The following is a 142,153-nucleotide window of genomic DNA, read 5'->3' on the forward strand; positions in this document are numbered from 1 at the left end:
GGTGAGTTTAACAAGTGTAATTTCATTTGCATATTACCTACTCAGGCCTATACTAGATGGCTAGTTGCCAAGGCTACATGAAAAGGCCAAACTACCAAAATCTACATATTTTACTATCACAATTTCTATCAATAGGCCTTCCTTATTTGGTGTACTGACTAAACATTATTGAACAAACATCTGCATTTCAGTATCTAAGTAAGTTGGGTTGGGATGTCTGCTATATGTTGCACACGCAGAGAAGAGACAATATTCTTCAGTGCCACATATTTTATTTTTTTAAAGTTTGATCTGAAATCAAATAAAGCATCAAAACAAAAGTGCATGAGTGGCTTGATACTCGTTCGTCTCGTTGGCTTCGAATAACTAACCGAGACTTATTGTTTTACATCAACATTAACTCGCATTACAAACAGCAAGGCATTAACATTCTCGTTCGCATAATCACCCGCAAATATCCCAACCAGCCTACTCGTTCACATCAGGCTATGATGGCTAGTTACTGGTTCGAGCAGATAGCTAGCATCGATTACAAATAAACATGTATTTAACGAGTGAACACATTTTACAGCGTGTATCATCTGCTCACACATTACACACATTACTAACAAATTAATTATATATCCTTCCTGTGATTTCGGACTCACCTGAAATCAAATAAAGCATCAAAACAAAAGTGCATGAGTGGCTTGATACTCGTTCGTCTCGTTGGCTTCGAATAACTAACCGAGACTTGCTGCTGGCTAGTGGCTACCTAATACCCGCGTTATCTCACAGCGCCACCCCATGACACTTTCCGGTACTGCATATTGTGAGTCTTAATTCTAAAAGACCAAAAATAAGAATGGGGGGTCTGACCAAAACAAGAAACAAAGTACTTAACAACAGCCACAACCTTCTATGGCGCCACACCCTCCCCCACTTTTTAAAATGTCTCCTGACATTTCCAATAATTAAAAGAATTTCAATTATCTCTACAACATTGCTGAACAGGTTAGTAATAAACCTAAGCCCTAGTATGAATTACTTTCCACCGAAATGGAATACAAAGTAATTAGTTTGTACTACCTTGCCATTTAGCTGGTTTTCAAAAGAAAAAATCACATAATGTACATATTCAACACATCATATCATAATAATACATTAACCCATCTCCGAGCAGACAGTGTTTGTGCCTTGTGTTTTTTTTTTTCATTTTTTTTTTTCATTTAAGTCCAATGACTGCTATGTGTGTATATAACTCATTTCAATGTCTCTCAACAGTCCAGGGTCTCCACAGAAACTGACGACAAGAAGGAGTCAAACTTATTCCTTTCACTGCTGTGTTTCTTGATATCACAGTGGGTTCTCCAAACTCATTGTAAGTAAGTATCTTGGGCTGGCGCCGTTCCCTCTGGGGGTACGGAGACCTCTGTGGTGACTGCTGCACATCCTCGTAGTCCGATTCTTCTTCCGTGGCATCTTCCTCCGCTTCCTGATGTCTCTGCTGCACATCCTCGTAGTCTAATTCTTCTTCGATGGCTTCTTCATTCTGCTGTAAGACATCCTCCACTACTGTTCTCTCAGCCTCCAATTCATCTTCCCCAGAGAGACCATGGTCTAAATCCACTGCTTGTGCTGGTTCAAAGGGCTCTGCTTCTGCATTCAGAGTGATGAGCCGATCACCGTCCTCTCTAGGCAATGGAGGATTGTAGGTCAGGACATAACTCTCACCCTCATCGTCTCCATCTGTGTCCCAGGCTGATGGTGTTGTTTGCTGTCTGTTCCCAAGTGGCATCTTTGCTCTCTTTTGTGTGACATGTTTCCTCTTCATCAGCGGTTCTTCCACAGGTAAACAGTCGCATGGCAGAAGAAGATTCCTATGCACTACACGGGTTTTTCCACCAGTCTCCGGTCTGATTTCATACACAGGGCTGTCAGCGCCCTTTCTGCTCAAAATCTTGTACACCGTGTTTTCCCAGTATGACCGGAGTTTACCCGGCCCTCCTCTCTCACTCAGGTTACGAAGAAGGACCCTGCTGCCAACTTGGAGTTCAACACCCTGAGCCTTCCTATCGTAGTATCTTTTTCCTCGCAAAGCCTCTTTCTCTGCTGTTTTTGATGCAATTTCATAGGCCTCATGCATACGCGCTTGCCAGTCTGCGACATAGTCTGCATGGCTTTGCTGTTTCTCTTTGGCTGGCAGGTTGAACATGAAGTCAATAGGAAGACGAGGAGAGCGACCAAACAACAAGAAATAAGGGGAAAACCCAGTTGCTTCACTGCGCGTACAATTGTACGCATGGACTACCTTTGGCAGTGAACGTTTCCAGTCTGTTTTCTCATCATCATTCAGTGTCCTGAGCATGGATAAGAGGGTCCTATTGAATCTCTCCACTTGCCCATTTCCCATCGGATGATAGGGGGTCGTGTGAGAACCACGCATACCAGACGCCTTCTGCAAGTCAGCAAACAACTGGTTTTCAAACTCTCTCCCCATGTCGTGATGGATCTTCTCTGGGAACCCAAACTTCAATGTGAAATCATTAAACAGGCATTGCACTACAGTCTTAGCAGACTTATTCTTTGTGGCATAAGCCTGGGCGAACCGTGTAAAGTGGTCCATTACGACTAGTATGTATTCATACCCCTGTTTGCATGTTTCCAGGTGGAGAAAATCTACTGAGACTAGCTGAAATGGATGTGTTGTCTTTATTGACATCAGAGGTGCGCGGGTCACTTTGTTTGGTTTTTTCCTTTTTAAGCACTCACATTCGCTCGTGACAAAGTGTTCAGTATCCTTTTGCATTCTGGGCCAATAGAACCTATCTCTGATTAAGGCCAGTGTTCTATCAACCCCAAGATGCCCCATCTCTTTATGTAATTCCCTGAAAACCACCATGCGGTGTTCTTGTGGTAGCAGGAGCTGCTCTCTGTTTCCTACTCTCCTATACAGGATTCCTTTATCATTCACATAAAGTTTGTCCCACTGTTTGAGCAAGAGTTTCACATCTGGGTGCTCTATCCTGAGGGTCTGTCTAGGTGGCCTGTGACCGCCGCTTTTGTACTGCAGAAGCCGGCTGATAACGGCATCTCTCTCTTGACTTGCCCTTATCTGCACTGGTGAAAAAGACTGGCTAGGGGACTGTATGTCAGTGTCTCTAAGAAGGTCTATGGCCTGTAGACTCACCATGTTTGCCCAGAGTGGGGGATCACTGGATTTCATTATCACTCCCTGCATAGATGCACTGGTGACACTGTGGCTCACCTCTTCTGTGCACTGCCTCACAAACTCATCGAAGTCCAATGGCATGCGGGAGAGGCCATCTGCGTCTGCATTTTGTTTTCCGGGCCGATATTTGATCGTGAAATTAAAATCGGCCAGCTCGGCAACCCACCTATGGCCTGTGGCATTTAATTTTGCAGTTGTCAGGACATATGTTAAGGGATTATTATCCGTGTAAACTACAAAATGTGGGGCATGAAACAAATAATCCCTAAAGCGTTCACAAATGGCCCACTTAAGTGCCAGGAACTCTAATTTTCCGGAATGCATATGATAGTTTTTCTCCGGGGGTGTGAGAGTTCTGGAACCATATGCAATCACTGACATCTCCCCTGCCTGTCTCTGATATAACACACAGCCTAGACCTTCCTGTGATGCATCACAGTGAAGTACAAATGGTTGTGTAAAATCTGGGTAAGCAAGGATAGGGGGCTCTGTCAAGTGGTCTATTAGTGTGTTTAATGCATTTTGGTGGATTTGAGTCCAGCTGATAGGGGTACCGGGTGGTATGTGACCCCTTGCCTTTGTGCAGAGTCTTTTCTTGTTTTTATTTTGCTTGGGAGGTGAAAACTCACTGGGGGGTACAGCCAACAGCTGATATAAGGGTTGTGCTACTCTAGAGAAATTGGGAATATATGTCCTGTAGTAGGAGAGGAATCCCATCATCCTCCTAAGTTCTCCCACAGTGCGTGGCGTTCGATGCTTCAGGGCCTGAACAGGAGCTATCTCAGCTGGATCCATTGAATACCCGTCTTCTGACACCATCCGTCCCAGGAACCGTACTTTTCTTCTGAATATTTCACATTTGTGTGGACTGAGCTTGACCCCGTGTTGCTGATACCTTTGCAAAACTGTTCTGATATGACTGACATGATCATTGAAAGAGGTACTATGGACTAAGTTATCATCTAAATATGGCTGGCAGATAACATCCCGCAGGCCTTCTAAGCAGTCTTCCATGTTCCTTTGAAATTCGGCAGGGGCTGAACTGAGGCCAAATGGGATTCTGTTCCACTGGTACAGCCCCCACGGTGTTATAAAGGCTGTTAGTGGCCTGCTCTCTGCCTCCAGAAAGCCCTGGTGGTAGGCCTTCCCCTGGTCCAGCACAGAGAACCAGGAGCTGCCACGAAGGGAATCAAGCATATCCTGGATCCTTGGGATAGGGTGTCGGTCAGGCACTGACTTGCGATTGAGTTCCCGGTAATCACAGCATAGCCTCAGACTACCATCCTTCTTCCTAACACAGACAATAGGAGAGGAGTAGGGTGATCTGGACTTGCTTATCCATCCACGATTCAGTAAGTCTTGGAGATATTCCTTAACTTCCTGATGGAGGGGCTTTGGCACTGACATGTATGTCCTCCGTACAGGTGTCTTGTCATGCAATGTGATGTGCATATTGAGGGAGGGGATACAGCCAACATCATGGTCATCAAAAGCAAATGCATTGCATTCCTCTCTCAACAGCTGTCTCACTGTTTGTTGTTGTGTTTCACTAAGATGGTCTAGCTTAACAGGTGGGTCATATTGGGTTGGCCGTGGTGTCTGAGGGTGTGGTGAGCCTGTTGTGGTGAGGGCTACCTCGCATTGCTGTATTGTGGGCTGTGTCCAGTGAGCTGCCAGCTCGCTCTGAGTTTTATCTCTTTGGCTGAGCTCCGTTGTAGCTGGGTAAGTTGTCTTTATCAATTGAAGGTGGCCCAACATCAGGCGTGGGCCAAGGGTCACTCGATGCATGTTGGTATTAGCAATGGACACAGGCACATAGATCATTCTCTCACCTGTTACTCTAACAAGGCCTTCTTGCATGACTAAACCCTCTGGCATTTGTGTGGACATACATGGCACAAATAGCAGATTCTCACCTAAGGACTGTTCACCGACACGTGCCCGAGCATAGATGGTGGTTATCTGCTCAGCAGCCAGGTGTACACTTTTCTTGCTGGTCCATGCTGTCCCCACGTTTCCATCTGTATCTGCAGTCTGCATGAGGTTTATCATTGACCTTGCTGTTTTAGCAGACACTGAGAAGGCCTGGCTTACAACCTGAACTGAATTCAGCTTTGATCGCTGTTTGTCCCATCTGTTAATCAGCTCCTCAATAACATTAAATCCAATGATTGGATTTTCTGCTACATTCGAGTCACTTGTCACCAGCATGGGCACCTGCAGTGTTTCCCTGGTGTGAGGTTCACTGCTCAAACAAAATCTCACCTCCACCCAGCCATCAAACGGGATCTCTGTCTGATTTGCAGCTAATCCAGTTAGTGTTCCCGGCCCCAGGAGCTCTTCAATTGGTCTGACAATGCTGGTGGGTAGATGTTCCTTCCTCCAACCATCATTTATAATGCTAGCCTGGGCCCCGGTGTCCCATAAGGCTTCCACAATGACATCATCCAGCTGGCAATGAACCAGGCATCTCTTTCCGATAAGATCCAGGAGTCTGGCTTGATGCTGAGGGGAAAGGCGGCTGGCATTGCCGGCAATGGTGCTTTCAACAGTGTCATTATGCATATCACACTCGTTACTGTTATGCTTAGCTTGGGGTGGTTGTGAGGCCTGTAGGAACGCTGAACTTCCATGGGACCAGGAGGGGGAGTGGGCTACTGGGGGTCCCGGTTCAGCAGCCCCCTCTCGTTTCCCTGTGCTGGTCTTCTTTGTCTGCATCCCCGAGAGAGATGCCCATCTTGCCCACAACGATAGCAGTGACTACATGTCTCACCTCTCTGCGCATCTTGGCATGGTCTGCATCCCCTCGGCCGCCTCTCAGCTGGCAGTGGTGTCACGTTTGCATATGTGACTGTCTTGGTTGCCTGAATTGTCTCACAGAACATCTTCGTCATTTCCTTCATATCTGCTCTGAGGTCCTCAATCGCTTTGGTGATATCCATGTCAGCCCATTTGCACTGTCCCTGCTTTTTCTTCTCCCGTGATGTAGCTGTCTCCTTCCCCACTGCTTCTTCTTCTGGATCATGTGTCCCTGTCTGTATTTCATTCAGTTTGAGGGGTCTTGGTACAACTGTTTTTTTCAGCTTGTTTTGTCTTTCAAACTCTAAATTTGCAGCTTCACCTAATTTCTCTATCAGCTCCTCATCTGTAATGTTGGGATTGCTGAGATAAGGCTTTATCTGAAATTTAACTGAGTCACTTAGAAGTCCAGTCTCTACAGAGCGAAGGAATTTCTTTTGTATTAATTCTAGACTAAATTGCTCATCAACCTCATCATCATCTGATGTGCGCAGTAATTTCTCCCTCAATTCTATTGCCCTGAACAAGAAGTTCTGGGCCGACTCTTTGGGTTCTTGAGTAATGTTCATTAGCCTATGCAGCAGATCTGACGATGAATCAATCTTGTAATGCCCCTTCAATATGGTCTTCAATGACTGAAGTGTCATGTTTCGCTTAATCTCCAGTAGCTCTCTCAAGTGAAGGCCAGGACTCACTGCCCTTATGACAGCCTCAATGATTTCCGTCTCAGTGTAGCCCTTCTTTAGACCTGACTCGATCTGGTTGGTGAGGCTTGTGTAGGAGAGTTTTTCTTTCTGGCCGGCTTCTCCGATCTGTCCAAAGATTCTGAATTCCTTTCTGAGGGTAACCTCAGGCACCGGACCAGTCACTGGGGCTGTGGGGTCTTTCAGCTTCAGCTTTTCCTCTAAGGCCTCTATCTGTACCTCCAGAGTGCGTTGTGCTGCTGACTGTGCTTGTTGCAGCTGTGCATATTCTTTTTTTAACTGCTCCAGCTCTTGTTGTCTGCTCTTGTCTTTGGGGTCTGAAGGTGTTTTATTTGGCTTTTCTTGCAATGTCTCCATAAATGACAAGAGGTCTCTGAGGAATTGTAAGAACGTCTCAGCATCTTCTTCACTTGCCTCAATCTCATCCAAACTCCTCTCCACCATTCTTGTCAATGCACGCCTAGACTGTCCTTCAAATCCACCCACAGGTTTGCTGCATTTAATGTGATAGCACACTTTGATGAGATCAGGAGTTTGCAGTGTCAGTAGCTTTGTGCTCACAGTGTCTTGTAATTCCTCCATATCTTCCGATTTCTTCTCTAAGCAGGAGTGTCCGTCCGGATACCGTCTCCTCAAGTACTCAGAAGTCTTCTGCTGGCTCTGGCTCGCCAAAAATATGTTGCACACGCAGAGAAGAGACAATATTCTTCAGTGCCACATATTTTATTTTTTTAAAGTTTGATCTGAAATCAAATAAAGCATCAAAACAAAAGTGCATGAGTGGCTTGATACTCGTTCGTCTCGTTGGCTTCGAATAACTAACCGAGACTTATTGTTTTACATCAACATTAACTCGCATTACAAACAGCAAGGCATTAACATTCTCGTTCGCATAATCACCCGCAAATATCCCAACCAGCCTACTCGTTCACATCAGGCTATGATGGCTAGTTACTGGTTCGAGCAGATAGCTAGCATCGATTACAAATAAACATGTATTTAACGAGTGAACACATTTTACAGCGTGTATCATCTGCTCACACATTACACACATTACTAACAAATTAATTATATATCCTTCCTGTGATTTCGGACTCACCTGAAATCAAATAAAGCATCAAAACAAAAGTGCATGAGTGGCTTGATACTCGTTCGTCTCGTTGGCTTCGAATAACTAACCGAGACTTGCTGCTGGCTAGTGGCTACCTAATACCCGCGTTATCTCACAGCGCCACCCCATGACACTTTCCGGTACTGCATATTGTGAGTCTTAATTCTAAAAGACCAAAAATAAGAATGGGGGGTCTGACCAAAACAAGAAACAAAGTACTTAACAACAGCCACAACCTTCTATGGCGCCACATATACATTGTTGGCATTACTGTTAAAATGCACTTCCAGTATAGTGAGTATTGGCAAAACCGGTTATCATTTTTATGTTGAGGCGGTGGGGGTGTTGTCTGCAGCTGCTGAAAGTAACTAGGCTAATAAAGTAACTTGTAATCTAACTTAGTTACTTTTAAAATCAAGTAATCAGTAAAGTTACTAAGTTACTTTTTAAAGGAGTAATCAATCAGATTACTTTTTCAAGGTAACTGGTCCTCACTGGGTAGTTTGTGGATTTCAGCATTAAATGTATTTAACTGATTATGTTTTTTTGGTTTTATCACAGTTCTTCTGATAGCCCTAGTGTTCAAGACTGGAAACATGACGAGAACAGCACACCACAGCCAAGAACTGATGAGGAGATTTCTGCTGCTCAGTAGGTCTGTTTATCTTAGTTTGTGCTGAGGGAGCGGAATACTGTTCTGGTCTGAGCTTGCCTGGTCGACCACAACAACTACAAGAATACTAGAAATTAGACCAATGTATTCACTTGTTGGTGTGTGTGTGTGTGTGTGTGTGTGTGTGTGTTTTAACTTTAGGAAGAAGTATGTGTTATGTGGTTTTAGATGTTTAGTTTGATAATGAAAGTAAGTTTGCTCTTCCAGTTTGCTGGAGTGGCTCAACTCTGCCCCTCTAAATCTAGAGCATTAGTTTGTTCGTATCGATTTCTTTTTATTACTATGGAAGCATCTAGGAAGGTGTGGGGAAACTTTATTCTGATCTTACTATACATGTGCATTACCGGTAAGTATGTGTGGGGGTGGGGTGGTTAGGTGCGTGCACTAGATTTATTTCACAAAGCTTCCTGTCCACTATCTAGCCGGGATAATGTAGATGGAGCCTTGGCACTTCACCAGGAGAGGTCGCTGTTACTGAAGCTTCGAGCAATGAACCCATTTTCGAATTGTGGTTCAATGCTTCACCAATAGCTTCATTTGCCCATCACTAGCCTCTCCATATGCAACCAGAGGAGTTGTTAGTGATAAACCTGGCTAAGTTAAGTCAAATGGTAAACTTCCTAAAGGATGGGCTCTGGCTTTGTTTGGAAAGGAGAATGAAACCTAGGGCTCTTCTATTAAGCGGTTTACCACTTACTCTGAGTTTACTTAGCCAGCTTTATCACTAAAGCATATTCTTGGATACCCCCTGCACTGTGTGGGGCACTGTTCCAATATGTGCCATTTTATCAATTGTGTGTCTCCCACAGTTTTTTTTATTTCTGAACATTTTCTGAAAGTTGTGTAATTTCTATGTTTATTGTTAGTCTGCACATTACAGCATTTTGTAACAATACTTTTACTGGTAGGAATAACTTAGGCCTACCTGATTTACAAAGGTTGGTTTGTCTTATGTTACAGAAATATATTTTTGTATCTGAATATATTTTAACATTTTTATGTATGGTTGTCTGGGCTACCAGAAAGGTCAGATATCAGGAAATGAGACAAAGGTCATTTTGATTTCAGATTTTCCTTTATTTTTATTCAAATGAGATGTTATTGCTGCATAGCTCTGTGTGGAATTAGCCTTTTTATTAGGCTACTTACAATAAATTCATGGCATACTTGATCTGGATTGTTTTTGCTCTAATTTTGAACTCTGATTGATGGTAATCTGCTTTAGCAATTCTAAAAATGTGTCTGTTCAGCGATGTGTTTTGTATCTACAAAACAGTGTCATGATTGGCTAAGTAAATGAGCTTTGCTCATCCGATGCTGAACACCATTGGCTAGCGAACCCTCATACGAATACACACCTCACCATTTTCAGGCCGGGTGCTGACGTTGATTCGCAAGAGACTGATGTTTACTCTCCTCTTCTGGAAAGCATTTGATTTTATCATGCGACCTCCATGTCAATAACTTACTCGGTAAGTCGTCCGTGGCTCTTTTATGTGTTTGTAAACATCAGAATTCTAGTTCATAGACGTACTGTTCGTATAACAAATAATCCCGGTTGGGATAGCAAGCTAGCGAGCGTGTGCTTTGCGATAGCTGTTGTTGACCAGGGCACAGGCACAGGACCAACCAACTTGCCTATGACAACCGAGAAATAACCTATCTAAACAGATTCCGTGAATATTGGCGATACGCCGACTTGTGTGTTCTGGCCAAGACCATTTCCGTTGGCAAACGGTGAATCTTGCTCTAATGCTACCAGCCCTACTACATAACCCCATGGTGGTGAGCTCTTAATTGTTGCTAGTATATCGATAGCTAAGTTACAACTTTTTACCAGTCTACCTCGTAACCCACTCTGCTCTGCTTTCACTATCCGTAACTAAAGGCACCTATATATTTTGATGAAATTTCATGCGCGTCTGTTGCCATTGCTTGTTTATGTAGTGGTAGCTGTGTATGCTACATTTAGTTTAACTGGCCCCTGAAGTTGACCATCTGACATTTTAGAACTGGCGTCATATTGACAGGGTTTGCCCGCTTGGTAACGACTTGTTTGGTCAAATGGATAGATCAATATAGACAGATAGATATATTCTTTATTCATCCCCAAAAGGAAATTAGTCATAAAATAAACCGTTGCGTTACCTCTGCAATATATATTTTTTGTGGTAACCGTATCGCTGCTTCTGTAGGCTACATTCTCTACACACCACTGCACTCTCTACATAGGCTGGTTCTCTACACACCACTGCCCACCCAATTTCCTGCCCTAGTTATTGCTGTGGCGTCAGCATTTTTGTGCGTGCACAGTTTACGCATTTTAAAGGAGTTAAACATTAAAGCATTTTCTATGGATCACCTGTTGTAGAGCTTTACTGTGTTGACAGTGAAGAGTAATGTTAAATGCAAGTGGAGGTGTTAACATTGCTTTTCTACTTGCCATGGTAAGCCTGAGCAACTGGTAAAGGAAAAAACAGTGTTGACAAACGGTTAACAAAACATAACTAATGCAGTGCCTCTCATCTGGAGTGTTGCAAACATCCCCACTGACCAGTTCCCTGTAGTTCCATTTGTAGGCTGTATGGTATGGCCTGCTCAAAAGTTTTCAACAAGGTCTGCCAAGTGAACCACTTTTTCTTCACACGCTAGGGCCAAGTGTCATCTCATATTGGCAAGAAGTAGTTTTTTTTGTAAGAGTTATGTTTTGGAGATAATTATATTTATTGTTTAGGACCACACATCATCTTTTGCCACCTAATTAGGCCTGGCCTAGGCTAATAAAGTCTGTGAGAGAGAGAGAGAGAGAGAGAGAGAGAGAGAGAGAGAGAGAGAGAGAGAGAGGCAGGGGTTTTGACCTCTGTGGATAGTCTGGATAGGCATTCTTGGTCCGCCTTCTCTCTCTTTCCTCCCTGCATTCTATCATTCTCTCTTCTCTCTCCCTCTTTATCATTCTCTCTCTTCTCTCTCTCCCTCTTTATCATTCTCTCTTTTCTCTCTCTCCCTCTTTATCATTCTCTCTCTTCTCTCTCTCCCTCTCTATCATTCTCTCTCTTCTCTCTCTCCCTCTTTATCATTCTCTCTCTCCCTCTTTATCATTCTCTCTCTTCTCTCTCTCCCTCTCTATCATTCTCTCTCTTCTCTCTCTCCCTCTTTATCATTCTCTCTCTTCTCTCTCTCCCTCTTTATCATTCTCTCTCTTCTCTCTCTCCCTCTCTATTTCTCATCACGAGTGAGGACTTTCCCCCAACTGGGTTCAGTCTGCTCTGCTGGACTAGATCACATGGTTGCATTCTTGAGGGTTTCAGGCCGTCATGCATCCCTGACCTTGTGAGAGATGAAGACTGCTGCTGGGGTATGATAGCGTGGATAGGGGAGGGGTGGGGTGTGGTGGGGTGGCGTGCCATCCTGCACCACTGATGCTCCCCTGACTTCTCTCCATGGTCAGTCTCCAACGTGGACATCTCCACTGTATGTCCAACTCCTTCCATCCACCTGTCCTCAGTCACTCTTGCCGAAGAGCCACCTCCATCCCCAGCTATGATGATGAAGCTCTCTTTCCTGATCAACCGGTTCAACTTTGTGAAGATGCAGCTGCTTTGCCTGGCACAGGCCTTCTTTAGCCGCTTTCAAGAAGTGAGTAATGAGAGGAACTATTCTCCAGGAAGGATCTAGAGTCGGCTCTGCTAGACCGTTCATGGAGGCTGCGTTTGTGGGGGAGTGGTGCAAGCTGGGACCTGACTGGATGCAGCAAACAGTGGATTATTTTTGTATTAATATATATCGCTGGTTCTGTGGGTCATGATGTTTTCATGCTGAAAGGGCAAAAGTTAATAATAATAATAATAATGATAATAATAATAATAATAATACACTACCTTTTTATAGTGCTTTTCAAGACACTTAAAGACGCTATGATATGATCTTCTAAGCCTCATTCAGTTCAAGTGATGTATGAAATATTTTTTTTATGCGATGTTAGTTTTTTGTCTGTGTTATACGAATTCTGGTTATTAGGGATGGTTATAGTGAGACACAGTGCTGTCCACTATCAAAGAGCACCTCTGACCTTGTAAGCACGTTTTTTAATTGGTATTTGCTTTAGATAGATAGATAGATAGATAGATAGATAGATAGATACTTTATTGATCCCCAGGGGAAATTCAAGATGTTAAAATGTTTAAATGTTGCCTCAATGAACCCTTACTTCTAGATCACGGTAAAGAGACTTATGTCGGCAGAAATCTTTCAAATGCTTCGGGGAAGTGGACTTAAAAGATTTTAGCAGTGCACCTGTTGCGGTGTCCATTATCGTCTTAGCCGGCAGAAAGTCCGATGTTGACTTGGGATTGAAAGTCCCACTGCACAGAACTTGAGGAGAATTTCATACAGCATAAGAGTAACTATTGTAACTGTAAACATTATAGGGATATTAGCAGATTCCTGAATTTACCAACAATTCTGAATATTACAATCTCAGTTTGACCCCAGTGTCTATGCTGTGAGTGCTTTACACGGTTTATTTTATACAGTCTATGGGTTTAGCCTCTTCATCTCATCTAGCAGTCAGTTATCTTGGCCTTGACCATTTTTATTTGGAAATCAGGACATTGGTTATCCCATGAGTTACACATGTCCAGTTGAGTCTTTGAGTGTCTTTGTGCTTCATTTATTCTGTGTCTTGGCTTAAAAGAGGAAACATGGTGCAATCAATGACACCGATCTGTAAAAAGATGTTGTCTCGTAAAGCATGCAGATTTGATATTTCCCCGAAAGTGCTTTTTTTCACTAGCAGTATTCTGCCACTTCTGCTTACAGTTTGTAGTGAAGTTATTTCAAGAGTGTCAACAATGTTGTGTCATTTAATGCTGTAAAGTGCTGACTGTATGGTCTGTTCTGTACTGTGATCTGTATGGTCTGTTAAGTTCTTTGACTTCATGATGGGTTTATTCTGGATAACAGCATTTGATCTCTTTGACTGACTTTACTTAGAACAGTAGTTACTGTTTTCATGCTGTGTGGAAGATGACCGAAGTTCTCATGTCTCTTCATAGGGTCTTTTGCGCTTCAGATCCTTCAGATGATGCTCTGTGCATAGGCATAATGCTGCTGCTGCTGTTTGTGCTGTTGTTGTTGGCTACTGTACACTGGACCACGCCAGTCTAATTTCATTTCCGAGGGATGCTAACGAGCTCAGCTGAGGAGCAGCTGGCCAGAGAGCAGCACTGGCTGCGGATGGAACAACATCGTTGTTGTTTGGGACGGGAGGGCCAGCATGTTTTGATGTGCGCTGTGGATGGTAGCAGATGAGGAGCCTGTGCTCAACTGGCTTGTTTACTGGTTATGATATGAGGGCTAGTTGAGCCCTGACAACCTCTCATCAACCCTCCCTCCAACACACGTACACTTGCGTAATACTCACGCCTATTTACAGCTGGGACATCAGAGTTTGTTGGGCATTCTAATGTTACAAGCTTTTGGATATCATGGTTTGCTTTGTGTGGTGGTACTTGTGGTTGATGGGGGGTGAAATTGATATGTAAGTTTGTGTTGGAAAACTCACAGGCTTTGCCATGGGAGGTTGAACAAATATGAGCACACATATCTCATACACTTATCGGTTCTGTGAAATTCCAAAATGTCTGGTAATCTTTTTAATCTGATTATCTGCTCTGCAACATTCTCCCTCATTTTCTCTCTCACACTCTTTTTTTCTTTCTTTCTCATGCGCATGTCCTCCTTTTCTCTCCTCCTCCCTGACTGCATACTTGCTGTCTCCCTCCGCCCCAACTCATTCACTCCCTCTCTCTATCTTTCTCTCCTGCCATTCCGTCCCACCCACTCAAATCCCCCCATTCTGTCATTAATCCAAATCTCCCCCTCCATCCACCTCTTTTTCACTTTCTCTTCTCTGGCTCTCTCTCTCTCTCTCTCTCTCTCTCTCTCTCAATCTCTCTCTCTCTCTCTCTCTCTCTCTCTCTCTCTCTCTCTCTCTCTCTCTCTCTCTCTCTCTCACAGGACACTGAGTGTGAGTTCCCTATGGCTGTGTATGATGAGAACCTGCTGAGGAACCCTTTCTACAAGGCGCTAGAGAAACAGAGGCCAGACCTGTGCAGCCGCGTGGCAGAGGTGCATGGAATTGTGAGTGGGCAATCTCTCTCTCTCTTTCTCTCTCTCTGTCCATTTCTCTTTCTCTCTCTCTGTCCCTTTCTCTCTGTGTCTGTATATTGATTCATTCTTTTTCTACTCTTGGTTTGAGGTCTGACTTTGGCCTAGTTGTTAATGTAGTGGGTGGAGGGGAAGAGTGTAAGCAGGTCAGACAGCAGTCCTCCCCGTCCCCATGTGATGGTTGTGGTGACTAATGCTATGAAAGAGAGGCCCTGTCTGAGGCCCATCGCCCAGGCCCAGGGCCCTGAGTCCCAGTGTGACTCTGCTAAACTCTGCCCTTGTGGATACGGGTTTGACACAGCTGACAATCAGACAGATAAATCAGACAGATTCTTGAATTTCCACTGGGGATCAATAAAGTATCTATCTATCTATCTATCTATCTATCTGTCTATCTATCTATATATCTAAAAACATCCAAAGGGCAGTTGGAAGTTGTTTAAAAAAAAAAGGGAAAAAAAACCCCATGACATTTTGTGTGTATCTTTATATTCTAGGTCCTTGATTGTGTGATTGTGTAGTTGTAAACATCTAGTCTGCGTGATGGATTTCATAATTTGTGTTATTGTCATTGTTTATTTGTCATTGATTGTTTGCTGTGGTAGATCCTGGTGCCGTGTCAGGGAAGTCTGCATGTCAGTACATACACAGCAGCCCAGTTTGAGGGGTACGTTCTACAGCCCTCAGAGCAGGGGTACCAGACCCTCGATGGGAAGGTAAGGCAGCCTCTCTTAGTTCCTCTAAGATCTGCCTTTTTGTTATTTTGTTACCTTGCTTTTCTGAGACTGTCTTTTTCATAGACTGTCTAGCTGTCATCAAGTCACCGCCATCATCAACATGTTCTGTTTGTCACATATATTGTATTGCTATTGTGATGTTCACATGGTGATTGTACCAGAAACATCTGATTACCTAATTACTAAAATTTGTATAGAGGGGATTTTGAGGGGATTTCAAAGAGACCTTCAATAGAGAACTTAATCCATGTGTGGGAAATGGTCGTATAGATTATAGGTTTATGGTAAAGTGTTTTTGTTTGTAGTGATTTTGTGGCATGATTCGTATAAGGATTCGAGTATTACCAGTATTCCAGGAGCCCATTATAATTCTGTTGCCCCCCCCCCCCCCTTTCCTGCAACCTCAGGAAGTGTCCATCCAGGACAACCAGGTGACACTGGGAGCAGGGTTTCAGTGCACAGCCTCTGTGTCCATCCTCTTTGAGGAGACCTTCTACAATGAGAAGGAGCAGGCCTACAGCATCCTGTGCATTGCCCGGCCCCTGGAGGCCCACCAGAGGCCAGGTAGGCCCAGCCATGCCCAGCCACGCTCCTCAGCGCCTGGGCCGCAAGGCCTGTTACAGAACCACAGGAAAGAGACATGACAAATGTTGGCACTTGGTATTGTTATATAGTTTGAATTCCCCATTTTATATTTTGCAAGGTAATGTGTGTGTGTGTGTGTGTGTGTGTGTGTGTGTGTGTGTGTGTGTGTGTGTGTGTGTGTTTATGTCAGACACGAGTGCTGTCCAGACACAGGCACAGTACTGTTTGAAGAATGTGGAAGACGTTAAGGAGTTTCTGGGTCGCCATACAGAGAGACTGGACAAGTTCATTGCCAGCTTCGGCCACAGCTTCAAGGAACAGGAGAGGAAGGGACTACGCTACCACATTGTAAGAATACAGCAGTACAAAACCATTTAATAACGATACATGATACAAACGTACAACTGTTATCTTATGCAAGTTAGGAACAGTTAATAGCAAATTAGAAGACATTTTGCAGAATGGAAATAGTTTTTTGGGGGTAGGAGGGAAGACATTTATCCACGCTATCCATTATATTCACATTTTTTTTCTCTAAAGGGTCATTCACACCAAGAACGATAACGATAACTATAAACAAATATCGTTCTCGTTAATATGAATGACGACGTTCACACATAAACTACAACGATAACGACATGAAGAACAATATTGTTGGGGATCACTTTCAGAGTGATTTTGAGAACGATAAAAAGCTAATAGCCGATCAGAACCCATCCAATTTTAGCTGTCATATTCATTAACACAAGGAGAGACTTTGTTTATCGTTGTTCAGTGTGAACGCTTTTATCGTTATGGTTATAGTTATATTTATCGTTATTGGTGTGAATGACCCTTAATGCCACATGATTTTACTAACCTGGTTTCGGTGGCATCTGTCCCCTTACCTGCAGGACTCGGTGAACGCGCTGTACACAAAATGCCTTCAGTGCTTGTTGAGGGACTCACGTCTGGTAGGTGAAGCTGTAGTACATCTTTCATTACTTGGTATAATGAGGTGATTATATTTGAGGGATGTTGCTGGGCAATCACATAACCGGTTCCATGTGTTCTGATGATTAAAGAAAGAAAGAAAATAATTCCCTTGTAGCACCTGTCAGAACAACAATACGCAGCAACATTGCTCAGCAACATTGCTCAAAAAGTGGTGTTGTGCATAATCTTCATCACCACCCTCATCATCTTCATCATCATCATCTTTACTCTCCTGCTCTGAGATGAGTGTAATGGAGTTGACTGTGTGGGTTTCAGAAAGTGCTCGCCAAACAGGAGCTCCAAATGACCCTTCTGAAGCAAGCGGTGGAGGTGAGGGCCTCACAGACTCACAGAAAACATTTCTTCATTTTTAAAAATGTTTTTTTTAGATAGGATGGCGAAGAGTGACAGCAAGTGAGTTGGTGAAGCGGCTCATAGACTGTATAGTTCTATATAGTATAGTTCTATATATACAGTCTATGAGCGGGGTGGGTTCTGGAAATGATTCACGTCTCCAAGGGCAGTTGCACCAAAGCTCTTCAAACTGCATTTCTTCAGTTTTAACAGCGTCTTTATGGACTCTTCACCATGTGTGTGGTACATTGGCCCAAAGACGTATACACTGCTGTAAACATGCCTGGAGGCCTGCAAATTACTGTAAAACCGAGCAAAGGTCCTGGATCTGGATGCTGTGACCCTGATAATGCAGTCACATGTTTTTTTGTGTGGATTTAACATGGTGTCTCCCCTCCTTCTCAGATGTACATACATCATGGTATCCATGAGTTCATCTTTAATTACGTGGGAAGTCTTGAAGCAAGTCAGGTACTGACATTCACAATTCCTCTCTGGCCTTTGTTTTGAGCATTTAAAATTAACTTTATGGACCATTATGGTTGTTAAGAAACAACATAACTGTAGCTTCTCTGATGGCAGTGTTCAGAGAGAATCTTGCTTTAGCAGTTCACTTTGTTGTTGTTCTTAAGTATCCCATATTAATGTATCTTATTGTTTGTTTGTGAACAGGATGCTGCGTTCAACAAAACCACGCGAGGACTGCAGGATCTGCAGCAGAAAGACCTCGGTATCAAATCTGAGTTTAGGTGAGAGAGCGTCTCAGAAAACCAGCTCACTTCCCCTTTCCAGAGAAGTCTGTTAGCCACTGTGTGCCACAAACACTCCTCAGATTGTGTCTGCGGTGGATACCAGAGATGTTAGAGTGTAGCATGTGATGTACAAATTATTAAAGTGCATGAAAATCCAGTCAAGTCTTCTTCTTCTTCTTCTTCTTCTTCTTCTTCTTCTTCTTCTTCTTCTTCTTCTTCTTCTTCTTCTTCTTCTTCTTCTTCTTCTTCTTCTTCTTCTTCTTCTTCTTCTTCTTCTTCTTCTTCTTCTTCTTCTTCTTCTTGAAAATTACTTTTTGAGATATTAATAAAAAAACAAGCTTATTTTTCCCCATAGACTTTGCATTGAATCTGCCTATCAACACCCATTTAACTTTCTGTCTATCAACATCCATTACACTATATACATTTAACTTTTAAACTATATACCCTGTCTCAGGCTTTAAGCATACAATCTGGCTCTCTTAATCTTCTCTTAAGAAGATCCTGTTCAACTATTTTCTCTGCCCACAACTGTTTCAAAATAAATGTCCTCACTACAATAATTCACTATTAAATAATTTAACTATTTAAACTACTCAACTAACTGTTCAGCCATTTCAACTATCAGTTGTTATCAACTATGACTCCTGCCAACTGTTTCCTCTGCCCACAACTGTTTCCAAATAAAAGTTTGTTTTGCATTTTATGTTAATATACAGTATGTTTTGCATTTTCATGCACTGGTAATTTCCTCGATATTACATTTTCTAGTTTATTCATCCTGTCTGTCTCTGTAAGTCATCTGCCAAGTAATTCAATTAACTATAACTCTCTTTTGTAAATCAACACTACATATGTAGTCTCTCACCCACCATTTATTTTTCCCTCATCTGTCTCTCTCACTCTCTGTCTCTTTCTCTTCCTCTATCTCTCTTTCTTTCTCTCTCTCTCTTTCTCTTCCTCTGTCTCTCTCTTTCTCTTCCTCTCTCTCTCTCTCTCTCTCTCTCTCTGTCTCTCTCTCTCTTTCTCTCTCTCTCACTCTCTCCCTCCCTCTCTCCAGTATAAATATCTCACGAGCGAAGCGTGAGCTGAGTCAGCTCAACCACTGCACATCCCCTCTGCACAAACTCCTCTGCCTGAGGAAGGTGGCCCTCACCATCATGCAGTCCCCCAGCCCTACAGGTGTGTGTGTGTGTGTGTGTGTGTCTGTGTCTTGTTTGCCCGTCTGTCTAAATGTGTCTATCTGCCTGTATCTGTGTATGTTTGCAGGTGTTGTGTGGGTGTGTGTGTGTGTGTGTGCGTGTGTGTGCGTGTGTGTGTGTGTGTGTGTGTGTGGTGGTGGGGGGGCTTTTGTTCTTGAACATTCTTTCCTTGATTCAGTGAATTGCCATAGCACCTTTAGTTTTAAATGTGCTTTTCTACTGGGTAAAGAGTGCAGTGGCACGTTGCCCAGTTCTGGGTTTGTGTGTCACAAGTCCATCAAAGGGCTCTGCTACTCACACAGCAGCCTCTTTAAAACATGCTGCAACTGAATTACCTTCAGTCCACTCACACACACACACACACACACACACACACACACACACACACACACACACACACACAAATAGATCCACTTAACAACTTCCTCAGTGTGTACAGCAAGGCTGTTCAGTATACTGTGGCCTTGTGTGGGTGTGATAACAAGACTGTTCTGTGCATGTTGAGCAGAGCAATTCTGCCTTAATGTCTGTTAGTCAAACAGCAATTTACCCATTACGCCCATAACTAAAAGGGACAGAGATGGCCAGTATAAGACCCTCTTGGAGATACAGCTAAGATATACACACATACAGTACATCTACACATACAGTACATACACACACACACACACACATAAGCACACACAGGATCTACTCTGTTTCAGAGGAAGGCATTGCTTGTGTTGTTATGTAACCTTAACAGACTCTTCCACTGAACCAGACTCTTGCTGTGTTTGTGTTTGTGTGCCGAGAGCTGCGTCTTATGCAAATGGAGTAACTGGTGTCCATCTCTTTCTGGGTATTTTCCACTGCAGTAAGCCTAGATGCCATCTGTGCAGATGATCTGCTCTCGGTCATCCTCTACCTGCTGCTGAAAACAGAAATCCCAAACTGGTGAGCTCTTGCCCTAACACATGATTGTCATGTAGAACTGTGTGTGCGCGCATGTGTGTGTGTGTGTGTGTGCATGTGCACACGCTTGATAGCAGTGGGAGAAGAGTGCTGATGAACAATTACTCAATTGTTATAACAGACAGCAGTCAAAGTATCAAAGTAACAAAGGGTCTCTTTGTTTTTAACTAAAGATCTCTGTAAGACCCAACAGTCAGAGTGATGACTGTGGGGTTGCAGTTTAGAACTCTGTTATCAGTCATTGATAAACCGTCATTTCTACATTTGTTCTCATTTGTAGCCTGTCCTGAATCCCATCTGTTTTCTAACAGTGCTATATTATTATCTTCTCTCAGGATGGCCAATCTGAGCTACATCAAGAACTTTCACTTCTGTAACTCCACCAAGGATGACCTGAGCTACTGCCTGACGTCGTTTGAGGCGGCCGTGGAGTACATCAGCCAGGGCAACCTCAGCCAGGGCCTCACGGTGAGCACAGGGATAGAGACCCAGAGAGATGGAGAGAGGGAAGAGAGGACTAGGGTCAAAGGGAAAGAGAAGCACTGTCTGACAGTGCAATGTGATTAGTTGATAAGGTAGTGCAGATATTAACCCAAGTCATACGTGTATATAATGATATCTACCTTTGGTACATAAATGTATATAATGATATCTACCTTTGGTACATAAATGTATATTATAATATCTGTTTTTCAGGGCCCTGGGGATCTGAATAACAAGCTGTTCATCAGGCAGAAGATGAATCTGCTCTCCCAGAATGCTGCTACATCCATAGACTATCTGTTTGAGGTGAGCTTCCTGTTTCTACCCTCATGTCTCAAAACTGACCCCGGACCCGTAGACAGGGATTTCTAGGGTAAGCTACTCAGCACATTTGATGTAGTCATCTATTAACAGTTGGATTTAAGGCTGTAAGTCTAACAAAAGGGTCTGGACTTGTAATCATATCAATCACATCAGTCAAGTGTGTGAAGAGACATGCAGCATGTAAGGGCCCATTCACACCAAGAACGATAACGATAACTATAAACAAATATAGTTCTCGTTAATATGAATGACGACGTTCACACATAAACTATAACGATAACGACATGAAGACTGATATCGTTCGGGATCACTTTCAGAGCGATTTTGAGAACTATAAAAAGCTAATAGCCAATCAGAACACATCAAATTTTAGCCGTCACATTCATTAAGACAAGGAGACACTTTGTTTATCGTTGTTCAGTGTGAACGTTTTTATCGTTATGGTTATAGTTATCGTTATCGTTATCGGTGTGAATAGGCCTTAAGGCCTGCTTGTTTTAGAAATGTCAGCATATCTGTCCTTCAACAGCACCCTCAAACTTACAAGGCTGGCGATGTGTGTGTGTGTGTGTGTGTGTGTGTGTGTGTGTGTGTTGGCCGTGTGTGTGCAGCACGTTGCCAGTGGCAACGAGGTGGAGGTGCAGCGTCTGCTGAGCGAGAGCGAGAGGGAGGAGGATGGGGTCAAGATGTGCCACCCTCTCTGCTCCTGCGACAGCTGCGAGCTCCGCCTGTCAGGGTGAGTACACCGCCGGCGCACCTCACATGGGATTCTGCTCACTGCGTGACCATACGTATTCACTAGGCTGATGTAACTACAGCGTATCACATAACCAGCGGAGTCATGCCTACTGAAGCTTGAGGGGCATGTGGCTACCCAGACTTTGGATTTTTAAATAATCCCCCTTTGAATAGGAGAAAGTTAAGATTCATGCTATTATTACATTGATAAAGTTATTCCCTGTTTGTTTTTCATTCTGTAGGAGACTGAATGACCCCTCCATTATCACCCCTTTCTCCCGAGATGACCGGGGCTACACTCCTCTTCATGTTGCTGCTTTCTGCGGTGTGTGTGTGTGTGTGTGTGTGTGTGTGTGTGTGTGTGTGTGTGTGTGTGTGTGTGTGTGTGTGTGTGTGTGTGTGTGTGTGTGTGTGTGTGTGTGTGTGTGTGTGTGTGTGTGTGTGTGTGTGTGTGTGTGTGTGTGTGTGTGTGTGTGTGTGTGTGTGTGTGTGTGTGTGTGTGTGTGTGTGTGTGTGTGTGTGTGTGTGTGTGTGTGTGTGTGTGTGTGTGTGTGTGTGTGTGTGTGTGTGTGTGTGTGTGTGTGTGTGTGTGTGTGTGTGTGTGTGTGTGTGTGTGTGTGTCTTTGGAATTGATCTAGCAGTATTACAATTCTGGAGTAAATCGTCAGGGGTCTATAAGAGTGATGAAATGTTAACTCAGGCATCTTCTGAATGATTGGGTGATTGATTAGTCATGCCTAATGCATCCTCGCTGTCTGCAGGTCAGTCTTCACTGATTGATCTGCTAGTGTCCAAGGGGGCGGTGGTCAACGCCACGGACTACCATGCCCTCACCCCCCTGCACCTCTCCTGCCAAAAGGGCTACCAGGGAGTTACGGTGAGCAACGTCACTTACCTGCTTCATCTTGTAACATACACACACACACTGCAGTTCAGCAGCAACACAATATGACAAGGCATTTTCTTTTACTGGTTCATGATTTTAATTGATGGGTTAATGATTTATGATAGGTGGACTGTTATTTCTCTTTGTGTTGCTCAATCTTCTCTGATCTTTTTGCTTACCTTTCCTCTTCCTCTTCCTCTTCCTCTTCCTCTTCCTCTTCCTTTTCTTCTTCTTCCTCCTCTTCTTCCTGTATTTCTCTGCTGTCCTCACTCATCTGGTGCCTCCTCTCTCTCTCTTTCTTTCTTTCTTTCTTTCTCTCTCTCTCTCTCTTTCTTTTTCCAGCTGCTGCTTTTGCACTATAAGGCCAACACAGACGCTCAGGACAACAATGGGAATACCCCGCTACACCTGGCCTGCATGCACGGCCACGAGGATGTGAGTCTCACTTTCAATTCTGCACTTCTGTTTTTATTTAGTATGGTTCCTCTCCACAGCTGTGTCATGATCTGTGACAGGTGTGTCATGAGCTGGCATCAAAGGAGTGGTGTGATTTCACTGTTGTTCCCTGTATTTGTCTTTTTATAATATGCATCAAATGAGCTGGCTGAGCTAGCTCTGTCTGCAATCACTTTTAGTTCAGTGGAGTGCAGTTACTTTTGGACTGTGACATAGTTTAGTTTTGAAACTTAACCTTGCATTTGACATTTGTGTGTGTGTGTGTGTGTGTGTGTGTGTGTGTGTGTGTGTGTGTGTGTGTGTGTGTGTGTGTGTGTGTGTGTGTGTGACTGTTGCGTTGATATTCCTCTGCCGTGTCTGTATGGCAGTGTGTGAAGGCGCTGGTGTACTACGACTTGCACAACTGCCGCCTCAACATCCAGAACGACAAAAGGGACACTGCGCTGCACATTGCGGCGCGCTGGGGCTACGAGGGCATCATCGAGGTGCTGCTGGAGAACGGAGCCTCCACCGCCATCCAGAACAAGGCCAAGGACACGCCGCTCCAGTGCGCCCTCAACTCCAAGGTCAGGCCATGGAGCCCCCTCTTCCTCCCAAAAACTTAATGTTGACCCTTCAGTTAGCCGAAGGGAAATGTTTGGAGTGAGGTACATTGTACTAATGTGTTGATCCTTGTTACCCCAGATCCTGGCCCTGTTGGAACACACACATAATGGCAACCAGAAGAAGGATGGCAGCATGGAGGTGTGTGTGTGAGAGAGAGAGAGAGAGAGAGAGAGAGAGAGAGAGAGAGAGAGAGAGAGAGAGAGAGAGAGAGAGAGAGAGAGAGAGAGAGAGAGAGAGAGATGTTTACTGTTCACCTCTGTTTATCAACTGCTTTCCTCTTATGTGGCTTTCTTCTTTCCATCATTTACATACATGTATACAGTAGGCTTTCATTTTGTTTTCCAGAATCACAATTACTTTGCTTGTGCAGAGGGTAGATTTTCATAATAGCACAGCCTTGTTGAAGTTAACAAGTAGGCTAATGCTTATGCCATATACATCACCTCTAATTGCAGTGTAATGTGCACAGCATGCCATACTAATGATTGCGCTCTCTCTCTCTCCCTCCCTCTCTCTCTCTCTCTCTCTCTCTCTCTCTCTTTCTCACTCTCTCTCCCTCCCTCCCTCTCTCTCTTATCCTTCTCTCTCTTGCTCGCTCTCTCTCCCTCTCTCTCTCTCTCTCTCTCTTTCTTATCCTTCTCTCTCTCGCTCTCTCTCCCTCTCTCTCCTTCTCTCTCTCTCTCCCTCCCTCTCTCTCTCTCTTTCTTATCCTTCTCTCTCTCGCTCTCTCTCTCTTTCTCTCTCTCTCTTATCTTTCTCTCTCTCGCTCTCTCTCCCTCTCTCTCTCTCTCTCTCTCTCTCTTTCTTATCCTTCTCTCTCTCGCTCTCTCTCCCTCTCTCTCTCTCTCTCTCTTTCTTATCCTTCTCCCTCCCTCTCTCTCCCTCTCTCTCTCTCTCCCTCCCTCCCTCTCTCTCTCTCTCTCTCTCTCTCTCTTTCTTATCTTTCTCTCTCTCTCTCGCTCTCTCTCCCTCTCTCTCTCTCTCTTTCTTATCCTTCTCCCTCCCTCTCTCTCTCTCTCCCTCCCTCTCTCTCTCTCTCTCTTTTTTATCCTTCTCTCTCTCTCTCTCCCCCAGTCCCCCAGTCGCTCTCCTCAGCCATCTGACTGCAGTAGCCGGCGCTCGTCCATCTCCAGCTCCTCGTCTCTGAGTTTGGAGCCCCGCCCAGAGCCGGACCGCACGCGTGACCGAGAGGTGAGGAAGACCGCCAAGACCTCTCCCTGACCGCGTCCGTCTCTCTTAGCTTAGAACAGTGTGGTCTTTGCACGCGTGACCGAGAGGTGAGGAAGACCGCCAAGACCTCTCCCTGACCTCGTCCGTCTCTCTTAGCTTAGAACAGTGTGGTCTTTGCACGCGTGACCGAGAGTTGAGGAAGACCGCCAAGACCTCTCCCTGACCGCGTCCGTCTCTCTTAGCTTAGAACAGTGGGGTCTTGGCTTTGTATTTATTTCTGAGAGTTTCAGTATGTCTGTATGTCATAAAAGGGCTCGCACATTGTGGTTCTCTCTCACTTTTGTCATTAATTCCTTTTTGTCCTCTTTTCCATGTTTTGGTATGGCTGTAACACTAGTGTTATCATAAATTTTAGTGTTGTCATACACTTGAGGGCAGCTCCAGCTCCTTTTCTCATATGGTAACTCATTTTGATTGGCAGGTGGAGAAACTGCTGAGAGCTGTGGCAGACGGGGATGTGGAGATGGTGAGTATTGTAGTAAGAAATGTTGGCCTTAACGATGATTGCCATATATGTTTATTACACGGCTCTTCAGAGTGCTGCAGAATGCTCCATTCACTTAAATGGGCCTTCCCAACGTTCGGTGGTCTGCTAATTCTCATTAACAGACCGTTGCTAAGTATAACAGACCGCTGTCAAGGAAAATGAGCTTTGTGCTTCTAATTCACGTCTTTCATATTACTGCGCAAGGACTGGAACTTCATTCAAAAGTGAAAGCAGACGGTTGATCAGCTGTGTTCTAAAGAATGTTTGATTCAAGTTCAGCCTGTGCTGTTGCGAACTATTTATTTCTCACCAAAAGCCACGATGCAACGGTAACAAATAGGTTATAGCCTAGGCTATGTGGGCTAAAGAGTCATATCGTGGGGAGTTTATTGTTTCGTTTTGGCAAGTAGCCGTGTAAGTAAGGGATGATATATAGAACGCCGGTCATTATCCACGGTGTCCGCGCGGTAGTAAAAGGTAGTAAAAGGTAGTAAATAGAATCTACCAAAATTAAGGCCCTTGAAAGGTAGTAAAAGGTAATAAATGCAAGTTGAATTGGTAGTAAATTTTTCATCACCACCTCAATATATGATTTTACATTTTTTGCTTAATATTTGTGTCTACATGTTTTAACTGCATCTTGCCTAATTAAAAAATATATACGTGCTAACAGGACCTGAGTGAGTCGGAGAAGTAAACTGTGTAGAGTTCCGTGGTTGACAGCCTATCAGCGACGCCAACAAACAAAATTTTCGCCTTTTTGCTTCAGTTGATATTACAGGGATACAAACAACGCGCTTTTCGGTGACTCCTTCACGTTGCTTTGGGCGACTTATATGAATCGTGCAGATCCGAAGAGTTTTTTAGGGGCCAGGGATGCAGGGATGCTTTTCGGCGACTCTCGCGTTTTTCACGTCATCTATCTAGGCCCTACCGCAGGCTACCAGAGCAGCGTTTATCATATGGGCCTGCTGGTCCGGTGTCCGGTGCTTCTGTCACTCATCTAATAATATTTGTTCATGTAGCAAAGGAGCGGTAGATGTAGGCCTAGGCTAGCCTATCACTCTGATAGCAGCTAAAAAAATATAGGCTACACTCACTCCGTTAGGAGGCAACTCTCTCAGTTTACACTAGGCTACTTCAGCTGGAAGTTTTAACAACTGTGGACTTGGTAAGCTTTCGTTCAGCTGACGGTAGCGCTGCCATCTGACTGTGATCATCCAGAACCGTGCAATAAAATTCCACCTATCCCATCAGTAACAAAGTTCGAACTAGTCACTGACATAGTAACCGACAACATTTTTTTAACGTAACCTAGACCTAGTATCTAATGTTACGTAATTGCAAGAAAACGAGTGAAAACAATTCCTTAGTTTTAAGTTTTAACCACGCAAGTGCGCGTGTCATTTATTAAAACGGTAGAAAACTGAATCAAAGACGGTGCATCAACAAAAACAGCATGCAGTTTAAAAGTCCCGTTATTTAAAGTCCCAGACATTTAAAGGGACAGCGATCACTCAAGACAGACCTACACCACAACTGAGTGATGAACGTGAAATTCTTTGAATAGCCTACAAAACACTGCATTTAGATGACAACTGCGTGAAGAACCACGCTAAAGTTGATGGCGAATTAAGTTTATGGCATTCACATTTAAATCATTCAATAGCCTATGAAAACTTGATCAGTTAAATTGTTCTCATAAAAGGAACAGCAGGCCTACAAAATATTCCAAATAGGCTAGTTTTATTGCAGTGACAGAAAACTGCAACATATGAGTTTAAAACCATGTTAAATTTGAAAGCATCTAGCTAGTGACAAGAGGTTTTAGGGGGGAAAAGAAACTCTGTAACCTACTTGATTCCACAGTCAATGTTCAGTATTTGGCCTATAATTTAGCCTATAATATTGGCATTTGAATCCATGAAAACTAACCAAAATCTATAATTTCCTATCGACAACAGACCAGTAATGCATCGAATCGCATTGCTACACATTTTGAAGTATTGAAAAGAATCAAATCAATGGCTTAAAGAATCTATATTTTATCAAATTGTGATTAAACTTGATTTACACTCCTAAATGGCATCCTTACCTACCTACCTAACTGTTGTTTTGGGAAGTATTTATCATGCAAGCATCGTGCATCCATGCTGAGTAATGCAATGAAATAATAGTTTTCAATTTTGCATCAGTAAAGCAGTCCACTGATGTGCATGTTTTCACGGACTGCTTTGTGTCAAATGTGCAACAACAATACCATACCAATAATAATGGCTTTATCCATATAAATAGATTTCTGGGCCTATCCTTAGACTGGAGTTGTTGTTTTTTTTGGGGGGGGGGGTAGGGGGGGTGGCCGGGGTAGTCGGTGTTTGTTCTTCATTTTTCACCACACATGTTTGGTGTTTTAGCGTCATTTGTGCCAAGGTTATCATTCACCTTATTAGGGCTAAGGGCTGGTTAGGATAACTCAAGAGCTAGGGTTAAGGTAAGGACAACTGAAACTGAACTCCTCGACACTACAAAAAAACATTGTCATTGACAATGACCATACTTAATGATCACAATTAGAAATTATTAGTGTACCTAATATTTATGATTTATACCTTATAGCAAGTAGTAAGTGGTACCACCCCCCCCCCCCCCCCAAAAAAAAAAGGGCTACTGCTTGATGTCGTGTTGGTAGTAAAAAATATTGTGGAGGTAGTAAAAAAGGTAGTAAAAAGTAGTAAATTCAACTCTATGATTCCTGCATATACCCTGTTATCGGGAAATAGGTCCCTTCAGGGTGGAACAAGAAACAAGTCCGGTTCGCCCTATCGGGACCTATTTCCCGATAATGACCAGCGTTCTATACATTATCCCTTACGTATGCTATATTAATCCATTTACTCTTTTGGTGTGGTCTATGAACATGTTAAAGATGGAAATGCTGCAGAAAGTAGAAGGAGAGATTTATGTCCAACATCTGTGGAATGCCATGTTCAAGGTGTTTGTGAAACCATGCTGCTTGTGTGTGCCTTAGAGAAGGACAGCCAGGCCTCTGCTCCGGCGGGCTGCTGCCCCAGGCCTTATTTACTGTCTTGGGGTCAATCTTGGCTGGATTCCACAGATGTCGGTCGTTAGGGGATACAACCTTATAGATATTGTTAACTTCTTGAGTAACCAGGTCGTAAAATGGTTTGTGTACCATTAATGTTATCTTGTCTGTCTTGTCGAGGGTATAAGAAGTGTGTCCTTGCTTGTAACATCAGACTGCGTCTGTTAGCTACACGACGTAAGTCTCCGGATTCTGTGAATAAAGCTCTCTGAGACTTCTGACTCAACTCCTGACTGGCTGAGACTTCATTTCTCTGATCCCTAGACAAATTTCTGCTATTTACCCAGAATCCTCTTTTCCTCAACTCTGGTGTTTTTTTGTTGCCAAACCAACCTTGTATTACCATTACAGTGTGAAACCGTGTGTGTGTGTGTGTGCGGATGTGCATGTGTGTTTGTGTGTGTGTGTGTGTGTGTGTGTGTGTGTGTGTGTGTGTGTGTGTGTGTGTGTGCGGATGTGCATGTGTGTTTGTGTGTATGTGTGTGTGTGTTTCAGGTGCGCTACCTGCTGGAGTGGCTGGATGAGGAGCCAGAGGAAGACGAGCTGGCCGTGGCACCAGTCCAGGCAGAGCTATGCCACCCTTTGTGCCAATGCCCGCAGTGTGAACCCACACAGAAGGTACCTCCCAAAAGCATTACTCACACACACTCACACACACACACAGATGCTCATACATACTCACATGCTTGCAAACACTTATTTAATCATAGCATATGGTGGTGTTTTGTACACAGCCGTTTAAAACACACACAGAGAAACTGACAAATGTTTCAGATCAGTAGGTAAACATACTTATCTAGGTCACTTTGTCATTTTTCATATGTATATAAACATCCTAATCATTGCTAGAAAAAACATATCAAAATTTCAAGGTCGGTCAGTTGGTTATATATTTTTTGTGCATTTGTTTATACCTGTTAATTAATCTATGTGTGTGTGTGTATTGGGCTCAGTGGGCCAGTGGTTTTTGTGCTGTGTGCAGTAAGTGGTTAGCCTGCAGAGCAGTGGCATGGGTGTGTATATGTTTGCTTATCTTTATGAACATGTAGGGGTAGGAGTCTAAGGGCCCTACTCTACACCCTGCGCATGTAGGGGTAGGAGTCTAAGGGCCCTACTGTACACCCTGTGCATGTAGGGGTAGGAGTCTAAGGGCCCTACTCTACACCCTGCGCATGTAGGGGTAGGAGTCTAAGGGCCCTACTCTACACCCTGCGCATGTAGGGGTAGGAGTCTAAGGGCCCTACTCTACACCCTGCACATGTATGGGTAGGAGTCTAAGGGCCCTACTCTACACCCTGCGCATGTAGGGGTAGGAGTCTAAGGGCCCTACTGTACACCCTGCGCATGTAGGGGTAGGAGTCTAAGGGCCCTACTCTACACCCTGCGCATGTAGGTGTCAGGCACGACACCAGTGTTTTTTTCCTAGTTTGAGGTCGGCACATTTTGTCATTATTCCACCAGGCGCCAATTCTATGTGAACTGTGTTTACTCACGGGCGTATCGCTGAAAAAACCGAGGTGTGGTCAGGCACATAAATTGCTATTTGGATACCACTGAAAATGATAACGCCACTGACCAAGAAAACCCTGGTCTAAAGTCAAATGTGGCGTATTTCACTGTTATTTTGAGGGCGCTCTGTCACTGCTTAGTGGCGAAACCTTAGAAACGAGTCTCTGGCAACACAATGCAAAGACTGCTGGTGTGAAAGGGAATAGCTGGTGTCACTGTCATTGGTTTAATTGGCGTAACGCCCAAAACATACCCATGATTAATTAAGAAACATAAGAACCACCCTTTTGAACCATGCACCTGGCGTCTGATTACTTTTTCAACGTCAAACTAGCAAAAGTGGACTGGATACGCCTTAAATGGCTTAAACCATACGTTTCAGACCATGTGTTATGAGATCAAAATAGGGCTTTAAGAGTGTTTTTCTGTGGCTCTGGGTGGGACTCGTACATTTCTGTGTGGACACATACTCATGTGTGTGTGGGTATTGTTTTGTAAATCTGTGTGTGTGCGTGTGTGCGTGTGTGTGCGTGTGTGTGTGTGTGTGTGTGTGCTTGTGCGTGCACACACAGAAGCTAGTGAGTCTGCAGAGCAGTGGCGTGGGTGTGAACAGCAGCAGCGTGGACGGCTTCACTCCGCTGCATGTTGCCGCGCTGCATGGGCACGGTGCCTTGGTCTCCCTGCTCACCCGCCATGGTGCCAACATCAACGCCCGCAACAGCCAGGGAGCCACGCCGCTTCACCTGGCCTGCCAGAACAGCCATGCACAGGTGAGGCATGGCCAGAAGAGTCAAAGAACAATCCCTTATTTTACTTTCTTAGAACTTGAATGAATGTTTGTTACATTGTTTTCATTGCTGATCGTCTGATGAACTCATCTCAGAACTTTTTGAAAAAAAAAGGTGCTAGGTTATCCTCTTAGAAGTCTGGTACAAAGGGTTCTTTGTCTCCAGTGTTTTTGAAAACTCAGTGAGGTCAATATCGTTACTGCACTTTAATAAATAGATTGTAGTTATGTGGAGCTATTGTGTGCAGTCTGTACACTGGTCCAATCGACTCAGTCAGCAGTGCTCTAATAACTTTAGTGTGGTGTGTTGCCAAACTATTCCAACCAGTGAGGTCAGTGTAACTGGTCCAAAAAGTGTGGAGAGCTGTCTGTTTATAGTACGACAATAACTTGACAATGTTTAGTCAGCTCAGCCCTCTCTTCTATTTCATGTGGGTAATGACCTACAATCAACTCCCTGCCAAAAAGAGATGACATATTTTCAGGGCTTTTAAGCAAGAGGATTTACAGCAGAGATTACATCAACACTCTCTCCCTCTCAGACTCATTAAGTCACTAAAACTAACAAACACACACACACACACACACACACACACACACACACACACACACTGTATTTAGCATTCAGCTTGAAATAATTATGGCACCTACCTTGTGTCAGAGGTGTGTGTGTGTGTGTGTGTGTGTGTGTTTTGGACAATCAATTTTCAATCGCATGTTTGTAAACACAGTAAAATCCCATTCGGTCCTGTGATGTGGTTTTAGGTTTTAGCCTCTCTCCTGGAGTGTAACGCCAAGGTGAACAAGAAGGACCAGTATGGGAACACGGCCCTGATCCACGCGTGCCTTAAGGGACACTTGGACACAGCCACAAACCTGCTGAAGGTAAGGGACACTTAGACACAGCCACAAACCTGCTGAAGGTAAGGGACACTTGGACACAGCCACAAACCTGCTGAAGGTAAGGGACACTTGGACACAGCCACAAACCTGCTGAAGGTAAGGGACACTTGGACACAGCCACAAACCTGCTGAAGGTAAGGGACACTTGGACACAGCCACAAACCTGCTGAAGGTAAGGGACACTTGGACACAGCCACAAACCTGCTGAAGGTGAGGGGATGGTGACGGCCACAGTGACTACTATAGCAGAGTGGTGGAGCAGGGGTAGCATTGCCACCTGACAAATGATCGGCCCCGGCTCGATTTCCAAACCCAGCATTGCGAGTCCCTTTCGATAAGAGCATCTACTAAATCCCGCTCACTTCACTTTACCTTTAATGTGATTCAGATCATATACTATTACATGTTTTTACCCATTCACTCCAATGGGACCAGATTATGGGAGCGTGTAAAACAGAATTTCTGAAAATTTCTTCAGTTCTGCCATGAATGAGAGACTAGTTGTAACTGGTGTGTTGCCTGGTAATTAAAAAAAAAACTTGAATTTCCCCTTGGGGATCAATAAAGTATCTATCTATCTATCTAATAAAAGAATCCTCACCTCTTCAGAAGTCAAACCTGATGTCGTAGATGGTGTCAGTGTGATCACAAAGGATGGAATGTTTAACTGAACAAAATATGCCAGAGAAAGAGAAGGGTAGCTTGTCTGCAGGCACATATGAACATATGTTTGTATTAGCCAGTGTGCCCATGTCGCCTTTGCACCCACCAGAGCTGTGCGTCCGTCAACCTGGTGAATAACCATGGCAACACGGCCCTGCACGAGGCGGTGCGCGGGGGTCACCAGAGCCTGGTGGAGCTGCTCCTGCAGGAGGGGGCGTGGGTGCACCTGAGGAACAAGAGGCAGAGGACTCCGCTGGACTGCGCTGAGGAGATCGGGGGCAAGGTGAGCCCAGGACATGACGGTCAACACACAACCATAAGACAGATTCTGCAACACTCGACACACAACCATAAGACAGATTCTGCAACACTCAACACACAACCATAAGACAGATTCTGCAACACTCAACACACAACCATAAGACAGATTCTGCAACACTCAACACACAACCATAAGACAGATTCTGCAACACTCAACACACAACCATAAGACAGATTCTGCAACACTCAACACACAACCATAAGACAGATTCTGCAACACTCAACACACAACCATAAGACAGATTCTGCAACACTCAACACACAACCATAAGACAGATTCTGCAACACTCAACAGAATTAGTCAGGCATGTTTATGACACGGTTCTTTCAGTGCTATAATTCTCAGTTTTGTGGAAGAACCATGTCATAAACATACATGTCTTGTCAGATGTCATAATGATAGTGTATCGTATGTCCAGTAATTTATATATCCATAACTTAGGTAACTTAGTTGGGAATGGTCATGCTGACTCTGATTACATGTCGTGAAAATTCAAATCACACCTCAATAATCAGCAAGTTGCATATTCATTGCAGCAAATGTCGTGAGTTTTCTTGAACACTATGACAAGTAAACATACCACGGATGCATACTGTAATTGGTATAAGTATAAGTATATATACTCTTTTGATCCCGTGAGGGAAATTTGGTCTCTGCATTTATCCCAATCCGTGAATTAGTGAAACACACTCAGCACACAGTGAGGTGAAGCACACACTAATCCCGGCACAGTGAGCTGCCTGCAACAACAGCGGCGCTCGGGGAGCAGTGAGGGGTTAGGTGCCTTGCTCAAGGGCACTTCAGCCGTGCCTACTGGTCGGGATCCGAACCGGCAACCCTCCGGTTACAAATCCGAAGCGCTAACCAGTAGGCCACGGCTGCCCATAGTTTGTGTGAAATGAATATCCATTATACTGTATGCTCATGGCATGGTTACACTAGTGTCACTTTCCTTTGCTCCACTGGCTCTATATCACTTAGGTCTTTACAGCAGACTTCCGTGACTATCTGGCGTTAATCTGAGCCTCTACTAAAACTAACTTAACTTAATAGATACTAATAGCAATACTGTGACTCTTCTCGTTATCACAGAGCACAGAGATCCTGAAGATGCTGCAGAGAGCTTCAGGCCATGCCCCTGAAGCTGCAGACCCAGGAAAACTGCCCAAGGGAACTTTGGGTAAGGATTACACCACACAGTTAAAGGCCATTACCTCATTATGTGTAAGAATCATTGTTGTAGAGAAAGTAGTTATAAGCAGTTTCACAGAAAATTAGTAGAATTTGAGACGCATGTGTTTGGATTATGGATACATTATTCAGTGTTCCTCTCTTTTATATGATGTAGCGCAATCATTGGTGCACAGACTGAAACAGCAAGAAGATGCAAACAACAGGAGGCAAGACCTGCTTCAGTCTTTACGCAGGTACCTGCACTACACACGCAGAGGCAGAAAGCTTAAGGGACTCAGTAGCACCCTCTAGTGTTGACTTTATAGACACTATAAAGTCACTGTATCAGAGCATACAGTACTTCTCAGAAATGTAATTAGATAAGTCGTGTGCATGCATGTTGTGCATGTGGTCTACATCAGTGTGATCTGTGCTCTGTGGTTCTGCTGCAGGACTCCGAAGGCTGTATCCCTAGACCGGACCAGATCCATAATCAACTCCCCTCTTTTAAACAGGGTACTCTCCTCTCACACATCCTGATACATGCAAAGCATTGACTTCAGTGGATGATATATATATATATATATATATATTTGCTTTTTGCTTATGCAAATGTATAATGTATTTTAAGGTTTTTATATTAAAGGAGAATTACGGTGATTTTTCACATAGATCTTCGTTTCTCAGTCACCGAGTACTAACTTGCTTGACTTGCTGCAGCCAACGGTTAGAGCAATCAGACAGCTAGAGTGCTACACTCCTTAAAATCCTTGAAATCATACCCTCAGAGTGTAGCACTGTAGCTGCCCCATGTTCATGCCCCCAGAATGTAGCACTGTAGCTGCCCCATGAACATGCCCCCAGAGTGTAGCACTGTAGCTGCCCCATGAACATGCCCCCAGAGTGTAGCACTGTAGCTGCCTGGCAGCTCTTGCTGTTGGTTGCAGCAACCTGAGCTAGGCAGCACCGATTATTTTCGGGGAGGGGGGGTTAGTAGTCGGTGACTTGAAACAGAGATCTATCTGCCAGTTTCCCCTTAAATAACATAGTCCATGATTTTATTGGCTGTTGAGCTGAAATACCATGTCTTGTACTTTTAAAGAAGCGCATATCCACTTGCTGTACTAAGTCATCCCCAAACATTTTCACAGGCAGACAAGAGGAAACTGCAGAGGGGAGAGACGGTGGAGACCAGCACCCCAACGGCCACGGGTGCTGGGGGCCTCGCTGACTGCAGCCAGTCCTCCACTCCCCCACCGGACAATGGTACCAGCAGGAGCAGCCTGACCCGCTGCCACACCATCCACCAGGACCTCTCCAAGGACCCCTCTCTGCCTGACCACCCAAGCCCCACTCCTACCGACCTCTCTGAAGCATCACCTGACCAGTCACATGAGGCCCCACCGGACCTACCGCCGGTCAACGGGGACACGAGGGAGGCCCTACCCGACCTACCGCCGGTCAACGGGGATACGAGGGAGGCCCTGGATGAGGAGGAGGAGGAGGAGGAGGAGGAGGAGGACCTGCAGCACAGGACCAATGGGTCCCCAGAGACAGAAGCAGCGTTAAAGGAGATGGATGACCTTTGACCTCTAAATGACTGGGAAAACCTTTTGAGCCCTCTGCCCCCACTTGGTCCTTCCTGAGCTCTGGTCTGAGACCTGATGTCAGAGGACCACCCCTGGTTGAGGCATTGCAGGGAGCGGTGTATGAAGGTCACCTGATGCAGTAGGACGCCACAATGGCCCAGCACGAGTACTGGTCTTGGCTTAAGTGATTAACGCTGAGCACCTAAGGGATTTCCATACTAAGTAATGGGCAAAAGGATGGCATATTTACGAGAGAGAGAAAGAGAGAGAGACTGAGAGAGAAAGAGAGAGAGAGAGAGACTGAGAGAGACTGAGAGAGAAAGAGAGAGAGAAAGAGAGAGAGAGAGACTGAGAGAGAAAGAGAGAGAGAGAGAGACTGAGAGAGACTGAGAGAGAAAGAGAGAGAGAAAGAGAGAGAGAGAGACTGAAAGAGAGAGAGAAAGAGAGAGAGAGAGAGACTTGATAGAGGGCTTCACTTTCAGCACTTTTAAGTTCCAACTGTTTTATCATTTATCATATCACCACAAGTTGAAAAGGGAAATGTTCTTGGAATTAGTATTTGTGTCTTTATTTTTGATAACAAAACTTGTAAACTCCAAGGACAGACCTGACTATAGTATCATTCTAGGAGCTGAGATACTTGATTGGTATTATCGTGTAATTTGCACATGCATCTGAATATTTCTTATTAGTTGATTTCAATTTAAAAACCTTTTCTTGCTATTAGTTTTCTTTTTAACACTTTGGTTGAGTTGAGAACCCTCAGAAGTTATTTGGTCATAATGTTTCTAGAAGTAAACTGCTATGCATTTTCTTCCCAGTGATTAGAATGTAGTCCTTGTCTTCGCATTCATTTTAAAATGTAATTTATTTCTGTGTCAGCATTTTGTCTACTGTTATAAATGCAACAGTTTTGTTCCGGTTGTGCATCAAGAGCTTCCAAGACAGCAATGTCCCAGTGCACATCTACTCCTAGTGACACGGCTACGAAGTGCTTTGTTCCTCAAGAAAGGCCATTTTAACACCAAATTGGAAGCAGTAGAGCAGTAGAACCAAGTAAAATAAATAATCCCAGTATTGCAAGCTTGCATTGCATGCAAGTAAATTGTCATTACTTCATTATGGCTGGGTTTTGAGGTTTTTCAGGTCTTGTAAGCAGTTTCTGTTATCTGGATAGATAAGCACATAATGACTCACCTAAAAACATCTACACAATATGTTTTACTGAGTATAATGTAGTACCAGATTTGAGATAAGGGGGTATAAGGACCTGAACAACACACCCTCTTACCATTGCACTCCCTCACATAAAAAAAAGACTTGCTGTACTGTAGTTGCACTCCTACTCTGAGCGATTATTCCACTTGCTAGGAGGAAAAGATAGGTCTACACTTAGATAGATAGATAGATAGATAGATAGATACTTTATTGATCCCTAGGGGAAATTCAAGAAAACAAGATCTCTCAACTTGATGTACCTGCTTTGTTGTGTCCTGGTGCTTATTTGCATCTTCATTAGGATTCTGGCCTAGAAAACCTTGCTGGAATTTCCAACTTTACTGCTCACTGTTGTGTTCTCTTACAGCTTCACAGAAACACAGAAAATGTATCTGTGTAGCAATAAAGATGTGTATTCACCATGACTTTTGTCTCAAGACTGATCTGCCATTTCACCTGAGCATTTCACCTGAGGCTAATCAGAGTTGAGCTAAATTATTTTTTATTAATTATTTATTATAATTAATACAAATAAAAGGATTGTGTTTTCACTTGGAACGACTGGCGTTTGTAGGCCTACGCTTAGGTCTTTATTGGGACAGAGAAAATGAGAAGAACATAATGGCTGTATCCGAAATGACATACTAATGGACGATTTACTGCATACGACTTGCTACTTATCTGTCAATATCACAGTTTATGAGCAGTGTGTAGTATGCACTGCCATACACTATTGTTATTTGGAAGCTGCAACTGATTTTCACAGCGGAAACAAACGAAGTTCTGCCGGAAACGACGTTTCCATGATTTTGATAGTCGGTGATGCACGGGCTGCACTCGCATAGCTCAGCAGGTAGTTATAAAACCATGTCATTCCACTGAAGGGAGAATATAAGACTGGCGGTTTTTTTTTAAATTTGGTAAGAATTAATTTACGCATTTGTCCGAACAACGCACTGAAGTAACATTTGGTGTGTAATGAAAACCACTGTTGTGTGTTCAGCTAGCCTGCTAGCCTTATTTACTGAAGTTATATCAAATATGGCTAGCTGCAAGCATAAGCAATGATCCATAGCTCGTGCCTCTAGTAAATGTGATCAGTGAAAGTGAAATCAGATATTTTTTCTATTTCAATAACGTTACGTACGAATTACGTTACATGGTGTAGTTTGTTACGCGACTGGCAATGGTGTGAATGTGAATCGTTTTCTTAACATGTATTTAGCTAGCTATAACGTAAACGTTATCTGCTGGTCATAAAGCTGTCTCGCTAGCAAACATAGCTAAGACAGGTATTTGAAATGCATAACATTTAGCAGCTAGGTAAGTTGTTGATTTAGTGATCTGCCTTTGCTAACTTTGATTTGCCAGGTAAATGTTGGGAGCAAGCTATGAAGAAAGCACGTCGTTAGCTACTGCAACAGCAGACTGGGCTTTGATTGTCCATCCACAATCTGAGACGCCAGAGCTGTTAACCTTTTAAGAGTGTAAACAGACTTCTAAATCCGTTAATCGGACACTGGGAGATCTTGTGTGTGACTTTAGGCACCCCAGATCTACTCAACAGCCGTTTAACTAGTGCAGCTTACGCTGTCATCTTCGTTATCCTTGACTATATCCTTTGCTTCCTCCATAACCACATAGGAGCAGCAGATAACCCTGTGTCGCTTGACAGATTAGAACAATGGACAGCTATACCATATGTCTTTGCAGAATGTTCGCCGTAGGGTGTCACGTTCCTGTCGTTGTCCAAATCACCTCCTGGGCTTGAAGATGCATCAGCTGCCGCTTAGCCCCGTGAGGGCTTGCAAAAAGCACAGTATGACACTTTAACAGAAGATTCTAGGGAGAGACAAGCAAGGTGTGTGAGTGTGGCCTGGTCCTCTCTCTCTCTCTCTCTCTCTCTCTCTCTTTTTTTTTTTTTAAATGTATTTTTATATTGTTTGTCTTTATACTTGTGGTGATACATAATGTTTACTATTATGTGTTCTTATTGTTTTTCTCTCTCCGTGGTGGATAATGAATCCAGTCTCTGGTGTGTTGCCTCCCCTCCTCCTCCCCCTGGACCGTGTCAGGTCGCGATGCAATCCCATAGGCTGCGTGAGATGGACCAGCAGCAGCAGAGGCCGCTGCTGCAGGGGGAGTCTGCCGTGGTGGGGGGCGGCCCAGCGGGCATCTCCTCTGACTCCGCACAGCTCTGGTTCATCCAGGACGGCTGCGGCATGGTGTGTGCCTTCATCACGTGGTTCCTGGTACTCTACGCCGACTTCGTGGTCACCTTCGTCATGCTGCTGCCGGCCAAGAGCATGTGGTACGCCGTGGTCAACGGGGTGCTGTTCAACGGGCTGGCCGTGTTGGCGCTCGCGTCCCACCTGCGGACCATGCTCACTGACCCGGTCAGTCAGGGCCTGCTGGGTCCTCCGTCGGTGGTGGGAGGGGGAGAGTTGGGTTTTGTAATACATGGCGTGTTAAAGGGAATAAGCTGCATTTTTCACATACTGTACATGAACAATATTTGTGTATGATGAGTGAATGTGGGATGGGATGAGCTGAGTGGCTTTGATTACCTTTGGGAAAAGAGTAAGCTCTCTTGAGTGGGAAATAATTAAGGATGACTACATCATTGACACGGAGTAGGAATAATAGGTTTACTGTAAGAGTGAGAGTGTGTGTAAAGCATCTTGTCTCCTGGTCCTGAAAGCATTTGCATTTCTGACAGTGTTTTTTGTCCACATCCAAATGACCCAAATACTTTACAATAATAATGACGAATGTCTGGATAAAAAGTTATTGATTGGTGTGGTCCTCCTCAGAGTTGAAAATGATCTCAGTCATCTGCCTCTTTCTCTGCCCTTCCTGCAGGGTGCGGTTCCGAAGGGCAATGCCACAAAGGAGTACATGGATAGCTTGCAACTGAAGCCCGGCGAGGTCATCTACAAGTGCCCCAAGTGCTGCAGTATCAAGCCAGAGAGGGCCCATCACTGCAGGTCAGTTGGCCGTGTGGGAGGGAGGGAGTGGTTCTCATGTTTCATTAGAAAATTTGGCTCATTTTTCTACTGGAGTTTGTGGCACTGCTGTTTTGAGTTGGGCCTCCAAAGCCCAAAATGAGTCAAACCCATGCCATTTTCTTTATTTCATTTTTATTTATGGTTCATAGCAGATGCCAAAAGTGACTCACAATGACAACAATAAACATTACACTAACATTAAAAATAACATCTTAAAGTAGTCATATAGCATAGAAAAGGCAAAATTAGTCATAGACCAAACATCATAGACATATAACAGAATTAGTATTAGACTAAAATTTAACGGAATGATAACAGTAACCATAAACATATATAAACCACAACTCTCTGTAAGAAATTATTAATTAGATACTAGTATAATGCATTTAAAAGCATCAAATGCAAGTTGTTTTGCCTTAATGTAACAGCTTCAAAGTCATTTTGGTGGTAAACTAACTTGTAATAGGGAGGATGGCATGCTTTCTCAGCTGTACCCTACCCTCTACGCTACCCCCCTCCCCTTACAGCAATTGTGATAATAGCCTACTATTTGTATGAAATTGTGCAATATAGGCTTAACTGTTTGCGATGGAGACATTGGAGACAGTTGGTAGATTTTGGACATCATTCTGTTTATAGTTTTAATATCTGTGGAATAACTTTCACTGATTATGATTGTGATGTGTTGGATTAAAAAGTTGTTATTTGATGCTCTTCTCAGCATCTGTAAGCGATGCATCCGTAAGATGGACCACCATTGCCCCTGGGTCAACAACTGTGTGGGGGAAAACAATCAGCGCTTCTTTGTGCTTTTCACTGTAAGTTTGCACATGTTGTACTGTATGGTGGTGTTGTATGTTCACCTGTAGGTATAAGGAAAATGTTCTTCCTTTGTCTTTAACAAGGGTAGAATGATTTTTTTCATTTATGGTCAGCAAGTAAGCACCAGAAGTCTTCACACAATAATCTATCAGCCTGGAAAAATGTTTTTGATAAATTTGTGTGCGTGCGTTTGTGTTTCTTTAGATGTATATAGCCATGATCTCGGCCCATGCTCTTGCCCTCAGTGGGTTCCAGTTCATCACCTGTGTGCGAGTTCAGTGGAACGGTGAGAATGACCACATACTAGGCTTTTAATCTGGCACACTGCAATTTGTGATCGCTCATATGCTGTATGTAATATAGATATGTATATGACTGCTGAAGCTTGAGGAGCATCCTTTGTACTCATCCCGACATTACAGTGATGGTGATACTTCAGCCGTACAGATGTGACATAAAGTGGATAAAAATGCCCAGCATCAAGTGTGCATTGATTCAGATTTGACATCATGAGTATACCTACGTATATTATGTACATGAGTGGAATATCAAATAGAGAAGTTAAAATAAATTGTATGAATGAATAAATTATAAACAATAACAGTCTCTTCTCTTCTTTTAGCTGAGATCATGTGTGAATAATGTGTCTTTGTCTCTGCGGCGCCCCCTAGAGTGCAGTGACTTCTCCCCTCCTGTGACGGTCATGCTCATGATCTTCCTCTGCCTGGAGGCGCTCCTCTTCCTCACCTTCACTGCCGTCATGTTCGGCACTCAGATCCACTCCATCTGTAACGACGAGACCGTAAGTGGACACTCATCATCATCATCATGCCCCTGCTGATGAAAACTTGATTTGTACTAGTAATTCTGGTCATTTGTTCTCTATAAGGCTACAAATGAGAACTCTGTGCATATCCGACGTCTGACCGCTGATACATTCATGTTGTGGCCAACGTTGTATGGTACAATGCATAGCTGTCTGTCACAAGTGAAATAAGCCCTCCCCCATGCCTCTGAGTGCTACCTGCGCTGAGTTGCGGGCTCTGGAATTGAGACCTTAACTACCGCATACTTTGTGATCTCGCAAGATCACGCCCTCTTAACAGCTGGAAATAGACCTTTTGTAACAATATAGTACTTTGGTGCCATCCAGTGCATAGCTGAGAAAACAGCATCCAAAGTCTTTATTTTGGCTTTGAAAAGGAAAACGGAGATCAAAGCTTTAATTCTCTATATATATATTTGTTTACATTTTTATTAGATTTTATTTTTGGGCAGGATTCACAAAACATACCAGTTTACAGTGAGTTATTATATCCACTTGGCTTATGGAAAATGTATGGAAAAAAAGGAAGAAAAAGCTTTTATTTTATTTTTTTCAAACACATTTTGAGCATTTCTGATGCTCCGTCAACACCATGACCCTTCTGTGACCCTTGTGTCCATCCCTCTGTCCACGCAGGAGATCGAGCGCCTGAAGAGCGAGCGGCCCACGTGGGAGCGCAGGACGCGCTGGGAGGGCATGAGGGCCGTGTTCGGAGGCCAGCCCTCGCTCGTCTGGGTCAACCCCTTCGCTGGCCTGCGTCTGCGCCACTTGCTCGCCACGCGCACGCGGAAGAGCGGCCCCGAGTTCTCTGTCTAAACACACACACACACACACACACACACACACACACACACACACACTAGTTTCTACATATACTTCTACACTACACCACACTGTGCACACACTACATGCGGACTCAGGTGTGAGTTTCTGTGAGTCGTCCATTCCAGGTGTTGGAGAGTTCTGGTCATCATGAGGACGCGCTCCATAAATAATCCTAAAATAGCACTGACTGGCACATATGTGTAAACAGAGACACACAGATGCGTGATCACCCACACAGTGTGTATGTGGTCACACACAGAGAGCTCTCTTTCTCACAGCTCTACAGCGTCACTGGTCCACTCCCACGTCATGAAGCTGAGCTTGTGAAAGAGACACAATCAATCAAGAGACACTATGATATGGCATACACTACATGACTGCACCAAGAAGTACACACACACACACACACACTCACACACACTAACTCCTGTGTAAGGGAGCTTACTTGGTGCTGTGTATGACTCCAAGACTGACTGGCTCCTTAGCGAGTACAGCCCGCCCTCCTATGGAACTGCTTTGCCACCCATTGGGTCTTAAAAGGGAATATGAAGCTGCAATCAAACAGAAGACCTTTGTTGTCGCCATTGTTTATTTTATTATTTTTTTACTCGTCATTTGTATGTATATGTGTTTTTTAAGCATTGTCAAGTCATCTCTTGTTTGTTTAAAGTGCATCTCTCCTCAATTGTTTAGGTGGTCCAAAGTCAATGATACAGCTGGGAAGGTTTATGCACTGAATGTCATAGTTGAGCCGAGCCAGGCTGTTTGTGGTGCGTCCGTCTGGACACACTCGCTGGGCTTTGGACAGTGATTTTACTGTGAGTACTCAGGAGAATAGAGGAAGTGAGTAAGAGTTGAGGAGGATGAAATGCATAGACAAAGAAAGGAGGCTGTGCTGGAGGGGGTGGGTAGATGGCCGGATGCCAAAATCGGTCGTCAGTGCTCAGCAGCAAGGCCCAGTTTCACTCCCTTTCTGAACGGTCACCGCCCGTGTGTTATTGTGAAAGTGGCCAAAGCCTCGGTTTCACGTGAAGTGACTGAACGAAATTGCTGGATGTTGATGTCTGAAGACTGGGTTTGCTGTAGGGTTCTAATGACCCAGACACAAAACCAGAACCAGGGTTCGGATCTGCTTTGGTGATGGCATACTATCACCACTCTTTTTTTTTTTTTTTTTTTTTTTTGTATTTTGCCCAGCTTGTACATGTGCACATTATAACGGCTTTGGCCCATCCCACCCACTACAGCACGCACCTATATATGTGTTTAAAGGACAGAGAGCGGTCTGTGCAGCCTGTTTAATTACTATACCTCCTGTGGGTGCTGGAAAAGTCGAGGCTTACTGCAGGGATACGAGTGACAATGAGAGATCTTTAAAAGCTCAGTGTAATTGCTTCTCATATAGTCTTCTGAGGTGGATTATTCATTTGATGGCTCATAGTACAGTGGCCTGCATGGTACAAAAGTAGTTTTGATCTATGACCGATTAGTCTGGCTTAAAAAATAGTGACCTCTAAAATCCTGTTATTTGAGTGCATGCGCGTCATATATGTATTGAAAAATCAAAAGTCTTATTATGACAGAAAAATGTTACTCAAATAATATTCCAAGGATGTGATGAACCTCTCATAACTCTGAACCATGCAGTCATTCATGCATCAATCACTCCTTTTTTTGGTGCAAAGGACATTGTTAAGATAATATCAGGTGGAGTGTGTAGTATCTGGAGAAAACTTGTCTGTCTGTTGGAATTAAAGATTATTTCGTACATACTGACCTTTGGCTTGTTGATGTACTTGCCTATGTGTTGTCTAGTAACATTATGAACAGATGCACCAATACTAATTAATCCTGAGAATGCAATGCAACCTTTAAGATATGCAGAAGATTGTTGAGAGAAGTGAAAGTGCATTGAACATAGAAATGTTGTACTGCAGGGTATTCTATATCTACATGTACGCCCACCGGATTTGTGTGTGTGACTACCACCTGTGTGGCCTAGCGGTTCTTCCCACACTCTGCACACCAATGTGTCTCTAAAGAGAGAGTGAATCATACATATGTTCTGGGACGCACACCAACTACACACTCAGTGGAGTAAGCTCCAACTTCCTCTGGATTGTACCGAGGAGTATTTTTTTTTGTAACTATTACCATAACTGCAGTTCACACGTGCCTCATAGCTAGCATTGGGTTGTTTTTTTAAAGCCTAATCAATAATGTTAGGGGGAGCGTTCTTTCTGGTTCTGTTGCTGGTGCCCAGACACGGTTCTGGAGGAGTGATGAAGGACCCCCAACCGGGCTTTTCCGATCAGGACCTTTTCTGGGGAGCTGACCAGTATGACTTTGCCATCGTGCTGCGCGCCTCTGGCCTGGAGTGCTTTTGGCATATGGCTCACCAGGGAGAGCAGTTCTACTTCAACTACATGGTAATAATAATAATATATTTTATTTGTAACGCACTTTACATTCTCAGGCAATCTCACAGTGCACATGGTGAGGAAACACAGGCATGGCTTTGGCTAATGATTGATAGTGGTTCTTTATAAGATTCTATTTTTTTTCAGTGCATTACACTGACACTAAAAAATATTCCACATGTTTCACACTATTATGAAAATATTCCACATATTTCAATTGTATTCTAGGGTGATGGCACTTGGAATACTTAAAAGGGATTGTTTTGGAAAATGTTAAAAGTAAATTCTACTGAACACTACAGCAGTAGAATGGTGCTGCCTTTAAATAGTATTTCATGCACTTTGACTTCTGTAAAAACAACATGAGTCACTCTGTGCTGTATTTCCACCATATGCTAGCATCACACATAGTTAGTCTCACACACACACACACACACACAAGGTTGGTGACTGATAACGACCTCAATCTGAGAAACATTGTTCTCTATCTGAAATGAGAGCCGATTCCGATCTGCTCACGCCTAGTCCTGGTTTACTACTACAGGTCCAGTGGGTGACGGGGGTGGCCAACGACAGACACCTGGCAGTGACCGTCAACTCCCCATCGGGCTACCTAGTCGGGCAGGCTGATGAGGCCACAGGGGAGATCAAATTTGAGACCAAAGAGACCGGTAAATTACTGTTAGACTTGTCCATTCTACAGACTGCTGTCAGTATGTTTGTAACTGATTATCAAAGCCAAGATGTAGGTGTTATCAGCGTCATTGATTTTTTTTCTCTACTGAAATGTTTTTTTTCTCTACTAAATATGTGTAAAGTAGCCTGATGTGTAAAGTGTTATACTGTTTCTATTGGAAGTGCTTTGATTGATCCTATGTATTTGTCTAAGTAGAATGTCTCAGTATAATCTGACATTAATAATGTAAATTCCTGTCACTGTTCAATGACACATTTTAGGATTTTATCAGATGTGCCTCAGCAACTTCCACAACCGCTTTGGCAGCCTGCAGGTATTCTTGAACTTTGGGGTCTACTATGAGGACTCAGAACATGAGAAGAAACAGAAGGAAAAGGAAAACCAGAAGAAGGAAGAGGACATGAAAAACTTAAATAACACCCTGTCCACCATTGAGGTTAGGCTGATGGACAACTTGTAATTGACCATCATTTCAGTATGTCAGTATACAAACACGGTTTTTAATGCGTGTCACTTAATTAACATCACTAGTGTGTTGTACAATATTTTCCCTCTACATGGAATATGGTTGTGGAATTGTACAACTGTCTGTTTAAGACGTACTGACTGGAAAGCCCCAAACATCTTTAATTCCCTGAATGGTCCAGTGACACAAGGTTTACAAATAGAAAAGTCCACGAAGCATGTTGATATACAAAGTTAAGCTGAGCTTCAAGTCTTATAAACCTCTGCTTCTAGAACATTCTCTTATGGAGATTTGTTTACACTGTAACACTCCGCCGTTGCCTCCCTACAGGAAAGTTCTCTCAAGCTGCAAAGCTACGTGTTCCACATGTGGCGTCACTACAACTTTGCCCGCATGCGTCAGGGGGCGGACTACTACATCCTCCTGTCCAACTCCACCTACGTGAGCTATTGGTCTGCAGCGCTGAGTGTGGTCATCATCCTGTCCGGTTACCTGCAGCTGTTCTCCCTCAAGAGGCTCTTCAACAGCAAAACCACAACAGAAACGGAGAAACCTCGCTGCTGAGCCAATGAGAATGAAGGAGAGTGATCTGAGCGTTGTAGCAGTGATGTCTATGTGTGCAGTCAAGGTGCAGGTCACGTAATAGAGGGCAGACTTGCTAACATGTCTGTCATGTTTTGTATTACAGATTTTAATAAATAAAACATTACCCAAATAGGAACCCAAGAGGAGTTTGTACATTGTAATTGTGTCAAAATCAGCTCAGTTGGCCAAATCAGCTGTTAAATTGTTTCAATTCAAGTGTGTGAAAAGTACTTAGTGTGCAGCTGCACCAAATCATTCATGCCACTCTTCATACTTCTAAAGGTATGCATCAGAGATATACAAAATAACATCAAAACATGTAGTTTGTATATATATATATCTTCCTGTCAGTCCTGGAGAAAAAAACATTTCTTTGCGTTATTGTTGTTGTTCTGAATGCACTGTGACAGAATGTCTGCTGTGGGAACTTCAGGGAGGACATAAGGACGTAGAAAGGAAGGTCAGCACCTGCTGTGGCAAGTTAATTATTTCCAGTGCTCACACACACACACACTCAGAGGAGTACACTAACAGCAAGTCACAAGCAGACTAGGGCCACCCAATGTGACAGTGCATGACTCCATCAGTCCATTACTGCACATGAGTGTGTGAATGAAGGAGTGTGTGTGTGTGCGTGTTAGTGAGAACCATGCCAGGGCATTTGTGGTGCTGGATGCTGGTCCTACTCCTGATGAGCCCGGGGCCCAAGGCCCAGAAGACGGAACCTAAAGCCGGTCCCAGTGGCACCCTGTTCCGTGGGGCAGACCAGTACAACTTCGCCATCCTCCTACCCGGATCTGGCCTCCAGTGTTATTGGCACTTTGCACACCAGAGCGGTCGATTCTATCTGACATACATGGTGAGTCCAACATATAGGAGCTCTCAGGCTTTTGTGTGACTAGTTTGTGCTGATTACACCTGGTTTAAAGGGTGTCTGTTTTCTCGTCACATTTACCTGAGAAAGATCCTGGAGATCAAAATGTTGCCCAAGTAAAAAAATAAATAATGTAAAATAAATGTAAATAAATAAATAACATAAACACATTCTTATTCAGGAGCCATATTGTGTGCAAATCTAATTATGGATACATGATGCTGCCTGCATGCTTTCATACACTGAATATATTGTGCTGGCAGTGTATGGAATGGTATAGTGTACATTAGCTAAAATAATCTGACATGCAGTTCATGTGACCTACAGAGAGACTGTTCTCCTTGGACTTATCAGCTTATCTTTTAATTCCTCTATGCGCAGCTACGTCTTGATTGCAACAAAAGTGTTGTACCAGCAAAAATATAGAGTTTTTTCTGAAACTACCTTCCATGCTTCCATGGGCAGTGTGCCAATGCTCTGGCCTGGTCTTGGTGCAGTGAGTGAGCGTGATGTCTGGGGACAGATGCTTACATGGGTTGACAGTGGCTAAGGAGGTAGAGGAGTTGTTTGGCTAGCTGAGCTGGTTTGAGCCTTGCTCCTCCTGTCCCTGTTAAAGTCTACATAAGCACCACACTGAACCCCAAACTGCCTGAGAAATGTGTGCCAGTAAAGCGGTTTGTATAGCAAAGCGCTTTAAAAATTCAGACCATTTACCATCTTTAGTATGTTCGTAGGTGCAGTGGGTGAGTGGGATGTCTGCGGACAGACGCTTGCATGTGGCTGTCCTCTCTCCTGAAGGCATACAGGTGGCAACCCTAGATGAGCCCTCAGGCCAGATCAACTTCCAGACCCAAGTGACAGGTGGGGATTTTCCATTGGCACTTTTGACTGCGTTGATCTGCATTTCCATTAGAAATTGAACTGTGCCAAACAGTGCCGTGCTGCATTTATATGGACCTTCACCTGAACAGGGCCGAACCACACCGGGTGCACCTCCAAATGTCCCCAATGACGAAGATATTGAATGTCTTTAGTGATTGGCCCAGTCATCATTCAGCACTTAACACACTGTCAGGATGTTTGTTTTCCAGACACATCTCTGCAATGTCCTAACAATGTATGTTAATGTGTTAACATTATTGTGGGGATTTTCATATTCACTCACTGTGTTCTATTTCTATAGAGGTCTATCATTCTGTTATTTTTCTTATTCCCTTTCTTTCTCTTTCACTCTCTTTATTTTATTTACTGTTGCATTTGTTTAGAAAACTACACTGAATGCATTGCATTTCTATTTTCTTCCTTCACCTCCTTGTACAGGTTTCTATCAAATGTGCTTTGGGAACTTCATCAACAAATTTGCAAATATGCAAGTGTACCTGGACTTTGGAGTGTACTATGAAGACCTGAGGGATGGAGACAGTGAGGATGAGGAAGCGAGGAAAGATGAAGAACAGCTGAATAGCACCATCACCAGTATTCAGGTGAATTTAGAGAATAAGTGTATGCAAAAAATTTATACAAATGTATGCAAAAAGTAACAAAGATATTTTATTTATAAAAATCTTTCATTCTCTTGTGATATGTCACTTATTGTGTAGACTACAACCGAAGGCCTTCTAGATTTTGTTGACTACCATGCAGTCATAAATGCCATTCTACTGATACGTTCTTATAACCTCCAGGTGAGTACCGACAAACTGAAGACATATGTTGTCCACATGTGGCGATTCTACAACTACGGTCGCATGAAACGAGCCACGGATTACTACCTGCTGGTGTCCAACTCCAGCTATGTCAGCTGGTGGTCGGCAGCCCAGAGCGCGGTCATCCTCACTGCCGGATACCTGCAGCTCTTCATCATCAAACGCCTCTTGCACTCGCAGAGCAGCAAGCCACGCTGCTGAAGAGCCCATTCAAACTCACACATAACATTACCAATTTCAGCCAGCAAGCCACGCTGCTGAAGAGCCCATTCAAACTCACACATTACCCATTTCAGCCAGCAAGCCATGCTGCTGAAGAGCCCATTCAAACTCACACATTACCCATTTCAGCCAGCAAACCACGCTGCTGAAGAGCCCGTTCAAACTCACACATTACCCATGTCAGTTTCTCAGAAATGCCAAAAACTTTATAATCCAAAATATGTAGCCTACTATATGTGTTTAAAAAGGAAAGTGCAGTGATATACAGTATGCTGTTCTATCTATCAGTTTATCAGTTATGAATTGCTTGGATATGGACTGTCTTCATACATCAGTCTGAAGCATTGTCTAATGTCTTTTTTAGATTAAATAAAGCTGAGAATGATGGAACATGTGCAAATAAAATAAAGATTGTACTCCAACTTCAAAATAAGACATGGATACCTTGTTAGAGAATGTACACTGCAGTGCAAGAAGGAAGCTGAACTGTTTGGGAGGAGTCAGAGACCTGGAAACAAAGGCGTGGTTTAGTGTCATAGTTGTGGTAAAGCAGGCACCGTGGCTGAGGCGGCTGGCTGACCCACACTCTCACGGTAAAAAACGATTAATTGAAACTACTATTCATGCGTGGTGACCATTCAGAACTGTGCCTGTTGGTTTCTGTGTCACTCTCATTCTTCAACTTTGGGCTTTTCTCTTTGAATTCTTTTCTCACACACTGAAATTAAATGGTTTGAGGAAGGATATATCCCAACTGTCTGAAACTTTACTTTTATTCTGTTGCTCACGTTAAATCAATAAACACAGTTCAATTAAATCATTGTGAATTCAATGAAATGCTCAATGTCCTTTAGGGACTTTGAGAATCTAGTGATTTCTGAGATGGCTGTTCAACTTGTCGGCACTCGTTTTTCTCAAAGCAAGCTCCTGGAAGGCATGCCATTGCAGATTCTAAAAAAACACAGCCTAGAGGAAAGATCCATGGGTAAAAAAGGTTGTTCATAAATCAAAGCACCCACATTCTGCCTAAAAGGGTGTAGGCCTAGACTAGTGAAATAACAGTCTGTGTTTGAAATACTTTTATGTTAGTTATGGTGCACATTTCTTATGGGAAAAGAGAAGAGAAAGAAAGCATTATCTGTGGAACTTCCCTAAAGTGCAAATAACACTTCTGTCTGACACGCATTGCTTCATGAACCTTTCACTCTGTTAAGTGCAAGGTGTGTCTTTACTTTGAAAATAGGGTGGCTTCTATTCATACTCTGAGACATTTGATAACCTGATTTAAATGTCATGCAGCCTCTATCCATAGATGTGTCAAAACTTGCGTAAAACTAAAAGTTCTAGTCTCTTTCTGTATTCTGCAATGTTACATTTCTCTATTCCTGGGTGGCCATGCTCCCTTCCTCTTTGAAAGGGCGTTTATTTTTCTATGATATCATATTCAATTTCCATAAGCAATCTGTCAACGGGAACACCAATAGCCTTCTGTTAAAACAACAGGTGAAAGGTCAAATTGGTCAAGGCATCATGGAATGATTTAAGAAGATTCACAGACATAAGACAATAGAACAGAAGACAAAGTCTTGTGACCTCTGCCACTCAGCAGGATAGACGGCCGTTTACTTTGTCCTGACACTCCCGGTTATAAGTCAACTTTATTTCTATAGCACATTTAAAAACAACTGAGTTGAACCAAAGTGCTTACAAACAAACATAAAACAATGACAATGGTACAACAACAATAATAACATAACATGGGGGGAAAATAAATAAATAATTGAAATAATAAACAAATTGGTCAAAAATAAAATAAAGAATAAAGAGTGTGTGTGTGTGTGGGGGGGGGGTATTAAGGTAGATTAAAAATGGAAGTCTTTAAGTTAGACTTAAAGCAGTCAATGGTTGGAGAGGACTTAATATGTACAGGTAGACTATTCCAGAGTTGGGGGGCAACAACAGAGAAGGCTCTATCACCCTTAGTTTTAAGGCGTGTTTTTTCAAGAAGTGATGTGTTATTTGCTTGGCTTTTTGTCAGTTTGGCTTGCCTGAATAATTCAGATTGGTATGGGTGTGAGACGGTAAGACAAAGGCCCGAGGGAGGGTAGTGTCAATGCATGTCTACATCAATAGTCTGAAGAGGCTCTCTCAAGTTGTCCTCCGGAGGAATAGCGCCTACATTTGTTCTTCAGATAGGGATAATAAAATGCCTGACACTGACATGACTTTTAAATACGTTTCCCTCAACAGGAACCTTTATATTCCATTTTGTTTTCATTATTGCAGTCATGGACCTGTTGGATCCGATAATGGCCATTGCCGAAAAGGTCCATTCCCTCTGTGGTGAAGTCAAGGCCAACAAGCATCGCTCCAAGCGATTGGCACGTCGCGTCTCGGCGCTGACAGAAATGGTGGAGGCGGTGAAGGTACATGGATTAGGTGGCCAGCCTCGGCTTGTGGAGAGAGGCCTGCGAGAACTAAAACTGACGCTAGAGTCAGCGCTAGACGTGGTGAAGAAGTATGCCTCCACCAGCTGCCTGAAGCGTATTGTTCGAGCATATGACTTTGGCGATGAGTTTGCGATCCTGAACGAGCGGTTGAACGATGCGGCTCATCTCCTCTCGCTCGCCCTGGCCGCTGACCAGAAGGACAAGTTGGATGTGGTGTTCGAGGAGGCCAGGCGGAGAATAGAGGACAAGGATGATAGAGAAAGCGACCGACACGAACTACAGAAATGTAAACCATTACTTTCATGTGTGAGAATTGACTTGGTTTTCTGCTTCAGTCTATCTCATGTCCCTCACTTTTTACCTGCAGTGCTCCAGGTGGCTGAGGAAACGAAAGGAAGCGTACATGCCGTGCATGACATTGTGGACGAGACGAATAGAGGCGTAAAGAACATTGAAGCAATGCTGAAGTCATGTAAGTTGTAAACGCAATATGTATGTAGCCAACCGGTAGCTCTTCTCATGGCTGTCAGTGAGTCCCCAACGATTCTTTAGTCCATGGGCAATATTAGCCTAAGTTCTGCATTTGTAGCCTATTTCGTTTGCTGTGTTAAAGCTGCAGTAGGCAAGTCTGACAGATTGAGGGGACATAGCCACAATTTTGAATGTTTACAACTTTCATGCCCCTCCCCCACTACCACGGAGCATCCATTCATCGAGTTTGTGCTTGTCAGTGTGCACGGTGCACCAGACTGCACCAGACTGTGATTGACAGTCAGATCTCACACAGCCCTGCTCTGATTGGACCAGAAGAACCGGGAGCTGTGGATTTTTGCAAAACAAATAACAGGCTCTAGGTCAGCGTTTCTCAAACTATGGTCCGCGGACCGGCACCGGTCCGCAACGTGGAGACTGCTGGTCCGCGGAGCCGTGGAGTGAAATTAGACCCGGTGCTTCGTGTGATAATTTGCTGCGCAATTGATCAAGAAACCGCGGACTGACAGAAAAAGAAAACAAACGTTTCAGGAGGAAATGCTATTTCGATGTCATTAAACATAGAGCCGTACAATTAAGTGTATGAGCGTTCATTCAATGCATGCGTGTGCCCGTGTGCGCGACAGAAACTGAAACTACCCGATAACGTTGGTAGCAAAGCTCCGCTTCAACCTGTCGGAAGGCTATTTAATTATTTAACGCCATTTAATAGAACTACGTGGATTCTTGCAACTTCCATAGAAACAGATAACACTGCCTAGCATTGATTAGGCCTCAGTCTGAGTAGTCAAATTTGAATATAGCGTGGCCAAAAGCTATTGTAGCCTTAGTCTTCCTATTAAAGATCTCCAGACCAAAGATTTACGCTTATCGCCTCCGCTGTTTACCATACATGAAAGCTGGTATTATGTTTCCTGAATCCTTACACTCAGGCATTCAAATGAAATGTCTTTAAAAAGCATGTACATTTTTTCTCCATTTGCCTACCAGTGTATGATACATTGCTTACATGAGGGAAACATTCTAAAACAATAGCACCCATATATTTGCTGTTGTTTTGAGAAGTATTTCTCATGCAAGCATCATGCAACCATGCAAAAGCAATTAACTATTGTAATTATTATATCTTACATTAGTAAAGCAGTCCACTGATGTGCATGTTTTCACAAACTTTTTGTGAACAATGTTAGCACTTTAAACATTGACTGCTTTGAAGTGCATGTATAACAATATAGCAAAATAATAATTGTGATAATGATAATCATCATGATAATTTGATGGGGGGGGGGGGGGGGGGTACGTGTAGGTGGGCCCTATGACCCCAAAGTCTGCCATGACTGGGCCTCAGGTCAAAGAAATTTGAGAAAGGCTGCTCTAGGTGGAGGTAGAAGTGCAGGTTTTTTTCTAAAACCGGCTGATTTATGTTGTTCTGTCAGAGCAAAGTGTCAATTTCAGTGAATATGATCAAAAAACCATTGCCTACTGCAGCTTTAAATGGCTGAATCCAAACATGCATTTTTAAAAAAAAAAAATGTGTGAAGTGATTTAAAATGTCAGATATCAACCATATTTCAAGACTTGCTATACAGATAAGGTCACATGTTGTGGCTTTAGGAACATAGGCACATTAAAATGCTTTACTGCCACTTTTATTATGGCAATTCAAATGAGTCTTTCTGGTAATTTCAACATTAAGGGTGCTTTGCCATTTTCTTAATGTCACCATGATGTCTACTATGTTTCTGCACTCAGTGAGGGCTCCCAGCATCCACTTGCAGGACATCAGAGAGATCCGCATGGAAGAGCTGACCTTTGACGTGCCCAAGAAGCCCTTCATGACGACCCCCACCTCTGAGGTCTTCAAAGGAGAGTTCAGCAAGTTTACTGTGGCCATCAAGAGATACACATACCCCATAAGCACTAGCGCCAGGTAAGCTAGTTTACAGGATCAGTGTCATGAAGTCTCAGCTGATAAGAAGAAGGGTACCTCACCTGTAAGAGCAACATACTAACACTAATAGGATGAGAATGAGAACATCCTGTATAAATGCATCCTTTACTTGCACTGCAAGCAATTCACCATGGATATTAAAGTTATTATGCCTAAACATGAGTAGCCTAGTCTCATTATGAGTACCAGTAGTCTGTTTTTTAAATATATGTTGACAATGTTTTACTGAATAACACTGTCATTGTTAATGATGTGAGAGACTTTGGGTTGTATTCTTGAAACTAATTGTTGCACAAATGTCACTGTATCACTTGTGGTTTCCAATGTTACTGTAGCACGGTGAGAAGTATCTTCAATAAAGAGGTGGAGACCATGAAGCGCTTTGAATCTCCAAACATCCTCAGAATGTTTGGAATTTGTGTCCAAGATGAAAACGGTGGGTCACTGACAGCTCTTTTCTCTGTTGTCTGTCTTCAGTTGTATTCTCTCTTTGTTGCATTTTGATGTTCCTGTTACTATATTAGTTTCACGGATGTAGCATTCATACATGCTGACACAAGCATTTCCAGAACACACACATCCACCACACCCACCTACACACACAGTGACACAAGCACACACTTTTTACATGCTCTCTTCATTTTTATGTTTGTATCATTCACCAATATGTGTATACTGTAAGTTGATTACATAGTGCAGTGTTTCCCATACATTGACTAATCTGTGGCGGGGCGCCACGAAATAAAAATCGGCCGCCACAGATTAATATTCTATGTTTAATTTAATTTAATTTAAATTAAATATAAGGTCAAATCCTTGCATTGCCATTGAGCTGCGCTTTAGTTTGGTCTTTTCATGTAACCTTGGCAACTATCTAGTAAGCTATAGGCCTGAATAATATGCACATGAATTGACACTTGTTAAACTCACCTCAACATGTTTTTTGCAAACATTTAACCCGAAATGGGCAATGCTAAAGTCACTGTTACAAACAGTGCAGTGTGCAAGACTAGGCCTATCATTATGTTTTACTCTTATGAGACAAGGGTAGCCTACACTTTGAAATGGGTCTTACATTTTCCTTTTTTTGAGGCACTGACTGCCATGACGCTCCTGTTTCTATACACTGAACTGATTCATTAAGTTCGGGGGAAAAGAGATAAAAGCCCGCCTACACTGAAAACTGATTGGTTGATTTAGCGAAACAAGCCAATCAGGATGCTCTCTGTCTTGGATGCGCTCAGACACCCTACATACACAGCACATTGTCTTCAGGATCTTCTCCAACACACATCCTCTACATACTTACAGCATACTGCCCCCACCTACCCACACACACACTACACACACACACACACAGTCACTGCTCCACTCCCCTCCCGCCCACACACACATCTTCACTGTCATCACTCACATACATCATACTTGCAGTACACTGCCCCCCCCCCCCTCTCCCCTACATACACAGCACATTATTTCATCAGGAAGCTTCTCCAACACACATCCTCAACATACTTACAGCACACTGCCCCCGCCCCCCAATACACAGCACATTGTCTCATGAGGAAGCTTCTCCAACACACATATTGCACACTGCCCTCTCCCCACATACACAGCACACTATCCCATCTCCCTTGTCATCCCCCCAACACACACACCAAGACCCTTGGCAGTTGGGTTAGCCCCTTGAGCCGTGGATATGCCCAAGGTTTCTTCCTTGGTAAGGGAGTTTTTCCTTGCCCCTGTTGCTCTTGGGTGCTCCTTGTTGGTGCCCCCCCCCCCCCCAATCGCAATCCTCCCCCACCTTTCTTATGCAGCCCTTGCCACTTAATCTACTAAACCCCTCTTCTACTGCACTTTTAACCCCCCCCCCCCCCATAAATGCACAAATAGGCTGACACCATACTTAATTTCACTGCATTTCTTACTTCCAGTAACTATATGCATGTGACAATAAACTTCCTTGTATCCTTGTATCCTTGACACACACGCACCACCCCTCTCTCTCTCCCGTCGTGTGCGCGCTACACTCAGATGCACACGTGGTCTCGCATGCGCGCTCTTGATCGCTCACTCTAGATTCCGGGAGATTTTATCTAATTTGCGGGCGTCAGGGTGCCGCTATCAATATGCGGGAAACTTCCGGGAGACTTGGGATGTCTGCGTTATGAATTGCATCCACACATCAGCAGCCTTTCAACAGTGTTACAATTGCAAGGGTTCCCTTAAGGCACAGGCACTCAATTAGACCTATACACTACCAAGACGATCTTAATACCCCCCCCCCCCCCCCCCCGTTGTCCAAGTCAGCTACCGCCACAAATTGAATCCAATTCTGTGGGAAACACTGTCTGGTATAACTGTGGCGGTGCCATCCATTTTATTCTCTGTGTCCAACCTTTGGTTTTAAAGGTCCCAATCCCAACTTCTTGATTGTCATGGAGTACTGTGAAAAAGGCTCATTAAAACAAGTGCTGGATGGCAACTACAAACTACCCTGGGACAGAAAATCCCGGATGTGTCTTGATGCCGCACAAGGGCTCTACAGGTGACCACCCATATCCACTTCAAATACACACACACACACACACACACAGTCATTACTTATTAAATGTTCTACCTCTGGTGGTGGTAATTCCATATGAACATACTTCCTCTTTTGAGAACCATGTGTAATTTCTAGTAATATATTTTAGATATGCTATTTTCCTCAATGCAGATTGCACCAGTCGGAGGAAAAGTTCAAAGTTCATGGATGCATCAACTGTAACAAGTTTCTGGTTGCTGCAGGATACAGAGTTAAGGTATGTAGGACTTGATTTTTCCTTTGCTTAAGAACAGTTATTTTGTGCTGAACATATTCACTGTGTTCATGTTGTCCTGTCAACATTTCTGATAGTTACGCTAAGGGTGTAGTTAATTATTCCAAATTGTACCCCCCACACACACTTACACACACAAACATCATGCTTATTTATAATTGTGTTTTCTGGTTTGTCAAGCTTGGAGGCTTTGAGCTTGCTAAAACAGAGACGTCGCTGAGGAAAAATAACAGTGGGAAGTTCAGCACTTTGTGCTACAGCTCCCCTCAGCAACTGCAGAGCATCAATCACCCCTATGATAAAGCCTGTGAGATATACAGGTAAGTATTCAAGCGTCCTCTCCTCTCACATGAACATCCTCTCGTTATTCTTCTACTACTAACTGAGTTATGTATGTATGTCTTTTAATGTACAGTTTTGGCATTGTGCTGTGGGAAATTGCAACTCGATGTGCTCCTTTTAAAGGTATATGTGAATAACTGCTTTAATTGTGTTGACATTTTTAATGTGATGATGTTTGAAACATTATGATTAGCTTTTTTGTTGTTTGATGATGTAATTCCATGATGTAGGCTATCATCATTGTTCATTCTATCTGGTCAGTTCTTGCAGCTTTGGACAGAAGCGTAACCATAACCATAACCATAAGGTTCACCATTCTTAACCCAGTGTGTACTGTCACACCGGTGTGGCGGAAATGTTGGAAATGAACGTTCTAAAGAATATCTGGGTTCATCTGGGTTCACTGAATTCAACATGGAATTTTAGCACCTTTTTGTTAGAATGTTCAAAAACTCTTACCTTTATCGACATAGGCTGTGATCAAAAGTTTGTCTATCAAAAAGTTTGTGAGGAGAAAGCCATGGAGCCCTTACCCGAAGACTGCCCCCGTCAGTTAGGAGAGCTAATCGATGCTTGTCGTTGCTATGATGACTTCCAGAGACCAACAGCTGGAGGTATTTCTCTCTGTTGCCTCAAGTCTGGCATGGCTGTAACCTTGAACATTTTCAGTGAAATAGAAAGATTTTGTTTTTTTTACTTTTCTCTGTTGCTACTTAAGTTAGTGGCATAAAATATATTATCCTAGTATATAACCTTTCTTATGCAGCCCTTGCCACTTAATCTACTAAACCCCTCTTCTACTGCACTTTTTACCCCCCCCCCCCCATAAATGCACAAATAGGCTGACAACAGACATAATTTCACTGCATTTCTTACATCCAGTAACTATATGCATGTGACAATAAACTTCCTTGTATCCTTGTAACCATATATTACAGACCTCTAACACTATTTTAATAGATGCATAATAGCTAGGCCAATTAGGAATTAAGGCATGCATTATGAAACATTAGTTGTATCTTAAGTTGCTGACTTTACGTGGATCACTAATTCATAGTGTTTATGTCATTTATTCACAGTGCTTGTGGATAAGTTACGCAAGGTTGTGGAACAGTTGGAAGAGGATTGACACTGGAAGTTTTCAACTCATTGAATAATTTGATTGAAAAACTGAAATGAAATGTATCTCTCTTAATAGGCTAAGAGCAGCAGGTTGTACCGCAGATTCAATCAGGAGTTATCTGTATGTATTATGTGCCTACGGTATCTGTCTAGTTCAGCATTTTGAAGCTGTTGACAGATTTAGATTTAATAAATTAGATTTGTTTTAATAAAAAATCACAACAGGGTACTCAACAGAATATATTTCATCCTGAAATAAAACAAAGTGAGATGACATGAATATTACTCTAGGCCTAATCTAGAATAGGCCATGTCTTCATTTTATGTATTTAAATTTCAGGGAATAAATATGGAAACAATACATCTATGAACTGCGTTGTCTAATATTCATGGGTTTCATCAGGTCCCTTTCCACAGGTGTATAAAATCAAGCACCTTGATTATCAATGCAGACTGCATGGTGCTTGATTAATACACCTGTGGAAAGGGACCTGATGAAACCCATCAATATTGTTCAATTAAGACAAATCCAACTAGGCCAAGTGAGATAATGCAGGAGGCCTTGCTAGAGGCTAGGAAACACAGTAGCAGCTAGTGCTCTCCACACACTACTCAGTAGGTGGCGGTACTGAATTCTTACGTTGTCAGTCCACTAAAATACTGAACGGCGAAGCACGGCTAAAAAGTAAACACCACTACTACAGAATCCAAAACTATCCAGATAGAATACCTCTGTTCCACTGTCTGTTGATGATCACTAATGTAAGGTAAGTTATATGACCGCACATACTGCTAAGTAAGCCATCACTCCTCTAGATTATTTCCTTGGTTTGGCTTCAAGCTAGCATCTAACTTGCATCACTTTTGATAGACCATTTAGAAAACTTGCTACTAGCTGCTAAGTAACCCTCCCTCCCTCCAGCTGTAGCGTTATCCATTAGCACTACGCAATGTCCATAGAACTATCTTGAGCCCTGAATGTGATCATCTCTTTTTAGATGTAGTCTGTGTTGAAATGTCAATAAGACTGTTCTTGGATGACAGTTCTCGTCGGTCGGTCTCTAGCTGCTAACTGTTGATAAACCATTTAGAAAACTTGCTACTAACTAAGTAACCTCCCTCCTCCAGCTGTAGCATTATCCATTAGCAATACGCAATGTCCATAGAACTATCTTGAGCCCTGAATGTGATAATCTCTGTTCAGATGTAGATCTAGTCTTTGGATGACAGTTCTCGTTCTCGTCGGTCGGTCTCTAACTGCTAACGTGTGCTAGCTTGCTGTGTTACGTAACCTAACGGCGTCAAGTTTATCTCCAAATTGAGTGCTATTTAGTTTTTTTGTAAGAATGAGTTAGGCTAAATATTAACCGTACAATGACAGTATGTGGGAGGTTTTAGGTAACGTTAAAAGCGAAGTGTTAGGCTAAACCTGAAAATACAGGCCAGGATCCCACTTATAACTTATGAACTCAATCTTTGTGCTCATGTGTAGTTTGTTGTATTTTACACACAAGACTGGTCTATGAGTAGTGATGAACACCATGTGGTGTGTTACGTAATTAGCTAACGTCAGGCAAGTTAGGTCTAGGCCCACTGGCTAACGAATACTGGTAGCCTATATCGTTGAAAAGCTACACAATCTATTGTCATTACTATTTTGTAGTCTTGTGGTCAAAGCTCACCACTAGATGCTCATCAATAGGCCGCATAAGTTGAACTAGGGTTCAGTGAACGGCTAAAACCACATACTTTGCGAAGCTCAGCAGTGTTCTGTTCTTCTGCTTTGCTTGTGCTTAAAGAAACTGCTGAATGAGGCCTGTTCTCTTTGGGATTCCGTTGTCCTCTTGGGACCACCATGGGCCAACAGTTCACCGGACAGGCGGGCAGGCTGCCTGAGAAGGTGCTCAAGCACGCCGGTCTGGTGCGCGAGAGCGGCTACCTCACCTACGAGGAGTTCCTGGGTCGGGTGGCCGAGCTAAATGAAGTGTAAGAGGATCTTCACAACACTACCAAATCAGTAGCCTATCAGATGAAACTGATGCCATTAATTGTGTATATTATTCATTTTATTCAGAGTGATTTCAAGCCATGTACAATAATACATATACTAATAAAATAATAATAATACAATACATTCACAAGAAACATTGATAGCAAAATGGCATAGGTCCATCAGGTTTGTCCATGATAGCAGGTGAGTTGAGCCTTACATTTATTTCAGTCAAACCACTATTTGAAGTACAATAAAAAAAATAAAAATAAACATGACAGTTGGCCTGTCTGAAGGTGTTCGTATATGTAATGATGTCGCAGTGTGTAGAGACTCGAGTTGGATGTGTTTATGGACGTCAGTCTGCCCCCACAGGACCGCCAAGTTGGCTGCAGGACAGCAGAAGCACCTCCTGTTTGAAGTGCAGCCAGGTTCTGACGCCACGGCCCTGTGGAAGGTGGCTGTGAGGATAGTGTGCACAAAGGTCAGTTCATGGGGACCACCAGCGTTCGCACCTCAGCACCGCTTACAGGGATGAAGGGCACAGAATAATCATGCTGGTTGATCTTGCCCATGTATTTTCTTTTGCTCTGTACCCTTTCTGTCTGACAGCTTTGTTATGCACATTGATTGATCATTCCCACACTGAATTAGTACTCATTAGTACTCAGAAATTCTCTGATAACATGCAAGGTGCCACTTTTGTAACCAGAGTACATCTGATGAAAATAAAATCAGTCCAGTTCATTGCACTTTGATGGTAGTTGTTATTTTTCTGGTAGAAAAGTGGCTTATTGGCTCTTGGTATAACCACTTGGTACACAAATTTACCAAAATGTATTTGGTCTTAGGAAAGTGGTATCGGTGCATTCCTAATGCGTATACTGCATAAATAAACTTGACAAATTCCCCATTAGATTTTCAATTTCCTCTATGTTCTGTCATTTTTCACTTACTGCCTCCTTTCGAGTTCCTGTGTACTGAGTATTCGTACTGTATAATATAGAGGATGTAATTAAAGAAGCACTATGCAACAATTTTAGCAAAAATGACCTTAATTATCCAGGTTCAGAGTCGTTCTGATGGTTCTACAACACTTTCTGGGTCGTTTGGTGAGTGCTTCGTTTCCCCCTATCGCTTCTCTGCGGAAAAAAACGAATAAGCAACTTTCTGGACCCGGTCTGGGTAAATCTGGATGTGACTCAGCGGAAGTATCCAATCGTGCCTCGAAAATGTAGTCAGATTGTAGTTTCGAAGAAGACTGCAAAACGGACACCGACTTGGCTTTGTTGCTGTTGACATTGTAAGTAGCCTACCCTTGGGTGAACTTCATCTTTGTAATGTGGTTTGACAGTCTCTTGAACAATGTGTTTGCTCGACCGTTTTATTGTGAGCCTTGTATGTGTTTAGCTTGGTTTCTTGACAGCTAGCTAGTGGGGGTTTAGCGTAGCAGTCACCTGCTACCTAAGCTGCAGGGGGAGCTGTGTAGTGAAAAATGTGAGCCCAAATCTGCCGAAAACCCAGGAACAGCGAAGGAATAACCAGACCTGCATAGTGCTTCTTTAAACATGAAATGTTCATAAGAGGTGAATTTACCGTGTTGTTAATCTGTTCTACAATAGCATTGTCTCTGTGCTGCTTTCTCCCTCAGATCAACAAAGAGAATGGCATGGTGGAGGCCTCCCGCATCATGAACTTGTACCAGTTCATCCATCTGTATAAAGACATCACCAGCCAGGCGGCGGAGGTCTTCTCCGGGGAGGCGGGCGCAGAGGGCCCCTCGGGTCAGCTCGCCTCCACGGACTCGTGCCAGGCCAGCATGTGGATGGGCAGGTAGGCCAACCAAAAGAGGGCCCTGAAAATGTCTGTAGTTGTGCTTGTGCATAAACAATTCACCAGCCCAGTATGTGTCTCCTTAGCTGTATTTTACCTGTTGTGTGTGCTTGTGTTCTAGTGCAGTGTTTTTCAATCTTTTTTCACTTTTGACACTTAAAATGTCCCATGGCACACTAACATCCTGTGTGAAGAAAAAAAAAAACATACCATAGCCTAAAATTTCAAATAATACACAGATATGGCCTTATTATGGCTTCTATGCAAGACCTGCTCAATAAAACAAGCGCCCTCTGCCTCTAGACTATATCTAATTACATTTTTGTTATGAACTGGATATGTGATGATTCTGTGAATACTGGATATGGGGCCCCCGTTGTACAATGCCTGCATACCACAAATAGTGCAATCATACAATCGATGAGAGCATGTGGTTATAAATTCTTTAATGCAATAGTTGCTTTTTTGGACCAGTGAGTGACATTTGGGTAATTTTCTGCAGCACACCTGATGATCTCTCACAGCACGCTAGTGTGCCCCGGCACTGTTCTAGTGGATTACATGCTCTTTGTTTTCCCACTGGGCTCCAGGGTGAAGCAGCTGACCGATGAAGAGGAGTGCTGTATCTGTATGGACAGCAAAGCTGACCTTATCCTGCCGTGTGCGCACAGCTTCTGTCAGAAGTGCATAGATAGATGGTAAGACAGAAAACACAAGGCTGCCTTTTAACTGGCTAGGGACAACGGATGAAAATTAGCACACACAGCTGCTAACTCTGGCTTTATTTACAGCATTTTGTCTGTGAATTAATGAGCATTGTTCCTAGCAAATAAAAAATAAATAAATCAATCAAATTCTGTCTGACAGAAATGCGTAGATAAATGGTAAGACCAGATGCAGAAGCTCAGAGATACAGGGCCTGGGGAAAAGAGAGATTGCATTGAGGATATTTAGTTTTTTTTACAACTGTTTACACACATTTTCAAAACTCTGTGTCTTTTTCAAAACTCTACACACAAAATCCACAATTGCTTACACAAAATGCAAAATGCCTCAAATCTCCAGCGAAATGGAGCAAAAAAACACATCTCTAAAGCAAACATTCGCCTCACATTATAAACACTTTTGTCATAATATGACATTTTGGATACATCATGTACACACTGTTGCTCAAAACCTAAAAGCTCTTCTGTCTGTCATGGGCTTATGTATATTTCCATACACGAGTGAAAGTCATCTACAGAGATAAGTTGAAATACACAGTAAACATGTAAGCAATATTGAAACCAAAAAGTGATTTTTCCCTATTCATTTACTGTTGTGAATACAGTATTTTACAGCCAACACGAAAAAGGAAGCAAAATACAATGGCCACCAGATGTACATGGAGTTTTTAAAAGCTGACAGAAATTACTATATTTCCAAAGAATGAAATTACTGACTACTATCAAATTATTTTGCTATTTCCAAAGAAAATATATTACTGTGTGTGTGTGTGTGTGTGTGTGTGTGTGTTTGTGCATGCGGGTGGGGAGGGAGCAGACCGTTTCAACTGCAGAAACAAACATGTGCGTTCCGGAGGCACAGAAAACAACATTGAGCTAATGGTAACGTGGGGACAAAATACAAGTTTTACGTAAAGTCGACATTTTTTTAGAACATTACGCTAAAGTCCAATTAATTTTCATTTCAAAGTATCTGCAACATTTCAACGGGAAATCTTATAGGAACAGGCCTGTACTAAGGCAATGATCGGATGGTGTTCAGTAAAGTAATCTAAGAGTGTTTGTACATTCAGGACTGAGTGGGAATAAGTGGTGAGTGTCAATGCCAATAAGTGTGGCATTTTGATAGGTTGTGTTTGAAAAACAAAATCACTTTACTTCCTGTTAGATTTATGTATGTTAGGTAGAAAATTGTGTGTAGTGTTTTGCAAAATGTGTTTTAGGAAATTGAAGTCAAACACTGGGAATTAGTGTATGGTTCTGCAGATTTGTTGTGGGGTTATGGTGTGTGAAAGACATGCTGAGAAACTTGTGTGACGAGCTAACACAGCTTGTGTAAGCAGTGTAAGCAGTTAAAAAAATGGGAATTCATGCATGTGTGCATTGTTCAGCCTTTTTAACAGTAGATTTATGTAGAGCGCCTTCAGTTGTTCTGTGACCTGAGGAGAAATTTGCCCTGGAAAGGTTTATGTTGCGTCTTGACTGTAATGCCGGCAGGGCTTAAACTTCTTAGGCTCTGTGCCTGAATTCAGGGGCTGGCCAGGTTGTTATATTGAAAACAAATCATCATATGTAACGGTTTTGTCAGGCAAAGAAATGTTCTCTGCTTTAAGCCCCGTGTTAAGTGATCACCCCTGGTGGGTTTTGTTAGAGAGAAACATACATAGCACACACATTCACACGGTGTGTCTTGAACTGTGTGTTTTGTGACTTAGAAATGTTGACAAACAGGTTTCTTTTGGTGTGATTATATGACCTTTGGACTCAAAGTTTCTTGATCTTGTTCTTGATCTTTGCCTCCGTAGGAGTGGTCACAACAGAAACTGCCCCATCTGCCGCCTGCAGGTGACCGCTGCCAATGAATCATGGGTGATGTCCGATGCTCCTACGGAGGAGGACATCGCTGGCTACATCCTAAACCTGGCTGATGAGGCAGGCCATCCTCACAGGCCTTAACCTACCACACACACTAACAAACAACTTAATCTTCCTCTCCCTCCTCTCAATGGCAACCATATGGACAAATATAATTATCTTAATTTCTTTTTTTGGAGTTTTTTAAGGTTTATTTATTTCATTAAATCAAATAAGCCTTTGGATGTTTGGAGGCATTAACCAGTGATGGTTTTGGCCATGGGCCAGCTTTTTGGATTTCTACTTCAAGTATTCAATTTTCTAAGAAAAAATAATAAATATGCATCACAGAAAGTTGTGAAAGAATAGAAATAAGTACAAACTGTCAAAAATCTACAGCTTTAAGCTTGATTTATAAATGTATCATTTGAAAAAATGACTAACTTAATTGCACTTGTCTCATACACTGATTTTATGGTCACTGCATATTTGCGGCGTGTTTGATATTTGACAGGTCTGTGTTGATTGTTTGAATTACTGTGACATGAAATCATCTGAGACATCACATTTAAAACCTCTGTTTTCTTTTGCTGGATATTTTTTCCACTGCTGCCTTTAGTCCTCTTGTTGGGTGATTGCTCTGCCACTTTAGACATCAGGGGTTGCCGTAACAACCCAACAATATGTTTTGATCTCTATTCAATTTCTGTGTTTTTTGGGATGTTGTGTTAGCAAGGAGGTCAGCTATTCAGCTCAGGCTCTAACACACATCCCCATACAAATTCAACATAATTGGCCTGCTCATTCACGCTTGCTCTTGGCAGTTTTTTTTTTTGCTTGCTAGCTCTTCTATGACTGCAAACCTCTTGTGTCCAAGTCAGAGTAAAACAACACTGTAATTCAATAAAAGCTGGGCTTTGTTGTAGCTATTTTTTTTTAAAACAAAAAATTCTACACATGCTTGATGTTTTATGCAGCATTATAATTATTTATTTATGTAGCATTATACTTGATTATTTTGATTAGGATCTAAAAAATACCCTGTTGTTGTTATTATTGTTATTAATAATTAAAACCTTGAGGGTGGAGTTCAGAGACTCAGATTCTTTGTCATCTGAGTTTAGTATGTCCACAAGATTGATGTGTAGAAGTTTACACCTATCCCATCATTTGTCATTATTGACCTTATGTTAATACTCAGACTTTGGTTGTGGGCACGGCTGCTTGTCCAGATGATAAAGTAAATAGATGTAAATGTATGAGGCTTGTAGCAGGGTAGATGAGGATATTTGGCTGTTTTTGTATGAAGCATTTTCATGTCATCTCTGTAAATTGCATAATTGGCTAATGCCCAGTAGGTGGTACTGTTTAACACAAATAAAATACTATCCTTTTTACACACATTTTTTTTAACGCGAGGGCACTTCTCTCAGCTCCTTATTTATCTTCTCTTATTAAAATAATTACGTTTGCTAGTTCTAAATACCTTGTGAAACCTTTCCCAATAGTTCAAAGTAGGCATGTTAATAAATTAATTGGATAGAGAATGCTAAACACTGAATAATGTTCTGAATCTTTATTTAGAAAAAGAAAACATGAACAGGAACAGTTTGACAAACAGAAATAGCAAATACACACGCCCATACATTCATAGAGAAAGAGAACCTACAGTAATCATTGGGTTCCTATCTAGGTCCAAGTGGCGTGAGACAAACAGTGAGAAAGCTGAATTAGATACACAGAGTGGAGGCATCACATGTGCTGTTCAGGCATTCTCTTGGTTTCTCTGGTAACATCACCTCAACGCCTAAATCACTCACTTCCTTTTCCTACCAAGGAGCAAAGTACTAAACAAGCAGTTCGTATACAGTGAAATACATTTTATCAGCATAAGTGTAAGGAAGCTGTGTAGGGTGAAACTGCAGAGTGATGGGGAGGTGGGGCAGGTTATATGTAGAAAATCTGCTGTAGAATAGAGGCTCCACCTCTGCCTGTCCTGAGTAAATAGTAACTTTGACATCAGCAGTTCCTAAATAAACTGGTTCATCAAGGTAGGGATCATGTTTTCCAGGCTCTATGAAAAATCCCTTTATCCATGCAACAAGCCCGTGCAAATAAAGTGTTTTGCTATAAACTATCACAGCAATAAAAAAAAAAAGCAATAAGAACATCTATTCAGGTAGCCCAAGTTATGAATACATCAAGTAAAAAAAGAAATCTAAAACCTAAACCAATTTCTCCTGTAAAAAGGACACCGTAGACAGTATCTTGTCACTTCTTTTTCCTAAAAACTGTCACAACAGGTGATCAACAGCAGCTTCATATTACAGTATGTAATGGCTTTGTGTAACTTGGCCATCTCTTGTTGGGTGCATCGCAACTGTTTCTCTGGTACAGATTTACTCGCTTTCTACCTTTCATGCTTTTGGACATGAAGGCAGCCATATTTGGTGTATAAGGCAATGGTCAGGTGGGTAATGAAGGTCGTAGGTGACTGGGTGGACTGCTTGTGCTATCTAAAGCCGTAGAGACCCCCCTGTACCCCTGCCTCCCCACCCCAATCTCCTCCTACCCTCTTCAGATCACGAAGCTGGTCACTGTGCCGCTGCCTGGTCCTCTGCCTTGACCGCCTCCACCAGGAAGCAGAGCTCATTGCACAGCGTCTCGTGTCGGTAGGCCATGCGGATCTGTGCCACGTTGGTCCGTCTGATGTCGTTGCCCTCAGGGCCATCCTCCAAGTAGTTCTCACCCAGGAAGTGCTTCTTGTCCTGAACAGATAGATACAGACAGAGGTGGTGGTTAGTGTATGACTTGCCACGCAAAAACACATGCACCGTTGATTGGCATCTTACAGTTTTTCTCTTTATTGCTTTGACCTGCTTACAGAAACTGGGATCCACTTGGTCTTCATTAACACCTTCTTTGCACAGCATGAGTCATCTCTTGCAAATGAGCTAACACGTTTTCATTGGGTTCACACATTTCTCACACCCTTTTGCAAAACAGTTAACACAGATGTCATTCAAAGATCCCAAACTTGATTGGTTTCCCTATGCTAATCAAAAGGAAACAAGTGGTAGAGATTCCTTGCATAAGTCTGAATCTCTGATACAACTTTGTGAATCTCCTTTGCACAATTCTTCAATCAGCAATCATTCATTATCAATAAGAGATACCACGTCTGTTCTGTGTTGCTATTTGCAAGTATAGATTTAAGGCACATTTAGAGAGAAGTACTGTATTGCCTATTTGGTGAAGAAAACAGTACAAATGCTGACAAAATGTTTACTGTAGGTCTATTTCAATGAAAAATTACAAGTTGTAGTTCAATGAAATTTGTCTTGTCTAGGTGCTTACTGTAGGTCTTACATGTCAATGACAGTTACATCTAGGGTGAAACCAGAAACATGAAAAAGAAATGGCACAGACAGCAAAAAAAGTCTGAAACTCCTCATTTTGAGAACTATGTTTTACATTTTGTTGTCCAGTGTGTCTAGTGTAATGACTGCTTGAAATCACTGTGTGATTTGACGACAAGATGTGTCTTTGGAAGGCAGAATTGGCTTTTGCTGCATCTTTTAAATGTTTTGAGAGAGTAAGAGCCTTTTGCAAGCAAAATGTGTCATTTTGGCCAGAGTGTGTTGTTTAGACCTGCGTGTCGTGTTAATTGTTTTGAAAACGTGATGTCACGTGATGAGTGGACACAAGTGTTAAAGCGATCGAGAAAAACTATAATGTGAGCAGTCAAATTATGTAGCAGTGGGGTGGACAGCAACAGTGTTGGCATTAACAGTAGAATTAGAAGTTTTCTTGTCCACACCTCTACATCACTATAGCCCCAAACTCCATGATGCAAATACAGGCAAATTGTGCTGCAGTAGATTATCTATGTTATTGGACTAACTATATTATTGGACTAAAAGAATATCCACTGAAAGAAACAACACTCATACTGAGGATCTATTTCATCATCAAAATAAAAATGAGGAAGTATGTGTGTGTGAGTGGGTATGTGTTACCTGGTGTGAGAGGCCACTCTGCAGTACGCTGTTCCTGGCGATCTCACACACGTCGCAGGTGCTGAGCTTCCACAGCTGGGCAGCGATGGCATACTCCTCCATCAAAGCTTCCTGTGAACACACACCCTTGGTGATCAATAAAGTATCTATTTATCTATCTATCTATCTATCTAACAGCTCAGAGGCTCAGAGAAGTTCTCACACAACTGCCGGACCTGCCCCAAAACAATTCAAACTGCACATAATGGTCACACGCAGTGCTAGAATGATCTTTTTGTCTTTAAGGGGGTCTCTCTATCTCATAAAAACAGTTGGCACACCCTGCACACAGCCTAACAAGGCTATACAATTAAATAGCCTAGGCGCGAGTGGCGCTTTTGCGCATGGTAGGCCCAGGGGCTGAGCCAGAGGGCCACCCTTGAGATTCGATTGGCCACCCCAGGTGCCACCCCCAAATCCTAGTCTACGATTGGCCATTAACATGGTCTAAGGCAGGACCTTTCATGATGCACTTGCAGCAGTTTGAAGTATCAGACGTCAGAAATGTAAGTGGCAAACACGCTTGCCTTTATTGGCATACAGGCTACTGCTTGTACTAACACGCAAAGATATCTATTTACCTATTGCATCTGCCAGTGCCTATTTATGTAATCACACACTTAAGTCGCCGACATTTGATAGGCCATTAAGTGTTAACTGTAGGCTAGTCAAGCATTTGTTGTAAAATATTGAAATTATGGGAAGTTTACATAGCTTAGGCTAAACTGTATGTTTCTTTCGTCCCCCATGCCTGTTTTATTTGTCGAGTTTTATTTGGGAGAAATAAAATATTGCGCACGTTCCACTTTTGCTTAAATAATTCCTGAATGCAGGGCTGGACTGGCCATCTGGCATACTTTTTTCTTTTTTTGGCCGAGCCGGTCTTTTATAAAGTTCATTTTCCATAGTAGCGCGTGACAACAAAATCATATACCTGTGTTTTGTTCCCAGAGCTTTCTCTGTCTATGATCTGCAGCGTTTCTCAAACTATGAGCCTCCTCGACAAGTAGATTGCTGGTCTACGGAGCCATGAATTTAAATTACGCCCCACTTCTGTCTGTTAATTTGCGGCACAATTGAATGATATTATAGAACCGCGGACCGAAAGGTCTCCCCGATCAGGAAATACTCCTTTACGCAACCTTTTGTAGGCCTAACAGAGGTAAATTAGAGACTAAATATCGTGCCTATGGCGATGTCACTTGTCTCGCTGGATTGAACGCAGAATGTGGGTACTGTATACTGTAGATGAATGAGGGTAGGAGATTCCGATTCCGAAGTTTTGCCAACATTTTCTCCATTATTATCGTAAAATATGTCTCCATGCAGGGCAGGGCTGGTTCTAACCTAGGCTAGGCTACTATATTTGGGTGGGCTGGTAGAAATTTTGGGTGGGCAACATAGCAAAGCTGTCAAATTGGATCAAAACTAACATAACACAAAACAAACACAAAACAATCAGTACTACCTAGCTTGAGTTGCTGCAGCCAACAGGCAGGGATAGGCATGTCTGATACATGTATTTAAAATACAAATTTGTATTTGATTTAGTTAGGGAAAAATGGCATCATATTTTGTATCAAAATACTTTATAGGTTTGTAGTTTAAAAATACTGCCAAATACTTTTGGTAAAACCAATAACCTACTTTTGGTGATGTGATTATAAAAGTGCAAAACAATGAATGCAGCACTGGTGCTGACTTGTAATTTGCCCAGAGTTGTTGTGATCAGAATATTGAGATTCAGGCAGATAAGTAACATGTAGGTTGCTCACACATACAATACACTTGCCCTGCAACAAGTTGCCCCTTGTGCAACGTGAACAATGTTTGCTCACATACACAATACACTCCTTCATACCAACCTCAAGTTTCTTAAACTGATCATTAATCATCCAATCGGAAGACATGGAACCGGTTATGTGGTTGCCCTGCAACAAGTTACCCCACGTGAAAATATAATAAATAATTTTGCCCACACTTGTTATGATCATAATATTGAGATTTAGGAAGATGAAATTGCTCACATACACAATACACTTCTTCATACCACCCTCAAGTTTCTTGAACTTTAAAGAAAATAAACAAATAGACAAAAAAGCAGGTCAAATTCTTTTAACAGCTACAAAAATAGATGCGCATAGATATAAGTTATTGTGGGGGAAAATGTCTTGGATGAGTATATTTGTATATCTTCATTTAATAGAATAGAATAAAATGGATTATATTTTAATTTATGAGTATGGTGATTGTGTCTGGTTTCCCTAATGTATTTGTGCTAATTTCACATCTTGAGCCTGTTTCTGTTTATCTTGATGTTTTGCCTCATGCCACCCTTGAATTAATCAGTGCCTCACTAGTGCCACCCTTGTTAAAAATGTCCAGAATCGCCACTGATCAGCGCAAGCTTGGATTGAAACTGGTTTCTGGGGATGGGGTTTACACGATCCTTCACTGGGCTAGTGCCTGCTGTGTTAATATGACCGTGCTGATGCTAACAGCTGCAGCTCCCTCAAATCTATATAGGTTCTCATGCATATTAGGCTAATTGAAGAAACGTTTACGTTACTGTAAGGAAATTATTATTATCATTGTATAACCATTTGTGTAAGCAGAAATATTGTTGTGCTGAGTTCTAAGAACAGAGAGTTCAAGTTAAATGTTGTTGTGCTGAGTTCTAAGAACAGAGAGTACAAGTTAAGTGTGCACCCAGACAGACAGGAACTGCACCCTGTCTGTGTGGGTGAGATAAGAGTATGTCACAATGAAGTCGCTATGTCTTGCTTCCTATTTTCTGTGTGCATCTGTACAATAAAAGACACAGCTTTTGGGCTGCAGAGTGAGAGACTGATGGTGTGAGGAATTCTTCCTTACATTAGCAGGCTCTCCTCTTGGTACCAGAGTTTGTGGGCAAAGCCATACTACGTGTTGTGGTTCTTGTATCTATATGTTGGGGTTAAATTCCCTGACAGTTAACAACAATGTTAACAACAAACTCAGCTTCACTGCTGCAAACAAAGTTGGCTATATGCTTCGCCATATAACGAACCAGCTAGCCTTGTGATAACAAAATCTTTACCTTTAGTTTAGTCCACTGAAAGTTATCCACATATCAAACGATTAAATACACAGTTATGGAGGAATTGTTTTGGGGAAGCAACGTCATAAAAGTTGTAGGCCTACTATACGCAAAAACGTAATGACAGCTTGTTCGTGGTGGTGTAGTGCTGCCTAATTGAAATAGGATAGGCAAGGGTTATCTTATATTCGGCTATTATTGTGGCACATTTATTGGGCTTTTAGCCTCTTTTAATTTATTTGATGAGGAACTGATAAAGACTGAGCAGCAGAAAAGTCATAGTCGATTCATCAATTGTTTATTATTATAATTAGGCTATTGATAGCCTACTATTTACTTTACTACTATTACTGTTATTATTATTATTATTCGGATGAGACAAAGGAATGTACATCTGAGTCTGAAATGTTGGCTACAAACAGTCTATACTGCTGTAACTGCACTGCTGCTATTATTAATTGTTAACTTCCGGGAACTATTTGAGGCTTCCATTAGCTGCCATTGTTGGAAAAAAATGGAACATTAGCGTCAATGGAGTTGTCGCAACTCTACCTTTATATGGCTCTGGTATTCTTTAGACTGTAGTATCCTATAGTCCTCAGCATTAGTGAGGACTTTCTATTGAACAATAATACTGGATGTGTCCCTGATGCCAGTATTGAGGGAGAGTCCAGTTGTGAGGCTCACCTTGGTGTAGTGGAACTGCATTGGGTCGTCGGTGGACAGGGACACAGACAGGCCTTTCTGGAGGAACTCTCTGAGTGGGTTCTTGGAGTACTCTAGGAACAGGCTGTTGTTGCTCAGGGGCGACATGGCGATGGGCACCTGGGCTAGGTAGTACAGGTACTGCAGCACGGGACTCTGGGAAAACAAAGACACAAATGCTGTAATGGCAGCTTGTTTTACCAAACTTTTCAGGCCACCACGCCAGTCAGATGAGGGGTTGCTTGACGCACATTCAAATGTACAAAATCATAATAAAAAAATCCAACTTTAATAGGATTCCCTATCCTTCTAAACTTCAACTGAAAACTATCCATGACAGTGTATGAGTACAAATCAACGTAAATGAAGGTCCTACTTGTATATCCTCTTATGTAAAATGGCATGAAATAGCATGAAATATCATGGCCTAAAAAAAAAATGTTCCTGCTGACTATTGTTTCCACTAGCAGTGGAACCAATAGTGGGAGACGACATAGTAAACAACAACTAAAGGATAAACTGGCTCTAACAAACGTACTTTGAGAAGATTATAGCATAGCGCAAGCCCCTACAAGCTCTGTAATGGCTCATAAATAAGGACTTTGGTCTACAGTACTTGGTCTGAGAGGTGTTTTATCTTTACACAATGCAGGTGCACATGCACGGTTCATGTGTTCCGTTGTTAGATAGGTCTCTGGCTGGGGTTCTGGAATGCCTCACAGGAACTGTGCACACAGGCCGAGATTACGCAATGACTTCCTGCTCACACACCCCATCTATTGTACTGTATTCATACTGTAGCATCCCCTACAGGGGTGATAGGAGAGGGGGTGGTATGGCAGGACGTGGGATGGGATAAGAGGCAGAGGCACATGAATGAAGGCTGATATAATAGAGAAGATATATGTTGCATATATAGTCTGCCTATTAGTCATTCTTTCAGTGCACATCTGTTTTAGAGTACTTTAAAGGCCATAGGGAGAGAGATAAATTATTTATTTATACATTTATATTTAGATTTATTTAGATTTATTATTTAGATTTATTTTATTAATTATTTCATATCCGTAGCTGAAGTGTCACTCTCCATGCTGTACAAAACAAATGAGTGTAGGTGAAATTATTTAATCTATTGTCATTACCCTTTCATAACATCATTACGGTTCATACCTCACCATTGCAAAAAATAACTAACTTTTAATTCTGAAGCCATATTTGCCACAGTGCTGCACTCTGGGGGCAAAAGATGCATTGTAAGGGGCATTGTAGCTGCCTGGCTGCTCTAGCTGTTGGCTGCAGCAGCTCAAGCTAGGTAGCATCCTTTTTTTCCCCCGACAGTACTCGGTGACCTCGAGAAACAGATATCTGTGTGAAAAATTGCGGCTAATGACCAACAGAGCAAGTATGCGAACATCCAAAAAAACACTTCAGGTGCAAGACATTAGAACTATAGATCATAAAAAAGAAAGAATATCTGCACACTGTATGGCTCCAAATTATATTATTTTCTGTTCTGTTGCACAGCACTTTTGTGTGCTGTAGCAACGTTTCGATCTCCAGAATCTTCCTTGGGAGCCATACGGCGTGCACACCTTTGTTCACCTGTTCACGACCGCTCACCTTCTTGAGGTTGAGTCCGTGGGAGATGTTATCGGCGGTGAGGAAGGCAGACACCAGGTGGGTGATGGACCCTGCCTCGCCACAATGGGGCCGGAACTGGAAGGTGCTCAGGCCACGTTCCCTAGGAAGCAGCAAGACAAGACCAGCCACACAACTCTCAGCAGCTGGAGAGAACCGTTCTAACCAGGGGTGAACTTACACTGAAGCACAACTGAATGACGGGTAGTTGTGTTCAAGTCTTTAACGACTGAGGGAATGAAGTTAAATAAATGATGATCAAGGCAGAATTGATGTTTTGTGGTTTTATGTGGTCATAATCTCACAACATACAATAGGATAATACAGAGTATGATAAGAGTCAAACTGTTTTTACTATACTTTATTTAGATACGGAGCTAATGTGTCCAAGTGCTCATTCCACGAAAGGATTAGTTGATTCATAGTGGGTTAAGAATAATGCATCTATCTGTATATAATGTACCATGTCCGCACAACAACACAGTTCTCAGGGCGTTTTGCTCTGTCAAGAAAGTCCCCAAATGGACTACCGTCACTTTAGCATTATAACTGTCATCCACTCACCCTGTCCCTGAATATGTTACTCACTTGCGGAGGTTGTTGAGCACCATGATGTTGGCGTACATATGGAAGAGGTAGTAACTGTAGGGGGGGTTATCATCTGTGGTCCACTGCTCTGGTTTGGGGCTTTTGTAAGAGAACATGTGATCGCTGTGCTTTGACTCATCATCCACACTGTCAAAGCCAGTTACCTGCAGGATACAGGGAAATGTCCAGTGTTATCCAATGTGTTTTTGTTCTTAAGGCATACTTCTAGAGGGTTATTTTAGCAAAACCTTGCCTAATGCCTCGTGACAGGCACAGAAGTATAGGATTTCAACATGTGGATATATTAGACTGGATTTGCAACACACTGTGATTTGATATTTGACCTTTGTGTTGCAACAGGATTAAATCTGAACTACACTTCCCCTGTAATTAACAGTGTAGGTGTGGGCATTCAGAGGCCTATGCAATTGACAGCTATGGGAGGGAAAAGAGTTTCAAAGATATCTACTGAATAGCAATTATGGCTTTGTATCTCAAAAAAATCCTAACGTATAGTGTTTTGTTGACAGACTGTTGTCAATCTATCAAATTCACTTAATCTATTATTAATCCACTGTTGGCACAGATCGTCTTGCACAGACATAAAAACTGCTGTCTGAGAGTGTTTGTGGTGAAGCAGCATGCAAATGTTTTTCATCTAAAAACCGAGTCATATTCTTTCTCTCGTCACTGGAGAGTAACAGTAAGATACAAAGCCCTGGAGAGTATTAGAAGCTCTTTGCCTCGTGCTAAAGCATGAAAACAAAAAAATGTTGCATACAAACATATCCAAAACATGCTCACATGCGAAACTCAACGAAAACAACACTTTCCATATGGCCTTACTTGTGGGAAAAACGTTATGCAAATATTTTCTTTTAGCTATCAGAAACGGAGCCAAACTTGAGAATTCTGTTCTGAATCAGAACTCTGTCTGCTACAAAGAAGTGACATAGCATTCTGCTGCTCTCCCAAGACTGGACTCACAATAACACAGACTACCAGAGAACTCGGACAACTCACATATTTCAGGAATACATGCATCTCCTTGTGCTGCTGAGGATTGACAGTGGCTTCAAAGAGCGGCAGGAAGATGTTTTCCAACATCTTTGCAAAGTTGGGAACTATTTTCTTTGATCTAAAAATGTCACTGGAAAGGAAAACACAAATGATTGAAGACTGGCATTTAATGGGTGCTTTGTGCCAAAATGACATTACATGACATATACTAACATGAAGGGGCTTCCACACCAATTTCCATTACATACATTAAGTATTAGAAATATTTATCCAATCCAACATCTATTATACATATTGGGCTATATCTTGCACTTTAGCACAATTGACTTCGCGCAAATCGCTTTGTGGGCGGATCTTGGGCGATGTTTCTATTTTACCGGCGGGTAAATGACTGTTGCGCCCGACGCAAATCTAAAATGGGGTGGTCTGAAGTAGCTACATTAATCATGGGTGTGGTTTGGGCGTAACGTGCAATAAACCAATCAGAGCGTCATCTCACATTCCCTTTAACAACAGGCACGCTTGTTCCATAGCGGATTGCTATTATGATGGCGGAATTGCCAGGCGCAGCCAGGAACGGTTCACAGCGCTATAGTCAGTTGGGAACAGTTTGCTATTGATTTTTCATCTTGACAAAATGTAATACAGAAATGTCACTTTCCGATGTTTTGGGATCAATCTCACTGAATCACGAGGTTATGAATGCATGGTGATATTTTTGCAATGTAATCTACCTCACTATAGAGTATAGACAATGCAGATCTGTCAGATAAGCTCTCCTCTCCCATGCTGCTGGGGCATTTGGGTTAAATGGCATTGGCATGCAGTTCAACTTCACGTCTCATTAAGTCCTCTAATATTTCCTAATTTATGTCATCAACACATCCGTGATTCGTGGAAATGTGTACGCTAGATTTATACCTATTTTTTCACATCACACTGATTTCCCTCGTGTAGCAATATTTGTCCTTGTAATTATGTATGGTTTGGAGAAATGGGAACTGCTTCGTATAGATGAGAGGATCTAAGTGCATTGCGCAACACAGGCGCCCAAGCAAGCGCTCCTGCAGGTGTAAGCTACGGCTGTACCTACCATCAGGCAACAGAAACAGTTTCCAAGTTGACACAGTAAGTCGGCACAGTATCCTATTAACTGCATGACAATAGGCTATTTACAATATTTTATGTAAAGTAGAGTTTGTAAACACTTTATCCTCAACTTAATGCACGCACAACTTTTGTTTGAGCAGGAGAGAGAATAACAATGAATGGACGCAGCAACTACAGAAATTGTAGCCAAGGCTACTTGCTGCTTTCTTTTACTGTCTATGGTTGCTTGTTAACAGCACATAATAAGCTTATTTAAGCGAATTCACAAACTCAAGACTTCAAGGCCATCATGGATATAAAACGTTTTTTGAAAACAACGAAAGGATGGAGGGAACAAAGCAAAGTTTGGAGTTATTTCAGATGGGCTACAACAAGGTAGGCAAAATTGTGGTGCTTGTTAAAACCTTAGCGCAGCTGGAGTAATGCTTATAGGCTGATGTTAAAGTGCACACGATGTTTAAAGCCATACACAACGGTAAATTGGAACAAAACTAAAGGTAACTTTAGCCTTTATAGGGCTGTATAAAGTTGTCCAAATTAATAGGTCATAATTAGGGGTTGTTGTTGTAAAGATATTGCATGTTGATGTACATCTACATGCAATATCTTTACAACAACAACGGTATATAGGCTACTAAATTTTTAGTTGACCAATGCATGAACAAAACCGGGAAATGGACAAATATTATCAAGGCATGGAATGTTTCCATCTGTGCACAGGGTGTCTGTAGATCGGTGTGCATAGCATTCATTTCTGCAGGCCTGTGGCCATGCATGCGCCCTTAAAATAGCATCTGAATTTGCGCCACTGACTTTAGACCATGAGGTTCCTGGTCTGTGGCGGAATTGTTTTCTGAAACTGCAAAATATCAACAGGGTCCGTTTGCGCCGGAACACGCCCCCTCTTTTCGCTGAAACGCCCCCGTGGGCGCACATGTACCTGTGGAGGGAAAATTCCAATATGCGCTGACTGCAAAATAGGAAAGACAAATGCGCGAGTATACAAAGTCAATTGCGCTGGTGTGCACGATAGAGCCCATTATGTATTAGAAATATTTATATGCGGCATATTACATAGGCTTCCACAAGAATGCATGTGCATGTGTGTGTGTGTGTGTGTGTGTGTGTGTGTGTGTGTGTGTGTTATCCAGCAGGTCGGCCACACTTACTAGATCCTGGGCACCTGGATGATCCAGCGCATGTTGGGGGAGTGGACCTTGTGCTGGATGAACCACTTGGCCAGATGCTCCCACTCTTTCGGGGAGCGTCCGTAGATGGACAGACGGGGCTCAGCATACTGGTACTTACTCTCCTCCAGATCATGAGACACCTCCTGATAACGGCACAGGGACAGAGAGAGAGATAGAGAGAGAGAGAGAGAGAATGAGAAACAAAGAACGATAAAGAGAGAGAGAGAGAGAGAGAGAGAGGGAGAAGGAGAAACAAAGAACGATAAAGAGAGAGAGAGAGAGAGAGAATGAGAAACAAAGAACGATAAAGAGAGAGAGAGAGAGAGAGAGAGAGAGAGAGAGAGGGAGAGAGGGAGAAGGAGAAACAAAGAATGATAAAGAGAGAGAGAGAGAGAGAGAGGGAGAAGGAGAAAGAAATATTGACACATTAGGTCATCACAGTGTTTGCAAGTTACATGCAAATCCACGTTACTTGGTGAGGTGGCCAGGGATTTGTTTGCATAACCAGTACTGCCTGCATATTAAGTTAACACCCACTCAGGTATTTGCAACAAACCCAAATTATTTGACTGATAAACACTTTTTGGTGTCTAAGTATTTACATTTTATATAATGTTATTGCACATAATTACAGAAGTTGATCCAAATCTGAATTTGAATGTCACAGTAGTATAATTGTTCGGTCTACCATTCAGCAGTACACTGCTTCTGAATGATGACGTCAATGCTATCTACCTGCCTGACTGACATCTTTACATGTACATATACATTCACATTTACATATTTAGCTGACGATTTTATCCAAAGCGACTTACAACAATCAAGGTACAGTGCCACTAAGACATGTTAGTGCAGCAATAAGTCCTACTCGCATAGAATATGGCTAAGCATTTACGAGATGTACCTTAACAATCCGGGCAAAGTATTCTCCATTAATGTAGTTGTCGGTTTTCAGGTAGATCTCTCTAAGCTCACTGGCTCCAACAGGGTTGTACTTGGAGTTGAATTTGTCAAATCTGTGGAAAGTTTGTCTTCCCTGAAAAGACAGACAAGAAGAGGAAATCACAGATCAGTGTTTGCCACATTAATTTATTTGTGGCGCCCCATCACAATGTCTTCAAGGCAGTGCTGCCTGGAAGGCACTAGGGTTAGGCATAGGTTAAGGTTAGGGTTGGGGTTGGGGTTAGGTTTAGGTTTAGGGTTAGGGTTAGGTTTAGGATTAGGTGCCTTTAAGTCAGCGGTGGCAGCGCTGCCTGGAAGACGACGTTGTGGGCATAAAACACCATCGAGCGACCACCACACACAATGATTTTCCATGTCGTACTATTTAAATTGGAATTCGTTCATTGTAGAGCTATGTGCACCTTTGCACAGCCTCCCCTTGTCTCTCAACAAACCTACCTGCAAGTTTAAGGGAAACATTAACAATCCTGCAATTGTTGACATAAAAGCCGACTGGCTAAACTGTGCTAAAATAACCATAACATAAGCATAACCACGCTGCGCTAATTTGTTAAAAACTTGCATTCAAGTTAATTCTGCAAATGTACCACCACAGATATAATTAAATTCTGTGGGAAACACTGCACATTGCACATTATTACAAATGTTTGACACAAAAACATTGATTATGAAATGGAAGACAAATTCTGGACACTTTCTTCTTAAAGGTAGTTCTGTGAATTAGATGAAAAGTTGTTGATATTTCCACTCAATGTCCAATTTCACCCTTCCCTTCCGTACTCCTGAAGCCCCATGTTAATTGGCTGGGGTATTTGATTCAGCCCAAGACATGTTTTGAGCTAGGACCTGGAGCTAGGTTTTTTTGAGCGTACATAAAGAACAGACTACTAGTGAACCATCAGGAGCAATTAAGCCTAATTGAATTCAGTAAAACAATGTATTGAATTAAATCATGGACTACAGCCCTTAACATGATGGAATGATGCTGCTTCTGGCCAGGGTTCACAATAAATAAATAAATAATATAAGTAATTAAATGTCCGTAACCGTACAAACGACTGATATATGCCAGTGTGGAATCTCACCGCATGTACATCCAATGAGTCCACAGTGAGGTCATAGGGGTCCATGGCCAGGTTCTGGAACACCTTCTTCAGGGTCATCTTCTGGCCATTCTTCTCCATGACCACACGGTCAGCTTCCGTCTTACAAGTGGTCTGGATGAACTTCAGCAGGTGCTTTTGGTTCATGCAGGCAGCTGCATGGATGTGGGTGTCCACCTGTGTGTTCACACACACACACACACACACACATACACAGACACAAACACACAGACACAGACACAAGAACACAAAATTGTCTGGTGATGGTGAATTTGAGATGTAGGCAAGATTAATCATAGCTAGTGAAATGGTTTAGAGATTACCTTTCGGACGTTGTAGAAATCTCGGTGAGGAACGCCCTTCAATTCCTTCAGTTCCGCCATCTCATTCAGCATTTCATGGAGGTAGAACTTGGAGGCCAAGAAGTTTAGACGTCTATGGCAGTAGGTCTTCCTGTATGTACATTAAGGAGGTATTCTGTATTAGGTATTCTATGGTACTCTATGGAGATATCTCAGCAATATGGCATAAGTGAGAGTGGGATTGGTGAAGGATATACCCAATGGTTGTGATGTGGCCATGCCAAGTGCCACAGGTAATCAATGAAATAATATCTCTCGTTTAATCATGCGTTACTGGACCTAACTGTTGTATGATAATCTAAAAAAATATTACTCCATCCTTACAGTGCACCTGCATACCTGAAAGTCTTCATGCAAGAAATCCTTTTCACTCTCATTACTCTTTATTCTGCACTATATACTGTCTATTGTAGGCCTATTGCAGCACACCTCTTTATATTGATTCAGGTGTATATTATCAATCAATCAGCAATGAAAATCCCACAGAAGACATCTCAGACACGCTCCAGCATTTCTTGATCTACCGCTCCCATTTAAAAATGTGACTCTTGATGTGGACCATCTGCAATGCGCTGATGCTCAGCAGAGGCCTGTCTGATTTATTGGACCATATGCACAGTCGTGTTAACAAGCTCACCGTGACCAAAACACTGGGATTTAAAAAAAAAAAAAAAAAAAGATGTAGAAAAAAAAACCCTACAGCTATGGCATATGGTCGGCATAAATCAGTGTCTAGGGGGTGTGCCGGATGCGTCAGAAGCCTGACTCACCATTCCACGAGGTCCGCGCCACAAAAGCTGGACCAAAGCTGCATGAGACTTGCCAACTGTCTGAGATGAGTCTTTCTGCTTCAACAGGTGGCTGGATTGCTTTGCTTCCTCTGTCACAGATACATGCTTAACTTTTCTTTTACTGGTTTAGTATTTTAAAGACTACTATATAATATTTATTGAACAGACTGCGTTTCTAAAAACTTTGTTAGTATTTTAAACCTAGAGGGGCAAATGACGGATAGAGGGAGCATGGCGGTGGCTGATGAGGTGGCTTGGCCTCTACTGTTTTCTGTCACTGTCCTCATACGCCTCTGGCCTATTTAAGGCCAAAGCCCACTGGCGGCGTCTGACGTGCGTCAAGTGACGCTTATGTTTAGAACTCCATTATTTTTAAAAGGGCAATAGGCTACATACTGCATGGTTGTCATGGTTGCGTTTGATGTAGAATATAATGTTCTAGATAGATCACTGAGCTTACATTATGACATCATTATCAGTGTTGTCACCATGGTAACGCTGGAGAGTGGGGATGTGGTGCATATTGACTCACGTGGGCCCGTCGACGATCATGGCGAGCACGTGGCTTAGGTCAATGGCGAAGGTCTCCAGGTCGGGGTAGGGCAGGCTGCGCGGCTGCTCCTGCTTCAGGGCTTCGGCGTTGTCGTACACGTATATGATGCCGTCCTTCATCTTCAGCTCGTAGTTCAAGTCCTGGGGGACGTCCTCCATAGTGTACGGGTCCTCCCCCTCACCAGGGCAGGGGCAGATGTCTGAGGAGGAAGCAGAAAGGGAACTGAAGTTATGGATTTACTGCAGTAATAGTTATATTTTTCAGCCTCTATTCGACAGTACAGTGGAGAGATTGACAGGAAATGAGTGGGAGAGGGAGACAGGGAGTGTTCAGACAATGACCTCGGGCTGGACTTGAACCCGAGTCCCTGTGTGCCCTGAGCGTGTTTGTGCTATGGGAAGCCAATGTTCCTGCTGAGCAGCCAAATTGTTCTCCCAAATTGCTACATTTAACTCCATCTACCTCCATTTGTGATGGCACTCCATATCTACCTCCATCTGTGATGGCACTCCACTGAGTATCTCATGGTAACACTCTCAACTCTTCACCTTTAGAGTCATCATGCTCATCTTTCGCCAGCACAAATTCTCAAAGGAAACAAAGGAAACCTATTTGGCAATAAACTCCATTTTGACAAATGTTAAACTGAACTTTTTTATGTACATGAACTTTCTCACTGAGATCATTTTTAATCACCAATGTCTCAATATCTAAACATAGAAGCGTGGTGTAATACACCGGGGATTGTGCTTCGTCGTCATAACTTAATGAATGTTGGTGTACTATATTCACAGTTGCGTGGCTGTAAGCTGTCAATCATGGATGACTACAAAATCAAGAGCAGTGTTTTCTCCATGCTGCTGTTCATCTGCCGTGAGTAAGTCATGCCTGAGCACAGGCAGTGCATTCCTGACGAGTAAGCACTAACAACTGATCAGTTTGATGAAATCCAAAGCATATTGAAATGTTTAGCTTATGTCTCGCAAACATCAACATGTCTACAATAACAAGCTCAGTCAGAATGTCCAGAAGGACGGGGGAAAAAAAACCCTGAAAAGATTCCACCTCAGGAATCTTGGACGGAATCTAGCAACCCCCTAGTGACCTAATGTCTGCGAGCTTCGAGTGTTGGAGGAATCCGAACCTGGCATGACTTCATCCTCCTCGCTCCACTTCTCGTCGCTGGCGTTGCGGAGGAAGCGGGCAGTGGTGCGGGGGAAGCGGTGGTACGCCAGCTTGGAGTACTTCTCCCGGATGAACAGCGCTTTGAGCAGACTCCTGGCGGCCTGCTCATAGTCCTCCACAGTGACCTGGAGCAGAGAGAGCACGCAAAAGTCATACCACAAAGTCTTTTGCTTTTTCCAATTTCCAAGCATACACTAATGTGTGAGAGATCCCCCACTGCACTATTAGCAAATGAATTAGCAAGAGGTGTTCCTCACAGCAGTCTTTAAACATTAAAAGTTAAAGTTCATTTTTTATATTAAATAGATAGATAGATAGATAGATAGATAGATACTTTATTGATAGAATATAAGAAATTCAAATCAGATTATGAGTTAGATATGCTATATGTAATTTGTGTTGTAGATGTCAACTGTGTATGTCGATATTATTATAATAACCAACTTACACCGACCTATACTAATTCACTAATTCAATATACTAATTAAAATAGTCTTTGTGTATACTATAGCATGCATTTTGGATTCCTCACCCCTGCACAGTAGTCGCCGCTGATGGTGACCCGCTGGAAATCGGGGACACTCTTTTTGCCGTCCGTGGCATCGGTTGGGGAGAGGAGGGGAGAGATGACCGTGAACGCCCAGTCTGGGCACACATTGGGGTACTGCTGGGACAAGGATTGGGAGCGCCTTAGCATCAGATTCTTCTTTCTGTGGAAATGGCATCATTAAGTCAGTAATGCCAAGAGGCAAAATCCACATGTATCCAACCACCCAAGGTGACAAGATACAAACTTGGATACATTTCTTGTGCACTAATTTGTGTATAATCAATGTCTTATGGAAAGATTGATCTCTTATGGTGAGTGGTGAGTTGACTAAGAGCCTAGCCTATATGTAAAAATGCAATTGTGCTCCTCTTGTTGTAGCTCCCAACACCTTCAGAATGACACTGAGGTGCTAATGAAATGTAATCTCTCCTGTCCTGTCTCTTTAGTTTGACAGCATCTGTTACATGCCGTTACTAAATAGACTCATCATGAAATAAAAACCTTGCTGTCTCATTCTGACTCCCTCAGCACTGGCATTAACAGGCCCAACACACACCTACAAACACATACACCAATTACCCTGCACCTGCTAACCTCAAATGGCTTCGGTACAACATTCAGGGCCATCTCGATTAACCTGACACTCTCCTCAAGTGAGTTCAAATTAGAAGAGGCAAAGGCAAAGGTTTGCAGATGCTTGCAAGCATTTTTGTTTGTTTGTTTGTTTTGAGTTCACTGTGAACGTTTGTGTGAGGCAGTTCTTGGTGAATTCACATGGATGTTGGACAAAGGATTACCATTTGAATTTATGCAAAAAATGTTCAATGAAAAACAGTTCACCTCCAACATTCTCCTCTGTTTGCGAATATTGCCAACATGTGATGACCCGCTGTACTACAGGCCCCAGCAGTGTGGATTTAAGGCAGCCAACACAGAAATTCCCCATTTGAAAGAATTCACTTTGTCCAGATCTCTGTTACAAACGCACCTGTGGTCAGTCTCCCAGCTCCCCCACTGCCCCCCATCAACCCTCCCATCCCCATAGCAACCTGCTCTGGCTGACCTCTTGGTACTCTGCTCGGAATGCTGCTCTGCCATCTCCTTGAGAATCTCGTGCTCCTTGGCCTGGTGCAGTCCGATGGGGCAGTCCTCGGGCACGGTGAACATGGACATCGTATCCTTGATGTTCTCCTCCTTCAGCGCCGATGCGTACACCCGCTCAGCCATCAGCCGCACCTTCTCATCCACCTCGCTCAGGGCGATCTTCGGGAACTGACGAGGCATCTCTACAATGTGGAAAGGGGGGGGGGGGTCAATTTTAGCTGAGCGGGATCACACACAGTGGTGAAACGGTAAATAACAACCTCTCCTCTCAAAGAGGAAGCGGTGGCTACCTCTCCTGCAGATGGTGAAATGAGTTTTGTGATGGTTCAATGAGTTTTTTGCTGAGACCTGCATGCCATACTCACCACAACCATAACAGCCAGGGTTGGCTGGTGGTGTTTTTCAGCACAACTGGTCCCAGATGATCTGGGTTAATTAGGTCACCACACCTCTACCAAATGCGTAAACCTAGTTGGACGGCCTCATGCTGACCTGTGTTGTTACTTTTTGCAGAAAGTTAAATTTAGCGATGGTATGGATATCAAATTAGATATGGTTATTGCAAGGTGATGCCCTGTGGTAGTGGAGCTGGAATTAAAAACATTATCTTACAGGTAGTTAAAACATGTGTTTGCCAAGACGACCTGAAAGAGGAGCCGCTTAAAACGCTTAACAGCGGTTAACATGTCTGCAGCTCTACACTTCCCTCAACTCAGGTTTCTGCCTGCCCTGCACTCGAAACAACCTCCTATACCCCGCCCCCCCGCCAATGACATGGCTGACCAGGCAACCTTTAAAAGAGCTTGTCAACAAGGGTCCTGCTTTTGTGGCACACAGCATTTCACCTTTGACCTCACACTGCATGCCCTCTGCCTCTGGTCTGGGCAGCAGCTGGAGAAAGCCATATACAGGGCACTAGCATGCCAATTACAACACAGCCAGTGCACTAGCATGCCAATTACAACACAGCCAGTGCACTAGCATGCCAATTACAACACAGCCAGGGCACTAGCATGCCAATTACAACACAGCCAGTGTCATGGCTTTGGGGGGTTTCTGATTTGGATCTATGTTTCGACCAAACACCAGGTGGGCCAATTCAGGCATCAGTTCATGTGTAGTAAAGGTGCAGAGCTAATCCTGAGTACCTGGGGGTGGGACAATTCTTCATCAAGACGAAGACAAGCTAGCTAACGTGTCAGCTGCAGCAGCCAGTAACAGATAAACTGTGCGTGGGGAGGGGGCAGGGCCTGATAGATGTGTAAAGTTATCAGGTGTAAATCCTAAATGGCTACTTAAGAGGAATAATGAAACCATTTAGGGGTGTAATAAAGTGCTGCAGTGCATTGAACAGCAAGTGCAAACTTTAATTGTTACTTATCACATTAAACTGAAGTAGCAAAATTAAACTGAAGTAGCAAAATGCTGTTTAACAGTGTAAGATTGCACAGTTCTTATTGACCTGGTTACAGCACAATAAAGGTTGTATAAGCTAGTGATAAAGTGTTAGCAACTGCTATGGCATTATTCATGTGACTAAACTCTAAATCTTGTTTGTGTTGCAAGAACACAATGCTTTTTTGGGAAACTGGCAGACAAACCAGCAGCTGTTCACCAGAAATGCAGCTGGATGTTTTCGTGTTTCGCAGCTTCAACTTTTTGACTTGAATGATGAATGTCAGAAATTCAAATACTCTAGTGCATACACAACTATAAATACAGAAAACAAAGCATTTATCAGTTAAAAAACATATTTTTACTTCCAAAGCCTCTAAATACAAATCCTTAAATGTAAACAGACATGTTGCAATCTACTTCAACTGACAGATCTGCCAATGTGAATGATGCAATTTTCTACTCAAGTGTTGAACTCAAGTCCTTCTCCTCCATCCTGGCTTCCTTGTCTTTGCCCTCGTTCAACCCCCTGCAGCATGTTTTCACACACTGCAGCAGCTGTCCCTCCATTCCCATGGCCTGAGCCACCGCTGAGTGTCCGCTCTGACTGGACTACTGGCTGGCTAGGAGACAGCTGAACACACAGGCTAAGACTGGCCGTTTCTCTGCGTGTTGCTGCTGCTGTTTACACGTCAGGATAAATACTGGGTCAGCTGAAGTGGCTGGCTTCCAAATACCATGAGGTACAGTTGAACATCTTGTGTGTGTGTGTGTGTGTGTGTGTGTGTGTGTCTACTCGTCTAAATATGAGGGCCAAGATGGGGAGCCTAGATAGCACGACGCGTGGATGCCTCTCTATTGACCTCCACCCATGTTGACATGTAACCTAATGCTTTGACACAGTGTCAACAGTCCTGGCGCCTTCAGAGGAGGTGTGTGTATGTAAGTGCGTAAGGCTAACATTACAATCGGAGCGACCGAAGGGTTGGGTGGCTTCCACAACGCGACGTTTCCAGTCAGTTCTGTACCCAGCCCTTCTAGGAAGCCTACATACCTCACAGGCCAACGCAGCGTGTTCTCGTTGTTTCCAGAACAGCTGTGCCCACCAGATCACATCAATATGGGATGCAGACAGCGGTCTGACCCACATACAGTTAAACAATTTACAACAGCATATACTATGTGTTTTAAAGCGTTCAACAGCACAATAACTGACACGATAAGCACAGAGAGACAGGACATGATTTGTGAGAACCATACTTCTCCCCTTGAATTTATCTCACTGTTAGCTAACTTGAAAGTGTCACAGACAGAGAACTCATCATTGCTCCTGAATAGCAGACATTTCTTACCTGATGGCCTATTGTGAATGACCTCAACTATCATCATGTCACAAACCATTCCAAACCATTCAGGCTTCCTATGATCCTTTGGGGTCAGTTTCAACAGTATTCAACAGATCTTACCATACCACCTGACCCCTATGACAATGAGTGACCACGCTTAAGAAAAAGCCCCTTTGTCCCCCAAATCATGTGACTCATACACTCACGGTTCACTTCACACACACACTCTCTCTCTCTCATTTCTCTCTTACCTTCCACAGCAACCAGAGACATGCTTCCGTCTGTGTATGTGTGTGTGTGTGTGTGTATGGGTGCGTGCGTGCCTGTCTGTGTATGTGTGTGTGTGTGTGTGGGTGTATGGGTGTATGGGTGCGTGCGTGCCTGTCTGTGTCTCTCTCTGTCTCTGCTTTAAGTCTCTGCCCTGGTTTCCTCTTGTGGTTGGTGTAGATACAGGGTGCAGTGGTGCAATGATGTGGCATCTACCGTCGCTGTGTGATCTATGAGCCCAATCAGGTTGCCCGTCCTCGTCTTGAGTATCCTTCTCGCCTCTCTATTTTAAGGGGGCGAGCCAGCGTGGTCGCGTCATGGCAGTGGCAAGGGACACTAATCCTCACCAGCATGTCACAGCTGGCTGTCAAACGGAGCCGGCAACAACAGCCCCCCTAGTCTCAAATGCTGAAATACTGTCTGTGTGTGTGTGTGTGTGTGTGTGCTGTGAGGGGGAAAGATGGACTAACTATGAGTTGTTTTTACTTTGATACTTGTGTTTCTGTAAGATCTTAAACTCATGAATGGATTCTTCTGTTAAAGCTTAATCTAGTTCTTAATTTTCCTCATAATTGATACTTCTATTACCTTTTTGACTTAGTTCTTCTGTGGAAGCCTAACCTAGTTCTTTATGTTCTTTCTATTTGATACTGAATTGAAATTGATTGTCTCTGTATCCCGATTGCCTGATGCATATGAGACCTCTCTGTAGAGATTAATAAACTACTAACGAGAAAGACAAAAACCTTATCTCAGGCTCAGTATTTATAGATCTTTAAGCAACATTTCTTCCACATAAATGGCAACGAGGATGGCTTTTGTTTGGTTGACAGCGTCCAGAATTTGAGGCAAAGGTGACTGATCATCCTCGGACAAATTCCCCAGCCCCATATTCTCTGCGTTGAGACCTGAGGACCGGACAGTCTCCACAGGTACCCCATGGAAAGAAGGAAGAGGGCAAGGATCTACAAAGTCACCTCAACCTGATAAAACGGTGAGAAAGAGTCTGATATAATGTTTAAAATAACACAAGTTGACTTTAAAGCAACATAGTTTAATTTTATTTTATTTTTTTTTAATTAAGGTAATAATTTGAAGTTGTGATAAAGAAAACCGTGGTTATAATTTGGGTGGGTCAGTTAAATCGGGAACTGGATTGCTGCTTACGCGTAGGGTTGGAAGTCCCTGTGATGAAAGTGTTCATTCTGTTAGCATTTGAGGTTTGTTGTGTTACAGCCTACCTTGTGTTAGAGCCCTGATTATGCGCTTGGTTGAACGCACTGTAGGACTACAAATGGTTCGGTATACTGCTTTAGCGATGGACAACAAGGAAGATGAAGAATGGCTACCACCCTTTAATGATATGATGACTCAAGCCTAAAGCTTATGAATATAAGACGGATTGTGTCTGACGTGATGGTTATTACAAATAATAAAAAGGGGGTAATGTGAGGGGAAGATGACAAAGACGGACTATGAGTTGTTTTTACTTTGATACTTGTGTTTCTGTAAGATCTTAAACTCTTGAATGGATTCTTCTGTTAAAGCTTAACAAAATATTATTTCACAGAGTGCATGTGTGTTTGTCTGTCTGTGTTTGTGGGTGTGTGCAAGTTACAGAGAAAAGGGAAAGTGACAAATCACTTTCCCTCTGTGATCTGAGGCACACAAAGTAAAAGGTGACAGCATGAGGTCTATCCAACAAGGGAGTTCGGTAGACAAAACAGTCTTTTCCCCTGCTCCTGACCAAAAACACTGCATAACTCAATAACATAGTTAGGAACGAGTTATGAGCAACTCGCATACTGCCACAGTAACCCAGGCTTGACTCCACAACTGTTATAGTTGAAAAATCAAAACAGTTCCTGCACATATTCACAGATAAAGTAATGTGACAGCCCATGACAGGATCTACTAACCTCTAATGTTCTCTTTTAAACAGAGTTTCTCAAATACACACACACACAAAACAATCAAACAAAACAAAACAAATAGGCTTTCTGCCTGAAATGTATGAGTTTATTGTGTGTTGGAGTATTTCTCCCTGATATGCAGCTCTGCAGCTACTAAAAACTACGTACTATCTCAAGAAAGGTGCAAATTGCAGCTTTAAAAATTAGTTATTACTTGTGAAACAACCCTTTGCTTTACAAAGAGAGAACGAGAGAGAGGTGAATCTCTTGTTTTACTGTGCTCTTGGAAATAGCCTTTTGGGAAGTGTTTGGTGTTCTCACCGATGACACAGGCCACCAAGACAACAGCCGTGGAGCTATGCACCTGGCATTAACACAGAGCTAGGGCCAGTGTCCAAGGGCTGCTCCGCGTTAACACAATGCCAGACTCTCAATATGGAAACATAGCGTGCCAAGCCAATGCCCACTGCTTAAGCACATGCAAATTGTTCTTGTTCTGCATCTAACTGGACTTTCTTTCTCTTTCTCTTTTCTTTCTCCATGGAGAGACATTGACATTGTCAGTGCCTACCAGTGCAACTAAATCTAACCTCAAACCCCTCCCATAGCTGGGGACAAGCCTCACCTTGTGTAAGGCAAAGCGGCAAACATTCCTCACACTACAGCACACACCCTTAGCTCAAAAACTGCACCTATCCGTATTACCTTCACAACCACACCATGCCACCCTTGTGCCCTAGCCAGGTTAGCCTAAGCCAAATTGACTTTCAGCATAAACAACACAAAAAAGCAGGAAGTAGACTTCAGAGAAGTGGCATTCAGAACACACTGTCCTGCACAGCATAGCTCAGAGTCACCCCCACTTAGAGTTGCATGTTGACACACTCTAGTCTACATGTTGACCTTGGGCTCCTGAGAAGGAGAGAGGCGCACAATGATTTCCCCTCCCCTCCCCTTTCAGCTTTAAAAATAAAACGCGTCCATCACTCACTTTCTCTCTGCGATGCACACAAGTGCAAGAGTTCACGCAAACCCCCTTGCTAATGCCAGCTGATCTCCTATCTATCCCTGCTGCCTTTAGCCGGGTGACAATTCTTAGCTGTGCCCCTCGGAGCCTAGCAACCCGCCACAATCTGGCAGTGCAATCTGTGAAAGTCCGGTAGTGATACATGTTTACAGCTTGGCCTTCCTGCACGAACCCCCCCTCCCAGCTACCCACCACCCCCGGCTGAGTTTGCGTTTATGCTTGCTAGAGCAGTGTGTGATGTGTGTGGAGATTTGTTTACCTGCTATCGGTGGTACCTTTGCGTTCAGGCGTCTGTCTCTCTGGCTGGGTGAGTCCCTTTGTGTGTGGCAGTCTATGGGGCTGTTTCCTTCAGCTGCTTTTTTCCTCCCCCGCTCTTGTTGACGTGGTCCCAACCTTTCCATTTGTTGGGAAACAATCAAGGAGAGTTGTCCATGCCACCACCCTTCAACATTATATCCCAGGCTCTCTCTCTCTCTCTCTCTTTCTCTCTCTCTCTCTTTATGCCACCCTCTATAAATTCACCTCTCCCTCTCTCTCTCTCTCTCTCTCAATGCCACCATCTATAAATTCACCTCTCTCTCTCTCTCTCGCTCAACTAGCTGCCAACATCAAAGAGCCTGCCAAGCTAAGCAGAGGGCTTCCAGATCTCATAAATTACACAGTAGTGTTAGCCCTAACCATGGGCTCTCTTTTTTTAGATGGTCGCTATTAGCTGCAGCTATTTCAAAAACAAACGGCCACTTGTCAGGACCAAAGCCTGGGAATATCAGGGGTTTTTCTCTTCTCACTCATGAGAAGAGTGTCAGAAAAAGAACAAGACAGAGGGATCCACAGGCCACTACCGTAGTTTCCTTTCTGATTGGGGAAACAGTGACGCACACTTCATCTGTGTACTCCCTCAAAGTAAAACAGTTCATCTCCAACACCTGAGAGAGATTAGGGTATTATCAGGATCATAAATTTAATCAACACAGTTTTGCTGAAATCCACCGGAGCAAATCTACACTCAACTCACTCTGGTTGCTATTGAGCACTATCATAGGTCAAAAGATGTTCAACAATAAAATCAAAGTTAAATTGGCAGAAGTCATTTTGGCTGAGAATGCTATGACCTTAAAGGAGAATTCCGGTGTGATTTTGACCTAAAGTGTTTTGAAACATGATACCGAGTGTGAACGTATGTCTCATAGCCCATCTCGGCTTGTCCCCTGCACTCCGAAATCTGGCGCTAGTTAGCCGATGCTACCAACAAGGCGGTCAATGGTGGTGCCTCGGCATCGGCATAGCCATGCAAATAAATCACTGTTTTACACCATTTACGAGGCTCAATGTATCTCCACACTTCATTGGTAGACTTCCGAGGGCCCTGACATTTAAAACGAGACATTGAGAACTTTTAAAAAGCACTGGTAGTTTACTTACAAGACGATTTATACAGACAGTATCTTCACGAAGTTTAGCGTTTGCAGCCATCTTGAATTTAGTCACGATAAGTCGAGCGACGAGTAAGAATGAACAGGTATGATAAGGGATCAGATTCCAAAAATAATTCTGTGGAAATGCATGGATTACAGTTTCTTCCAGTAGCAGCAACTGGAATCCATGCATTTCCACGGAATTATTTTTGGAATCTGATCCCTGATACCTGTTCATTCTTACTCGTCGCTCGACTTATCGTGACTAAATTCAAGATGGCTGCAAATGCTAAACTTCGAGAAGATACTGTCTGTATAAATCGTCTTGTAAGTAAACTACCAGTGCTTTTTCAAAGTTCTCAATGTCTCGTTTTAAATGTCAGGGCCCTCGGAAGTCTACCAATGAAGTGTGGAGATACATTGAGCCTCGTAAATGGTGTAAAACAGTGATTTATTTGCATGGCTATGCCGATGCCGAGGCACCACCATTGACCGCCTTGTTGGTAGCATCGGCTAACTAGCGCCAGATTTCGGAGTGCAGGGGACAAGCCGAGATGGGCTATGAGACATACGTTCACACTCGGTATCATGTTTCAAAACACTTTAGGTCAAAATCACACCGGAATTATCCTTTAATAATATGGAAGCTTTGCCAGTTTTACCATTGCAGAAGTTAAAGCTGCAGTTGGCAAGATTTTTTTGATCATATTCACTGAAACCGATACTATGCTCCGACAGAACAACATAAATCAGCCGGTTTTAGAAAAAAACCCTCATTTCTACCTCCACCTAGAGCCTGTTATTTGTTTTGCAAAAATCCACAGCTCCCGGTTTTTCTGGTCCAATCAGAGCAGGGCTGTGTGAGATCTGACTGTCAATCACAGTCTGGTGCAGTGTGGTGCGCACTGACGAGCACAAACTCAATGAGAGGGTTCTCGGTGGTAGTGGGGGAGGGGCATGAGAGTTGTAAACATTCAGAATTTTGGCCAAGTCCCCTCAATCTGTCAGACTTGCTTAACCATTGCTTACAGTCATGAGAAAGAATGCAGTGCCTCATGGAGCTTTGTACCGTATGTAGGCCAATGTAAACATAAATGAGAAAACCAAATTCTTGAGACTCAGTCTAGACAGAATAGCTTTTACATGTATTACACAAAAGCTAAGCTAGTGTGCCCAACAGTTGTTGACCTGGTGCACTGTTAGAAATGCATCTGCTGCAGTGTTGAAACTTATCCGGCTTGGCTTGGCTTCGTTGTGCTGCCTGGTGGCTCACCTGTTCTTCTTACATTATAACTCAGATTCATGGGGGTGGAGGATCCAAACAGAGCGAATAGAATTCCTCTGATATCATCTGCACAGGCTGTGAAGAGACACCCTTTCAACAAGTACATGCAAATGTTCATTTACCGTTAGTTAGTGCACTACTCTGCAATGCATGCTAAAACAACAATTGTTACGGATGTGTAATTGCACACATTAACTCTGGTGCAAACGATGAGTGAGAGATGTGCAGTTTCACTAGTCTTGACTGCTTTGAATGTTCATTGCAGTAGCCTATTTTTATCTAGTGCAATAGTTTTGTGAATATATTCACCTACAAAGTAAAAACTGTTCTCACTTCTGCATTTTGTGTGTTATCACTGTTTATGTAAAATGCTGCTGCAACGTTGAAATTAGTGCGTGCCTCTATCAGAGTGTGTGTTTCAAAGCATTGTATAACACTGCCCTAAGCCTGATCCGGAATGGGAACTCCGTCACACACAATTACAGGCATTCCTCTGAACAGCCTTCACAGCAATTGATGAACTACGGAGTGAAGTAAACCAACCGGTTTGTTTGAAGACACTTGTTCAAACTCGCAGTGCATGCAAACCCTACAGGAGATCATGCTTCTCCCAGACCAAGTCAGTGTTACTGTGCCAAGTATGCTGTCCTGCTCGAGCCAGCACAACGTGTGTCCTGGACACTGTTCTACTGCTCGTAGTTTATAGTGACAGGTAGAGAAGAGTTTATCTGAATAAGACTACACTGGTGCAATGCGTTCCTGGTCCTCTCGCCTGTGCTCTATAGATTATATCCACGCGTAAGCACTGTGTCCTGCAGGAATTCAACTGGCTATGCAGCAGGACTGTATGTGTAAGGCTGTGTAAGTCCCAAAGAATATGTGATGCTTCCTCCACAAGCTACATGGGTTTTGCCACTGAGAGAACCAGAAGGCTTTGTATTCCTGCACATTCTTTGTTTGAAGTCTCTCCCAACTGGAACATTTGTGATCTCACGCTGCAGAGAGAGACCAGTAACCTCAAAATTGTTCTAGAGTGTTCCTTGTTCCAACATGCATGCTGTTCAATACCATCTCATGCCACAAGGATGGCAATAACAATGGAGAACCTCAAGCAACTCACTCAAACCAACTGCTGCATAACATACTGGTCTATGATATCATTGTTTGTAACATTGTTTGGGGCTACCAAGATCATACACAGACGATTTCCGTCTTCTTGCAGTAAGACAGTGGGGGGTTATTTTTAGGTCCTTCATGACAATGGGTCATGGAATGTTGAGAGCAGTTATGGTATCTGTCCCCCATTTAGATAACATAAGGATGCCATGCTTGTACATATTGTATATATATAGCATATGTATATTTCGTGTCTCCATGATAAAGATTTAGTTATTAGGGGTGTCACGATTCTCCAAAACCTCGATTCGATGTAATTTTCGATTTTAAAGTCACGATTCAATTCGATTTTCGATCTTTTTTAAATATTACTATTAATGCATTCCTTATATGTTATTTACTCTTTTTGGCCTTTTCTTTTTCGGGGGGCTTTTATTATGACCGCCGCTAGCGAAGCGGTCATATAGGGATTGTCAAAGTTTTTTTTTTTTTTTCCCCGTCATCTACTTCCTGAATTTTTGGTCAACGATACCCGGGACACCGAACCACCGGGGCACATGAAATTTGGTGGGTATGTAGCCCCACTAGACTTTTACGGAAAAAATTCATTTCGTCCCCGGGGGCCACTCCACCCCCGTGCTGGGCCCCCCGAACCCCGAACAGTTTTTCCTAAATAACTACCTGAACCGTGGCACTGAGGATGAAGAATCTTTTATGGTATGTTGGTCTCAAGGGCCCACATCAACCTGGCCCATAATCACTCATTTGTGATTTGCACCCCCCCGGTAAAAAATGAAAATGCAATATTATTCTGCTTTAATTGCCCCTATCTTCAGTTAAGATGTTCAGAACTGCACCAAATTTTATGTGTATGATTGACCTGGCATTCTCTGGGGGTATGCCAAGTTTCGTAGAATTTCATCCATGGGGGGGTCTTAAAAAAATTAGGTTATGTGTACATTTAGTGACTGTACACTCATTGGCCTGTAGATGGCGGTGCACACATATACACATGCACACACACACAGGCACCCACATACTATCGGTATTAGAACGGCCGATACATAATTACAAATTCAGTAGGATTAAAAGAAAGCCATAATAAATATTCATCACCATCATCATGGCTGCATTTCCAGTATTGGCGATAAGTAGTCGTTTGTCCACTAGATGGCGCATCGTTGCAGTGAGACGTAATTTTGTTGGAAGTTAAAAGTGGGTTGAAAAAAACAATGGACGCTTCCTACAAGGACTGTAATTTACCGCAGAGAACGTCTAATAAGGATAGGACGATGTTCACATGAAATTTAATTCCCATTTCTTCTTGAAGCCGACATAAATCTGAGGATGTTTATCGGACATGCTTGGTTTTTACTGCAGGTACGTTAATCTTATAATATTGTAACGTCGGCGCAAAAGACAGTGTTGGCGTTCTCCCGCGCAGGGCATCCTGGGATACGAGAGCGAACATTTGGGGGGTTTATGTCGTTATTCTCCTTAGTTTTGTGTGTAATGTTAGCGTCTTTATTGTAACATGTTTCCCTTTTAGTTCTCCCTCGTGTGTGATCCTTTTTGTGTGGGAGGCTGCGTCCTCCCCTGTATGTGTAGTGTGTGTGCGTGCTTGACCTGCCCTGTTTGCATTGTGTTCTGTGTCTTGGTCTTGGTCTTGGTCTGTATCCCTGCTCTCGTTCTCAGTGATTAAACCTTTTGATTGGACAACTGTGTGGTTCGTTATCAAATCGTTGCAATATCAATAAGGACCTAGTGTTACCGTTAGCGTTGGTTGAGTGATGGAGGCCAATTTGATTGATTGCATTTGTAGAAAACTAGAAATGCGGATATACCAAGCAAATTGATAGCAGCACTGTAATTGTATCTTTCGACTGTCATTTGTTGCACGTGCTACAAAAATCATTCTGTGCAATGGAAGATTTACCAACGTTACTGATACAGTTTTGCCTATACATGCGTGAGACTAAGACGCCTGTTTTTTTCGTTTTAAGTGCGTGCAGGGTGTGTGAGAGGGGAATCGATGTGCTTTGATTCCAGCTTGGTAGTTGTAGTCTGTGAAATTAAAAAGCACGTGTGTGTGAAGTATCCAAACAATGACACCTTCATTTCATTATGGTTGCTTTAGCAACACACCTTAAGCTACTGTGTAGTGGGTCCCATTTAGAAGTGGCTACTTCATTCGCGCTTTCCTTAACTCATGGAGCTGCATGAATTTTATTACAACTTTTCGCCACAATATGGCAGTTTAAGTCCGCTTGATACTGTAAGGCGTAAGCTATTGGTTTCCAAAGGAGATTTTATTTGTGTCGCCAGCATAGCCTATTGAAAATGTATGTTGTAGCCTAAATAGGCCTACCTTATAAGCCTACCTGTAGCTTAGGGAAGCTAACAGCTTTCTATTAGGATCTAGTTTGTTAGTTACAGTTTTGTCATAACTCCCTGATGCATTTTTGCATTTAGAATAGCCAGAGCGTGGATATCTCAATCGGAAAATTAAACAATATCGGGTGCCAGATGAACCCAGCCTGATCTGCACGCTATTTATTTTTTGATTTCTTAAAAGATTGAGCTTGGTCTGGTGAAAGCCAGACTAGCCATGGACCTCAGTTACACAATGCAAGGGAACATGAATCAGCCTATATTTGCACAAACAATAACGGACAACAGTTCTTCAACTTTGGCCCGTTAAAATGTGTATGAACAGTCTAGCGACGCATTTCATCAAGGCCCATTTGGACATGTCAGTTATTTGCACCACTGGTTACATGTAAAACAGCATTTCGTTTCAGACTACTGTTACTTAATTTGTGCATTAACAATAACGTTTCAGACTACTGTTACTTAATTTGTGCATTGACAATGAAGTATTACATGAACTAAAGATGACTAAAATCTTATGTAGAAGAAGAAACATTCACAAAAAATCCATCCATCCAAAAATGACCTTTGTTTTTGATAGCTGTTGAAAACGGCATGGAACTGACAGAGATGTTTTTGTTCATAAACAAACAAACAAACAAACAAACAAATAAATACATAAATAACATTATGCTGATACCTTTTGCTTTTCCCAAATACAATGTAGCCTACAGGTGTAAATGACCTTTCATCAATCAGTTGCAATGGATGAACTGTGATGAACTGCCCTACTTGTGATTGTTTAGAGATTTTAAAGGTTTTATAACAATGCTACATCTTCTTTGGCTATTCTACAATCTATTCAACTTTTCAGCACCAGTAGGCTACTTTCTGTGCAGCCGCACACACACACTCAGGCATGCCAAACAAGCATACACAAAAGTTTCAAGAGTGGGGGATGGAGTAAAATATGGAGACAAATTGAAGTGTGATTTATTTTCGCGGAACAGCTGTACAGGACTGAGCGGCGGTCATATTTTGTACCGCTCTGCGGTACATCTAGTTTTGAAACCGCTTTGAACCGTTCCAACCGCGAGGTTGTAATGTAAACAGAACTAACTTTAGGCTAAAACAGAGACGTAAACATAGTAAAATGAAACAACACAGAATGTTAATTTGATTGTTTCAGCACACTCCGAAGAGACCCAAGGTTAGTGTTCATGGAATATGTACTTATAAATATGCATTTTAAGCCTTAAAGTAACTTTGGACTGTAATTAGACCATCTTTTCACTTGCTAAGTTGAGTAGGCTAAGTTAGTTTTAATTGACGTGAATGAACGAATACTTCCACACCGGTGATTTCAAAGTAGCAAGAGGGGCTTTGATTTCGGTAGGTTGGTGTGTAGGCCTATATTTTAACTGGCTGCAGCCTAAAATTAGAGGAGTGTTGACGCTGCAGTTCAGCACGTGCATGTGTGTTTGTGCGTCTTGGCATAGGGAGGGAAAGTAATCTCATCGCCATCTAGTGGTTGCGTTCCTAGAGTTTAGCGGAGGGGATGGGATTTTTTTTTAGAAAAAATATATCTCGGTGGACATTGGGATTTTAATTTAATGCCTTCCATATGTTAGGCACTGGGGTCACCTCTATTGCTTCAAGTGGTCATACCTTATTTTTAGGATTAGTTGAATTGTTTTGAGTTTTTGTCGTAACATGGTGATAACAAACTACAGTTGCATGTGACGTCACAGGTTTGGGCGCTTAATCTCTAACTGATCAATAGGCAATTTGCTTAACTGGTTTACATATTTTTGTAATAACGGAAGGTGATGTAAACCGCGTGGTGGAACCTTTATGTCTGGATAACTGGTGTTGTGCTTCTACTCACATGAAGAGCTGGCAGTAAGTGTTAAGTGGCAATGCTAACCATGCTAATAAACAAACCATGCTACCAGGGGAAAAGCCAAGATGGGCTATGAGACATACGTTCACACTCGGTATCATGTTTCAATACACTTTAGGTCAATATCACACCGGAATTCTCCTTTAACATTGGAGCTGCTCTTCGATAGGAACGCAACCACTTGGGGCGCTGGTTTTCACTTTCCCTCCCTATACACGCTGGACGTGACATTGGGGGTGTGGCTGCATCGTCGATTCTACTTTTAAGTTCGAAGTTCGAGATTGAGATGTAATTTCGATCTATTTCGAAATAAAATCGAAATCGTGACACCCTTATTAGTTATTATCGAAAAAAAAAATCTTTATGGAATCAGTTATGCTAATAAAACAATCTTTCTACACCCCATATTATTGACAGTCTCCAACTAGATTCATGCATTCAACTTGACTAAACATAATGTTATTAAGTTTAACAATCTATTTTTTGGATATTCATTTACTAACTATTATAACATCAGTTATATACAATGTGTATGTTCTGTATTATTTAAGATTTAAGTTTAAAAAATATATAATTTTTGTCCGTTTCAAAGTTCTTGTCAACTCTGTTATCAACTCTGTTAATTCTGTTAATTCTGTGTTAATTCTGCATAGATTAATGAGAACAAAGCTGACAATGATGTGTTGTCAACTCTGTGGTCAATAGCATTTAATGAGAGTGTCAACTCTGTTTGTTTAAGATTTTGCTCTTAAAATGATTACTCAATATGTTTTTTGTTTCAGTGGAATGTGCTGTTTGGTTTTTTTTTTCAGGACAAAATGTAGCAATCTTATCAAATGTATGAAAAGTTACTTCAGTGACTGAAGAGACAAAAGTTCTCTTAGGGAAGGCATAATTAAAAAAAAATGATCATATTTGCTAAATATATATAATTACTGAGTTTGTCTAACAGAGTTGACAGATTTTCTGTTATTACATATTTTTTTCAAATAAATACTTGAAGTCTTACAGGTTTAAGCTCAGCAAATACTTGTCATGTTATCTTTGAAGTGTGTTCTATGACTATAAAAAGTTTAATGATAAAAACTCATTTTATTTTTTTTGCACACTTAAACTGTACCCCAAATTATAGAATGACCCATGCATGTGTATATGTGTGTGTGTGTGTGTGTGTGTGTGTGTGTGTGTGTGTGTGTGTGTGCGCGTGCGTGTGTGTGTGTAGAATTACCCTTCCCGAGGTTGGGAGTAGATTGCTGCTTGCAAAGAGGTTTCTCTGTCCTCCTCATCTTAGCCAGTGAAGGGAAATTATCCTGCACAGAAACAGATACATATCTCTTGTGAGATGACGACCAAGACAAAGCCCTTTCAGGGTCCACTACGTGTCTATGACCACCTCTAACAATAGGAGCTGTTTTGAATGCCATGCTGTTTACTAGCACAAGACTACCAATGACAAAAAACTTTTTTAATTTCTTCAATTATTAGCATTAAATAATTTAAGTTTTTGGGGGGTAAATGTTTTCTATATATATAGGAACAGGAAGTGAATAAGCTTATACCAGTTAAGATCAACATGCCATTCTTGTTGTCTGTTTGTGCCAGATAACACTTATCACACTCTCACAGTTCACAACAGTTTAGTACAGTCACTCTGTCAGAAAGCTCTTGCAGTAGACCTCAGCTAAGCACTTATTCAAGAAACAGCCCATTCTAAAAGCCCTTAAATCTCTCCCAGCTAGCTGATGGCTACCCACTTAGAGGCCATTAAACTAAAAATCACCCACCAACCACTTCCCTTGCAATTAAAAAGTTATTAAGCTTACTGTTGGCAAGTGCACAGTAGCAGCTTACTGTTGGCAAGTGCACAGTCAGTCCTCTTTTTGAGGAAATGCTGCAGATTAGCCCCCTGCACCACCCCAGATAACACAAGATTGCATTCCAAAATGTCAACATTAAGTAACTGTTCCAACTTTACTACACAACTGTTACAGATATCACCACACACATCACAGGATTAAAAAGAAGAGACATCACATTGTGAAACTTAGCCAGGTTCCCTCCCCACCACCAGATTCTGTAAAAGCACGCTAACACATGCCAGTAGGAGAAAAGTAAAGCACTCATTAGCAATTTCTGAATGTGTTCTGAAATAGCACTGTTGAACAGTTAGGTGAATGGAGGATTAGATGCAGGACTGCTCACCTCTGTTTTCAGTGTGGGTCCTTTGGTGTGTTAACTGGTCTCAGACACACTTTCTTTCTGACTTGCCTGCTTCTTTTGATACTTCTTCCTGATTGCCTGAGAACGTTAAGACTGCAGCCTGCAAGACAACATGAGTGCATGTCACAACCAGTTAACTTTCAGCGCCACAGCAGAGTGAGAACATCCCCTTTAGAGGCGACAGACATACCATACCACATACCATTTCTATTTAGGCTACTTGGCAGTAGAGTTCTAGGATGTTTACACTTTTAGCCTGTATAGTTTACGTGAGCAGAATGCATGTTCTTGAGAATTGTGAGCAAATTATGTCTTATGTTAGACGGGTTAAACGGAACTATTTTACTTCCCTGTTCTGTGGCACGCTCATGGACAAATAAGTCCTGAGGTTCAGTGGTATGCTAATGTACACAGATATTGTGTCTGTTTCAGCATAGTGCATTTAAAACAACTAAATGATAACAATAGATAGTGATAAATTAATTGACTTTTATACAGCTTAAAATGGGAGAGGGGACCGCAGCAAAAGGTAGATTATCAATGCAAATTCGTCACGCCTGGTGATTTATGTGGCCACTTTATTTCTCAGCAGAGCCGTCAGATACCGACAATGCTCCCTACCGGTTATCCAGTGGAACTACAATCGTTCATAAAAACTGTAGCAGCTAAAGGGCTAATATCACCTCTGCAACCTATGAAGAAATGTCAAGATATCTGCGGTTGGTGTCAGCAGTTTGTTGGCTGTTGTAAAGAACTCTTCGTGACCAAATGTATGTAAGTGAATATTAATTTGCCTGCACGATAACATTTATGAATTTGAAAGTATTCTTGTCTAGGCTAGCGTCAGTTCATGGATCATGCTATGCATGAAAGAAAATCCCTAATGTGCTGCTGCTACTTATCCTATTATAGAATTGGTTATCCTACTAACGTTACAGAAAACAGTAAAAAGTAAAACATTGCTGTCATTTATTCATTTACTTGCGTTTTCCATTGATATTGCTTTATTGGTTCCTTATGTTCTACTACCAGCAGATCAGATCTAACTTATCAGAGCCTCGTCAGAGCCCGCCGTTATTAGTTAGCTTTGCTTTCATGGTGCTGCTGCTAACGCTGTCTATTTGGGAACTAACAGTAACAGTTATTTGTTATAAAGTTGTCAATTCGACAGCGCCAGAGTCGTATAGACACGGCTCTGGACAGCCCCCCCACACACACACACACACACACACACACACACACACTTACATATGTGCCAACAATATTAATGTGGTGCTAACCGAATGATATTTAATTGAATTATCTTGGTCTGTGGATATTTGAGACTGCCAATTGAGGGTTGTTCTCCTGAAATGTTTTCAAGGCTGCCTCCAGAGATGAGCACTGATGGAGTGCTATGGTTGAGTAGCCCTGTGAAAAAACAGTGTATTTGGCACCCTAGGATGGCAAAAGTACAGTGGAGGGATGGATAATGCAAATGCATTATCAAATACATAAGCCTTTGCTAAATCAAGCTTCTAATTAATTGTGTGTTGTACATTTATGTCTAAATTCATCTAATAGGTTCTCATTTCCCAATAAACCTTAGAGCCTCAGCCTACACTTTGCTTCTAAGTCTGACTTTAAGTCACATTGCACCTTTCTGACTGACTACCCTTTATTTTTGTTATGAAAATTATGAGAAAAACTCTCGCTGCCTCAGCTCTGCCTTCTGAAGCTTGGGTATTGGTTTAAAGGAACGCCAACATTTGGGGAAATTAGCTTATAGATGATAGATGAGCTTATAGATGATACATACCCTTCTCGTCTTTGTGCGTGCAGTAACTCAGTCTGAGGCACCCACCGTTAGCATAGCTTAGCATAGTTAATTGAGGTGAGCAGTTCCAACTAGCCTACAGCACCCAAAAGTGATGAAAGAACTCATTTTCCCATTTACATGTTTGTGTGCTCTGTTAACTCCACCCACATAATTGTGACATTACTAGAGAGCACAGGATGTCCTCCTGAGAGTGTAGCACTTTTACTGTCTATGGTGTAGCAGGTCTCAGATATGGGTCTATCCATTTGTCTCGTAAGTCCGATTTGGAAAGTGTAAATTACCAGGCTTTCTTGCGGCATTTCACGGAGGCACGCCCCCTTTAACTCGGAGCTCTTGAAGGTACCCCAAGGTGGCCGTACGACTCTTACACACTAGATTACATTGCTGCTTCAATCTGGTCACCAATTCATGCATTGCGCGTGTGCTGTGCGTGCAATACAATGTAGCAATTTGTTTTCGAGACGGTTTGCTAAAGAGGCTATGTAGCACAAATGTAGCACAAAACAATAACAATGACTAGCCTATTAAAGGAACACGCCACCCAATGTCAGTAGTAATATATGTTCTTACCTTAACTTTCACGAGTTGAGTCATACCTCTCCCGTGTCTGTACGTGCACTCAAACGCTCTGGTGCGTGGCTGGACTGTGTTAGCATGTTGCTATGCTAGCGGGCTTTGACGGCAACTAAGCGTAGAAGTAATCAAAAACATCCACGTTTTACCTACTTAAATACAGTTGGACGAGTAGTTGATAGAAATGCTACGGCCACGCAACTTGAAACGTGGCGATTTTCCAAGCGAATAAACCGGAGAACTACAATGTGTGGCGCAATAGCACTTGGGAGTACTTCGACCTAGCGTAGTAGTATTGTTAACATCTAATTGTAGATCCTATCCACCACAGAGTTTAGAATCCATGCTGGATCGACCCTCAGCCTCTCCCTCCCCTCTGAGCGAGAGAGGCACACACACTAGAGATGCGCTGATGGGCTATTATTTCAACCATAACTGCATAGCAAAACTTATCATCCATCAGCCATCCATCAACACCAAAGTTTTTTGACCCATCTTCGAAACGGCACCCGCCCACCATCCGCTGGTTGTTTTAATGTAGGCTATATGGGTGATGCAGCGCTGCTGACGTGAGGCTAGAAAGCCCTTGCCTGTTCTAGGAAGACTGATCCAATGCAGCAAATATATTAAAAGGCTAAAGTCGTACATTGGCTATGTTGTAGCCTATCCCCAGAATATCAGCAGCAAACTCAGTCTCTGTCTCGCAAAACAGTCTCCAAATAAAACGCACATCGGCCTGTTGCCTATACTGCCAGCTTGTGACAATATATCGTCCAAAATGCTTGATTGCATTGCATTCTCCACATTTTTAGCTACATTTTCATGTACCACATCAGCATTTTTGTTCAGTGAATCTTTTGTAAATTGCTTTGAAATGAATTGCGCTGTCTGTCTGAAAAAGACGCGCTCGTGCAGTCAAAATGAATGGGAGTCTTCAGAACAGGCTTTCAGTCACCCTGACATAAGAGTGTGTAAAGTAGCCTATAATGTGAATGACTTGTTATTTTATCAAGGATTTCTTTCTTTTTGCAAAAAATAAAGTACAATAGGCATTAATTAGTAGGCCAGGAGCATGTTGAAATTATGTGGCAAATTGCGTTCTTTATTACAATGATAAAATTGTAAAAGGACGTGACCGAAGCTGAGGCAAGCCAGGCAATAGGCCTATAGGCCCGACGGTAATTGTAAAGCAATTTACAAAAGATTCACTGAACAAAAATGCTGATGTGGTACATGAAAATGTAGCTAAAAATGTGGAGAATGCAATGCAATCAAGCATTTTGGACGATATATTTTCACAAGCTGGCAGAAAAGGCAACAGGCCGATGTGCGTTTTATTTGGAGACTGTTTTGCGAGACAGAGACTGAGTTTGCTGCTGATATTCTGGGGATAGGCTACAACATAGCCAATGTACGACTTTAGCCTTTTAATATATTTGCTGCATTGGATCAGTCTTCCTAGAACAGGCAAGGGCTTTCTAGCCTCACGTCAGCAGCGCTGCATCACCCATATAGCCTACATTAAAACAACCAGCGGATGGTGGGCGGGTGCCGTTTCGAAAATTGGTCAAAAAACTTTGGTGTTGATGGATGGCTGATGGATGATAAGTTTTGCTATGCAGTTATAGTTGAAATAATAGCCCATCAGCGCATCTCTAGTGTGTGTGCCTCTCTCTCGCTCAGAGGGGAGGGAGAGGCTGAGGGTCGATCCAGCATGGATTCTAAACTCTATGGTGGATAGGATCTACAATTAGGTGTTAACAATACTACTACGCTAGGTCGAAGTACTCCCAAGTGCTATTGCGCCACACATTGTAGTTCTCCGGTTTATTCGCTTGGAAAATCGCCACGTTTCACGTTGCGTGGCCGTAGCATTTCTATCAACTACTCGTGCAACTGTATTTAAGTCGGTAAAACGTGGATGTTTTTGATTACTTCTACGCTTAGTTGCCGTCAAAGCCCGCTAGCATAGCAACATGTTAACACAGTCCAGCCGTGCACCAGAGCGTTTGAGTGCACGTACGGACACGGGAGAGGTATGACTCAACTCGTGAAAGTTAAGGTAAGAACATATATTACTACTGACATTGGGTGGCGTGTTCCTTTAATGCCACTCGTGGCTCGAGAGAAACAAAACAATAACAACTAGAGAATGTAATTCCAGGGAATTACAAGTGCATGAAAATGACGCTAGGACAGACATGGTGGTTGCACAGCTTAATAAAAGTTGATAGTTTAAAAGTAGACAGTTTAAAAGTTGAATGTAAATTGGGAGTTGATCACACTAGTTGACTGAAAAGCCCAGGCTGCCAAACAGTTGTGGGCAGAGGACACAATTGGCGGGAGTCATAGCTGATGATGACAGTTGGATTGGCTGAACAGTTAAATAGTTGGATAGTTTCAATGGTTCAAATATTTCATAGGGAATTATTGTAGTGAGGACTTTTATTTTGAAACAGCTTTGGGCAGAGGAAACAGTTGACGGGAGTCAAAGTTGATGACAACTGACTGTTGCTAGAGTAGTTATGGTGGTTGCTATGCTGGTTGCTAGGTTAATGATGTTGGTTGCTAGGTTTTAATGGAATGTGGTTGCTAGGCTGTTGCTAGGGTACTTGAAGTCGTTGCTAGGTTGTTGCTAGGGTGTCCATGGTGGCTACTATCAGAAATAAAGGAGTTACTACAGTGGTTTGCTTGTATAATCATCTTGGTTGCTATGGAAACTGACATAGATGCTTAATTTCAATGGTTGCTAAATTGGTTGCTAGGTAGGTGGTGGTTTAATATAGTAGGCTAGAGGCATAGTTGATGATAACTGACAGTTGGAATAGTTGAACAGTTAAATAGTTGGATAGTTTAAATGGTTTAATTATTTAATAGGGAATTATTGTAGTGGAGACTTTTATTTTTAAACAGTTGTGGGCAGAGGAAACAGTTGAACAGGATCTGTAGTCTTAAGAGAGCCAGATTGTATGCTTAAAGCCTGAGACAGACAGTGCTGGAGGTCAAGTCAAGTCAAGTCAGATTTATTTGTATAGCGCATTTTACATGCACAGAGTGCAACCCAAAGCGCTTCACATATAAGACATTGTCATTGACACAGACTAACAAAGACAATAGATGCCGGACGGAGCGGCGTAGTCGCCAGCGTACCCATGACACCAAGACATACATTTAAGAAATAACAAAACACAAAAGATGCCGGACGGAGCGGCGTAGTCGCCAGCGTACCCGTGACACCAAGACATACAAGACATACAAGAAACAAATTAATAAATAAAATAAATACAAATTAAAAATAAAATGAGTCCAATTTCCAAACGGCTGAAAATGTCCAAGGGGCAAAGATGACCCGCGTGACAACTGCGCACAGCTGTGTCTTCACGATGCAACACCAAAAGTTCTTAATAGCTGACCAACCCGGAGAATCCACTGGCAGTCTGGAGAGCACTGGAAGGACAAGACAGTCCGAATTTGTGATGGGCGACCCTGCTGATTATCAGCTCGGTGGTCCTAGACAGTGACCGTTTGTTGTTTCATGGTTGACGCGGTCATCAGAGTTTCTTAGCACTCAATCCAGACTCCAGGCACCGGTAGATGCTAGCATAGCAGCTCGCATGTCAGTCGCAGCTCGGTGGTCGTGGCAGCTGCAGATCTCTTGCAGATTGAGGCACCCTTGCTGAGCAATCCCTCCGTCCAGACATTGGATGTGCAGCGTCACGGATGGATGAGGGACTTCAGAGACATAAGGCAGGCTAGCCAAGGCGCTCATCAGCCCAATGGAAGCTGGTTAACGTTAACGTTAACTTGACGTTGATGGTGTCAGCCGAGTTTGATCAGAAAAAAGGACTAAGAATAATACAAAAACGATCGAAAATAACATAAATAAAGAGTGATTACATTTAACTTAACTAATAAATACAAAAAATGAACAGAACATTACATAAAATTACGAACATTACATAAATACAAACAAAAACATGATGCCAGACGGAGCGGCGTGTCTCGCCAGCGTCCCCGTAACCTAGCAACCGGAACCATATGGCTCTGGCCGGAACACTTGGCATAGGATTCTAAGAGCCCTATTGTGATGCCATAATCGCCAGTGTTAAGTCTATGGGGAAAATTTTAATAGTTTTTAATTAATAGTTCAAAAAGTATAAAAGTTACAAATATAAAAAATACATTCCCCACCTGTCCTAAGTAAGACCTACGTAACACAGTTTGAATGAAGTTTCTACATTAAACGGTTGAAGCCGCATTAAACGCAGAAAAAGCGTTAGAAGAAGAATAATAAGAAGATATCGGATAACAGTAGATTGCATTTTCATGCACTCTAATGACTAGCCTATAGACCCTTTCAACAATAAAAACAAAAACAATGCTTGAACATTCTATTTGGTTCCCAATCTACTTCCTCTTCATTAAGATAACATATGGAATGTTAAAACGGAAGCCTTTTGGGGCCAACTATGATGCTGATAATGGAACTCTCTTGAAAGGGCCTATTAATGCCACTCGTGGCTCGAGAGAAACGCGACAGCACTTGATGAAATTGAAATAAGCGAAATTGAGTTACTAAAAATGTTTTTTATTATTAATTCACATTGACCACACCCATTTAGGGAGAATGAGGGACGTTTTCTCGTGTTCTAGACAAATGTCCAGCACTAACGAGACAGCTGCTGCCCTGGTGGCATTCATGTTCTTCCCAAAAACACTACAAACCGCGCTAGCAACTCATTTGTACATGTCGTACGGGTGGACGTATGAGACTAATGGATATGGCCCATCATGGCATAAATGGTGCTTGAATTAAAAGTCTTGGACTCATGTCCCCTACAGAGGACTAAGATGAATTGGCAGGTCTCAGGAGGCTAGACTCCAGATTCAAGATACTTGAGTGGACACATGGGAAATTAAATTCATAGTGAATAATCCCCCATTTGAATAAGGCACTTGAAATGTATTATAATAAAACGTTTCAAATGCTTAATTGGGAAGTTTTTCATCAACTGTAGTACCTGTTGTTTACAGCTAGATGGTGCCACACAACTTTGTTTTGTCCTCCTAAGAACCACATTCCTCCAAACTTGCCATGTTTCCAACAGACGCAAGAAGATGAATCCAGGAGGAAAGTTAAGGTTCAGGCCAGTACCTCTGGAATGTAATTCAACCACTGATTCCAACCATGCTCTGATAACTGTAAGATCATGATTGCCATGTTTTTTTTGCTGCACTTTGACTAGGTCCTACCTTTCCTGCCTTTGGAGTAGCAAGGGGGGAACAATCAGGCCTCATACACACAGTATATTCTGTGAATACTCAACTCTGTATGTTGGATTAAGTAGTGATGATATGACTTTCATCAGATCAGAATGAGAAAGGGTCACTATCAGCTCTCTCAGACCCATGGATGAGGTTTATGTGTGCTCATATGTGTGATTTTCTAAACCCAACAGCTTATTGTGAAGGTCAGGTTTTTTGTTTCTTAAGTTAGGCTTCAATCAAACAAGATACATCCTGTAAAGTTCCAACACATTCCAGGTAAATGTGGTATTGAGAACTTGTTGCCATGGTCACGTCTGTGTACCATTGAGTCACTGTCTTTAGGCGCTAGAAGAAGACACAACCTCCAGTGATCCTGTTTGCAAAAGTTTAATGATTGATTTTTGTTACTTGGACTGTAAAAAAGGATATGAATTTAGCAACAGTGGTTCTAATGTTAGCATAGATTAAACATTCAACATTCAAATTGGATTGTTAAAGTAGGGTACATTATATATTTTCAGTATAAAAAATAGTTACCTTTACAATTACAATTAAATGTGTATAAATATATGGTAAATTATATATATATAAAATATATTTAAACCTTAATATACAACAATAAGAATATTCATACATTACTATACAACTATTGCACATTTCCCTTTAATATACAAGTTTCAATTCAAGTATAATGTGGCAGCAGCCCTTTTAAGTGGACTTTACAGTATTCAAACACGAGTGAGCTTCATAAGTTTGTATATTTGTCCCGCGTCTGTAAAAAGAGACCTCCTTTAGTATCATCCTCCATTCTGTCCACAAATCTGCCTGAACTTGGCGTATGAGTGAAAGCAGTTGCTGATAATGATCTATACGGCTCCTCCTCTTCCTCATCCGTGTTCCCCTGGAGTCCCTTCTGTGTCAGTTCGCTTCTGCACCATCATCATCATCACCACATGTGGCAAAGTGCTGGTAAAGTCCGACAAGGTTACCCCCCCTCCCTCTCTCAAGTGTCCATCAGAGGAGGCTGGTGGGAGCACATGTTGAGCTGAGGGAGGAGAGACAGAGAGGCTGGTCAGCTCCTAGACTTGTGAGTCTCAGAGGTAAGACACACACACACACACACACACACACACACATTCACATACACACACACACAGTACACCTGCATTCTGTGTCACATTCATGAGCTGAGCACTTCTCTTTCTCTCTCTCTCACTCTCTCTCTCTCTCTCTCTCTCTCTCTTTCCTCTCCTTCCCTTTACTCCCCTCTGCACCCCAGGACTGCAGGGGGGGGGGTCTAGAACGTCTGTCTGTCTTCCAGGTGTTGATGGCAGAAGACAAAGAGATTGGCTCTCCAGCACAGTTCAGTAAGCCAAGCCAGAGTTTGTGCGTGGGACTCCCCTCATTCCCCCATTCTAGGTGAGTTCATGAGGCATCAGTAGCATTTCACCAAGGTGAGGCTAGGTTTGGTTCTACACCAACAACAACAAAAAGATAGAAAGAAAAGACAGAGAAAAAAGAAAAAAATGCTCCCCTCTTTCTTTCTTTCTCTTTCTCAATCTCTCTCTCTTTCTGTTTCTGTTTTCACTCTCCCCAATTGCCTCATGTCCGTCTGAAGCCTGTTGCACGCCTGCTGCTGCTGCGAGCTCCTGACCGCTGCCCTTGGCTCCTCTGGGACGAGAGCGAGGGGAACAGCTGCTCGAGTGAGCGTCTCCGACGGCGACCGTATCCATTGGCGCCGATCTTGTGCTGGGGGGCCGACTCGGACTTCTGCTTGTTGATGCCGTGCAGACGGTGGGCCAGGTCATGAATAGAGCAGGTGACCAGGTTACAGCCCAGAGGCTTCATGGAGTTTAACGTCCTCTTAATTCTGAGGAGAAGAGAGGAGGAGTGGATGAGGATGAGGAGTGTGCATGTGTTTTCAGGGCAGAGGCGAGACCGAAATAGAAACACTACCTATCACCACTTTGCAATATTTAGATGACTCATGCAAATGTATTTCGAAATCAGTCCAATTCAAGGTTGAAGACTCCCTTGCCACACTGTAATGTTATGTGGCGGGGTAAAATTAATGAATTGACATAGTCTATTGACAGGCACTGTTAATTTGTTAGGTAGACGTTTCTTACCTGAGGTGGGAAATGAGGGGTTTGTTGCTCCTGCTTTCCTCGAGGTTGTTGACGGAATCCTCCTCCCTCACACTTAATCTTCTGTGAACGTCTCTTCTCACCAAACTCTGCAGCCAGACGCTCAACCTGCCAAGGAGCACAAAAAAAGAAAGAAGGGGGAAAGAAGAAAGAAGGGGGAAGTCAGTCAGAGAGCCGTCATCACTCCTCCATCTCATCACTCCTCCATCTGCCTCTGTGCTTTTTTGTTTTTTCTTTCCTTTCCTTGGGTTGAAGGAGATGTGGTCAGTGCTAATTAGCGTAGCGTACGCACCTCTTTCTGCCCTCTGCGCTGGGCTCTGGATGGGTGTTCCTAGAGCAGCGAACAAGTGTGGCCAGCACACACAGGATTACGACGGACTGGAGAAACAGTTTCATTTTGGCAAGACCTGCGGAGGGAGAGAGATAGAGAGAGTGAGTTCAGTCAGTCAGTCAGATATGGAATTTATCAGGCATTCAAATAAACACTCGCCAAGGTATTTTCTTTAATCATGTCTTGTGAAGTTGTTCCTAGAACAACATGCACAATAGTTGAAAAGTGAGGTCAGTCTAATCCTGAAATAATTTAACGGCTGTAATTTATTTGCTTAAGAGCAGAAGTCACTTAGTTGAACTTTCATCTGCTGTATGATCAACTAGAGGTCCCACAGAACTCAGACCACTCAGAAATAAAATCTTTAGTCTCTTCTAAACAATGTGAAAATCTACACAGGTAAACAGATATGTTAAATATAGTCCTACTGTATGCACAAAAACTCTAAAAACTCAAAAAAATCTAAATTAAATACTAAGAAAAAAACCTTCTATACCATCACTGCACTCCTAACCATAGAATCCCACATTCCCAAAGACACATACCTGTTGATCAAGTTGATTGGCTTTGCTGGAGGTGTTTTTAAAAAAAGACAAGTCCAGATGTATATAGCAAGGGCTCCCTGTAGAGTTTTGCAGTCAGTAGACAGTGGTGACAGAGCTAATGGTCTGAGTGGCTAAGGCAAACCTGGTGCCTTTATACTTTACAGGGGGTGGAGGGGGGAGGAGCCTGAGGGGCGAGTGACAGTCAGCCACATCCACATCCTACTCTAGCCAGCACATCACATTCTTTTCCACTGACCGACAGAACAGGAGACATAAATTACTGTTAATTATCTGTGTATGTTTGTTCACCATTTTCAAATGGTGACAACTCTCCTGGAGTTCATTCAAATGAAGATTTGCACTGCTGAAACATATTTGATTGCATATGGTTTTGATTTCTCTTTTTCTCTATTTTTTTCCTAGATGTTACTCAATTGGACAATCACAAATATAGTAACACCCTAGCAGAAATTGGAACAGTTGGTCTAAGATTAGATTTGAGGATTTTGTCTCGGACAGATTCTCTCTCTCTCTCTCTCTCTCTCTCTCTCTCTCTTTCTCTCTCTCTCTCTGTTGACCCTGCAGCGGATACTGTTTGTGTAATTGTGACAAACGCTGCCCTCGCCCCACCAAAATCCCCCTCCACCCCCGACATTCCAAGCCACCTCCACATTCTCTCAGCATTTTGGGAATGCTCGTTCTTTTGCTAACAGAGGGCATTGCCGGGTACAGCTAATTTAGAAGCAGCTGTCTTTTTTGGTGATTTAGGAAGTACTGCATTCCTAAAATTATCACTGTAAAACGATTTCCAACCAGTTATAAATCAGCCAGGAGTGAACATTTTCGTGTTCTGACCATTTGCTCTTTCGCATGGTTGTCACCCGGTGTAAAAATGACTTTTTGCATGAGGTCAGACCTCGCAGGCTGTCGACGTGTTGAAACCTTTGAAATTGATTTCTCCACATTTCCATCAGTTTAATCGAAAATGAAATATAGCCGTTGTTTTGGACCGTAATCAGTTGGAAAGCTGCATTGAAGTCTAGATCTATTGGCAAGCAAAGACGATGTTTTATAACTTATTTCAACACTGACGCAGAATGACACTAAAGTCTGAAGGCTGTTTGATGCACTATCAGTGAGTTTGCTTACAAACAATTGTTGCTTGCAACAATATGTGACGGGTCATGAGGCAAGGGAGTGCACACATTCTCAGGTTCACCCATTGCCTTGACCCTCATTTATGACCCCCCCCCCCCTTTTTTTTTTTTTTCATTCTTTCTTTTTTGAATCAATGCCAGATTCATGGCTGACCCTTTTCAGAGTATGATGTGTTGAGTGTTCAAGCTTGCATAGGTCCTGCAAACACAAGTTTGTTTTGTTTAAAAATGCAGTGTTCCAGTACATTGGATTGAACGACCTTCACTGCCAAATGGCCGGACTTGTAAATAAGCATTCAGCTTCTTGTAGCTATGGTTACAGCACGTTAAGTGCTTCACGAGATCCGTCAGTGCAATCTAAACAGCTGATAAATGAGCTTGTGCACGTGCTAAAGTATGGCCTCCCACAAGAGGCAAAGATATTTTTCACTAATTCCAGCATGATCATATTAAAAACAACCCAAGTGCAAAGTCTTACAACACAGATGACAAAAAATACATTGATAGATGGATGTCCTTTTTCCATCTCTCTCTGTTGTCTGAGAAGTCCCTACTTACTACCCTTCTTGTTTATAAGGTGACGTGTCAACAGCATGGAAAGAAGCCATTGGCAGAAATGTATATACCTGTTTGCTGATTGGCCCGATGGCCATTAGTCGTGGAGAGTTGTCCCAGCTGAGACGTCTCAGGGCCCTGCCACTGAGCAGGGTGCTCATAGGTAAACACTGTCCGCAGTCACCAGATCGCAGTGGGTGCCGAGAGACAAATGACTCCGTAAGAGCCCCAGGGACAAAATGTTCTGATTTGCCCTGAACAGCGCCAGCGTTTTCTGTAGGTTTTTTCCTAGAAAAACAAAGCAGTGCAAAGAACAGCATGCCAGGGCCTGCAGGGGTTGGTTTCGTATAGTTGTCATCTATTTCTCAATATGGCAGGAGTGATGCATAAACAACATCTGATGAAATCTTTAGTTTTAGTAATGTCACCTCGGGTGTGCTAAGTAGAACAGGTAAAAAAAAAAGTGTTGGACAAGAAAATCTAGTGCGCAGGTGATAACGTTTGCAGGCAAGTGGACAGGTTCTGGCAGTGCACAGCTATTGTGTGAAGTTCCACAGGTAGGTGGACAGGTGATAAGTAGAGTGTTTATCGTTCAGGTTTCGTTAAGGTGAGTGCATAAGTGGTATGGAAGACAAAACAGTTCAGTAAAGAACAGGTGTTAAGTGGGGCGGGCCGATGCACAGGTGCATCATCGCTCGGTAAAGGTTATGTGCTAAGCAACGCAGGTGAGTACAGAGGTGTTGGATGTAGATTTACTGAGTGGCACGAAATGTTACACTGAGCATGGAAGTGTACAAGTGTGCATGTGAGCGATGCATTATTAAAGTGAAGGCTTTGAAGAGTCACGTGGAGTCTTAGAAGAGGTATTCACAGTCAAGTGAAAACTCTTTCTAACTGTCTTGTGATAATGGTCAAAATTTGCATCTAACATTACAGTACAAGAACGGTAATTCTAAACGGACTGCATTTATATAGCGCTTTTCCACTCCTCCGAGCACTCAAAGCACTTTACAATTACATGCCTCACTTAACCCATTTACACACACACACACACTCATACACAGAGGAAAGAGGCTGCCTTGCACTTTGGGGTTTAGTGTCTTGCTCAAGGATACTTCGACAGGGTCAGGAGGGGTCAGCCTTCTTGTGGCAGGACGAAGTGGTGTTCTTTTACGTATATAGAATGTTCTACTTTACTGGGGGTCTTTAATGCCGATCATTACAATCGCTTCTAATAAGTATTAAGCACAAACATCTCATGTCTGTAATTTATTTCATGTTTTGGAACAGTCAGTATCATCTTGTCATGGGTACGTCTACTGGCCTTCAACACTAAAGTCACTTCCTACTCTGGGTTTCAGATGGAAGGATCAGGAATGTCCGTTCTACGGCTTTTCATTCCATGGCATCCACTGTTGAGGCTCTCTTGTTTTTTATGTTGATAAGCATAGGACTTACTCTGTGTCCAGGGAACTCTTTGGCCTGGGACGAGAGTGACACATACCCTTAACCCACGTGTCACGCCTCTCTGCTTGGTGTTCCATTAAATCAGGATTTTGGAGAGATTTACAAGGACTACACTTCTTAGGCCACAGCTCTCCATTTTGTGACGAGGCTTAATTGTTTCCTTGCCGCCAAGTGCTTTTTGAAGCTTTGCCACTTCGTCAGCACATTATTCCTGCCATCACGAATGAGTAGAACAGAATGAGATGGATGTTTTCTTCACAGAAACAAACAGGGTCATTCATTTTCTCATCTGTGTGACATCAGTGCCTCCTAACTGGTTATATAAGAGACCTGAAAAAGACATAAAAAGCAGTGCACAGATGCCAACTCTAGCCTAACACTAGCGAGCACTATTTTTTTTTTTTGTTTGTTTCTTAATTTGTTTCTTTTTATTATTTTAATATGCATAGTGCGAACATCATTTTCATGCACTGAGAAAAATCAGGAACAGATTCGGCCCTCTTCATAATGCAATTCTGCTTGGAGAGGACCTAGGGAAAACAAATGGACAAATAAATAAACAAATGTAACAAAATCCAGAATCCAGATTCATTATGAGTGGCGTGCATGGGTCACAGGAGAGAAAAGGAGAGCACTTAATCGCATACTACAACCCTCTTTGGTCTTGTTTTTACTTTCCTTTTATGATGAATACTTTTCATTGAGCATCTGACGTACACTGAGGTGCTATCTCATTGCTCCGTCATTGATATGAGTCTTGATTTGTGTGTTGAGTGCTTTAATGCTAAAAATTGCATAACGTCTTTCGAGGCAGGCATCAAGGAAAGTGCACGGCATTCCAACAAGGAGACAAATGCTTCCACATGCTTTGCCTTTCTGCACACACGCCACAAACACACACACACACACACAGACACAAACATGTGTATGTACACTTGTATCTGTTCCTAACCCCCATCCTCTGAGGCCTCCCTCACAAGTATACACACACACACAAACTCACGCATACCTCTCACACGAACACGCTCACACATCCTCACGTACGCACCCTTCTGACCTCCATGTTAAGAGGAAAAATATGCAGGCCTCTGATAGAATGCTGTGTCGTGATATCAAAAGCGACTCCAGACATTGCGTCCGAGCAGTTATCTGCTGCAGTGCATTTCTATTGTAATGATGCTGCTCACTGATAGACACCATTCCTGCTGTCTCAATGATTAACATGCAAGACAACATGAAAGAAAAAAAAACAACAAGATCAAATTCATCAACTGCCTTGAAGCTGTTCAACTCAAAGAGGTTTACAAGTTCTTCGAAGTGGTTGTGAAACATGACCCGTTGTTTACGGAAAACAGAGTGATTACAAGTACCTGATACGTTCTGATAGCATCCCTCTCTACCCTGCCTATGTGTTAGCGCTTGCTTGACTGACGCTATGCTTGCATGCTATTGGGTCATGTCATCACTTCATTCCAGAGACATTCCTTTTCTCTGGAACCACTTAGACCTAATTCATCGTGGCATTTTATCTTCGATGCTTTTGTCTGGATTTTCATCAGTCACAGCCCCTTGGAATGCCACAGTTTTAGCTAGTCAGTCGCGACTCTTGTCAAATTGGATTTTAAGACAAGAGAGGCTGCGAAAGGATTGAAAAAAATAACACCCTGAAAACAAACACAGCAAGCTTTTACAAATTCAAAATAATGAAAATACCACAGAGGGAGGAATTTTTAATGATGATTTCTTGGAAACGCGAAAAAACATTTTTCCCCTGAGGTGGGGCCCAGTGTCCTGCTTGCTCGGCTTGTTAATCATATTTAAGACAAGTCCCCCTGTTTTGAAGGGGCGCTGTTAAAATATACCAGTGTTACATTCTGCTGGTGTTACATAAGTGGTCTGCTATAGAGGTCATGGACCTGTTATTGTTTAATCTTTCCGTGGTGTTGTGCACACTGAGTAATGTCCCCTTTTTGCTCAGTCTCATGCTGCTCGTGGTTTTCCGTTGTGAAGCATCAAGCAGAGTGATCGACTTCATCACAACCATACACTGTCATGCCTCGGAGGCAGAACCTTTAAAAAGTGTCCAAATAAGGGGGTGGGGGTGGGGGGGCGTGTTACAGATTTTCACCAAGCATGTCTGTGGAATTCAAACGCGCTTGCCATGATGCTCTGAGGTGCTTTCTGCATGTTTTGTCAGTTCCTGTAATTTAGGAAACCAAACTGGACCCCCCACTGGCTCTGAGACTAGTTCCAGTCCCGCTCCACATTCCCAGCGTCCCACGGCAGCATTTCATCAATGACATGTCTGACCCGCCCTTGTCATTTCTCCATCTAGTTTCACTCATTATTTAATTAAATTAGCAACGGCTCCATCCTCCCCTCCCTGTGCAGTCCTGGCCTACTGCCCTAGTGATTGAACTCTAAATGCCTAAATAAGACCTTGCTGAGCTCAGGCTGTCAATCCCATTCATCTTTTTCTCAACCTCAGCCAAAGCAGTTTGATTTGTATTCCAACCGCTCCCTCAGTGTATTCTCTTGCTCTAAGTTTACTTCTGTGGCACAATTGAATGGGAGTGTAGAATGTTTCCGGTAAGATAATCAGAAATCATCAGATGGTAGGTGATGTGGGGTGAGGATCACATCATGGACAGGATGATCCCCATATTTCATCCACTACCCCCCTTTATATCCTAAAAAAACTAGGGCCTCTAACATGCAGTTTATCATTGCCGTTTTATACCTTCTAAACACCAGAGGTCTTTCCTTTAGTTATAAATGTGATGTTAGTACTAGGAAAGCAATGGAAAGAATTGGGCAAGAGTTTAATTGACACAAAATATGTCTCAATTCAGTTCAGCTCATTTTCCTCCAACTGCTGCTACGTAACAGTTATGTTAACCAATACAGGAAACCTCAATGTCTATGTAAGTGATAGAGAAGGATGACCTGGAAAAAAAACGTTCAAACACTTTTTTGAAGTCCCTGGGTTCAGAGTTCATGCTGCTGCATGGACAGCAGGGGTTAATCATGCACTTGTCCCAGCGCTTGGTTAACAGTTAACAAAATCATTGATTAATGAGAATGTGGCCTTATAAGGCATGCTGAAGTCACCTCTTAAATGAAGTTTGATTTCATAGATTCTGATCCATCGTCTCTGACTCAGTATGAGGAATGTTGCTTTTTGAGCTCATTCAAACAAAACCGAACACAACATTGAATGTTACTTGAGGTTATTGCTTCTCCTAAAGTCGTTCTCACTATTTCTCGTAGTTGGACTTTTTTGTATTAAGATTTTGTATCAAGATACGCATGCCGTAGGTCCAAGAGATCCCAACATTAAGCACAGCTTTAGTGGCTTAAGACTTTTATTTTGAGAGGTTCGATGTTTTTGTTATTGTTTTCTCTCGATTCTGGCAAGTCACAACGACACAGTGCTCAGGCACGTGATTGAGGATAAAGCATATGCCATGGTGCAAATATTTTTCCACAGATTTTTTTCACACTTGCACTTTTTGCTCAGTCTTGTGTTAAATCCTGCTCCTGGTAAATAATTGTCCCAGTGGGGCAGATGCTGTGGATTTGCTCAGTCACTTGGCAGTGCTAGTGTCGAATGCATGTTGAAATTTCTTTGAAAAATAAATTTCGGGTCATGAAAAAGATGTTGGGCAGAGAACCTGTCTCTTGTCCTAAGCAGTCGCTGTTTAGTTGTAAAATGAGTCATTGTAGTGTTTGTTATTTGCTAGTTTGCCAGAAGGCTCCCCTCTTTGGCACAGAAAGAACTGGGTAGTTTCCCCAGGCATACATGCTTCTACCCTTATTTCTTTCATTCTTTGTGCAAGTCTTTCTTGGCTTTTCCTGGAAACAGCAGTCACAACTGATTAGGCGCCCAGGTTGATACTATAGCCTTTTGTTCTTTTGTAGAAGGCTCTTTATTGCTCTCCAAATCTTGCTCTGACAAATATAAGGCACATCACTGAATGTGTAGGGGTCAGGTTGCAAATAAGATTTGTCATAAGACAAAGTTATTTTTTTGTGCGATGAGCACTTTGAGTGTAACTAAAAAATGTTTTTCTTCCACATCATGGAGGAATGGGGAAGGAAATAAATGACACTAATAATTCTCACAGGATGATTTGTGATCCATGGCTCACGACCAACACAAGTATCCAAGACTGTCTCTGTTTCTCTTCTCCTTGTCATCCTGAAAAATCCGTTGCCCTTGATAATCCAGTGTAATCAAAGTCCACTGATATGGCTCTGAAGCCTTCCGTGACATGAATCATCATCAGTCACCATCTTTGACACTGACCACCAGCACTGAACATAAACAAAAAACAAGTCAGCGTTCCTGCTTTGTTTTTTCCGCAACGCAGTTTTGGGAACTGATAATCTCAGCAGTCTGACGCTCCGGTGGTATGCTTTGTGCCTTATATACTTCTGAGAACAGAAGTTGTAGCATATCCACACACTTGGTCTGTATTTTTGTTTTGAAGTTTGATTTGACACAGTCCTCTGCTTCTTTGCCAACTTCTCTGAGAGAAAGAAAGAGAGAGAGAGAGGAATATGCTGTGAGAACAGGGACTGCTAAACGGTCTTCATCTTTACAGCACTAGCTGTATGGTATCTGCGCCCAGACACAGAGTAATACATTTTCATTTAATTCTCTGACTCCATGTCTCCTAAGGCCTAAATGGGTCATGAAAGCATCATGTCCCAAACTATTATTTCAACTTTTTTTCTTTCTTTCTGTCTTTTTTGTTTTTGGTTTGGGCTTTACGTTGGATATTGTTATCACTCTGACACTGTGCTATGTTTAGAATGTTTAAGATGTGACGAGGGAGGCTGAAGAGAAGGATCCCAGTGAGAGCCTGTCGCCTTTTCGTGGAAGGCCTGAAAAGCATCACTGCTGGCCTCAAACCACTGATATGACCCTGGGGGGTAATAGAGCGAGTGGATTTAATTGCTTCAGTCCATCCTCTTAGAATGTTCGGAATTCCGCCGTTTATCTTTATAGTCCGACAAAATTGGAGCTCGGGCATTCCGAAATTCCCGACATGTGATTTGAATTATCTTCTAGCCCAGACTAGCTGAAGGGGGTCCAGCAGCACGCGTGAGACAAGAGACAAAATAGAAAAAAAAAGAAAAGTAAAGAAAGAAGAGATGGGCAGAGAGGGAAAAAAAGTTAGAGAGGCAACGGTCCAGTCTGTGACCACTCTACTTCCTGATGTTGCTTGGTGGACCCAAGAGACCTTCCCTACTAGGGATGCCAGAGACTCTCTCTCACACCAGCCACTTTGACAACCTGTTGACAATCTCCTGGTGTCATCTTCACCAGGAGTCTGTCAGTGAATGGACTGCACTTCAGTGAGTGCTTTCCTCTCTCCAATTTAGTCTTTACGGCAGATTAGCAGAAATGCTCTTCTTCTCCAAGTTATGAGTTGTTTTGCTGTAGAATTCGGATAACTTGTGATACATAGCATCTGTCTGTGTTTTCATATTTTATTTCCTATTTTACTGTCTTAGTTATTTTTTTCATTGCAGTAACTCAGAGTTACTATTGTTTACTCATAAATGAGACTTCTGGCATAGGATAATTTGGAACATTTGGGCTTTGTTGTTTCTATTGTTAACCAAATCAGAATGGTCATAAGAATTCTACATAATTTCTATGCCAACACCAATATCGTATGGCACTCATTTATCCACCTTTAGCCCACAGCTGGGCCTCTTCATGCCCCAGAGTCGCGTGTTCCTCTTGCGTTTAATTGGCCAGAAGGCATTGTAAGTTGTTCAGGCAGTCTTGATCTCCTCAAAACATAAATTATTCATGCGCCGTCTTTGTGAAAGGACTGTAGAGCGGAGAGTGTTGTCGTTTACACTCGGCCCGACTGACATGGCACAGTTCTTACAGGATGGATCATTTGCCACCGAGCAGGACCCTGCATCTCCTTGTAATCTGCTTTGTGTTAACTGTCCGTATTTGGTTTCTCACACTTAATCTTTGACCACATTCCTCATGAACATCTTGACTCAATCCGAATCTGTCATTTATTTATGGTGCATGACTGAATTCAGTGAATCAGCCCTCCAGATGAATTTTGCCTCAGCTCCCTAGAGCTCTGGGTTGGTTTATTTAGAATATTGGATGTGGTTTGCGCTCACCTCATCCGTTTTCTGGGCTGATCACTCAGTCTGTGCCCCTGTTACATCTGCCAAACAAGTAAATATGCAGCATTCCATCCCCAACCCCCCCCCCCCCCCCCCACACACACACACACACACTAAAATGTCTCTTCAAACCTGCTCTTTGTTTGCGAAATACATGTTGAAGGTTTGTTTGTTTTCTCCGAGGCAAAAGCTTGTGCTCATCCCTAGACAACGATTTGGTCATCAGTACAACGGAGTCCTTTGGTGTTGCATCATGGACGTGCACTTCCACAGGCCGTGTGCCCGGAAATCAGTGTTTATAGCATGCTGAATTTTAATAGTAGGTGGAGCGGGTGGAGGTGGTGCTGGGGGGGTGAGTATTTTGTAAGGTTCATAGTTGTCTTAGATTTCCCCTGCTGATTGCGTGGATCCACTGTTGGACGTCATCCTGTCCTCCTTGAACCGCAGGGCATGTTTGGTAAAGCAATGGCTCACTAAATGATTGGACAAATCATTGTCCTGCCACACTGTGCTAAGTAGACTACTAAAGAGTAATCTGAGGGGAATGTGAATCCTATCATGTTCATAGGACCAGGGTAGTTAATTAAGCCATATACTGGAGTCTCCTTTCTTCTCCTTAGTTGAAACACCAGACGTCTGTGACAAACATTGATTAGGGGTTAGTGAAAACGTTTGAGGGAAATTGCATTTGCTCTTGGGATCTAGGGAAATTATAAACCTGCTTGTTGGATGGCCTTAATAGTTTGAAGTTGATCTCCAAAAATGCTGAAATTGTTGTGCCTGAGATGGTCCGAAAGGCAAAAGGGCCTTAGGAGGGTCCTGGAAAGCAAAATAACTTGACAGGACCAGTTTATAGAGCCAGGTGGGGTAGTTTGATAATTAAAAAGTCACTTTCCACATGTTAGAATCTAATGTGAAACACATGCTATGTGATTATTTCAGCAATTTTTTTCTTCATTTGTCCTGGAATTTACATTTGTTCCTTAAAATGCAACTTGTTTGTTCGATAGGAGTTTTGGCTTAATTAGATGGCAGATATACCCCACACGTATGCTTTTCATCAAGGACGACACAACGCATATGGAATCTATAGAATGAACTTGTGGAACGATGTCTCAGTTCAACGGCCAACAGAATTGCTTGTTACCATGACTACCACTGATAGTGTTTGAAGTTTACTTATCTGACCCTGGCAGGGAAGCCGAGAGGCAGGTTCACCTTGCCCTTGTTTACGTTACACAAGTATGGGTCCTTTCCTACTCATTTTCTGAACCCCTGCTCAAAGCCATTGCTGGGGAATCGTACACATTCCACAGCTCTCCTCCTAGAGCTGGTCAATTAGCCACGAGTGGATTCTACAGAGTTTGTTTACCCCTTGCCTGGCGTTCCTGCTCAAAGTGTCATTGGTCCAATGCTCCAGCTGTGACTATTTCCTGGGACTAAAAAAGACCCAGCAGCTTCTTTACGGGCTCTGAGCAGGAGGGGAGCAGAGTGTCCACCCGTTGTTGGCAAGCACGGAGAGATGCCGGCGCTTATTTAAATCTGGGGAGCCAGCCTCCTCTTTCTTTTTGCAGCGAGATGCATTAGCAAATCCGCGTCTGCTGGAGGCAAGCTGTGACAACAAGCTCTGGCAAAACATCATCCGTCAAATATTCCCCCATAGGGGGCAATTACAAATATAGAAACTGAGTCACGCAAGGTCAGAAGTGAGGGGCCGTGCTGCTCTGGTTTGTATTGTCATCCCTGTCGTTTGTCTTTATTGATGATAGATGAAAGGCCCGCTAACCTGCATGAATATGGCACCAAGAGATTTATCCATGCCCTTGTGAGGCAGCATGGCAACAGAAGGTCCTCTCCTCTTAACTTCCCCTTTAACTTTTCATTTAAGGACTGTGGGGCAATGGTGAGGACCATGGCAATGTGTTTTCACTTATTTTAAGATGTGCCTCTTAATGGTGTGCTCTGTCACTGTTTTATCAGTAAACCCGCAGCATTAACAAAGTAGAACCATAAAAAACAGTCTGCTGTCTAATTTTGCACGCCTTCTCCGTGCACGTACCAGAGATTTCCAGAGCGGTGATGGACAGTGCTCAGGGAGTCTCCATAGATACGTGTCTGTTAAGCAACAACAAAATAAGCAGAGAAAAAGTTAGTCTAATCCCTGCTCAAACCATACACATGCACCAGCGCAAGCGCAAGGGCATGCACAGGCAGACCCACATAGACACACACACACAAGCTCATCTCTAGCGTGGAGGTGCCACGAGCCGTAAATGGACCCCCCGCTGTTCTTTTTTATCACCCAAAACTGCCCCACCTTCCAAGACGCACATGATCCCAAGCAACACTCCACATAGACACAGATGGACACATACGCACTCACACACTGGGCACTCAATCTCAATCGCATACATACAAATGCACGCACGCACACACACACACATGCGTAATTAATCAATATTGTAGTGTTCTGAATGCAACCTAGTGAGACGAAATGATGGCGAAAGAAATAAACGATTTGTATGTGTTGTCATAGCACTGAAAATAAACTGGAAATCAAAAGGAACAAACAGCCACATAAAGCATTAGTGACCCCAATCACAAAGCGTGGTAATCAAAGCCATAAATAGTGCCTCATCTCTCAGCACTGCAAATGTGGAGGGAGGCTGAGGTGAGGGGGGGTCCATGGGTAAACAAAAACAGACTGAAACTTTGGACAAAAACCGCCTCCGACACTCCACGGCATCTCCTCTGTTTCGAATTAAGAGTTCATTCCTCGGGGTCCTGGGGGTATCATAAAGACAACTTATATTACGCCAGAAATAGTCCAGAAAATGTTATCTGTCTGCCGCACTGTCTCTGAAAGTGTCTGATGGTAGTTGTGATTAAAACTGCCGCCCTTTATCGTCTTGTGGTTTTTTGTTTTTTTGGACATCAAACTTTATTTTAAAGTCCATTCACACAGTGGCTTAGCATAAAGGATAAAGAGGCTACAACTGGCCTGGCCCCTTGATGTGATCTTTTTTTTTGGAGAATCAAAGTGTGACAGAGTATTACATACCTTGCGCTCCACTCCACTCAGCCTGGGCTCGCGAGATGTCTGGTTTAGGAAGTCATTATAATAATAAACCACAATAAATAATATTCCCTCAGAGGCATATCAAAGAGAGAAACCTTGAAGAATGCTATACATAGAAGGCTTCAGCAGTAGTTAAATGCCTCTTTGAATTAACTTTACTGATCTGTCACAATATGCAGGAAAGCTTTATTTGAATTTGGTGTGTTTGTGTGTTCTCTCGTGTTTGTTTGTTGGAGAAGAAAGGGTTTGTGAGACACGCTACCCCCCCCCCCCCCCACACACCCCCAGGGTTTTAGCTTTTCTCTTTCATTTTAAGAACTCACTTTTAATTTATGTGTTCAAATGGCTCCAATATGTAGTGAAGACTTCTCTTGGCCCCTGCTCCGCCGTTGTGATTGTGTGTAGAAACACACACCACCTCTCACCGCATAACAAGAATTTCACTATCTTCACACATGGAGTGAGTGTGCACCATGTTAAATGAGACGGAATGTCTGCCATTCTTCTGATGTTTATTAAAAACTCTCCAAACAGGCTCATCTAATTTACAACAGCAATCTCACAGATAATTGCCACACTTGATTTATATCAGTTTCCTACAATATGTTATAAACATATTTGTGTTGGCATGGTAAACCAGGACTGTGACTTTGCCATTTTGGTATGTTTATGTCAGCTGGAATGTAAATATTTGATAAAATATGAGTCACTCGGGATAAACAATCAACATGGTAGATAGCGATGACAGTGCATACTGCTGAAGTAGCATCATCTCCATGCTATGCTTTTCGTTTCTCTTCAGATATCAAGATGGTTTGTGCAAAAGTAGAGCAAAGGTTGCCAGCTTGGCTGGCCGTGTTGCTTATAAAAATATATTTGGACGTTTCGATCTGACAATAATAGGGCTTGTCAGTGATGGTGTGTTTCATCACAATTCTCGACTATAACTGTGGTCATAACCTATCTTCCCTGTGTCAGCAGCATCTGATGTAAATCTCAAATATATAAAAGTCGGTATTGTTAGCACAAAGCTGCACCATTTCTTGTTAAATGCATTTTATTTCTCTCTCTCCTTGATGCCCATGGCAGTTCAGTGCTGTGGATGTTTCTCTCCCTCTGTCATCTGTCCAATGCCGCGACAGCTCTGGCTTCTCAGTTGGACTGCGTCCTCCTTAAGCCCCAATCAGACTGCAAGAGACTAGCGATGAGAGACCATGGAGAGTAAATGTCATTCAGCGATTGAAGGCTAAATAACTGTTGGTGAGGCGAAAAGTCGTGCAACAAGTGGCGACAAGTGACGGAGGATTGGGGAAACGCTGGCGATCTTTTTGCAGCTTTACGCAGAGGCTTCCAGTCACTCAGCCAGAGTGTGCCCTCGTTAAGCCCACTGAAACCTGCACAGCACCTTGGCCCCAAGTGCAATGCCACTGGGCAGGTTTTAGCAAGCACCTTGACAAGCGATATCATCCCAAATGAAGTCATTGGAAGCTCATGATCCAAGACGCAAGGCGTCAGGGCACACAGTCTATTAAGAAAGAGGGAGGTGAATCATGAAGTGTGAAACTAATACTCGTCTGGCAAGAGCCCAGAGAGAGAGAGAGAGTGTGCGCACTTCTACCACCAGCAGCCTCTGCTGTGAGGGTGGTAGCGGTGTGCACAGGATAAAGGCTGTGCTCTCTGTCCTCTGTGCACAGGATAAAGGCTGTACTCTCGGTCCACTGTGCACAGGATAAAGGCTGTGCTCTCGGTCCACTGTGCACAGGATAAAGGCTGTGCTCTCGGTCCACTGTGCACAGGATAAAGGCTGTACTCTCTGTCCTCTGTGCACAGGATAAAGGCTGTGCTCTCGGTCCACTGTGCACAGGATAAAGGCTGTACTCTCGGTCCACTGTGCACAGGATAAAGGCTGTACTCTCTGTCCTCTGTGCACAGGATAAAGGCTGTACTCTCGGTCCACTGTGCACAGGATAAAGGCTGTGCTCTCTGTCCTCTGTGCACAGGATAAAGGCTGTACTCTCGGTCCACTGTGCACAGGATAAAGGCTGTGCTCTTGGTCCACTGTGCACAGGATAAAGGCTGTGCTCTCTGTCCTCTGTGCACAGGATAAAGGCTGTACTCTCGGTCCTCTGTGCACAGGATAAAGGCTGTGCTCTCGGTCCACTGTGCACAGGATAAAGGCTGTACTCTCGGTCCACTGTGCACAGGATAAAGGCTGTGCTCTCTGTCCACTGTGCACAGGATAAAGGCTGTGCTCTCTGTCCTCTGTGCACAGGATAAAGGCTGTGCTCTCTGTCCACTGTGCACAGGATAAAGGCTGTCCTCTCTGTCCTCTGTGCACAGGATAAAGGCTGTGCTCTCTGTCCACTGTGCACAGGATAAAGGCTGTCCTCTCTGTCCTCTGTGCACAGGATAAAGGCTGTGCTCTCTGTCCACTGTGCACAGGATAAAGGCTGTCCTCTCTGTCCTCTGTGCACAGGATAAAGGCTGTCCTCTCTGTCCTCTGTGCACAGGATAAAGGCTGTGCTCTCTGTGCACAGGATAAAGGCTGTACTCTCTGTCCTCTGTGCACAGGATAAAGGCTGTGCTCTCTGTCCTCTGTGCACAGGATAAAGGCTGTGCTCTCTGTGCACAGGATAAAGGCTGTGCTCTCTGTGCACAGGATAAAGGCTGTACTCTCGGTCCTCTGTGCACAGGATAAAGGCTGTGCTCTCTGTCCTCTGTGCACAGGATAAAGGCTGTGCTCTCTGTCCTCTGTGCACAGGATAAAGGCTGTGCTCTCTGTCCTCTGTGCACAGAATAAAGGCTGTGCTCTCGGTCCTCTGTGCACAGGATAAAGGCTGTGCTCTCTGTCCACTGTGCACAGGATAAAGGCTGTGCTCTCTGTCCACTGTGCACAGGATAAAGGCTGTCCTCTCGGTCCACTGTGCACAGGATAAAGGCTGTGCTCTCTGTCCACTGTGCACAGGATAAAGGCTGTGCTCTCTGTCCTCTGTGCACAGGATAAAGGCTGTGCTCTCTGTCCACTGTGCACAGGATAAAGGCTGTCCTCTCTGTCCTCTGTGCACAGGATAAAGGCTGTGCTCTCTGTCCACTGTGCACAGGATAAAGGCTGTCCTCTCTGTCCTCTGTGCACAGGATAAAGGCTGTGCTCTCTGTCCACTGTGCACAGGATAAAGGCTGTGCTCTCTGTGCACAGGATAAAGGCTGTACTCTCGGTCCTCTGTGCACAGGATAAAGGCTGTACTCTCTGTCCTCTGTGCACAGGATAAAGGCTGTGCTCTCGGTCCTCTGTGCACAGGATAAAGGCTGTACTCTCTGTCCTCTGTGCACAGGATAAAGGCTGTGCTCTCGGTCCTCTGTGCACAGGATAAAGGCTGTACTCTCTGTCCTCTGTGCACAGGATAAAGGCTGTGCTCTCTCTTAGCTGTCTCTGCTGCATCCTGCTGATGTATCCTGCTGGAACTGTAAAGCAAGGCACGTGTCACACAGTAGACTCTGGATTGTTTTTACCTTTGACTTATTCTTCACATGCTGTTTGTGTACATCTATGTATCAATACACCCAGCTGAATAGAATAAATTAACACACAATTAAAACACATACATTTACCTCCTAGTGAATTCAAATCATTTTTTTTTTAACCGGTCACTTATTGTTTATATACTGAATATGTACATCTATAATAAATACCATTACTTAGTAAGAGAATAAATATATGAAATAAACATAGAAGTGTATATAAACAATAGAAATGCTTCAATCTACTTAGACCTACTCTGTTGTGCAGACCGATTGTGCTGGTCTGTTTATATCCCTCTTCATTTAAGTGCGAGAGTCGGGTGTTTGTGGGGTTCCTGCTCGTAATGAAAACAACGTTGACCTCACAGCACTACTGGATAGTAAACTGCGGCCCAGCGCAACTAGGAATGTGGCATGCTCTTCCGGTGCCGTGCAGGCTGTGGGTGGCTAGGGGAGCGCTTGGTGAGGTTAAAGTGACTGCAATGAGGGACGCTTACACTGAGGATTCTTGGGTCTGGCGTCACAGAGTCATATACAGTGGTTCTTGAGCAATTATTTGTGTTTGCAAGCATCTCTGTATGCGTAAATGTGCATTAAGTCTTTCATCACATAAACAAGTGCACTTCGAAACGTGTCAGGAATGTGAGGTGCTGTACAAGTTGCTGCTGACTTACGAAGGATTGCGACAGATATTGTTTTTTGTTTTGTTTTTTCGGTGCGAGTTTTAAGGAATTGACCATCTGAGAACAAGACCACTTCATGTGCCTGGAGAACATTTCCCCGCTAAAATACCCCCTGGAGCTGTTTGCACCTTAAAACTCGAAAACAGCATTTTCCGAAGCCTTTGAACCTCATGGCCCCCTCGCTTCTCCGTCTCTCTGTAGGCCTATTGTGGTTTCCAGTGCCGCTGTTGCATGTTGACTGAAGACTATACGCTGTTGTGTTTTTCACCATTTCCTCCCGTCAGAGTTTTTTCCCTTTTGATTAATGCCGACTTAATGACCCCCCACAGACCCGAAAACCAGTGGAAGTATGTGAGGCATCTTAAACTGATGCAGCTTGTCCCCCTGTCTCTGTTTATAGGCCACGACTACATGCTGTAAACACTAAGAACCCCAGCAATGGAAAAGTTGATGTTCACGGTGGAATGCACAGTATAGCTACAAAAAAAGGACATCTACCCTTTTTTTTGAAGGAAGAAAGAGCACATTAACCACAAAAGTGGTCAAATTACTATGTTTCTTTGTGCTTGCTTGTTTAAAAGCTTTCTTCTGTCCTTTGAGAGTTCACCCCTGAAAATGTTCCATTCTTCTCCCTGTCCAAAAAACTTTTTTTTAAAAACTAAATAAAATACACAAATAGATAAATAAAGCAGTCCACAGCCCACTACCCCATGTATCCTTAGTACATAGAAAGTTGGAGAGTTTATCAGGTAACGTAGACTGTGCGATTTAATACACACAAAATACCTCGTAAAGCTACTTAATAAACCTACAGAAGGGAGGTTAAAAGCAGTGAGGGACTGATTGACCCAGCGTCATAAAGCACATTCCTACTCCCCTAAATAAAAACCCAGCAAACTGTTTTGAGCAGTCTTAGAATGTAAACACCTTCTGGTTTGATACTGAAACATAATCACCTCTACCTTTGTTTACATAGTAAGGGGGGAATCAGGGGGATGCCTGAGAGTCTGAACCCCCAAATGTTTCCCAACGCCTGGACGAAACACCTTGCATGACAATGTCTGCCATTCATAGGTGGATGTAGCATGAAATGTAAAATTCTTTGAGTACTCTAGAACAGTGGTTTTCAAAGTGGGGGCCGCGAGGGGGTGCCAGGGGGGCCTCAGCAAGTTGGAAGGAAAAATAAAATAAATACATTTGAAAAATGTAAAATATACCTATTACTATGAAGGTTGTTATACAATTCCATCATAATAATGTGACGCATATCTGAACATTATATTTCCCATGATAATGACTGGGAATAATAGTAGAGTGATAGCTCTCATATAGCAGAAAGCCCCAAATACAATTTTTACACACTGTATGCTCCATCGCGAAGTGCTTGTGGCTAAAATAACTAGATGTACCGCGTAGCGGTACAAAATATGACCGCCGCTCAGTCCTGCACATCCATTCCGCGAAAATAAATCATATTAATGAATTTGTCTCCATCTTCTACTCCATTCCCCACTCTTGAAACTTTTGTGTATGCTTGTTTGAAATGTGTGTTTGCACACATTCCGCACACAAAGTAGCCTACTGGCGCTGCAAAGGTGAATAGATTTGTTTCTGGGCCAAAAAATCTGTAACATTGTTATAAAACCTTTAAAATCTCTAAACAATCACAATTAGGGCAGTTCATCACAGTCCATCCATTGCAACTGGACTGATGAAAGGTACACCTGTAGGCTACATTGTATTTGGGAAAAGCAGAAGGTAGCAGCATAATGTATTTATTTATTTATTATTAAACAAAACAATCCCTGTCAGTTCCATGCAGTTTTCAACAGCTATCAAGAAGAGAGGTCATGTCATGGATTTTTGTGAATGTTTCTTCTTCTACATATGCATAAGTTTAGTCATCTAGTTCAAATGATATTCAGCTTTATTGTCAATGCACAAATGAAATACCAGTAGTCTAAAACAAAATGCCGTTTTTCCCAGTGGTGCAAATAACTAGCTGACATGTCCAAAGGGCCTTCATGAAATGCGTTGCGAGACTGTTCATACACATTTTAACGGGCAAAGTTGAAGAGCTACTCTCCGTTATTGTTTGTGCAAATAATATGCTGATTCATGTTCCCTTGCATTTTGCAACCATGAGGTCAATGGTTAAGCTCAATCTTTTGACGCAATCTTTTGATTTTCACCCAGCCTAGTCCATGGTAGGCGCCCGATAGAAATATTGTTTAATTTTGCGATTGAGATATCCACGCACTGGCGCCCCCCCTGCGACGTGTTCGCCCCCCGGTTTTAGAGCTATTCTAAATGCAAAAATGCATAGAGGGCGTTATGACAAAACCGTGACTGTTAACAAACTATAAGCTATATAAGGTAGGCCCTATGCTAGGCCTATTACACAACACAAATTGTCGCTAGGCTATGCTGGCGACCCAAATAAAATCTCCGTTGGAACCAATGGCTTACACCTTACAGTATCAAGCTGCCACCTCTTGGCGAAAAAGTTAATAGTTTTGCATATCAGTTAATACATTTCACGTAGCTGTGAATCACGGAAAGGGCGAATGAAGTGGACACTTCTAAACGGAACCCAACCCACTGTACAGTAGCTCAAGGTCTGTGGCTAAAGCAGCCATAATGAAAGCGTTATCATTGTTTGGATACTTCACACACACGTGTTTTTTAATCGCATAGACTACAACTACCAAGCTGGAATCAAAGCACATCGACTCCCCTCTCACACCCTAAACACGCACTTCGAACAAACAAAAAGCGCCTCAGTCTCACGGAATAGCCATAGGCAAAACTGTATCTGACCCTTGTAACGTTGGTACTAAATCATTCATCGCAAAGAATGATTTTTGTAGCACGTGCAACAAATATGTGTAGGTACAGCCCTGCCCTGAATACATCTCAACGTGCGCTCTAAAACATCTGGTTTAAATGGAGATTGTAGATCATCACGGGATCATAGACAGGTTATCTTTCAGGTAGCCTATATATTTTCCATTAAAAAACCATCACGTAGCGAACGTGTTGTGGCTAACTCACTTAGCTCCTGTTAGTAGCCTAGGTTATGGTCATAAGCAAATGAGATGACAGTCGAAAGATACAATTAGTGCTGTTATCGATTTGCTTGGTAGCTTATAAACGCATTTATGGTTTTCTACAAATACATCAATAATCAAATTGGCCTCCATCACTCAACCATGCTAACGGTAACATTATTTTACCTACGTTCTGCTATTGATAGGATTAACGTAGCCTACCTGCAGTAAAAAACAAGCATGTCCGATAAACATTCTCAGATTTATTTCGGCTTCAATAGGAAATGGGAATTACATGTCATGCAGAAATCATCCTACCCTTAGACGTTCTCTGCGGTAAACTACTGTAGCCTACAGTCTTGTCCTTGTAGGAAGCATAGTGTCTTTCCAACCCATTTAAGATTAACTTCCAACAAAATTACGTCTCACTGCAACGATGCGCCATCTAGTGGACAAACGACTACTTATCGCCAATACTGGAAATGCAGCCATGATGATGATGATGAATATTTATTTTGGCTTTCTTTTAATCCTACTGAATTTGTAATTATGTATCGGCCGTTCTAATACCGATAGTATGTGGGTGCCTGTGTGTGTGTGTGCATGTGTATATGTGTGCACCACCATCTACAGGCCAATGAGTGTAGTCACTAAATGTACACATAACTTAATTTTTTAGACCCCCCCCATGGATGAAATTCTACGAAACTTGGCATACCCCCAGAGAATGTCAGGTTAATCATACACATAAAATTTGGTGCAGTTCTGAACGTCTTTACTGAAGAGAGGGGCGATTAAAGCAGAATGATATTGCATTTTCATTTTTTACCGGGGGGGTGCAAATCACAAATGAGTGATTATGGGCTAAGTTGATGTGGGCCCTTGAGACCAACATACCATAAAAATTTCTTCATCCTCGGTGCCACGGTTCAGGTAGTTATTGAGGAAAAACTGCATTTTTTGGGTTTCGGGGGGCCCAGCGCGGAGGGGGAGTGGCCCCCGGGGACCAAACGAAATTTTTCCGTAAAAGTCTAGTGGGCCTACATACCCACCAAATTTCATGTGCCCTGGTGTTTCGGTGCCCCGGGTATCGTTGACCAAAATTTCAGGAAGTAGATGACGGAAAAAAAAAAAAACAAAAAAAAACAAAAAAAAAAAAAAAAAACTTTGACAATCCCTATATGACCGCTTCGCTAGCTTCGCTAGCGGCGGTCATAATTATTAGGATTAGCTTAATGTATTTTTACATTTGCCGTAGTATTGTCGATGGGTTTAATAACACATCAAGGGGGTCCTTGTCCAGAACCTAGTGGTATTTGGGGGGCCTTGTCGTGGAAAAGTTTGGGAACCCCTGCTCTAGAAGACTCTGTACTTAATAGAAAAGTGTCATACACAGTAGGGATCAACCCATTGCCATACTGCAGTTGTTAAGTAAAGGTTGCATACCAACCTATACACAGTATTTGTATAGTTGTATATAAATGTTATAATTATTATAATATATAACCTCACAAAAGGAAATTGAATTGTGCTTTCACTCTTCTGTGACTTTCTCTTCTCGTCTGTGCATGCCCCTCAGCTTTGGTCTGGTCCTACTTAAAGCCCTCTTGGTCTGATGCTGATTAGAAGAAGTCGGGGACTGAGGAATGGCTTAACCTGAGAGATGCTCTTGACTGGTGTTTTTCTTTGTCTTTCTATTTTTAGCCCATGGGATGTAGTGTGTTTTTGCACTGAAAACTCAGAGCTGAGTGGACAGAAAGAGAGAAAAAGCAGCATCAGAATTGCAGCAGTATGGGCCAATTTGTTTAGTCTGTGAATTATCTGCGCATTTAGACATGGAGATTAACCGCCACCACTTCCCTTCTCTTCAGTGCAGGCGAAAAGAGGGGTTCTCATGGTGCCTCTGAGCTTTGCTCATAAATTAGCTGCGTAAAAGGCCCTGTATGGAGTCAGAACAACGACATAAAGATTGTGTGCCCAAATCCGTTTTGTAACTGTGGAATTAATTTGTCTGTGTGCAAAAAAAATGCTTACCTGCAGAAATATTTTGTGCACTTGTGAAGAACCTTTTTGTAACTGTGGAATTAATTTGTCTGTGTGCAAAAAAAATGCGTAGGCTACCTGCAGAAATATTTTGTGCACTTGTGAAGAACCGTTTTGTAACTGTGAAATTAATTTGTCTAGCGAACTTAGGTCGTAAATCTAACAAGTTAGAAGCTATGCCTTTTACAACAAGGCTTTTGATGGAAAAGTGTTGTTTCCATAATTTTTGTTTAGTGAACGCATAAAACCGTCAGTTTGTAGGCTAAGCAAGAAGAATCAAGAATTACGATCTTTGAGTTTGTTTATCGTAACCTAGCAACCGAGGCTTTAAGTGTTAAAACTAACATTGGCAGAATGATTGATGCTGGACTTGAACCAAAAATCCTAAGATCAAAGCTCGCTCCTCTAACCACTGTGCTACAGCACAGCTACTGAAACTGCAATATTTTTTAACACTTAAAGCCTCGGTTGCTAGGTTACAATAAACAAACTCAGAACCGAGGCTTTAAGTGTTAAAAAATATTGCAGTTTCAGTAGCTGTGCTGTAGCACAGTGGTTAGAGGAGCGAGCTTTGATCTTAGGATCTTTGGTTCAAGTCCAGCATCAATCATTCTGCCAATGTTAGTTTTAACACTTAAAGCCTCGGTTGCTAGGTTACGATAAACAAACTCAAAGATCGTAATTCTTGATTCTTCTTGCTTAGCCTACAAACTGACGGTTTTATGCGTTCACTAAACAAAAATTATGGAAACAACACTTTTCCATCAAAAGCCTTGTTGTAAAAGGCATAGCTTCTAACTTGTTAGATTTACGACCTAAGTTCGCTAGACAAATTAATTTCACAGTTACAAAACGGTTCTTCACAAGTGCACAAAATATTTCTGCAGGTAGCCTACGCATTTTTTTTGCACACAGACAAATTAATTCCACAATTACAAAACGGTTCTTCACAATTGCACAAAATATTTCTGCAGGTACGCATTTTTTTTGCACGTGTACAGACAAATTAATTCCACAGTTACAAAACGGTTCTACACTTGTGCAAATCATATTGGGCACACAGTCTTTATGTCGTTGTTCATACCTGGGAGGCTACGAGGACAGTGGTGGCTCTCGGTGCCTCCATGTGCCGCCCAGCGAGACAGTGGTAGGGGTTGTGTGGGGTCCCTCTCAAGGGCTCTTAGAGAGGACGTGGAGGAGCTTACTGTTCCAGTTTTATGTATAGTCGCTGTATATTATGTCCTACTTCATCCTGAAGTAAACACTCAAACTGTGTACACTTCTCAGGGTTTCTGCCAAACCACTGTCCCCGTGCATGTGTTTGTAAGAGCATGGGTTTATGGCTGCAGCACCAAGGCCACTGGGAACGTGCCTTTGGCAGCATCTGCCATATATACAGTATGTTTCCATAACCACTGTAGTAAGTAACATTTATGTGACTTTATACTTTAAAGTAAAAATAAGTGAAATGCATAGGAATTTTTTGCTTTTAAATGTGGAATTAAAGAATGAATCAAAGCTTTATCGACCATCCCTACACCTTCAGGGATCACTGCTCATCATTACCTATGATGTTTACACAGCTGTGATTGTACGCTGGACATAACTGAATGGAGTGACACTGCCTCCTCATGACTTTATATATCTTAAACATATGTAAGCTCATCATGCTTATATGATACCATAGGTTTTATGCTTATCTGATGCCATAGCTTACAGAGACCCCGATACTGTATCTGTGTGTAGAAAACCTGGTCGTTGAGCAAAGAAACATGAGCGGTTGGTGTGTAAGGGCCGTGCTGCTTGTGGGTACGTGCATAGGAGAAGTCATATGGGCTCCAGGTGCTCAGGTTGAAGCCATTACATCAAATGGCTGATGTTTGAATGCTTTACTGGTAACTTCCAGACAGTTTTAAACAAACACCATTCCTACTATTGCAGGAGCATCAGATACAACACAGCAGGTCTTACTTCAATGTAAACGTGCTGTTGTGGTAGGGGGGTGGAGGTAAGGGGATTCATCAGGAACTCTGGTTTGGCTACAGCATGGAGTGTGTGGCCTTCACTGGACTATTTACTTTTTATGAGCAGGGGTCACAGATGGTGCGGGATAATATGATTAAGATCAAATGCAAAAAAAGCCTTCCTGTCAGTTGGCCCATTGTGTTTGATGAAAGAGAAAAAGTCCCAGTACATGTTGCCGCAGCAACGCAGCAGCAACCAATCACACGTTTGCTCCATCCTGGAACGGACAACGGATGGTGTGATGTATTGTCCCACGGGTTTCTGGTGGTCAACAGGCTTCTGGGGCTGTACAGCAGACCTGGCGCAGGGTGTCAGATGACCCTTGTTGTCCTGATGTTCCCTACGTGCGTTGGCACGCAGCTCTCCCACACTCCACACACACTTGTGAGGGAATTGTGTGATATGGCTCCAGCGTGAGTGTTTTATGGGGTTGTGTATGCACAGTGTGCAGTGCTCATCTGAGAACAAAAGAAAATAAAGAGCCCTTCACAGGTTCCTGGTAATTACAGGAACGGACAGCACACCGGCTCGGACCACCACTTACAGGAAGCACCTGCCCGAGGCTGGTTATCACAGAGTACACCACTGGGGGGATGTATCTGTGTGTGTGTGTGTGTGTGTCACTGTGTGAGAGAGAATGTGTTTGTCTGTGTGTGTAAAAGAGAGAAAGTGTATGTGGATGTGTGTACTACTGTATGTGAGAGAGAGAGAGAATGTGTGTGTGTGTGTGTGTTTTTGCCAGTGGTGTGTTCCATGCCAAGGTTAGTCCAAGAAGAAAGGTCTTCCCCCTTTCCCTTTTTAATCCACATGGTAAAAACCATGGAACTTCCCATCACTGTTATTTAGCAACTTTTGTGATGGGAATCCACAGATAAATATCTGTACTTTTAAGCAGTTAGCTGTTGTGATTTCTTTTGTAATTGTGAAATATTTTATAATTTCCGTATTTTCCTCTACCATTTGGGAGTAGTCCATACACATAAAGGTTATTACATCCTGTTCCATGTCCTGCTGTTTTGAAATTTTTTAAAGGAAAAAAAAAAAAAAGATGTCTTCTCCCACTTTGATATGGGTAAACATCTGACTAAACTTTGATTTGTTAAACCCAGTGAATCAAAGAGTAGACTGTGTTGTTATTGTATTAAGAACACAAAGTACCTCTGTAGTTGGTTGTTGGTCTAATGAATCTTTCCTCTAGCAAGTTTGTCTAAATCTCCATGCCTTTTCACCTAACGAAACCTCTCACCTTCTGTGATCAACTCAGGCTGTCCTCAGCTTTTTTCATTCCTTAGATTTTTCTGTGCTTGTGTTTCACTCTGCTTGAACTTCTGTGAATTAATTGATGAGGGCCTGTACAAACGCGAACCAAACAAAGTGCGTAACTAATGACAGACAACACATCTAGCATTACAATGCAATTACGGCCTTCCTGCGTGGACGGAATTCCACGCGTGAGTGACCATAAGCAATGTGTTGCTTAAGTTCAGCACCTGTGTTTGAAAGTATGCATGATGCAACAGTGACCTCAAGAATCAAATTGAACAATTCTACAAATGTCCTGTCCAGTAGATAAGGGTTTTTGGACACCCACCCCTTGGAGTTATGTTGGCCTTTTTCTGTTCTTTCTAAACTGGTTAAAACTGTTTAGCTATCCATTTTCTCAATGGTATGTTGAGGGCTGGCCCTTCATAAGCCGCATCAAAGCGACCCAACTCACTTTACAATCAGCCCAATTACACAGAATAAAAGTCAGTGTCACGCTAGAATGTGTAACTGTCATTCAATTAGCATAGTTTTTTTTTTTTCATTGTTCTGTTCTTTTTTTAACACTACAGATTGAAATGTTGTGTGCGCTCAAAACAGAAGTGGAGACATTGGCATGTGTTTTCAATTGTTGTCATATTTGTGTGTGTGTGTGTGTGTGTGTGTGTGCGTGAGTGAGTGTATGTGTGCAAGAGATAGAGAGAGAGTGAGTCCCTCCAAAAAGCTGGGGTGACTCTTGGGGGTAAGGGTAGTGGCGGGGGGTGTCATGCTGGCATGCCTGTCAGGATTGTCAACAGACAATGCAGAATTAATGCGTCCCCCCTCCGTGGCCTCCATAACCACACGACTGATCGGAATATTAACACTCAGGGATAACGTTGCCCTGCAATGTAAGTAACACCTTGAACTCTAACCTGGCTGTTTAATCATGCCTTTGCTAATCATATCCAGCCGTCGGCCGCTTGCCCCCTTAAGCAAAATGCAGTCTCGCAGGTCCCCCATGGCATGCTAAAAATATGCATCCCCTAAACCAAAACATGTGTGCCGTTGCATAAGAATGCAAACAGCACAATTGAAAATGTGATGGATTTGGGCACAGTGTGGTATGACTGAGGGCACAGGCTGGGACTTCGTTCCTCCTCAGCCCCATCAAAGGATGCCAGGCGAGCGCAGTCTCCTCCAGGCCCGCCCCTCGTACCCCTGTCGTCTAGTGTCACGTACTGTATCACGTTCTTCTTCTTCCTCGGGGGTTGGCTGGTGGTGCCGCCGCGTCTTCCTGTTTACTGCTGGGAAGACTCTGGCTCAGCCCCAGTACACAAGGGAACCCATCCGGAAGGATTCATTCCTGAAGAACGCGGTGTCTCAACACCACTGTCATGGTTTGGACTCATCATATTTGAGTCACATTGGTGCCACGGAGAGCAAATGGCCAAGGGGCAGTGAGCAATTAGGGAATTAACGCAGGACTGGCATTCATTTTCCACAGACAACACATTCATACCTGTTATCTCAAACAGCAAAGTGGCTTTACCGTCCAGTGTCTCATTGGAAGACTGTCTCTTTCTGACATACATTTGAAGTGTGTCGGATATGCAGTCCATTTCTCTGAATGGTTCAAAATACTTAAAACCAGTTGGGCTGTGATGAAAAACATACCAATGTGTTGGACTAATGTAGCAAGTCAAGTCAAGTCAAGTTTATTTATATAGCGCATTTCATACACAGAGGTCATTCAATGTGCTTTACATAAACAAAACCAAACAATAATAACAAATAAAAACCATAGAAAGGCAATATAGTCAAAGAATAGTTAAAAGGTAAAGATCATAATAAAAAGAAAAAAAAAATACAAGGTAAAATAATTTAAAAATAAAGGATAATTAGTAAGCAAAAAACAAAGGCAAAAGTAGTAAAAAAAAGTAATAAAAGATAAAGTAGAATAATTATCAAGGCAGATTCTGAATTTGTAACTCGGCACAGTTAGCAGAAAGCATCTGAGAACAGTTTGGTCTTAAGTCTAGATTTAAAACTGGCTACAGTTGGGGCCTTTTTGATGTCATCCGAAAGTTGATTCCACAGCTGAGCCGCATAGCAGCTAAAAGCTGCTTCACCATGTTTAGTTCTAACAGTAGGTTTTACTAGCAGGTTTTTCACCTGGGACCTGAGAGGACGCGAAGGTGTGTACTGCTGAAGCATGTCTGACAGGTATTTAGGTCCTGCTCCATTTACTGATTTATAAACAAGCAATAGAGCTTTAAAGTCAATTCTGTGACTTATTGGAAGCCAGTGCAAGGACTTTAGAATTGGAGTAATGTGGTCAGTTCTTTTAGTTTTTGTTAGAATCCTAGCTGCTGCATTTTGTATCATCTGAAGCTGTTTAATAGTCTTTTTAGGAAGGCCTGTGAACAGTCCATTGCAGTAATCAACCCTGCTGGAGATAAATGCATGAATGAGTTTTTCTAAGTCATTTCTAGCAGCACAGGAATAGCGATGGGAAAGGTGTTGATTGCCTTGCTGAAGTGACAGAAGGCTTAAGCTGATGCCATTCTGATCTCTGCAAGCACACATATATCACAGACATCTTTATGTGATATATGAAGATGGATCTGGAAATCATATTTCATAGAGTGCTCGATCATCTGGAATACATCTTCGAGCTGTATACCATGATGACGATGTAAATACTTGTGGTCTATAGAAAGTATCTATACATTCTGTCTGTAGACACAAAGTTATTTGTTAGTGTTGGGTGAAATTGTGCAAGCTGATTCAATGAAAATAACCACAGAAATACCGACATGTTTCAAATATTAATGTTAACATTTAGATGAAATCTTTGGTCGTATGTTGTACCACACATTATATATTGGAAATTCAGGTTATTGTCAGGGAAAAGTCATGGAATCTTAATTTTAACTTTTGACCCTGTATCTATTACTTCTTTGTTATTCATCACTTATTTAGAGCGACTTCCACAGCGACCCAGATGAGCCATAGAACTGCTGACATCTTCCATCCGCCCGACGCTGTGAGGTTTTACTGCAGACTTCATATGCTATTTTGGTAGACTACCCCAGTTTAGAAAGTGTAACAGCAAATAAAGCTTTCATCTCAAATAGATTACATATTTACATACAAAGTGAACTATAATACTTCTCAGACTAAATTTAGCCTAATGTTTGCTATTGAGTCATGTAAACTGGTTACAGAAGAGATGGCATCATTGCAGACATGTGTACACGCCTCATGTATTTGTGTCTATCAGACAAATGCCACGTCACTGTTTCAATGACGTGGTAGACGTGTGTAGTTAGTTAGCAAGCTAACATTGTTGACTGACTCGCTGACTGGCCGTGCATCATATTATCTTTGACTGATCACCTGTGACATTTAAACCAGTCATGTGTTGATCTACTACTACAAACATCCACGAGAGCATGGAAGGTCCGGACATTTCTTTTGTTTTCCGTCATAGTTCACTGTGGCCCCTGTTTGTGTGTGTGACAGACTCATCATAGAGTTGTTTGCTTGGGTTGAAACTTCCACCGGAAACTTCCCAGTGGTAGCCAACTTGTGATCCATCCCATTACCGTCAAACAGAACGTTGTATTGACAGTTTTGTCTCTTACATGCTGTATTTGTTCACCTCACTGTGTCCAGAGAGTTAAACGGCAGTCCGTTACATTGTTTAGATAATGCATAATTATGAGCACACTGGCAACCAACGTCTCAGAGGTCTGATTTTATTTAACAGACTTTAATGGATGTTGCGTGAGCATTACTCTCTGCATTCTATTTGGCTGGTTACACAACAACACATTTTTCTCTTTGCCTCGCATCCAGATCGGCCCAATTCAGTTCCCCTTTACAGACACTGATGCGAGGGAACGACGTGACTGACGGCTGTGTTCCTCACGCTTATACAGGGTTGGCGTCCGCTGGTGTTGGAGTAATGGTCCACATCATTTGAGCCGGACTCATTAAAACGTGAACAACAATCGGAACATTGTGACCTCGATTTTCTAGCCCTAGTACAGATGCTCCACCACATGGATCAGAATCTGAACTTGAAGCACCTTGTGTCTCGAGAAGTCATCCCTCCTTCCCTAACTCTTCCTAGCCAAGATATTTGAACTCTCATCATTCATCATATCCTTACAAAACAATCTGTTCTGTCTTTTTTTAGATTTGTTTCCCCCAACCGAACCCCACCCACATATTAACACACATAGAATAGATGCTAAAAATAGCTCGGTTCCTTCCTCATCCATTTTTTTTTACATCCATTAGACTCAGGAGTGATCTTGGGAAGCTTAATTGGTCACAGTTACCACCAATCAGACACTGTGGTGAGAACACAGCCACCAGGGGATTTAAGCCACAGCAGAAAAGGCTTATTTTATTTTCTGGATGAGCACAGGCATGCTTATGTGGTGATGGCCAGATATGAGCGGAGTGTCTAAGAGCCATTGAGGATAGCTCGGAAATCACTCTGGCATTTCCTTGACTCTCATATCAGGGCCATTATGATTTTGAAAAAAAAAAAGAAATTTGAAAAGAATAGCCCTCTTGTAAAAAGAGAAAGAAATTGTGAAAAACGGAATGTTCTCTATGCAGTCGAGCTGACATAATTAATAAGCGGTCAGAAGATGGAGATCTATATGACTCTCTGGGAACTTTCTGAGATTTCTCCCTACAGCTGCTGCTGAATGTTTTCCCAGGAAAATCTATAATTATCCCTCAGCGAGGCTGCGTGATGTGTGGCAATGTCACGCTTTGTTACTGGTTGTGCATCCTAAAACCGAGCTCACGAATAAGTATCATCTCTGCAACACTGTAACTAGGCAAGGCATGAAGCAGTTGTAGATGTCAGCGATCAGTGTGTTGTAAATCTTACCAAATATTCAGTGAGCGTTAGAAACATTTGTGCTTGTCTTTGAGAGCAGAAAACATGCACAAAAATTATTACTCAGCTCATGATGGATTTATTCCTAGGATTAGATTAATTGTACTGTAAAGTTGAGAAGTTGTTTTGTCTTGCTTTCTTTTTCCCCTTTGTTCTTAATTTTCTTGATTTTGCAAAAAAAATTTCATTTGCATAGCGTATTAATTCTAATCCACAAGCTTTGGATGCACCCATTTCATTAGCTGCGCATCATACATTGCTGATTTTATATGTTGTAAAATCTACTGTTTTTCAAATTTTTCTCATTTCGTGGGATCTGTTAGCAAAGGGCGCCAACTCTGGATCTGAGTAATTGGTCATAAAATGGGAGAGGCGTAATGTTAAAAATGTGTGACTTTATTTTAAAAAGTGATATAAATGTTGTGGCGTGGCCATAACTGTTTTATTGAATAACTTACTGGGGCCTCAAGATTACTTCCACACACAATATGTTTCAGATACCACAGAGAGTGTGAGATGCCTGATCCATTACGCAACTTTGAGTCTTCTGCAAAACATGATGCACACA

General features: G+C 42.7%; 8 protein-coding genes across 13 annotated transcripts; 6 read left to right on the forward strand and 2 right to left on the reverse strand.

The window, feature by feature from the left end:
* Positions 1-9,871: 9,871 nt before the first annotated feature.
* On the forward strand, positions 9,872-37,124 carry ankrd27 (ankyrin repeat domain 27 (VPS9 domain)). Of its 2 annotated transcripts, none has more exons than XM_076271468.1 (29): positions 9,872-9,970; positions 14,517-14,639; positions 15,272-15,382; positions 15,811-15,967; positions 16,179-16,336; positions 16,882-16,941; positions 17,240-17,293; positions 17,723-17,788; positions 17,990-18,066; positions 19,130-19,251; positions 20,126-20,204; positions 20,558-20,690; positions 20,919-21,011; positions 21,641-21,765; positions 22,010-22,092; positions 22,529-22,644; positions 22,996-23,088; positions 23,478-23,675; positions 23,794-23,853; positions 24,790-24,906; positions 25,367-25,411; positions 29,031-29,153; positions 30,617-30,814; positions 31,597-31,716; positions 32,507-32,680; positions 33,812-33,899; positions 34,068-34,146; positions 34,345-34,408; positions 35,044-37,124. In XM_076271468.1, exons 1-29 carry the CDS (start codon positions 9,953-9,955, stop codon positions 35,479-35,481), a joined length of 3,372 nt encoding a protein of 1,123 aa, XP_076127583.1. In that variant the 5' UTR covers positions 9,872-9,952; the 3' UTR covers positions 35,482-37,124. The 2 variants fall into 2 exon arrangements, with proteins under 2 accessions (XP_076127583.1, XP_076127584.1); XM_076271469.1 differs by having other exon boundaries at positions 30,620-30,814.
* A 388-nt stretch (positions 37,125-37,512) lies between these two features.
* On the forward strand, positions 37,513-43,956 carry LOC143107181 (palmitoyltransferase ZDHHC7-like). Of its 2 annotated transcripts, none has more exons than XM_076271470.1 (8): positions 37,513-37,619; positions 38,344-38,560; positions 38,729-39,095; positions 39,562-39,686; positions 40,429-40,525; positions 40,734-40,815; positions 41,201-41,331; positions 41,992-43,956. In XM_076271470.1, exons 3-8 carry the CDS (start codon positions 38,781-38,783, stop codon positions 42,169-42,171), a joined length of 930 nt encoding a protein of 309 aa, XP_076127585.1. In that variant the 5' UTR covers positions 37,513-37,619; positions 38,344-38,560; positions 38,729-38,780; the 3' UTR covers positions 42,172-43,956. The 2 variants fall into 2 exon arrangements, with proteins under 2 accessions (XP_076127585.1, XP_076127586.1); XM_076271471.1 differs by having other exon boundaries at positions 38,413-38,560.
* A 443-nt stretch (positions 43,957-44,399) lies between these two features.
* LOC143138794 (transmembrane emp24 domain-containing protein 6-like) lies at positions 44,400-46,406 on the forward strand. Its single transcript, XM_076299182.1, has 4 exons — positions 44,400-44,609; positions 45,145-45,271; positions 45,558-45,733; positions 46,094-46,406. Exons 1-4 carry the CDS (start codon positions 44,400-44,402, stop codon positions 46,325-46,327), a joined length of 747 nt encoding a protein of 248 aa, XP_076155297.1. The 3' UTR covers positions 46,328-46,406.
* Positions 46,407-46,997: 591 nt separating this feature from the next.
* Positions 46,998-49,129, forward strand: LOC143138802 (transmembrane emp24 domain-containing protein 6-like). Its single transcript, XM_076299195.1, has 4 exons — positions 46,998-47,207; positions 47,957-48,083; positions 48,543-48,706; positions 48,908-49,129. Exons 1-4 carry the CDS (start codon positions 46,998-47,000, stop codon positions 49,127-49,129), a joined length of 723 nt encoding a protein of 240 aa, XP_076155310.1.
* A 553-nt stretch (positions 49,130-49,682) lies between these two features.
* Positions 49,683-58,614, forward strand: LOC143107207 (mixed lineage kinase domain-like protein). Of its 2 annotated transcripts, none has more exons than XM_076271472.1 (11): positions 49,683-49,743; positions 51,401-51,886; positions 51,968-52,072; positions 53,845-54,022; positions 54,379-54,479; positions 56,456-56,591; positions 56,763-56,847; positions 57,046-57,185; positions 57,281-57,330; positions 57,681-57,821; positions 58,287-58,614. In XM_076271472.1, exons 2-11 carry the CDS (start codon positions 51,439-51,441, stop codon positions 58,334-58,336), a joined length of 1,434 nt encoding a protein of 477 aa, XP_076127587.1. In that variant the 5' UTR covers positions 49,683-49,743; positions 51,401-51,438; the 3' UTR covers positions 58,337-58,614. The 2 variants fall into 2 exon arrangements, with proteins under 2 accessions (XP_076127587.1, XP_076127588.1); XM_076271473.1 differs by having other exon boundaries at positions 49,699-49,743; positions 51,437-51,886.
* A 168-nt stretch (positions 58,615-58,782) lies between these two features.
* Positions 58,783-66,134, forward strand: rnf141 (ring finger protein 141). Its single transcript, XM_076271474.1, has 6 exons — positions 58,783-59,096; positions 60,129-60,315; positions 60,695-60,803; positions 61,971-62,152; positions 62,743-62,850; positions 64,683-66,134. Exons 2-6 carry the CDS (start codon positions 60,185-60,187, stop codon positions 64,831-64,833), a joined length of 681 nt encoding a protein of 226 aa, XP_076127589.1. The 5' UTR covers positions 58,783-59,096; positions 60,129-60,184; the 3' UTR covers positions 64,834-66,134.
* Positions 66,135-66,292: 158 nt separating this feature from the next.
* On the reverse strand, positions 66,293-101,089 carry ampd3b (adenosine monophosphate deaminase 3b). 3 transcript variants are annotated; one of them, XM_076271475.1, is made up of 16 exons: positions 100,970-101,089; positions 99,996-100,077; positions 84,690-84,912; positions 83,609-83,786; positions 83,036-83,201; positions 81,871-82,090; positions 80,509-80,638; positions 80,168-80,362; positions 79,024-79,155; positions 78,099-78,262; positions 75,823-75,949; positions 74,800-74,963; positions 74,194-74,314; positions 72,556-72,729; positions 68,751-68,861; positions 66,293-67,499 (listed from the first exon to the last, which is right to left on the reverse strand). In XM_076271475.1, the coding sequence occupies exons 2-16, from the start codon at positions 100,051-100,053 to the stop codon at positions 67,326-67,328; spliced, it is 2,337 nt and encodes a 778-aa protein (XP_076127590.1). In that variant the 5' UTR covers positions 100,054-100,077; positions 100,970-101,089; the 3' UTR covers positions 66,293-67,325. The 3 variants fall into 3 exon arrangements, with proteins under 3 accessions (XP_076127590.1, XP_076127593.1, XP_076127592.1); XM_076271478.1 differs by lacking the exon at positions 100,970-101,089 and adding an exon at positions 90,938-91,071 and having other exon boundaries at positions 99,996-100,051; XM_076271477.1 differs by lacking the exons at positions 99,996-100,077; positions 100,970-101,089 and adding an exon at positions 87,723-88,714.
* An 8,529-nt stretch (positions 101,090-109,618) lies between these two features.
* Positions 109,619-111,808, reverse strand: admb (adrenomedullin b). The gene is made up of 4 exons (XM_076271479.1): positions 111,671-111,808; positions 111,087-111,201; positions 110,777-110,902; positions 109,619-110,517 (listed from the first exon to the last, which is right to left on the reverse strand). The coding sequence occupies exons 2-4, from the start codon at positions 111,188-111,190 to the stop codon at positions 110,250-110,252; spliced, it is 498 nt and encodes a 165-aa protein (XP_076127594.1). The 5' UTR covers positions 111,191-111,201; positions 111,671-111,808; the 3' UTR covers positions 109,619-110,249.
* Positions 111,809-142,153: the final 30,345 nt, after the last annotated feature.

The sequence above is a fragment of the Alosa pseudoharengus genome, unplaced genomic scaffold (genome assembly GCF_046254945.1).
Source record: "Alosa pseudoharengus isolate Yale_2024_CS ecotype anadromous, Long Island Sound unplaced genomic scaffold, YU_APseudo_1.1 YU_APseudo_1.1_scf_10, whole genome shotgun sequence".
Lineage (NCBI taxonomy): Eukaryota > Metazoa > Chordata > Actinopteri > Clupeiformes > Clupeidae > Alosa > Alosa pseudoharengus.

What these genes read in the sequence shown, in the direction of transcription:
- LOC143107181 (XM_076271470.1), top strand. Translation starts at nt 38,781, where the DNA reads ATGCAATCCCATAGGCTGCGTGAGATGGACCAGCAGCAGCAGAGGCCG. An exon ending in GCTTCTTTGTGCTTTTCACT is followed by an intron (nt 40,526 to 40,733) that starts GTAAGTTTGCAC and finishes GTGTTTCTTTAG; the next exon opens with ATGTATATAGCCATGATCTC. An exon ending in TGTGCGAGTTCAGTGGAACG is followed by an intron (nt 40,816 to 41,200) that starts GTGAGAATGACC and finishes GGCGCCCCCTAG; the next exon opens with AGTGCAGTGACTTCTCCCCT.
- admb (XM_076271479.1), bottom strand. Translation starts at nt 111,190, where the DNA reads ATGAAACTGTTTCTCCAGTCCGTCGTAATCCTGTGTGTGCTGGCCACA. An exon ending in AGCGCAGAGGGCAGAAAGAG is followed by an intron (nt 110,903 to 111,086) that starts GTGCGTACGCTA and finishes GCTCCTTGGCAG; the next exon opens with GTTGAGCGTCTGGCTGCAGA. An exon ending in CCCCTCATTTCCCACCTCAG is followed by an intron (nt 110,518 to 110,776) that starts GTAAGAAACGTC and finishes TCTTCTCCTCAG; the next exon opens with AATTAAGAGGACGTTAAACT.
- rnf141 (XM_076271474.1), top strand. Translation starts at nt 60,185, where the DNA reads ATGGGCCAACAGTTCACCGGACAGGCGGGCAGGCTGCCTGAGAAGGTG. An exon ending in TGAGGATAGTGTGCACAAAG is followed by an intron (nt 60,804 to 61,970) that starts GTCAGTTCATGG and finishes TTTCTCCCTCAG; the next exon opens with ATCAACAAAGAGAATGGCAT. An exon ending in GCCAGCATGTGGATGGGCAG is followed by an intron (nt 62,153 to 62,742) that starts GTAGGCCAACCA and finishes ACTGGGCTCCAG; the next exon opens with GGTGAAGCAGCTGACCGATG.
- ankrd27 (XM_076271468.1), top strand. An exon ending in CCATAGACTATCTGTTTGAG is followed by an intron (nt 21,012 to 21,640) that starts GTGAGCTTCCTG and finishes GTGTGTGTGCAG; the next exon opens with CACGTTGCCAGTGGCAACGA. An exon ending in AGGGCTACCAGGGAGTTACG is followed by an intron (nt 22,645 to 22,995) that starts GTGAGCAACGTC and finishes TTCTTTTTCCAG; the next exon opens with CTGCTGCTTTTGCACTATAA.
- LOC143138802 (XM_076299195.1), top strand. Translation starts at nt 46,998, where the DNA reads ATGCCAGGGCATTTGTGGTGCTGGATGCTGGTCCTACTCCTGATGAGC. An exon ending in GATTCTATCTGACATACATG is followed by an intron (nt 47,208 to 47,956) that starts GTGAGTCCAACA and finishes GTATGTTCGTAG; the next exon opens with GTGCAGTGGGTGAGTGGGAT. An exon ending in GCACCATCACCAGTATTCAG is followed by an intron (nt 48,707 to 48,907) that starts GTGAATTTAGAG and finishes TATAACCTCCAG; the next exon opens with GTGAGTACCGACAAACTGAA.
- LOC143107207 (XM_076271472.1), top strand. Translation starts at nt 51,439, where the DNA reads ATGGACCTGTTGGATCCGATAATGGCCATTGCCGAAAAGGTCCATTCC. An exon ending in CTGCAGGATACAGAGTTAAG is followed by an intron (nt 56,848 to 57,045) that starts GTATGTAGGACT and finishes TGGTTTGTCAAG; the next exon opens with CTTGGAGGCTTTGAGCTTGC. An exon ending in CCAGAGACCAACAGCTGGAG is followed by an intron (nt 57,822 to 58,286) that starts GTATTTCTCTCT and finishes ATTTATTCACAG; the next exon opens with TGCTTGTGGATAAGTTACGC.
- LOC143138794 (XM_076299182.1), top strand. Translation starts at nt 44,400, where the DNA reads ATGTTAGGGGGAGCGTTCTTTCTGGTTCTGTTGCTGGTGCCCAGACAC. An exon ending in ATTTGAGACCAAAGAGACCG is followed by an intron (nt 45,272 to 45,557) that starts GTAAATTACTGT and finishes GACACATTTTAG; the next exon opens with GATTTTATCAGATGTGCCTC. An exon ending in ACACCCTGTCCACCATTGAG is followed by an intron (nt 45,734 to 46,093) that starts GTTAGGCTGATG and finishes GCCTCCCTACAG; the next exon opens with GAAAGTTCTCTCAAGCTGCA.
- ampd3b (XM_076271475.1), bottom strand. Translation starts at nt 100,053, where the DNA reads ATGAGGAGGACAGAGAAACCTCTTTGCAAGCAGCAATCTACTCCCAAC. An exon ending in ACTCATTGGATGTACATGCG is followed by an intron (nt 79,156 to 80,167) that starts GTGAGATTCCAC and finishes CTGTCTTTTCAG; the next exon opens with GGAAGACAAACTTTCCACAG. An exon ending in ATCCAGGTGCCCAGGATCTA is followed by an intron (nt 75,950 to 78,098) that starts GTAAGTGTGGCC and finishes TTTCCTTTCCAG; the next exon opens with TGACATTTTTAGATCAAAGA.